At 36.4% G+C, this 144,179-nt stretch overlaps 2 protein-coding genes across 10 annotated transcripts; one reads left to right on the top strand and one right to left on the bottom strand.

The window, feature by feature from the left end:
* The first annotated feature begins 29,574 nt into the window (after positions 1–29,574).
* LOC110623400 (Fanconi anemia group D2 protein homolog) lies at positions 29,575–88,352 on the top strand. 9 transcript variants are annotated; one of them, XM_043959469.1, is made up of 31 exons: positions 29,581–30,106; positions 30,194–30,620; positions 30,711–30,959; positions 31,039–31,251; positions 31,360–31,491; positions 31,561–31,690; positions 31,832–31,878; positions 31,971–32,072; positions 32,177–32,281; positions 55,183–55,325; positions 55,428–55,522; positions 55,620–55,698; positions 55,783–55,834; positions 55,921–56,001; positions 70,607–70,702; positions 70,800–70,903; positions 72,267–72,732; positions 74,346–74,381; positions 74,488–74,689; positions 75,974–76,146; positions 76,245–76,425; positions 76,611–76,774; positions 76,875–76,970; positions 86,590–86,679; positions 86,778–86,810; positions 86,892–87,023; positions 87,133–87,193; positions 87,265–87,320; positions 87,420–87,476; positions 87,565–87,685; positions 88,082–88,352. In XM_043959469.1, the coding sequence occupies exons 1-31, from the start codon at positions 29,745–29,747 to the stop codon at positions 88,240–88,242; spliced, it is 4,446 nt and encodes a 1,481-aa protein (XP_043815404.1). In that variant the 5' UTR covers positions 29,581–29,744; the 3' UTR covers positions 88,243–88,352. The 9 variants fall into 9 exon arrangements, 5 of the variants coding, with proteins under 5 accessions (XP_043815404.1, XP_021624026.1, XP_021624025.1 ...); XM_021768334.2 differs by having other exon boundaries at positions 29,583–30,106; positions 74,530–74,689; positions 76,545–76,774; XM_021768333.2 differs by having other exon boundaries at positions 29,583–30,106; positions 76,013–76,146; positions 76,545–76,774.
* Positions 40,893–41,807, bottom strand: LOC122724486. The gene is made up of 3 exons (XM_043959470.1): positions 41,476–41,807; positions 41,249–41,382; positions 40,893–41,136 (listed from the first exon to the last, which is right to left on the bottom strand). Exons 1-3 carry the CDS (start codon positions 41,801–41,803, stop codon positions 41,041–41,043), a joined length of 558 nt encoding a protein of 185 aa, XP_043815405.1. The 5' UTR covers positions 41,804–41,807; the 3' UTR covers positions 40,893–41,040.
* Positions 88,353–144,179: the final 55,827 nt, after the last annotated feature.

Raw genomic sequence — 144,179 nt, 5'->3', positions numbered from 1 at the left:
GCGCATTTTTCCTATTATTATGGATGCTAAATTATACATTTTCTAGCTAATTTTGTACTTTTGATCATATTTTGCATAAAATAATGAAAGATAAAGATTTGGTGAAAAATAGCCTAAAAAGCATGAAGATTGATTTGGCCAGAGCAATTTGGGAAAATCACCCATAGACTGACCAAGAGGATCACACAAATTAACTGGAAGCATGAAGCTGATCTGCAGGTTTCGATTTACTTAGAATTGATTTGCCTAGAATCGATTTGCCCAAATCAATTTGAACAAATCGACAAACTTCACAGAAGGCAGAATTCATGAAAACCCGAAAGTGATCTGCAGAAACAATTTGCCCAGAGCAATTTGCCTAAATCAACAGATTGACAGAAGATTGTACGAAAGCCTAGAACTAGGGGTGAGCAGTATTCGGTTCAAACCGAAAAAACTGACCGAATCGAACTGATTTAAAATTTTGGTTCGGTTTTTTATATATTTCGGTTCGGTTCGGTTTTTAATTTCAGAAATTTTGGTTATTTCGGTTCAGTTCGGTTTTGATCAGAAAAAAATCGAAAAAATCGAACCGAACCGATTAGTGATAATAATATAATTTTTCAATAATATAGAGAAATTAAATCATATTAAGATTAAAATATTTTAATTAAATTTTAAAATATTAAAAATAAAGTATAAAAAATAAAAAAAAATTATTAAAAATCGAAACCGATCAAACCGAACTGAATCGAACTGAATTAGACCGATTCGGTTCGATTCGTTTTCTGACCAAAATCAGTTCGGATCGGTTTTCATAAACACTAAAATTTTGGTTTTCGGTTTATTCGGTTCGGTTCGGTTTTGAACCGAACCGACCGAATGCTCACCCCTACCTAGAACTGTCCAGTCTTGTAGAAACAGTTTTCAGACAGTGATTTGGCCAAAACGATTTGCCCAAATCAATGGGCAAATCGATGATCATGGACAGAGAACGAGCAGAAAAGGCAGGAAACTCAAATTCAAAATTCAAGAGTCCAAATTCAACTCAAACACGCCAAAGACACTTTTGAAACTCATCAAACTCTCAGCAAAAAGAATTTCTTCACTCAAGAAAGTCCATTCATGAAGAAAAACATTCAACAGATGAGTCCTAAATCAAATCAAAGTAAAATTATCATTCTAAAAGGGGATATACTAGGGTTCTAAACACACAGCAGCACTAAGGCATCCTGCACCAGCACCGAATCTATCTTCTTTCTTTTCTTCTCTTTGTATCTTCTTTGCAAGTCATGAGTGGCTAAATACACAATTTCTGGTTGAAGTTATGAGAAATTTCAGTTTATATATAAATTGAGAGATCTAAAACTCTATTTTTAATCTTTTATTCTTTAATATTTATGCAATTTGATTCTTCATATCATTATTACTTTGTTGTTTGGATCAATAGAGCCATTGTTCTTAATTGCAAGGTAATATAGTGTTAGTCTGAATACTTTAAGTCCGTAATTTCTTAGATTGTTCAAACACAAGTAACAATTAGTGTAACAACTAAGAGGTTGCATAATCTAACTCAAATTCACGACGCAATTGCTTAGTTAGAATTAGGTCTCTCTATTTCTTAAAGTTGTTGATAGTTGAAAAGTAAAAAGCCCTCCAATGACGTTCTTTGGACAACTTATTAGCTAGTGATCAATTAGCGAACGTTTCCTAATTAATCTAAACCTAAGAAGAGATTTGGTTGTGTGGAGCGTCTTTCACAACCAAAACTAATTTGTTGAAACGAATAAAAGAATTCAAGTATCGATGATCAATTCTCAAACTGAAATGGATCATATACTTCAACTAGAGCTTTTTTTCTCATTAATTTATTCTTCTTTTAATTATTACTTTCTTATATTGCTTTAGTTTTAATTGCATCATCAAAATCCCCCCTTACTTTACTTTTATTGTTGATTTGCCCAAGTCATTGTTAGAGAAGTCATAGTGTCAATTCTCTGTGGATTCGATCCTATTACCACTATATATAATTCTTAATTGTTGAAAGTTAAATAGTTTATTTTTGGTGGCTTTGACACCCATCAATGATGCACTTATGCTTCTTCTTTTCTCCTTGTTATTTAAGTCTTATTTTCTTGTGAGAAATGTGTAGTAAATGGAATGTAAAAGCTACGGCCTTTTATCTCTCTCAATCACAAAGATGTTTATCTTCTCTTAAGAAAATGGCATCTATTATTTTTTGGGTTAACTATTATTAGTTTATTTTTCCTTTTTTTAACACCAAATGGATTCAGATTGACCCATATAGGTGATCCAGACCTAAATTATTTTATCTCCCACCCACACATCGTGTGTCAACTCTCATTTCAAATTTTTTGTAATTTTCATACTTTACAAATAGGCTGTATGACCATTGCATACCTTGAAAGCTCAATTGCTATATATCCGTTAGGATAATATAGCATCTTGATAGATAGAGTTTAAAGTAGATGCAACATACAGTACCTTAGATGATTCACACATTTCTCTCTTACAATCTCTTTTTATAATCTTTTGAGTTTATAATTAGGTTTGATCTCAAATAAACATCTTTGTAATGGTAAACACTAATGTAAATCCACTTGTTCTATTGCTAATTTTATTTTCTATGATCAATTATCTCCTTCGTTTGGCTCTTTAATTGTCTCTTTAGATTCTATTTTCATACCTAAAATAGTAAAAAAGGCCCTATCTCATTTTGGTTAGTATATATGATACAATATTTGAGGAGATAAAAGCTCTTGATGATAATCATACATGGCTTTTATTCACTTTACTTCCAAGTAAGAAAGTTGCGGGATGAAAATTGGTTATTGTAATCAAATTCAATCCATATGGTTTTACATCTCAACTCAAGGCTAGACTTCTAGCTAAAGAATATGCATAGGCTTATGGAGTAGACTATTTATAAACTTTCTCCCCTACGGCCAAAATGATTCTATTCTTTTATTCATTTCCATCGCTGCTTCTCAACATTAGCCTCTATATCAGCTGGATATCAAGAATGTTTTTCTTTATAGTAATCTCCAAGCAGAAGTATATATAGAGTAACCACTTGATTTTATTGCTCAAAAGGAGAATGGAAAAGTATGTCATTTAAAGAAATCTCTTTATAGTCTGGAGTAGAACTCCCATTCTTGGTTTGGCAAGTTTAGTGAAGTAATTTAAGTGTTTGGATTGAAGAAGAGCAAATGTTATTACTTAGTCTTTTATAGATAGTCAATAATTAACATGATTCTCCTTGTTGTATATATTGATAATATTGTTATTATAGGAAATGATTATGTAGGGATTTCTTTTATCAAATCTTTCTTGCATGCTAATTTTCATTTCAAAGACTTGTTCAAGCAAAAATATTTCTTGGGAGTTGAAAGTTTCAAGAAGTAAAAAGAGCATTTTTCTATCTTAAGTTGGGATCAAAGCCTTATAATATACTAATGATTCCTAATGTTTATATTACAAAAAATAATGGCAACCCGTTGACCTAGAGAGGTACAAAAGGGTTAGTTGGAAAGTTAAACTATTTTACAGTAATGACTCGATAGATATTGCCTTTGCAGTAAGTGTTGTCAGCCAATTTATGCTTGTATTTGTGATCAAACATTTGTCAACTCTGGAATAAATCTTATGCTACTTTAAGGGAACTATATGACTTAGTATACTGTATAGTGATCATTGCAGTAAGTGTTTTTTAGATGGTAATTGGGCAAGATCTAAAAGTGATACAAGGTCAACTATAGGTTATTATATTTTTGTTGGAGGAAACCTAGTGTTGTGGAAGAGTAACAAGTATAGTGTTGTATTCAGATTAAGTACAGAGTCTAAATACAGAGGTATGACACGATCCATTTGTCAAATTCTAAGGATAAATAATTTATTAGTAAAAGTTGGTTTGGATCTCTCGTCATCAATAAAATTTTAGTGTGATAATTAGGTTACTCTCTATTAGTGTATCATGAGTGGATAAAGCATATTAAATTTAATTGTCACTATCTGTGAAAATATTCAAGAAAATGTAATTTCTACCAGATACGTAAAGACAGGAGAGAAACTAGGTGACTTGCTTACGAAAGCATTATATTGGTCTCGAGTGGAATATTTTTGTAAGAATTTAGGGTATGATTAATGTTTATACTCTATCTTGAGGGGGAGTGTTACAATATAATTAGTAGTTGATCATCTTACCATGTATAGAAGCTTAATCTTACGATTAATGAAAATGATTAATTATAGGAGTAATTATAGGATAATAATTTTAGATTACTTCCATATAAAAAGACTTGTGAGTTGTATATATGTGCCCTTATTCAAAGATTAATATATACAGAAAATCTCTTCAATTTTTCTGTATTTTTACAAAAAGAAATTGAATTTACTACTAAAGTTATGCTAATCTTTTAGTATTTGGTGTACATTGCTTTTCATTGTTCAAAAGCTTCCAAACAATTTATTGATGTCAAATATACTTACAGAAGGTATGGGCAAAAGCGAAAATAAAATGCTACAAATCTTCGACCTTGTTAAAAAATTGGTTGTCAAGCAAAAGTGCACATTAAAAAGAGGAAAGACGGAAAATGGGTTGTGTAATACCCGGCTAGACTCCGGTATCGGAATTCCTACTGTCCGGTGGAATCTCGGATGTCGGAAGCCTCTAGTAGGGTAGAAACATGTTTTCATAAAATGTTTTAAGGTAATTCATGGTTTTAAGTATGAAAATTTAATGAGTTTTTGCATGATAAGTCTTTGGAGGAAAACCCAGGTTCGGCCGCCGAAAGTCAAGTTCGGCCGCCGAACATGCATGCGTTTTGGAGGCACGTTAGGCCCCCGAAAGCATGAGTGAGGGAAGTCCAGGTTCGGCCGCCGAACATGGCATGCATGCGGAGGCACTTTCGGCCCCCGAACGTGGCCTGGCCAACCACTATAAAAGGGTCCCTTAGCCGAAAACGGGCGAGCTTTTCCCCATTTTCGGCCAAGGTGAGCTTTCCGCCGCCCCTCACCGATCTTTGATGTTTTTCCTCTAGATCTTTCAAGTTTTTCACTTGTTTTAACTTTGTTTTGAAGATTTGAGCTTTTGAGCAAAGTTTTGGAGCGTTGAGGTTCAAGAACTCAAATCTCTCCCAACTTCAAGTTTGGTCGCCTCTACTCTCGATCTTCAAGAGGTAAGAGTCGATCTCTAGCTTATGTTATGTTTTAAGTAAGTTTTATGAAGTTCAGGGGGTAGAATGCATGTTTAGGTCATAGTTATGTTTATGGGTTTTTGGTGTGATTTTTGAACAATGTGAGTTGCTTGTGTGTTGTAGTTGGGGTTTTGTTGGTTTGATGCCCCCTAGGAACTTGTATGTTTGCTTGTGTATGGTTGGGAATGTTGTAGAATAGGTTTATGCATGTTTGGATGAGATTGGAGGCATAAATGCATAAGGGAGCCAAGTTTCTGCCCTTTGGCAGAAACCAGGTTCGGCAGCCGAAGGAACTTTCGGCCGCCGAACATGGCTGGGGAGGCAGGCCTTTCGGCTGCCGAAGTTGCCCCCGAAAGGAGACTTTCGTCTCTGTCTGGGACTTTCGGCCGCCGAAGGTGCCGCCGAACATGCATGAGTTTTGCCTCTGTCTGGGAGTTTCGGCCGCCGAAGGTGCCGCCAAACCTGCCTGACTTTCGGCTCTGGAGGGACTTTCGGCCGCCGAACCTGCCGCCGAAAGTGCCCTGTCCAGCCATTTCTTGCATGTTTTTATGTAGTTGTTTTATGATGTTTTAGGAGGTTTTTGGGGAGTATATTAGAGTTATGTTTATGTATGTTTGGTCCCTCATTGGAGTCCACCTGTGTAGGTTCGGACCCGAGGAACCGAGGACCCCCGCAGTGAGCCAGCTGCTACAGAGTTTGTCAGAGCTAGCCAGAAGTGAGTGGAATAAACCTTAAGTTTTAAAATAAATGAAATATGAATTTTGAGCATGATCCATGCATCATGAATGCCATGAGATGTAGTAGGTTGTTTGCATTAGTATTCACGAATATGTTGCATTGCATTTATGATGTTGATGTGGATTGGTTATTGGATGATCCTTTAGTCCTCATATGGTATGATGATGTTACGGCATGATATGGTATGGAAGTCCAGGTTGTACCCATTCTACGTCCCTGGCACGATGTAAGAGAAAGTCCAAGTTGTACCCATTCTACGTCCCTGGCATATTGGTATGTATGATATGTTATGTTAAGAGAAAGACCGGTTGTACCCATTCTACGTCCCGGCACCTTGGAATGTAGAGGACTATTGGTGACAATACCATCCGAGATGTGATTAGTTGTGATATGTTGCATTACATAATGGCATGAGATTTTTAAATATATGATTTCACTATTCTGCTCACTGGGCTTTGTAGCTCACCCCTCCCCCCTAACCCCAGCTGTACAGGTACAGGGTAGACCAGAAGGTTAGCCAGAGTTTTGAAGTATGTTTATGTAATAGTTAGATGGTAGACATGACAATTGTACTATGATGTAATGTAAGAGATTACAGTATGTTATGTAATGAGGTATATTGAGGTTAGAGATGTGCTTGACCCTATGAGTATTGTTATCCCTTTTGATGCATGATCTTAGATATTTGATGATACAGATGTTAGCCAACTCAACGCATGTATATCGCCCATTGGGGCATTGATGAGATCCCACGGAGGGGTCAAGTTTATGATTATGTTTTAGTGCATGCACAGGTTGAGTTTGGTGTATGAGAAATGAATGAAAGAAAAGTTTAAATTTTTATGCATGTTGTTGATCATGTCTGGGATTATACAGGTTTACAGGTTATATGTCAGGCTTGCTACGGGTCTCGGCGGCCTTAAGCCGATCTGGATCCTAGCGCCGGTAGCGGTCCAATTTTCGGGTCGTTACAGAATGGTATCAGAGCCTTAGGTTCATAGGATCGGACCTAGAGAATCAGGCTCATAGATGTTATAGAAGGTCAAGCACAATAGGAAGATCATGTCCACTAGGATAAGATGTGGAGTCCTGTCTTGTTGATGATGTGAAATGCCATGATTATATACATGTGCATTGATGCTATGATATGAATGTGATGTGTACGTGATGAGGGTTCATGTGTGCCCACATGAACCATATGATGCTAATGCTTGCTTGATGTGTACTGTTTTTCAGAAAACATGATGAGAGGAACTCGTCGATCTGCACGATTGACTGGAGTGCCATCTGAGGATGAGGGCACAAGCGCCCGTCCTCCTACATTGCCTAGGGCAATGTCTTGTAGGGCCAACAGAGAAAAAGTGTCAAGGGACCCTAGAAGGTCTTTTGATGCTAGCAGAAGGGGGACAAATAGAGGAGGAAGTTCTTCAGATGTGAGGGAGGTTACAGAAGAGGATCAGAGGAGGGATGGTGTAACGACCCGGAAACCGATACCCTTCTGTAACGGCCCGAACCGCCACCGGCGCTAGGATCCAGATCGGCTTAAGGCCGCCGGGACCCGTAGCAAGCCAAACATAACTCCTATCACCTGGTCAAATCCCATACATGATCAAAACTTTAACATAAAAACTGGAACATCTGATGTACATACCGAGCCTGACCTGTATGCAACATAACTGAACATAAAGAAACCCCCCTACTAGAGCCCTCATCAAAACTCTAGCTGGGTCAACATAACATACATCAAGCTGGGATTTCATCCAAGGAACTAGAACCTAACCTGTGCATGCCTCAAACCACAAACATAAGACCTCCTCTAGGGTCCTCATCATATAACATAGCGTGGTAAACAAAACATGCCACAAGATTAGTTCCAACATAACTCAACATCTAGTATAACACACATCATGTATTAAACAGGGACTAACCAAGTCTTAGGGCCAAGCACAGCACTAAACCATAAATATAACTCCAATTAACTTTACATTACATACTCTTACAAATCATTATAATACATGTCCACACTAAAAGTACTAAGCTAATACTGTTACAAAAGCAAAACCTCTGCTCTTGAGACTTCCCGATCAACCTCAAACCTGCAACACTGGGGTTAGGGGAGAGGGGTGAGCTAAAAAGCCCAGTGAGTAGAAACAAAGAAAACAGTTCATTAATTACATGCTCTCATGAAATGCGCCATATCACAACTATTACACAACAATCCTTTCACTCCCGCTTGAGTTCACGCTAGCAATCTCTTCCTCTCGCGGGTGATTTTAGAGGGTTCTCGAAACGTCCTTCCCCTCAGGGTTAGACATGACCCCAACATTCCCTCTGTCAACACTCGGCCCCGAAGGAGCCCTCATGGGGCTTTCCTACATGTACTCGCCCGATTGACAAAGACTCAATGACAGACTTGTGGGCTATTGAGGTCGCCTTGGTCCACCCATCTCATCATATAAACAGCAATTTATGCAATGCGTCACATTCGTGAAACTAGTGCAATCATCCTATTACATATATAAACATGATGCATGAACATGCTTTAGGCATTTGATTTTATAAAATAAAAGATTGAGTTAGTTCTACTCACCTCCTGGCAGACGCTGACTGACTCTGCAACTGCTAGCACTACTGGCCTCCTCGGTCCCTCGGGTCCGATCCTACACAGGTGGACTCGAATGAGGTGCCAACGCACTCTAAACAACTCATAAACATACCCCCAAAAACCCCTCTAAACATTTCTAAAACATGCATAGAAAACACCCAAGAAACGGCTGGACAGGGCACTTTCGACGGCACCTTCGGCGGCCGAAAGTCCCTTCCAGAGACGAAACTCGGGCAGGTTCGACGGTAGGTTCGGCGGCCGAAACCCCAGGACAGAAACGAAACTCAGCCTTCGGGGGCACGTTCGGCAACCGAAAGACTGCCTCCCATGCAGGTTCGGCGGCCGAACCTGGTCCCCTCTGGACGACAGGTCCGATTCTGCCAAGCCAAACACCAAACTCAATACACCCAAATCCTTACATACTCTCTCCCAAACATGCATACTCACTCCCACATGTATAAAGGGGCATAAACTAACTTAAAACCCCAACAAAACATCATGTAATCATACATTGGCACAAAACTCACATAAACCCTATCATGCATATTTACCCAAACACATATATCAAATCTCCTTAAAACTTACTTAAAACTCATTAAAACATAAAGAAAAGCAGAGATCTACACTAACCTCTTGGAGATCGAGGGTTGGTGTGACCCGAACCTTGGAGATGTGGAGGAAACTAGCTCCGGGGTCTCCAAGCTCCAAATCCTTGATCCAAGCTTAAAACCCTTCAAAACCAAGGATAAAACTCATAACACTTTGGAAAGTCAAAGGAAAACTTGAAATCGACCAAGGGAGGACATGAACTCACCTTAGCTCGAGAATGGGGAGAAAACTCGCCCATTTTCGGTCTGAAGCCTTATATAGGCGACCAGCTGAGCCACCTTCGGCTGCCAAAACAGCACCCTAAAGTCCCCCATGTTCGGCGGCCGAACTTGAGGTTCGGCAGCCGAACTTGGTTTCTGCCCAACTCAACTTTCGGAAGCCAAAAGTCCATCCGAAACCATCTCATGTTCGGCGGCCGAACATCACCTTCGGCGGCCGAACCTGGGTTCTTCCTCCTTGGCCTTTTCTCTTCAAAACTCAATTTTCTTTTCCATTTAGAACCATGAAATCAGTAAAAACATTTTTGAAAACACATTTTACCCCTCTAGAAGCCTCTGGCATCTTCAGAACTCCCGATTCCAACGGAGATTCCGCCGGAAGGTAGGGATTCCGATGCCGGAATCTAGCCGGGTATTACATTCTTCCCCCCTTCAAGAACATTCGTCCCCGAATGTTCCACAAACAAACAGGCATCTCAAATCATACATAAACAAGCAAGCAAACAAGCAAGCAAGACCTAAAAATCTCTCTCTTGAAAGAGAGACACAGGCACTACTGGAGTCGAAACTCCCGGTTCTCCTAAGAACACTCTTCCAATAGGAGACACCTCTAGCAATACCCAACGTACTCCTGAACTTCACACGCTTCCACTGCGCTACTCTGATCCTTACTCTTCTTTTCTCTTCTCATCTTCACTAACTGGCTTCTTCTCACTGCTAACCCAAACTAACTCTAACTCTCACAGGTAGTACCCGGATTTCAGATCTATCTTGGAAAACAAACAGCTCCTACTAGCTGTCCCCATAGATCATCCCTCCTGCATGGGAATACCTGCTCTTGGTAGCGACTTTGGTCAACTACTTACAGTCGTTACAAAGTCTCAAGGATCCATCCTCCGTTTCCCACCACAACACTGGAACACTCCAGGGTGAGGTACTAGATCGGATAAAACCCTTATCTACCAAGCCTCACCTCTATTATGACAACTCTCAACTACAGGTGCCATCCTATAGGGAAGGACAGAAATGGTTCTGCGTCCAGACACCACTCCTATACCAAACTCTAACTCCCTGACAGATGGTAAACCTGACAACACGCCTGGGAAGACATCTAAGAACTCTCTCTAACAACTGGCACTGAGGCTGGTTCCCTGACCCGACTGCTAACCTCTCAATCAAGAGCTCGAACCCTCTGACAACCCCTCCTATGCACCCTACGAACCTGATAGGCTGACATCAAACCTCTAGGCATCCCTACTGTGTTCCCTCAGAAGAAAATCTCTGACCCATCCTGTCCTCTGAACCTGACTACCTTGTCTCTACATACCAAGATAGCACCACGAGCAGAAAAACCCAGTCCAACCCTGAACTGACGTCCAGACAGTCAAGTCTAGGACCTCAAAGTCGAGTGGAAGGCATCTACCCTCAACTGAAACAGAACTGGACCGGCAGACTGACTCTGCCCTAGATGGATCACACTCGAGTCCACTGACCCAAAGAGAACACTCTAGCCCAAAAGCTATCAACTCAACCTCTCGGCGGCTCCTAGAGCAACTAAAGAAAGAGAAAAACACTAGGGTTCACAAAAACATACACATCAGAACATTCAAAAGTGAGTGTACCTGACACCACCATGTTCGATGTGTCTGCCTTTTGCTGAGCTTGGGTGAAGATCCGAGCTGGAGCTGACGGACCTTGTTCACGGAAACCTGAGGAATGAGGGACTGACCCTCTTCCTCTGCCTCGACCACTAACCTGAACCATGGCTGGAGCTACTGGCTGAGCTGCTCTACCAGAAGCTGCTTGCTGGGACGGAGCCAACCTGGGTACAGTGGGACACTCACGTGCTATGTGCCCCTCCTGTCCGCATCTAAAACACGCTGTCGTCCCAACCCGACAGACTCCTTTGTGCAGCCTTCCGCACCTCAAGCACCTTGAACTGCCTGAGCCAGAGCTCGAACCACCAAAACCCAAACTAGCCTTCAAATTCTGCCAAAACTTCTTCTTTGACCTTCTGAGGCCTCTGCCCCACTTCTTGCCCTTCGTGGAGGCTGTACTCAGAGTGGAGGGATCAATCCCTCCTGAACTTGAAATCCTGGAATCCTGAGTCTGAGCATCCTCCTGAGAATCTCCCATACCTTCTTCAGGTACTCTGATTCCCAAACTGAAATCTCTTCTCTGAACATCCATCTCTACTTCCCTCACACTAGCTGACATCCTTCTTGGAGCCATTGCTTCTCTGCTTTCATCAAAAGACCTTCCAGGGTCCCTTGATGTTCCCCATCTGCCGACTCCCCACGACTGCGCTCGTGGCAGAGCAGGGGGAAAGGTGTCCAAACCTTCCCTCTCAGATGAAACTCCAGTCGATTCCACAGATCGACGAGCACCTCGCATTCTGGCTCCTCTGAAGAACAACACACAAGCAATCAATCAATCATTAGCATCATGCGGTTCATATGAAAACACATGAACCTGCAACATACATGCATATCATACATAGCGTTAATGCACATGCATAAATTCATGGCATTCCACATCATTATCATACAAGACAGGATCCTACATCCTATCCTAGTGGACATGATTCCTCCTATTGTGCTTGCCCTTCTATGACCTCTAAGCCAACCTCTTTCCGATGTGCAACACACCGTACTCTTGAGGCCCAAAGCTCTGATACCAAATCTGTAACGACCCGGAAACCGATACCCCTCTGTAACGGCCCGAACCACCACCGGCGCTAGGATCCAGATCGGCTTAAGGCCGCCGGGACCCGTAGCAAGCCAAACATAACTCCTATCACCTGGTCAAATCCCATACATGATCAAAACTTTAACATAAAAATTGGAACATCTGATGTACATACCGAGCCTGACCTGTATGCAACATAACTGAACATAAAGAAACCCCCCTACTAGAGCCCTCATCAAAACTCTAGCTGGGTCAACATAACATACATCAAGCTGGGATTTCATCCAAGGAACTAGAACCTAACCTGTGCATGCCTCAAACCACAAACATAAGACCTCCTCTAGGGTCCTCATCATATAACATAGCGTGGTAAACAAAACATGCCACAAGATTAGTTCCAACATAACTCACATCTAGTATAACACACATCATGTATTAAACAGGGACTAACCAAGTCTTAGGGCCAAGCACAGCACTAAACCATAAATATAACTCCAATTAACTTTACATTACATACTCTTACAAATCATTATAATACATGTCCACACTAAAAGTACTAAGCTAATACTGTTACAAAAGCAAAACCTCTGCTCTTGAGACTTCCCGATCAACCTCAAACCTGCAACACTGGGGTTAGGGGAGAGGGGTGAGCTAAAAAGCCCAGTGAGTAGAAACAAAGAAAACAGTTCATTAATTACATGCTCTCATGAAATGCGCCATATCACAACTATTACACAACAATCCTTTCACTCCCGCTTGAGTTCACGCTAGCAATCTCTTCTTCTCGCGGGTGATTTTAGAGGGTTCTCGAAACGTCCTTCCCCTCAGGGTTAGACATGACCCCAACATTCCCTCTGTCAACACTCGGCCCCGAAGGAGCTCTCATGGGGCTTTCCTACATGTACTCGCCCGACTGACAAAGACTCAATGACAGACTTGTGGGCTATTGAGGTCGCCTTGGTCCACCCATCTCATCATATAAACAGCAATTTATGCAATGCGTCACATTCGTGAAACTAGTGCAATCATCCTATTACATATATAAACATGATGCATGAACATGCTTTAGGCATTTGATTTTATAAAATAAAAGATTGAGTTAGTTCTACTCACCTCCTGGCAGACGCTGACTGACTCTGCAACTGCTAGCACTACTGGCCTCCTCGGTCCCTCGGGTCCGATCCTACACAGGTGGACTCGAATGAGGTGCCAACGCACTCTAAACAACTCATAAACATACCCACAAAAACCCCTCTAAACATTTCTAAAACATGCATAGAAAACACCCAAGAAACGGCTGGATAGGGCACTTTCGGCGGCACCTTCGGCGGCCGAAAGTCCCTTCCAGAGACGAAACTCGGGCAGGTTCGGCGGCAGGTTCGGCGGCCGAAACCCCAGGACAGAAACGAAACTCAGCCTTCGGGGGCACGTTCGGCAACCGAAAGACTGCCTCCCATGCAGGTTCGGCGGCCGAAACTCCTTTCGGCGGCCGAACCTGGTCCCCTCTGGACGACAGGTCCGATTCTGCCAAGCCAAAAACCAAACTCAATACACCCAAATCCTTACATACTCTCTCCCAAACATCCATACTCACTCCCACATGCATAAAGGGGCATAAACTAACTTAAAACCCCAACAAAACATCATGTAATCATACATTGGCACAAAACTCACATAAACCCTATCATGCATATTTACCCAAACACATATATCAAATCTCCTTAAAACTTACTTAAAACTCATTAAAACATAAAGAAAAGCAGAAATCTACACTAACCTCTTGGAGATCGAGGGTTGGTGTGACCCGAACCTTGGAGATGTGAAGGAAACTAGCTCCGGGGTCTCCAAGCTCCAAATCCTTGATCCAAGCTTAAAACCCTTCAAAACCAAGGATAAAACTCATAACACTTTGGAAAGTCAAAGGAAAACTTGAAATCGACCAAGGGAGGACATGAACTCACCTTAGCTCGAGAATGGGGAGAAAACTCGCCCATTTTCGGTCTGAGGCCTTATATAGGCGACCAGCTGAGCCACCTTCGGTGGCCAAACCAGCACCCTAAAGTCCCCCATGTTCGGCAGCCGAACCTGGTTTCTGCCCAACTCAACTTTCGGAAGCCAAAAGTCCATCCGAAACCATCTCATGTTCGGCGGCCGAACATCACCTTCGGCGGCCGAACCTGGGTTCTTCCTCCTTGGCCTTTTCTCTTCAAAACTCAATTTTCTTTTCCATTTAGAACCATGAAATCAGTAAAAACATTTTTGAAAACACATTTTACCCCTCTAGAAGCCTCTGGCATCTTCAGAACTCTCGATTCCAACGGTGATTCCGCCGGAAGGTAGGGATTCCGATGCCGGAATCTAGCCGGGTATTACAGATGGGAACCTGGATGTGAGCATGGAGGAAGAGGGGACAGGGGAATCTCAGGGAGGCGTTCAGGCGTCGGGGTATGGTTTTCCACCCCATTATCCACCCTTCCCACAGGGTTCAGGGTATCCGATGGGAGGTACATCGGATTACTCCAGCTTTAACCCCTACCCTACCTACATGCTCTATCCACCTTTCTATCCACCTTACACACAGTACCCAGCTTATCCACCCTCACCCTTCTATCCAAACCCGGCAAACCCCACCTCGGGGAATGTTGCACCCCCACCTCCACCACCTACAGAACCAGCAGCCCCAGTTACTCAACCTCCTAGACCTAGCTCAGCTGATGGGAGCAAGGTAAAGATGACAGATTACCTCAAGCTAGATGCTCCCAAATACAAGTCAGGGGATGACCCCTTTGAGTATCTGAGAGTGGTGAAGACAATAACTGATGAGCTAGGGGCAAGTGACAGCAGGGCCATTCAGATGGCAGGGTTCACTTTAAAGTGCAAGAAGGCACGGGAATGGTTCAAGTGTTATGTGGACCCGAGACTAGACGGTATGACATGGGAAGAATTTGCGAATGAGTTCGCTGGATGGGCTTTTCCAGACAGTTCCAGAGAACTGAAGATGATTGAGTTTGAGCAACTGAGGCAGTCAGAGCACATGGGTGTAGAGGAGTTCACGGATAAATTCTTGGAGCTATTGCCTTTTTCAGGGCAAGCTCTAGATACAGATACGAAGAAAGCCAAGAGGTATGTTATGAAGCTGCATTCCAGGTACTCCTCGTTGATTCAGTCAGCTGAGAGAGAAAGTTTCCACACTGTGGTGGATATGGCTCGAAGAATGGAAGCAAGTGCTATAGTTGAGGGGTCAGTGAAGCAGTCAGTGACCCAGTCTTCAGGGGTTAAGACCCCAGGCAGAGGAGGGCCAGGGTTCTCTTCTCAGAGCTCAGGTAAGAAGAGGTGGGATAACACCACCAGGAAGCCGAAGAAGAATAAGTTTTGGAACAAGTTGAAATCCGGTCTGGGATTTGGCGGTGGCTCGAGCTCAGGCTCAGATGGTACAGAATGCCAGAGATGTGGAAGACCGCACAGGGGAGTGTGTCGAGCTGGGACTAATACATGTTTCAGATGTGGACAGGAGGGACACATAGCTCGAGAGTGTCCTAGAGCACCTTTTATGGGTCAGCCCCAGCAGACAGCTTCTGGTAGTGTGGCACAGCCAGCAGCTCCAGCCACAACTCAGGGCAGTGGCAGAGGTAGAGGGAGAGGGGCAGCCTCTTCTTCTGGTTCCCGAGGTGAAGGTCCATCAGCTCCAGCCAGGATCTTCACCATGACACAGCAGGAGGCTAACACATCCAACACCGTGGTGTCAGGTAATCTCGTCATTGGGTGTTCTGATGTGTATGCATTAATGGACCCGGGTGCATCTCATTCATTTATTGCTCCGAGAGCCGTTGAGAGGTTGGGTCTGATAGTCTCTGGGTTAGAGTGTTCCCTATGGGTCAGTGGACCCAAGTGTGACCCGTCGGTGGCAGTGTCAGTCTGCCAGTACAGTCCAGTTTTTGTTGAGGGAAGATGCCTCTCCGCCGACCTTGTGGTTCTAGATTTGACAGACTTTGACGTCATTCTAGGGATGGATTGGCTATCTACCCATGGTGCTACCTTGGACTGCAGGGACAAGGTAGTCAGGTTCAGAGACCAGAACGGGTTAGAGGTTGTCTTTAGAGGAGACAAGAGGAGCACACCTAGAGGTCTGATATCAGCTCTTCAGGCTCGTAGGTTGCTTAGGAAGGGATGTCAAGGGTACTTAGCTCATGTGAGAGAGCTAGACAGTCAGGTCAGGGAGCCGGCCTCGGTGCCAGTTGTCAGAGAGTTTCAGGATGTCTTTCCTGATGAGCTTCCAGGTTTACCACCTGCTAGGGAGATAGAGTTCGAGATAGAGTTGGTGCCTAGAACTAGACCGATCTCTATCCCTCCCTACAGGATGGCCCCAGCTGAGTTGAAGGAATTGAAAGAACAGTTGCAAGAGTTGGTAGAAAAGGGCTTCATCCGACCGAGCACTTCACCTTGGGGTGCACCAGTTTTGTTCGTGAGAAAGAAGGATGGATCCCTTAGACTTTGTATCGACTACAGGCAGTTGAACAAAGTCACTACCAAGAATAAGTACCCATTGCCAAGGATCGACGATCTATTCGACCAGCTAGCTGGAGCAGGTTGTTTCTCCAAAATAGATCTGAGATCGGGGTACCATCAGCTAAGGATAAGGGATGAAGACGTGCCGAAGACAGCTTTCAGGACCAGATATGGGCATTTTGAGTTCCTTGTAATGCCGTTCGGGTTAACCAACGCCCTTGCAGCATTCATGGATCTCATGAACAGAGTGTTTAGTCAGTACCTGGATCACTTCGTTATTGTCTTTATAGATGATATCTTGGTGTATTCCAGGAATGCAGAGGAGCATGCCCATCATCTGCGGTTGGTCTTGCAGACTTTGAGGGAACATGGCTTGTATGCCAAGTTCTCTAAATGTGAGTTCTGGCTGAGGAGCATTTCGTTCTTGGGGCATGTAGTGTCAGAGAATGGTATAGAGGTGGACCCCAAGAAGACAGAAACTGTGACTAACTGGCCTAGACCCACTTCAGTGGCGGAGATCAGGAGTTTCTTGGGTTTGGCAGGTTACTACAGGAGGTTCGTTCAGGACTTCTCGAAAATAGCAGCTCCTCTGACCAGACTAACCAGGAAGAATCAAAAGTTTGTGTGGACCGACCAGTGCGAAGAGAGTTTTGAAGAGCTTAAGAGGAGGTTGACTTCAGCACCAGTGTTAGCTCTGCCATCTAGTGATGAGGACTTTATAGTCTTTTGTGATGCGTCCCGTGTGGGACTGGGTTGTGTACTGATGCAGAATGAGAGGGTAATTGCTTATGCTTCTAGGCAGCTAAAGAAGCATGAGCTGAATTACCCCACACATGACCTTGAGATGGCAGCAGTAATCTTTGCACTCAAGATGTGGAGGCACTACCTCTATGGGGTAAAATGTGAGATCTTCACAGATCATAAAAGCCTGCAGTACATCCTGAGTCAAAGAGATTTGAACTTGAGACAGAGGAGATGGGTGGAGCTGCTGAGTGACTATGATTGCAAGATTCAGTATCATCCGGGTAAGGCGAATGTCGTGGCAGACGCCCTAAGCCGGAAGTCACTAGGCAGTTTATCCCACATATCGGCAGAGAGGAGGCCAGTGGTGAAGGAGTTCTACAAGCTTATTGAGGAAGGTCTACAGATGGAGTTGTCTGGTACAGGTGCCTTGGTGGCCCAGATGAGAGTAGCACCCGTGTTTCTAGAGCAGGTGGCTCAGAAACAGCATGAGGACCCGGAGTTAGTGAAGATTGCCAGGACTGTTCAGTCAGGCAATGATAGTGAGTTCAGATTCGACAGTAAGGGGATCCTCCGCTATGGGAGAAGACTATGTGTACCAGATGACATAGGGCTAAAGGGAGACATTATGAGAGAGGCTCATAATGCAAGATACAGCGTTCACCCCGGGGCCACCAAGATGTATCAAGATCTAAAGAAGGTTTATTGGTGGCCAGCTATGAAGAAAGAAGTGGCACAGTTCGTGTCAGCCTGCGAAGTGTGTCAGAGGGTGAAGCTGGAACATCAGAAGCCGGCTGGAATGCTTAACCTGCTACCTATTCCAGAATGGAAATGGGAAAATATAGCTATGGACTTCGTAGTGGGGTTACCGGCGGCGTCCAACAGAGTGGACTCCATATGGGTGATCGTGGACAGACTCACCAAATCTGCTCACTTCATTCCTGTCAGGAGTGGCTATTCTGTGGACAAGTTGGCGCAGGTGTATGTTGACGAGATCGTCAGGCTGCATGGGGTTCCTGTTTCTATAGTGTCAGATAGAGGGCCCCAGTTCACCTCTAGGTTTTGGCGGAGTCTGCAGAATGCCATGGGTACTAGGTTGGATTTCAGTACTGCCTTCCACCCCCAGACTGATGGACAGTCAGAAAGGACCATCCAGACTATCGAAGATATGCTCAGAATGTGTGTGCTGGACTTTGGCGGTTCTTGGAGGCAGCATCTACCTTTGGTGGAGTTTGCCTACAACAACAGCCATCATGCTAGCATCGGGATGGCTCCATATGAAGCTTTGTACGGAAGGAAGTGCAGATCACCTGTTTGCTGGGAGGAAGTTGGAGAAAAGGCCTTGGCAGGGCCTGAGCTAGTAGAGATCACTAGCAGGGTGGTACCCATAATCAGAGAGAGAATCAAGACTGCTACCAGCAGACAGAAGAGCTATGCAGACGTCCGCAGGAGACAGTTAGAGTTTCAGGAGGGGGATCTGGTATTGCTCAAGGTGTCTCCAATGAAGGGAGTGGTTCGCTTCGGGAAGAAAGGTAAACTAGCCCCACGATACATCGGACCCTTTGAAATCTTGCAAAAGATTGGGAATGTGTCGTACAAGCTGGATTTACCTGCTTCAATGGAAAGAATCCATCCGGTTTTCCATGTTTCAATGTTGAGGAAGTTTGTGTCAGATCCGAGCAAGGTTCTTAGTGAGCCTGATGTGGAGGTCCAAGAGGATCTCACTTATGTTGAACAGCCAATGCGGATCCTAGACACCCAGATCAGAAAGTTAAGAAACAAGGAAATCCCGATGGTGAAAGTCCTGTGGAACCACCACAACTTGGAAGAATGCACTTGGGAGACACGGGAGTCTATGCTCCAGCAGTACCCTCATCTCTTTTAAGGTTAGATCTCTTTGTATTTATGTGCTATGTATGTATGTTATGTTTTATGCCATGCTATGTGTGCTAGTTGAGGTACATTCGGGGACGAATGTTCTTAAGGGGGGGAGAATGTAATACCCGGCTAGACTCTGGTATCGGAATTCCTACCGTCCGGTGGAATCTCGGATGTCGAAAGCCTCTAGTAGGGTAGAAACATGTTTTCATAAAATGTTTTAAGGTAATTCATGGTTTTAAGTATGAAAATTTAATGAGTTTTTGCATGATAAATCTTTGGAGGAAAACCCAGGTTCGGCCACCGAAAGTCAAGTTCGGCCGCCGAACATGCATGCGTTTTAGAGGCACGTTAGGCCCCCGAAAGCATGAGTGAGGGAAGTCCAGGTTCGGCCGCCGAAACCCAAGTTCGGCCGCCGAACATGGCATGCATGCGGAGGCACTTTCGGCCCCCGAACGTGGCCTGGCCAGCCACTATAAAAGGGTCCCTTAGCCGAAAACGGGCGAGCTTTTCCCCATTTTCGGCCAAGGTGAGCTTTCCACCGCCCCTCACCGATCTTTGATGTTTTTCCTCTAGATCTTTCAAGTTTTTCACTTATTTTAACTTTGTTTTGAAGATTTGAGCTTTTGAGCAAAGTTTTGGAGCGTTGAGGTTCAAGAACTCAAATCTCTCCCAACTTCAAGTTTGGTCGCCTCTACTCTCGATCTTCAAGAGGTAAGAGTCGATCTCTAGCTTATGTTATGTTTTAAGTAAGTTTTATGAAGTTCATGGGGGTAGAATGCATGTTTAGGTCATAGTTATGTTTATGGGTTTTTGGTGTGATTTTTGAACAATGTGAGTTGCTTGTGTGTTGTAGTTGGGGTTTTGTTGGTTTGATGCCCCCTAGGAACTTGTATGTTTGCTTGTGTATGGTTGGGAATGTTGTAGAATAGGTTTATGCATGTTTGGATGAGATTGGAGGCATAAATGCATAAGGGAGCCAAGTTTCTGCCCTTTGGCAGAAACCAAGTTCGGCAGCCGAAGGAACTTTCGGGCGCCGAACATGGCTGGGGAGGCAGGCCTTTCGGCTGCCGAAGTTGCCCCCGAAAGGAGACTTTCGTCTCTGTCTGGGACTTTCGGCCGCCGAAGGTGCCGCCGAACATGCATGAGTTTCGCCTCTGTCTGGGAGTTTCGACCGCCGAAGGTGCCGCCGAACCTGCCTGACTTTCGGCTCTGGAGGGACTTTCGGCCGCCGAACCTGCCGTCGAAAGTGCCCTGTCCAGCCATTTCTTGCATGTTTTTATGTAGTTGTTTTATGATGTTTTAGGGGGTTTTTGGGGAGTATATTAGAGTTATGTTTATGTATGTTTGGTCCCTCATTGGAGTCCACCTGTGTAGGTTCGGACCCGAGGAACCGAGGACCCCCGCAGTGAGTCAGCTGCTACAGAGTTTGTCAGAGCTAGCCAGAGGTGAGTGGAATAAACCTTAAGTTTTAAAATAAATGAAATATGAATTTTGAGCATGATCCATGCATCATGAATGCCATGAGATGTAGTAGGTTGTTTGCATTAGTATTCACGAATATGTTGCATTGCATTTATGATGTTGATGTGGATTGGTTATTGGATGATCCTTTAGTCCTCATATGGTATGATGATGTTACGGCATGATATGGTATGGAAGTCCAGGTTGTACCCATTATACGTCCCTGGCACGATGTAAGAGAAAGTCCAGGTTGTACCCATTCTACGTCCCTGGCATATTGGTATGTATGATATGTTATGTTAAGAGAAAGACCGGTTGTACCCATTCTACGTCCCGGCACCTTGGAATGTAGAGGACTATTGGTGACAATACCATCCGAGATGTGATTAGTTGTGATGTGTTGCATTACATAATGGCATGAGATTTTTAAATATATGATTTCACTATTCTGCTCACTGGGCTTTGTAGCTCACCCCTCCCCCCTAACCCCAGCTGTGCAGGTACAGGGTAGACCAGGAGGTTAGCTAGAGTTTTGAAGTATGTTTATGTAATAGTTAGATAGTGGACATGACAATTGTACTATGATGTAATGTAAGAGATTACAGTATGTTATGTAATGAGGTATATTGAGGTTATAGATGTGCTTGACCCTATAAGTATTATTATCCCTTTTGATGCATGATCTTAGATATTTGATGATACAGATGTTAGCCAACTCAACGCATGTATATCGCCCATTGGGGCATTGATGAGATCCCACAGAGGGGTCAAGTTTATGATTATGTTTTAGTGCATGCACAGGTTGAGTTTGGTGTATGAGAAATGAATGAAAGAAAAGTTTAAATTTTTATGCATGTTGTTGATCATGTCTGGGATTATACAGGTTTACAGGTTATATGTCAGGCTTGCTACGGGTCCCGGCGGCCTTAAGCCGATCTGGATCCTAGCGCCGGTAGCGGTCCGATTTTCGGGTCGTTACAGGTTGTTCATGGTTTCATCAATGATCATAACCATGATATCTTTCTTGATCATGCATATTAGTTTCCTTACTATAGGACTATCACACCATTACTAGAAAAAATGATATAAGCACTTTAAATACAGTAGGGCTAAAGACAAGTCAAATATTTGTTGTATTGGCTAAGTAATATCATAGTTGTTAGAGTATTTAGTTGCTTTGAAAAAGATATTAAAAATCATATTGACAAAAAAAGACATTCATAATTAGAAATAGGTAATGCAAATGCAATGATCGAGTATTTTATGCACATAAAAGATGAAGATTGTAACTTCTTTCACACAATTGATTTTGATGAGGAACATCATTTAAAAATTTTTTTTTAGTTTCATGAAAAAGGGAGGATTGGTTATCAACTTTTGGAGATGTTTTTTTTTTATACTATATATATATTACAAATAAATGTAAAATGCCCCTTGCTATTTTTATTGAAGTAAATAATCATTGTTAGTCAACCATATTAGGATGTGCGTCACTTGTAGATGAAATTGCCTAAAGTTTTACTTAGTTAATCAAAATATGGCTTAAGGTCGTGAATAGAAAGACTTTTGAAGCAATTATAACAAATCAAGATAAGGCCATGAAAGTAGCTATTAAGAAACTATTTTCAAATACACATAATTATTATTGCTTATGGTATATCATGATAAAAGTGTCAGAAAGCTTGGTCATATAACTATAAATATCAATATTTCATGAGTTTATTTAGGAGATGCATTTACAAAACATAGAGTAAGGAGCAATTTAAATCTAAATGGTTGGAAATGATTGAAAATTTTGAGTTCGCTGAAAATCAATAGTTTCAATCATTTTATGAAGCCCATGAGCATTGGTTGCCTACCTATATGAGAGATATAACTTTTACGGTTTCTTTGTACTAAATAAAATATTTTTTATCAAATATAATTAAAATCGTGAATTATAATGGCTCAAATAATTTCTTTTCTTTTTGCATTTTTTAACATTTTGATACTTTTAGTTTCTTATTTAAATTATTGGTTGCCAATTTATATACTTGGCACTTATATTTTTTTTCCCATATTATATTCTCTTTTTGACAAGTGATATTTTGTAACATTAGGTAGGTTAACTATACAAAGATCATAGGATTTCAATTCATTTTTTCAATAAGTATGTAAAAAATAAAACTTTAAAATAATCCATTTGGAAACATATTATGGCTTTTCAAAAAAAAAAAAAAGTGGAAGAATGAGTGTACTTTAATACTTTGCAAAAAGATTCAGTTTTAAAGTCATCATCTATGTTTGAAAAACAAATCTAATTAATTTACACTCATTAAATTTTTTAAGAAGTTTCAAGTTGAGATTTTAGGAGTATCTAGATATTATATATTTTGTAAAAAAATAAGATGGACTTGTAACAATTTTTCAAGTTTAAGACTTTAAAAAGCATAAAGACTTCATTGTGGAATGAGATACTCGAAATGAAAAGATCATATGCTTATGCAAGTCATTTGAGTATAATATATTTCTTTGTTGGTATCCAGTATATATGCTCCTCAATTCATATATATTTATGGTTCATTCTCATTAAATTTTAAAGTGGTGGACTAGAGATACAAAATATAACTCTATAATAAGATGTGTGTCAAAGTAACTCGGGACTAATCAATAATGTTATAGTGACTCATTTCAATTAGCCATTTCATTAAGAAAAGGAGTCTCTATACATCATGAAGTTACAATTTTATTTCTTATACCAAGAAAAAAGCTTTAGAGAAATGTAAAGAAATCAATGGTGCATGTTAACATAAGAGATTTATTTGTTCTAAGCATATTAACGAAAAAATAATATTGATTATAATATGATATGAGAAAATATGGTGGCACTCGATCTAGATTTATTAAAAAAAAGCTCCTAATAAATCAAACTATAAAGAAATAATATAAAGAAAAATGTAAATATATATATATATATATATATATATATATATATATATATTTACATTTTTCAATCAAACTATAAAGAAATAATATAAAGAAAAATGTAAATATATATATATATATATATATATATATATATATATATATATATATAAAACTGAAAATATATTGTTTTATTTATTTTACAATCTTTTGTTTTATATTATTAGTGCTACATGATTTTAACTTATTAAGTTTTTGTCTTTTTGTTAAAACACATTAATATTAATTGTTCATATATGGAATTCACATTATAATCCAACACTTAAGAGATGGTAAGACAAATTTACAATTTTTGTTTGTTTATATATGTACATTAGGCTCATCAATACTTAACTAATTTTTAAATTAAGAGCTATTATACCGCAATCATTTGTGTAAATAATATTATGTTTTATTTATTTGTACAATTAGAAATTCAAAATCTAATTGACTTTTATTAGATACTATACATACACATATGAGAATAATAGTTTACCTACATTCAATTTTTTCTCATTTTGAAAGCGAAAATACAATGGAAAATTTACTATTTCATTATTTGATTTTGCCATTAAATATTATATAAATGACAAAGTTAACTTTATTTTTTTCTTCCTTGTCCTTTTCATTTCCTTTTTTTTTCTTTTGCTTTCCCTTTAGCACTTCCTAATCCCTTTATGGTTTATGTACGCATATTTATATTCTCTTATATATTTACTTATTATTAAAGGTAGGGTAAATTATACTTCAGTTTCTGAATTATATCATAATAATGGACCAGTCCCTATATTTTTAAAATTGAACATTAAATCCTTCTATTTTTATTTTGTTCAAATGCATAGTCTTTCCATTTATTTCTCTATGAGTTCAAATATAAATGACTGGTCAAACCTCTAAAATTTATTTTTTCTTCCCACAATACTCTTATTGCACCATAAAATATATATAAAAGAAACTTTTACATCTAAAATCTAAATCCTCCTTCTTCCCTTCTTGTGCTCTCCTCTGAAGGTGATTGGTAGGTAATAAATGTCTACTTCAAGCGGTTCTGCGGTATTTTATGATGTGAGATTGCAAAATATTAACTATATATGTGGAAAGAGGGCTGAGATTCGTATTTCAAAATCTGCACATAATCCAAATAAGTCTATTACTATTGTAGAGACAATATTTGTGGTAGCTTTTATGTTTGCTGTGAGCTTCTGAATATGGTAGCATATGTTAATTCAGGTGAGGGAAGAATTAATTTGGTAGTTTTGGTTAAAGAGATAAATGATGAGCTGTCTAAAGTTAAGGAATATTTTTTCAAGATAAAGAATAAGGTGAAGAAAGTGAAGGAAGATAAGAAATTTGTGTTAGAAAAGCCTGGGACGATTGAATGTGTATTAGAAAATTTGAAAACTTTATTGTTAATCTATATATTTTTATTGCTTGTCATCGTAGCAAAAATGGTTTAGTTATATGAAATATTTGAATGAATGAAAATATTTATTTTTTAATGGTTGCTTTGACTATGAAAAATATGAGGAATTGAAAATAGAAGAAAGTCTGAGAAATCTACAGAATTTAATATATGTGTTTTAATAAATGAAAACTTTATTGTTAATCTGTATATTTTTATTACTTGTAATAGTAGCAAAAATAGTTTAGTTGTATGAAGTATTTGAATGAATGAAAATATTTGTTTTTTAATGGTTGCTTTGACTATGAAAAATAGGAGGAATTAAAAATAGAAGAAAGTCTGATAAATCTACAGAGTTTAATATCAGGGACGGATGTATTTTAATAAATGAAAACTTTATTGTTAATCTTTATATTTTTATTGCTTGTAATAGTAGCAAAAATGGTTTAGTTGTATGAAATATTTGAATGAATGAAAATATTTGTTTTTCAATGGTTGTTTTGACTATGAAAAATAGGAGGAATTGAAAATAGAAGAAAGTTTGAGAAATCTACAAAATTTAATATCAAGGACGGATGTGTTTTAATAAATGAAAACTTTATTGTTAATCTGTATATTTTTATTGCTCGTGATAGTAACAAAAATGGTTTAATTGTATGAAATATTTGAATGAATGAAAATATTTATTTTTTAATGGTTGTTTTGACTATGAAAAATAGGAGGAATTGAAAATAAGAGAAAGTCTAAGAAATCTACAGAATTTAATATCAGGGACTGATGTGTTTTAATAAATTAAATATGAAGGCTTAAGTGTTTATAAGTAGTTGAATTCTATACCCAAAAAATTGAGAAAATGGCGGCAAGCCAGAAAATTTCAAACTGTTTTGTATTTGTATATAAAAAGGAAAGAGTTAATGTTATATATTTATATGGATTTTATACCAAGGAAATATGAAATGGTAGAGACTTTGAGAAAAATGCAGATTTTAATTCCAATGACTGATATTTTTTAATACATAAAAATTGAATGATTTAAGTGTTACTAATTACTTGAATCTTATACTAAGAATTTATGCAAGTGCTAATAATTACTTGAATTTTTATACTAAGGGTTAATAAAAATTGAAGGATTTATGTGAAAATTTTCAAATTGTCTTATTTGAGGGCTAATATGTTGTAATTTGTGAAAATATATAGAGTTAAGTGTTTCTAATTAGTTGAATTTAAAATCAATGAACTTGAAAATGAAATAAAGTCCACACACCATTCTATTGCAAAATGATATTTAATTAATCAAACACTAGTTATTGGAACATTAATAATATACTTGATCATTTGAATGATATACACATCATGATTAACCATTTACATGATCAAATTCAAAACTATAACATTCTTATGTTTAATGTTCCAAAATCAATAATCTTAAACCATCCAAACTACAAATAAAATCAACAGGTGGTTATAAGTAGGAGAAGCTATTCAAAATGACTCATATATTATATATAGAAGAAGCTGTTGAACATTCTGTCCAAAATGAATGTCCATAAGTTATCTAAAAGCTATAAAAAAAGCTTTCACAATATTATCCAAGTTCAAAAGTAAAATCCTAGCAAAAAATATTGTCCATAGCAACTATATCCAAAAATTTACAAATCAACACGAAATGCATATTAACAAACTACAAAAAAATCTATTTATAATTCCACAGAAAAGCACCTATCTAAAAAATATTGTCAATACCATATAATTAATCCATAAATTGTTGAGTATTGAGATCAAAAAACACTAGGTGGGACATTCATATTGTACTAGCTACTGCTTGTTCCACTTTGTCTAATAAACATAATAACATAGATTCAATTCTCAACACAAATATTACAAGTAAAACTTATATAAAATATATTCAAAACTTCTCTCAACACAAATTGTAGCATTTCTCCTTCATTTAGGTACTGCCTCACCCTCATCATTATCTTCACCTACTCTAACTTTCTCTTCCTCATGTATATCTTTAGCTACACCATCATGTTCTACATCTCCATCTACTCTTACTTCCTATGCATCATATATAGATTTATTAATATGTTCTACATCTCCACCTCCTCTCACTTCCTTTTCCTTATCATTAAATATTGTAGCTCTGGTACATTCCTTATTGCAACTAATATTGCCCCTTAACAGTTCCCCTTTTAGTGGTACAGTCCTACCCCTTCCCTTCTTACATAGTGCCTCTCACTTTCCAATAATGGACCATCAATGCTGAAAAAAATCCATAATACCTCCCTCAGTATAAATATTTTTACTCTTCATTTTGTCAGCAGACATCTCAATACTAAGTGCTATTGCCTTTGTTGTAAAATTTAAGAGTATTTCAGGTATTTCTTTATACAACTCAAATATAAGCATCAAGTTAAAATCACTCTCAACACTAAATCCATTTTTTGCCCTAATCTCAATAAAGTCACTTTGTAACTGCATTATGTTATACACATCAATGAGAAGAGTGATATATGAATACCTGCTAGTCCTTCTTAAGTCAATATTCCCTCATGATGCTCATTTTTTACCAATAGCATATAGTTGTTTGCAAAGTTCATGGCCATCTGAAAAAAAAGCACCCTAGGTAAAAAAATTTTGTAACCATTTAAATTTTCAATCTTTACCCATTAAAATATTTCAGTCACATACTTAAAGAATAAAATATAAAGATGAACATAAATTATACTAAAAGCAGAAACATGAAAGCTTACTGTCCTCACCTTTAAGAATTGAGGACCACATACTCTCTTTCTCTTCATAAAGCCTTCAAGAGGAGCCCCACTTAATGCCGTATAAAGAATCGAGGACTACAAAAATCTTTTGCTCCTGGGAATGAAACCAGTGGACCAACTTGTGCCATGATACACATTGAGGAACCATAAAGTATCGTGGTCCTATGCTGCGATACAAATTGGGTCAAGGCAACCAGCTATCCTTCATACTGCAGTAAAGAGTCGAGGACCAATTACTTCGCCAATGGAGGATTTACAGTAATATAAAGAAGGAAATCAATAGAGAGGGAGAAACTAGAGAGAAGGGGATTGCAATTTGGGGCAAAATGGATTATTTAATTTGGAAATCTTAGGTCTTAAAATTTATAATTTAAAGAGGGGGTAATATAGATATTTTCTCACTAGTAATGGGAATAAATAGATGAAAGTACTGTGCATTTGTATGAAATGAAAATAGAGAGGTTTAAATATTCGATTTTAAAAATATAAGGATTGATCCATTAATTATAGTACAACTCAGAAACTAAAGTGTAATTTACCCTTAAAGATATTCTAAAGATGCAAGCATCATTTACTAGTAGAAGCGAAAAACCATATTGTATTTGTTAGGTACGTTGGGTCAGTGGTCCTAAAATCACTGAAATTTGATTCCACTATAATTTATAGCATATGATTTGTGGTATTATGAAAGGGAACAAGCCTTGGTGCAAATCAATTTAGCCATTTGAAATGTGTGTTCAAGTATCATGGAAAAATTATGTAAACATGGCAAGGGTTCGTTTTATTTACACAAGCACTGGAGATCAATGGTTTGCAAAATTTTGGAAGGGAAAGGCCAATAGTGAACATTGTTTTCATTCTTTTTGGAGTTATATTCAAGAAGGGCATTGACATGGCTACTTTCTTTGCATTAACATGGATGGAGAAAGGTGTATGTCATGTGTAGATATGCATGAGGGTGTTCTTGTGACTAAGAAGTACATGGACTATTATAGTTATACTAGATAAAAAATTATTTTAAAAAAATGTAATATTTTTCAGGTTGTTGTGTTTCACTTATATGCCATAAGAAGTTTTCATATACATAAAATTTCAAGTGTTATTAATTTTAGTCCTTCATTATATGGTTTAGTTTCATCCAGGAGCAAAACAAATTGTAAATTTTAGTTTTAAATGTATTATGAAATAATAATACCAAGATTTATAAACATAATAAAAATAATTATGGCCTTTTGGGAGAATTCAGAACTGCACTTTTAATGCACTTGTTAATCTTAGGATCTTTGAAAATTTTTAGTTAGCTAATTGTAAAATTTTACTAATTTTAGTTATAAATAGCCCCATACTATAGAATAAAAGATAATGTCATATTTATATACAACGAGATATCGGTGGTGATTTTTATGTCAATAAAAATGTATAATTTATTTTTTATTTAATATATAATATATTTTATTTTCTTTAAATATATTAAATAAGTATATTAAAAATAAATTAAATAAATTAACCGCTGCTAAAAAGTGAAAAATGAGAATGCTTCAAGAAAAAAGAATAAAAGTTTTAAAAAAAGTTATTGGGAAATGAATTAAGTTAACACTACTTCCGGATTGAAATATTATAAATTAAAATAATGAATAAATTAAAGGGAATAGCCGGAGAATTAATTAGAAGCGAGAAAAGTAATTAATGACTAGAGAGAGGCAATAGTGATTAATGATAAGAGAGTGTTTAAAAAAAAAATTAAATGAATTTTGAATAAGCTTGATAGTGGATGATAGATTGCTTGTTGTCAATGATAAAAACTCTAGCACTTCGTTCTCTACTTTTTGGAGGGAATATTTTTTTTTTTAAAATTTTTTTTAAAAGCCCTAGTTAGGAATTTAGCGCCATATCAGTCTACTTTTTCTCCAAGTCACATTCTGTTTGAAGTAGCAGAAAACACCGCGAAAGGACGCCTGTGAACTGGAATTTCACCGGCCAAAAATGGTATTCCTCCGCCATCAATTCCCTTCCCGGAAAAGACCTTCCTCTGCGTCCTTTATATCCCCTCTCCCGGAACCCAAAATCCCCAAAACCACCGCCACCGGATCACCACCATCTTCAGAAAACAATTGTGTTGAGGAGGATGTTCCAGCTGTAGCAATTGATAAGATGGTATCTATTCTGGCAGATGCAGGCTGTACGCTGATAAATCCCTCCGGTCCACCCTGCCTTCCTTCCGATCCCTTGAAGCTCCGCTCTCATCTCGACCGCTTATTCTCGGCTTCCCATGAAGGCCGTGCCCTGCGCTCCCATTTCCTTGCTGGTTTCTCCTCTTTCATTGACTCCCCCAAAAATCTCCGTAGGTCTGTTTCGTAAGTTGTTTATTTCATTTGATAGTGTTTTTCTACTTATTTTAAGGCTCAATGGTTTTTGTTTCGGCTACTCTTTAGGGTTTTGGTTGCTTCAAATCAATGTGGCGGCAGAAGTGAGAGCTTAATGCGACAACTTTTGCTGGTCCCGGCCATCCAATTGGACCTCCAGATATTGATTCTCGAGAAAATTCCTGAATATTTCGATGTCGATCCAGATTGTTCGCTCGAGGATGATGTTGCACGGCTTATAATTAATCATTTTCGGTGGCTTGATTTTATGGTGGATTGTAGTGCCTTCTTAGAAAAATTGATGCAAGTTCTCTTGATTTGCCCTTTACACTTTAAGAAAGAGATTATTGGATCCTTGCCGGAGATTATTGGTGATCAAAGCAATAAGGCTGTGTTTGATTCCCTTGGACAAATGGTCCGAGAAGACTCTTCTATCATCATGTCTGTGCTTGACTGTTTTTCAAACCTTAATTTGGATGACATCTTGCAAGAACAGGTTTTCTATAATCGTTTCAAGGGTCCTTTATAATTGCCAATTGTTGCAAAACATATGTTCCTTTCTCAAAAGTCGCTTTTCATTTTGTAGGTTATTACCATAGCAATATCGTACATTAAAACAATTGACGGGGAGCACATGCCTCATTTGCTAAGATTCTTGCTGCTTAACGCAACACCTCTAAATGTTCGAAGAATAGTATTGCATATTCGTGAGCAGCTTAAGTTTATAGGAACATCTCATGCAATGCAGCACAAAAAACTCAAAGGAAAATCACTTATGGCCAGTACAGAGGCATCTATTCTTGATGCGTTAAGAACTGGTCTTCTATCTAAGAGTGTAAGTCTGTTGTGGTATATTGGCTTAAATTTGTGTGATTCTTTTGATGTAACTCTTTTATGTTTTCTGCTATTCTTAGATGCTATGTCAGGAGATTTTGAAAGTATTGATTAGTCTTGAGAAGCCTCAGGATCACAAGATCACAGACTTGTGGCTTCTTGTGTTGATATACATGAATGGCAAGTCCATGAAAAAGAGCATCGAGAAGATATTTAGGAAGAAAGTTGTTGAAAATTGTATTCAGAAAGTTATGATTGACCAGTGTATTTGTGGAAACAGGGAATTGGTACAGGTATATGCAAAAATCATATGGAATTAAGAATAGTTTCACTAAGAAAGACTATCAAGCAATAATTTGGGAAGAACTTTTGAGTTTCACCTTACTCTTTTTCTCTTTTAGGATTATTTTCCACCATTTCTTTCTTTGTCGGAGTACTTCTTGACATGTAGAGAGCAGAAGGCAAGGGATTTTGGAACTCACATTTACATGTGCTTATTTGGAGAGTTTGGTGATACTTACTGTAGACAAGAAGTAAGCAGTTCAAAGAAATTTCTTATTTTTCTGATACATATTTGGAGTCTCATTACAGTGTTTTTGCAGGTTCTTAGTTCACTGGTAACTCATGTCGGTTCTGGAGTTAGCTTTGAAGTGACTTCTGCTTTGGAGACCATGGCTTTCATGGCCTCCAAGTATGCCCAAGAATTAATTCCACTTTCTACTCATATAAATGGTATTCTAATCATTTTGTGATTGGCATCTGTGCAAGTTGTGATGAGTTGAACACTTCTTGGTTTCCTTAACTATTTTTGTTCGTGTATAAAATACAATGCATTGGAATCTACTGCCAATTTTTCCTTCATTTTATGTTTAGGTATATTGGATTACTTGGAGGCTTTTAACATTGAAAATCTACACAAGGTGGCTACTATGCCGTTGCCAATCATTATTTCTGGCATTATAGGTGAGCTATTGTAGTTTATACTAGTTTTCACTAGCATTTCCATTTTCAGGTGTATGAAATTTTCAGCCACCTAGCATTGTTGGCTCGATCTAGTGAGGAATGTTTTGGGTCTTCTTTTGGAAATGAACTTTTAATGATACTACGGAAACAGGTAATTGGAGTAAATTGAAACATTTCTCCTCCCTTCTTTCTCTCTATCTGCATCCTTCATTCATGTATTTTGTTCACATGGTAGTCTTGGCTCCTATTTGGCAGGTCAACCATCCCGATTTGAAGTACAAAAAGATGGGTTTAATTGGAACTCTGAAAGTAGTATCTTGTCTTGCAGATGTGACTAAAGTTAGTGGTACATCATTTGAGGTGACTTGTCTAACATCATCCTAACTATGAAATCATAAAAGATGGTGTTGATGTTTTTTATTTGTTTACAAGCTTGTCCATATTTCACACTCTTTCAAGATATTTTCTTGTCAATGTAATAATTGGATCAATGAGAAACTTTCAAAAATGAAACCATAAGTTTTTGACAAGTGATTGAGTTTGATAATGTATTTGATTAGGTCTCGCAAGAGTTGTTGAAACTCTAATGGAGGCATTTTGGAATGAATTTTTGATTCTATTCCAATTGAACTGATATTTACAAGGTTTGAGTATTTATAAACAAAAAATCAACCTAATTTAGAAATATTTACTAACACTTAATTAGAAATAGTTATAATAAAGGTAGAAAATAAAATCCCTATAATCAAGCATAATTAGGATCCCAAAGATTTGAATTCTCCTAATAAGGAACCTTCTATATTAGTCAACAACGCTGCTACTCTAGTTGGTGCATAGATATCGCACATGCTCAACTTGTAAACCGAGGTTTAATTTGTTGCTGAGTCCTTTGTTAAACACATCAACTAGCTTTTCATCAGAAATCACATAATCTAATATCAAGACATCATTTATTAACTTTTCTTTAATGAAGTATCGATCAATCTCTATGTGCTTCGTTCGATCATGTTGAACTAGATTGTAAGCTATACTGATGGCAGCTTTATTGTCATAGTACAAGAGTAATTTGTCTCTCTCCAATAATTTCAATTCCTCTAACAATCTTTGTGTTGATTTATTTGCTAATCCTAGCTGATTCTAGGGATTTAATTTGATCTGATTAGAATCCTTAATTATCTCTGTAATTATTATTTTATTATTTGCTTCCTATTTAGATATGATTCTTTGTGTATAAATAGTCATGTAGACCAATTGTAAAGATTAAGAGTGAAATACAAGAATACTCAAAATTTTCCCAAAATTCTTCATGGTATCAGAGCCTTTTCCTGATTTTTTGGGTCCAAATTCAAATTTTCATTTTTAGGATTTCAAAACCCTAGATCTATCATTTTTGGTACTAACTCACCTAGGAGCCTCTTATTCTCTCACCGTGGCACCAGGAGAATCGCCGGACTGCCACCGACCGATCGACCAGCTTCGACGCCAGAAAAGCCTGCGCGTGAGGCTCACGCACCACCCCTTCCCGACGCGTGACCCGTAGCTTCCCGGCCCGTGATCCATCGTCTGTCACTGTTTCGCCGCTCCGATCACTTCGGCGACGATTCCGACCATCTTTCCGGCCCTCGTGCTGTTACCCGGTCTTTTGGTGAATCAAATGGGCTTTCTTGTGTGTACAACCTTGGGTACCTCTTATTCTTTCACGGTTCATAAATCTTTACTATGGCAGAAGGTAAAAGGGTCTCGATTCCTAACTTTGATAATCCTTCCTTGCAAATTAGTCCCATAAAACTTGATGGAACCAATTATCTTGCTTGGTCAAGGTCTTGTTTGTTGTTTATCAAGGCTAGAGGACTGCAGGGTTATGTCACTGGTAATAAAAAGCAACCTGATGAGAGTGATCCAGATTTTCCTCAATGGGACTCGGATAATTGTCTTGTTATGACATGGTTACTGAACTCTATGCAACCTCATATCTCTAAGTCCTATTTGTTAATTGATACTGCTGCAAAAATATGGAAAGCTTTGTCTTTAACTTATTCCAAGATTGGGAATGATGCCCAAATTTATGATATTCAGAATAAGATTTATGGTACTAAGCAAGGAGAAATGACTATCTCTCAATTTTATTCTGAGTTATGTGGCTTATGGCAGGAGCTTGATTACTATCAAGACTTCCAGGCAGACTGCACTGGATATGCAGTCAAATTTCGGAGAATGATTGAAAAGGAGCGGGTCTATGATTTTCTTGCAGGGTTGAATAACGAATATGATCTAATTCGGGTCCAAATGTTGGGAAGAAATCCTTTTCCTTCTCTAGAAGAGGCCCATGCCCATGTTCAACAAGAGGAAAGTTGTCCACATGCTATGCTCCATACTGCACCAGTTGTAGATCCTGAATGGAAGAAAGCAATGATTGAAGAGATGAAAGCATTGGCTAAAAATAAGACTTGGGAGCTTGTCACTCTCCCACCTGAGAAGAAACTCGTTGGCTGTAAATGGGTGTTCACAGTGAAACACAAAGCTGATGGCACAATTGAACGGTTTAAGGCCAGATTAGTTGCTAAAGGATTCACCCAAACCTATGGAGTGGATTACCAAGAGACATTTGCCCCAGTTGCAAAAATGAACTCAATCAGTGTTTTGTTATCTTGCGCAGCCAATTTGGACTGGGACTTGCAACAGTTTGATGTGAAGAATGCTTTCCTCCATGGAGATTTAGAGGAAGAAGTGTTCATGGAAATTCCTCCTGGGTTCGCTGATGAGAAGACACAAGGAAAGGTGTGCAGGTTAAAAAAGGCTTTGTATAGGCTAAAACAATCTCCTAGAGCTTGGTTTGACAGGTTTAGCAGAGCCATGATGTCCTTTGGTTACCAACAAAGCAATGCTGATCACACTCTGTTTATCAAATATCACAAGGGTAAGATCACCCTTCTTATTGTTTATGTTGATGATATAGTGGTGACAGGCAATGATAAAGAGGAAATGACTCAACTAAAGAGGTTGTTAGCTCAGGAATTTGAAATCAAAGATCTAGGAAAACTGCAATATTTCCTAGGTATCGAGGTGGCTAGATCAGAAAAAGGAATTTTCATCTCCCAAAGAAAGTACATTCTAGATCTTTTGGAAGAAACTGGTATGATGAGGTGTAAACCAGCAGAATCTCCCATTGAAAGTAATCACAAGCTGAAGACAGGAGCTGGTGAGTCCGTGGATATTGGAAGATATCAGAGATTGGTAGGAAGGTTGATCTATCTCTCGCACACTCGACCGGATATAGCATATGCTGTTAGCTTAGTCAGCCAATTCATGCATGACCCTCGCGAGACTCATATGCAAGCTGTACTTCGCATCTTGAGATACTTGAAGTCTGCGCTAGAGAAAGGAATTCTTTACTCCAAACATAGTCACCTCCGAATTGAAACTTTTACAGATGCAGATTGGGCAGGATCTCTCGATGACAGGAGATCCACCTCTGGCTACTGCACAGTTGTGGGGGGGAACCTTGTCACTTGGAGGAGCAAAAAACAAAGTGTTGTTGCTCGGTCAAGTGCGGAAACAGAATACAGAGCAATGGCCCAAGGAGTGTGCGAACTCTTATGGTTGCAGAAGTTATTGGAAGAATTGAGATTGTCCGAGAGAGACAAGATAACCTTGTATTGTGACAATAAAGCTGCTATAAGTATAGCACAAAATCCAGTCCAACATGACCGAACGAAACACATTGAAATTGACCGGCACTTCATTAAAGAAAAATTAACAGACGGTGTCTTGAGCCTAGTTCATGTGACTTCTACTGGGCAACTTGCGGATGTGTTTACTAAAGGGCTTAACAACAAGATCTACCATAATTTGATTTGCAAGTTGGGCATGTGTGACATCTTTGCACCAACTTGAGGGGGAGTGTTGATTTATTTGCTAATCCTAGCTGATTCTAGGGATTTAATTTGATTTGATTAGAATCCTTAATTATCTCTGTAATTATTATTTTATTATTTGTTTCCTATTTAGATATGATTCTTTGTGTATAAATAGTCATGTAGACCAATTGTAAAGATTAAGAGTGAAATACAAGAATACTCAAAATTTTCCCAAAATTCTTCACTTTGTAATCATAAGAGTTCACAAACACCTTGTGTCATCTCTATAATTCGCTTTAACACTTGATCAAGCAATAATACTTTGCTTCTTGCTTCTCCAAGTGAGAAGATTTCTTCCCACAAGTGTGCAGTAGCTGGCAATTGACCTACTATCATCAAGGATCTAACCTAGTCTGCATCTATGAATGCATGTATGTGGAAATAACTGTGTTCAAAAAATAGTAGACCTTTTCTAGGAGTAGATTTCAAGTATTGCAAAATACAAAGAACAACTTACATGTGAGGCTCATGAGATCATGTATAAATTGACTGACTAAGCTGACTGCATATGTTATATTTGGTCGAGTATGCAAAAGATGAATCAGTCTGTCTACCAACTTCTGATATTTGCCAATATCCACTGATTCACTAATCCCTGTATTTAGTTTGTGATTGCTCTCAATGGGAGTTTCTATTGGTTTGCATTCTAGCATACCAATTACTTCCAAAAGATTGAGAATATATTTTCTCTGAGAAATAAAGATTTCCTTCTTTGATATGGCAATCTTGATTTCATGAGATATTGAAGTTTTCTTATCTTTAGTTTTGAACTCCTGAGCCAAAAGCTTTTTCAGTCGAGTCATCTATTTAATGTCATCCCTATTATTACTATGTTATCAACATAGATTATGAGAAAAGTAATTTTACTCTTGTGATGTCTGATAAACAGAGTATGGTCAGTATTGCTCTGTTGATAGTCAAAAGAAATCATAGCACTGTTGAATCGATCAAACCAAGTTTTGGGTGACTGCTTTAACCTATACAAAACCTTCTTTAGTCTGTATACCTTTCCTTATGTTTTTTATGAATAAATTAATGAGGGATTTTCATATACATTTCTTCTTCTAAGTCTTTGTTGAGGAATGCATTTTTTACATTAAATTGCTGTAGGTTCCGGTCAAGATTAGCAGCACAAGATAAAAATACTCTAATTGAGTTCATTTTGGCAACTGGGGCAAATGTCTTCTGGTAGTCCACTCCCTAGGTTTGAGTGTATCCCTTGACAACTAGTCTGTCCTTGATCTTGCAATTGATTCATCTACTATGTGTTTTATAGTGAACACTTATTTGCAACCAACTGCTTTAACCTATACAAAGCCTTTTTTAGTTTGTATACCTTTCCTTATGTTATGAATAAATTCATGAGGGATTTTCATATACACTTCTTCCTCTAAGACTTTGTGGATGAATGCATTTTTCACATTAAATCATTGTAGGTTCCGGTCAAGATTAGCAGCACAAGATAACAATACTCTAATTGAGTTCATTTTGGCAACAGGGGAAAATGTCTTATGGTAGTCCACTCCCTAGGTTTGAGTGTATCTCTTGACAACTAGTCTGTCCTTGATCTTGCAATTGATTCATCTACTATGTGTTTTATAGTGAACACTCATTTGCAGCCAACTGGTTTTTTTCCATGTGGAAGAGACATTAACTCTCAAGTCTTATTTTTAGCCAAAACTTTCATTTCTTCAATTATTACTCCCTTCCAATTAGAAACTTTGAGAGCTTTCTTCCAATCCTGTAAAGTAGGCATAGAAGAAATAGACAAGCAGAAAGAGCGGATTCATGGTAAGCAAATCCTTGGTAACTTCTGCGAACAGATTGGATTTCAACCAATTAAATTTCCTTATGCCAGGAAATTTAAGGGGGGAAAGAGAGAAGCCAAAAAATCATCCAAAGCATTACTACCATAAACCTAAAAGGTTTGATCAAAAGAAAATTGAAGGAAGTCTTAAGAGGGAGTTTCCTAAAAGAAAAAAACAATTTAACCCCAAAAGGAGCAAAGCAGAGAAAACTATTATCTGCTACAAATGCGGAAAGGCAGGTCACTACGCTAATAAGTGTAGAATGAAGCAACAAATTCAGGCGTTAACTATTAAAGATGACTTAAAGAAAGCACTAGAGAAGCTACTTCTAAATGACACTGATCCTGAGCAAGAAGATATGGAACTAAACGCCATTGACTATACTTCAGAAGAAAGCGAAGAGAGTGCGTCCTATGAAGAAGAATCAAAAGGAGACGCAAAATGTGAAGGAGGATGTGACTACTAAAAGTCTCTGTGTGCCATGAACGGCTTGCTAGTACTCACTAAAGAAGAAGATCTTATTCTGGACTTAATCGATAATATCGAAAATCCAGAAAAGAAAAGAGAGAAGCTAGAAGCTTATATCAAAATATATAGGAACACACCAGAAGCATCACAAAGTCGTTTGGAAAAGAAGATGGACCTCAAATAGACTCCTTATGATCTAAAAGAAATCCTGGAAAGAGTTAAAAACTCTAAAAAATCAAAGGAGCCTACGATAAAAGAATTGAAGGAAGAATTAAACTCAGTAAAATCTGAGATGCAAGGTTTAAAAGAAAGAGTATTTGTTCTTGAATTACTAAGGGGAACAGAACCTCAACTTGATGAAAAGGAGTCAGATGATGATGAAGAAGGAAAGGATCAAGAAATCAATGATCTTCATTATGTCAATCTGGTTGATAGGGTAATAACCCACAAGTGGCATACTAAGATAACTATAGTGGTACACAAAGAATACATGATTCAGATTGTCGCTTTGATCGATTCAGGAGCGGATTTAAATTGCATTAATGAAGGATTGGTTCCTTCAAAGTATTTCTATAAAACCTTAGAGGAATTAAATACAATAGATGGAAGCAAAATGTCCGTGAAGTACAAACTCAACAACATAGTCATCTGCAATGAAGGTATTTGTTTTGAAATCCCTTTCTTAATGGTTAAAGGATTATCTCATAAGGTCATATTGGGAAATCCATTTCTCCATATGCTTTATTCGATCCAACGGATAGCAAAAGAAGGGATCAGCACTGAGATTAATGGGAAGGTAATCACCTTTCATTTCATATCTCAGCCTCGTCTAAAAGAAATTGATGTGCTCAAATGTAACATCCAGGATAAAACCAAGTTCATCACTTCTTTAAAACAAGAAGTTTCTCAGAGGAACTTAGAGGAAAGGATAAATGATCCTAAAATACAACAAAGGATTAAAACAATCCATGAGGCAATGCTAAACAGCATTTGTGCAGAAAGTCCAAATGCATTCTGGGAACGAAAGAAGCATGTGGTAAATCTACCATACGAACCAGGCTTTGATGAAACATTGATCCCTACAAAGGCTAGACCTATAGCCATGGGACCCAGGCACTTAGAAATCTGCAAACAAGAAATAGCAGAGCTAGAAAGAAAAGGACTAATAAGAAAGAGTAAGAGTCCTTGGAGCTGCATTCTACGTAGAAAATGCAGCCGAGTTGGAACGCGGAGTGCCTCGATTGGTTATCAATTACAAACCTTTAAACAAGGCTCTAAGATGGATGAGATATCCTCTGCCTAATAAGAGAGATCTGTTAAACAGACTCTTTGAGGCAAATGTTTTCTCAAAGTTTGACTTAAAGTCAGGCTACAGGCAAATTCAAATATCAGATGAGGATAAATACAAAACGGCATTTACAGTCCCGTTTGGTCACTATGAGTGGAACGTCATGCCGTTTAGGCTTAAAAATGCCCTGTCTGAGTTTCAAAAGATTATGAATGACATTTTCAATGGATACTCAACCCATGGTTTTAAATCGCGATAGCGGCCGCGGGTAACGGAAACAGGTCTGTAACAGCCATAACGTAACGGTAACGGCCTGGCGCTACGCAAATTTTTCAAATCAATTTGCAAAGTTCATAAAATGATATGATATCAATAGATTTAATTCAGAACAATGTATACAAATATATAATAAACATAAATATATCAAATATATACTATTTAGCTTAAATTAAATATCATATAGGAAATTACCAACCTCACAACCACCAAAAAGAACGCCGTGCAGGTTCTTGTTGGTCTTGACTTTGGCTTGCTGAGCTTTGATCATTAAGGTGATGCTGCTGATGTTGATAGTATTGTTGTGGATCAAAACTGAATAAGGAACCACCACCCATAATATCATTAGGATCACCATAAGTTGGCTGAGGGTATGATAAAGCTGACTCTGCTCCTGATAAGGGGTAATATGAATATGCAGGAGGATAATTTGTTGGATATGGCAATGGCACCCCTCTAAATTGGCCATGGAACCCATAATTTGATGAAGTATCTTCAGATGATGAGCAACCACCAGGTCCACCACTATACATAAAATTTGGATTATACGTGCCAGTGTCGTATCCATAATTTAATGAATCAATTGACTCCTCCTCATATGCAACATCCTTACCCCTTGTTTGGGATGTTTCAGCACCACCAGTACCAGAATTATGAGAGCCTCTTGATCTTTGATATGTACGCATTGGAGATGGTTCAGAAGCAATTCTAATTCCACTTTGTCTTTGACTAGGTGGATCTTGTGAACTACGACTACCACCTCCTTCAACTGTGGTTCCAACTCCTCCTTGATCACCACCACCATCATCATCATCACTACTAAAGCTGGATAAAATAAAAGAATCATCATCACCAGCAACACCTTGTTGTCCTTGAGTTTGAGTGGTAGATTCAGACTGTGATGGAGCATTACCCGCCTCTTCATCATCCAACCATGGATTTGGTTGCCCATCAAGCAATGGAGATTCCCTTTTCTCCAACCAAGAGTTTAACGGATCATCTTCTTCAAAAATAGTATTCTCCTTTATTAATTGATCGTAACTCTTGTCTAACTCCTGTTGGCTTTTTCTTGTCAAATTTCTAATTTTCAGCCTCATGTTGTAGTGCACAAAGACAAGTGCATGTAATTTTTGATACTTCAATCTGTTTCTTGTCTTTGTGTGAATGAGAGAAAATGTGCTCCAATTTTTCTCGCAGTTTGAAGTCAAAGTTGTTTGACTCAGTACTTTAATAGCGATTTTTCTCAACTCAGGAGCACTTTCTCCATAATTAATCCACCACTCAGCTGCAAAATATTTTTAAATTTTTATTATTTTAATGAACGTAGTTGTATAAAAATGAATGAACAAAAATAATTTATACTTATTTTATAAACTTAGTACCTGGATTAGTGAACTTAATTGCTTTTTGCGCCAAAGCTGTTCCAAAACTCTCTATTTTGTCCCGAAAAAGTAAGGCCTACATGTTCCAAATTTCAGTAAGTTAACTTCAGGTTCAAAAGCAATAGTTCAAGCTTCAAGCCTTCAACTACACTAACATAGTAACACTTGAGAATTAGCTTGTTACTTACTTGATTTAATGCTTTTCCTTGATTTACTAAATCCCCCTCTAGACGTTGAATCACATTTTTGAGATCCAACATGATCTCATTATCATTTCCAATATCATGTAGGCCATATTGATATTGAGGATTTAGAAAATATCCTGCAAAATAAAATACGAAGATAGATAATAAGTTATCTCTTAATTTAACAATTTAATTTTCTAAACTATCAAATTATAATACAATGTTTTTACCAGCGGCATGTAAGTCATGATGCAATTGAAAATTCCATCTATCATCGATTATTCTCCAATATTCCAAATAGCTTCTGGAATTTTTTTGAATAGCCAACTTTGCTCGCTCCATTGCCTCATATATAAATCCCATTGTTGGCTTGTCATCCCCATCAACTAATCTTAAAACCTTCAGGAGAGGTTCTTGAACTTTCATTATTTGTTGTGCTCTCTCCCAAAAGTTTCTTCCTTCGCTGCCTAAGCCAAGCACAAATTTTTTTGCTTCACACGCTGGACTACTTGTTGCTTGTCCATATTTGCTCATCATCCATTGCTCCGATTCGAACATATTCCTTAGCCCCACCTTATAACGAACAATATACTCTAAAGCACTGAAATTTGTGGCAAATCTAGTGATGCCAGGTCGAATAATATCTCTATTGTCCGTGAATTTCTTCATATAATTGACTACCCAATTATGATTATAAATAAATTGGGTAATTACCTTGGCTTGGTCAATTATTTTTTTCACACTCTTCTTCTTTCCAATATCTTCCAAAATCAAATCAATACAATGAGCACTACAAGCAGTCTAATATAGATTAGGAAATTTCTCCATCAGTTTCTTCCCTCCTAATTTAATGGCAGCTTCGTTGTCCGTTACCACTTGGACAACTTTTTGAGGGCCTATTTCTTCCACTACTTCTTTCATAATTTTAAAATAGTATTCTCCATCTTTATGTTCCACATTGGATGCATCAATAGACTTGTGGAACACTGTGCCTCTGTTTGAGTAGACAAGGAAATTTACAATACTCATACGTGTTGGCCCACTCCAACCATCACACATTATAGTAACACCTCTCTCCTTCCATATTCCATCAAATGAGGCTATATATTTTTTCATCTCATTTTTCAGATAAACTTCTACAATTTCATAAGCACTAGGTGGAGATACATTAGGCCCGATTTCTGCTGTTGTTCTTGAAAGTGGCTTTGTCCACGGTGACTCAACAATACTGAAGGGAAGCCTATTATGTATAACAAAATTTCCAAATGCTTTCAACATTTTCTCCTTCTATGCCTTCAACCATTTAGTTTTTAACTTTGGCTGCTTTTGTTGGGCTCTGCTTCTCTCTATCTCAACTTATGTGGCAGCCAACCGAAATGCCGGTATAGATACTTCTGCATATCTTTGTGCTTCTCTACCTCTCTCACGTGTAGTAGCAGAACGACCCAACACTTGTCTGCTACTACCACCAACATCAAATCTAGATCCAGTTCTCCTTCTAAATTCATCTTCTTCTCCCGTCTCGCCATTTCCATTTCGATGTCCTCCTCCTCCTCCTCTTCATCATCTTCGATTCTATTTATATTCATAATTTCTTCTTCTAATTCTCTTTCTCTTTTTTCTTTATCCTATGTAGCTAATTCGTATTCTTTCAGGACAGCGGCCATATCCTTCTTAACTTGGGAAGAAACTTTCTGACAATCTGCAATTTGACCAGGTATGTTAGCCAAATGTAACTTCAATCTTGTTATTCCACCTGTGACTTTTCTCCCACAAAAATTACAAATCAGTTCTCCTTTTTTTCCTGTACGTGTTGCAAACTTCCACCCAATATCTTCACTTGGTTTACCACCCCCTTGAGTAGAACCAGAACCACTTCCACGAGGCATTTTCAATACAAAGAGAAGAAGGTATCTTTGTACCTTTTGAAATGCGACAAATCAGGACATTTCAAATTTATTAACTGCTCCTATGATCTGTCTGCATACATGCTGGCTGATCCGATAAAGTGTAACCCTATTGTGTATAATAGGGTATTAACACAATTGGGTACCATATTTTCTCCTTCTTGTTTTGTCATTCCAAATATCTCGGTTTTACCCTCAGTGGAGACTGAAAAATCCCACCAGCCTTTTAGCTGGCTTGTGAAGCCTGATATTAAGGCTTTGGCTATTGTAGGGTCATCATTACCCTTTATTCTGCATGCTGTAGCTTGTATCTTCATACTGTAGATTGATTGGAGATGGCCTGGGGTAATAAGGCTTTATATTCATTGTTGCTTGAGGTTTAGGATAAGTTATCCTATTGACCTCATTGGGTTCCGATGCTTTTAGCATTGTTTCTATTTGATTTATGTATTCTTCTTCTCCTTTTTTAGGAGAATCTATTTCTTCTTCAGAAGTTTCAGAGTCTTCTTCCACGGTTAGTGGGATGGACTTTTTCTTGGCGTCTCCGCCCAATCCTAACTTTGCTAACCTTTTAGTCAGCTCGTCCAACATTTCTTCTCGATCATCAACTATAAACGAATACTCTTGGTTTCCATGGGTTTAAACAACACCTTTTCCTTGATTTTTGTGCCAGAGGTCTCGCCTTTCTCCCTTTTAGGAAGAATGTCTGTCGAGGATTTTAACCTGGAGACTTGATTTTCTACCCTGTTCAACTGTTGTCCAATAGTATGTAGACTAAGGTTTGTGAAATTTTGTTGTCTGGCTATTGGGTTCTCACTGCCTTTATGGGCGAATGGAATACATTCTGCTTGAGAGTTGTCGTTTATTTTGTAGGTGAGATCAGTCAAGGGTGGATGGATATCTTTAACTGGTTTTCCTTGTGGAGTCAAAAAGATTTTGTAGGCTGACTCAATCGTATTTAAAAAGGCTTCGTCCTGAAAATCAGGATAAGGTTTTTTCAATAGAGTCAGGCAATGTTTTAGAAACTCTGGAAAGGTTTTACTTCCCTCTTTTTGAGACTTGTAAATGTCATACCATTTTGTCCATAGTTTTTGTTCCCTTTTAGGGAATTCCATCTGGAACCATTTATTGAATGGTGTCTCTTCCTTTTCTAATACCATTATTTTAAATGGCTTAGAAATGATACTTTCCTTGTCGTACCCCATATCAGATGGAGTAGGGCTTTGAGGCCTTTCATAAATTGGTTGAGCCACTCTTTCTTCAGTTCTTCTAATCCCGCTTATAGAGTTACTTCTAGTTAATGGCTCTCTGTTTGAGACAGAAGTTCTGGGTGGTAACGGTTCAGAGAATACAAAGACTTCTGAGAGGCTTCTGCTGCTTCTACTTCTGGCAAAAGAAATTGCCACTGCTCCTTCTCTTGTCTCAACTATAGATTGTACTGAAGTTGACTCTTCCTTTTTAGGAGGTACCGCATCTTCTAGTATCCAACTATCGGGTAGATTTACCTGATCCCATTGTATTGCTTTTGGAACCATCAGATTTCCTTTTGCCATGTTGGTTATTACGAACAAAGTTGTTGTTCCTTTCGGAGAAATCAACTTAGTAGCTTCTTCCCTCAAATTAGGGACCACAGTATTCATGGCTTTATAATGGATCCTGTAGATTAGGATCAAATTCTCAGAGCCTGGAACCATATCATACCCCATCGTCTTAATATCAAGGATAAGAGTCTTCATTATATGAGGATCCATCAATGACAATGTAAGATTAGGGTAACATTGAAAGAAGATTGGCCCATCGCACAATGATGATTCTACCACTCCGAGTAAAGAATCATTAAAATTATTGTGCCTTTTATCTCTGACACACAACATAGCTGCAGTATTTAGTCCTAATCTGATTGCAAGTTTTACCGCAACTTGTACCATTCCTATATGAAGGAATAGATACTTCTCCTGATGTTTTTGGATGAGTTCTTCAGACAATAAACTCATGGATTGAAGTCCTTCATGCACCGGAGTTGCTTGTTCTACGGTCTTTACAACATAATCAGATTTAAATTTACTAAAATTTGAAGACTTATATATAAGACTTGATGACAGTGGTGGTAATTTCCAATTATTTAAATTAGTATCTAGATCGGCTGCTAATTAAACTTCTTTATTTTTTATTTTTCTTTTAGAGCTAGAGCTAGTGGTGCTAGACCTCCTACCAAGACCAGAAAGGTTTTCAAATAGTCTTTCCATTTTAGTCTAGATCACGTCAACGGTTTACTCCTGACGCCTTAACACACTCAGGTAACACGCCTTAACACACTCAGGTAACACGGCTTACCGGATACGCGACTTGGGGTTTCACTAGACCAATAGATTAACTACTTTCCAACCTGGCTCTGATACCAATAGGGGAAGCTAGCGCGCAAACAAAATTAAAATTAAAAAACACAGCCCAAGTAGTTTGCTTCTGGTACGTGACGTTGTAACCCAGGTTTCTTCTACGGCACAACAGTTGCCGGATTAAAGAGGTCTAGTTTTCCAGTCGATATACCAAGAAAGAACACCTACTAAAAGAACAAAAATACTCTCTTTTTATTTTATTTTAAAAATTATTATTCCTTAACAGTTGATCTAAATAATTTATTATGACATTAAATAAAGCTAAAGTTCTATGAGTTTCTCGGCAATCACAGTGTTCTTGATGATTAGCTTGATGCCATTCAAACAATCCTATTCCTTCAAATACTAGTTGTTGCCTAAAATACGTTACTTCACTTCATTGGTAAGATCTATTAATAATAATTTTTCTATTGCAGACTGAATGAAATTAGACATAAAATACTTACAAGATCTTCCTGTAAAAATTCTTCTCCCCAACCAGTTGGCTTGATCTCTGAGATAGGAGTGTCGGCAGACTCGGGTTTAGTATACCAAACGTAGTAATCGTACTTGCCGGATGGTTCTCCTAACAAATCTCTTTGCCCAATTAGCTCATTGACAGGTAGGTTTCTTTTCCGGTAGATTTTTGCAGTTTCATTTTTGAGAGTAAGATTAGAGAGTTTTTTGCCAAGAGATCATTTCTCAAATTTGGAAAAACAACTTTTCATTCATAAAAGAAAGCAAGGTTACAAGATTTGGATACAAACTTCGAGAGAGAATTTGCAAGAAGAAAATATAAAATGAGCGATGCTCTTTTGTACAAACATTAGCTAATTTATAGTCTTCAAGAGAATCTTTTCTACGTCATTGCATACGTCAACTTATTTGTCCTCTTGTACAGCTTTCACTTTGTTGATAAGGAATTTTATCCATCTATCTCATCGTTATCTCTTTTAGAGATGCCCCGGATAAGATTTCTTATCACTTCAATAATTTTATCTCTTTTAGTGATTTTATGGCCACATGTCCGGATTGTCCCAATCAGCGGGGTCCTGGCTGTCCATGAATAGTGACAGTTCATCTTCGTTGTCGGAGTCACTTTCCTTCATCCTATGAAATTTACTCTTTCAGCACTCACCCTTCTTCTTTGAGGTGGCTGAATCCTCAAGTTCTCCTAATGCTTGGAATAGTTGTTTTCTTAGTTCTTCTTTGGGAACTGCCTGAAACAGATCTTTAAACAGCTCAAAAACATTAGGAGTCTTAGAGTGAGATTGAAGATTTTCTGGTTTTTTAACCAGACTAATTAATCCTTTTTTGTGATAAACTGATGGGGATTCAAAAAACTCAAATTTATCCCACCATTTTGCCATAACTCTCCTTGTCAACCAGGGGATTTTTTCTTAAGAAAACTCGTTGAATTTCTTAGGAGTTTTTATTGCAATATGGTAGTCCCATCTGATGATCCAGGGAAGTTTATAAAGGATGGCGAACATCATCCGTGGATCTTTTACCTCTCTGTTTTCGGCTGTGAATAGTTCATAGACATTCCTAACCTTGTTAGGTAAAATAATAGGGAATAATCCCCAGTTAAAAAACCACTCGTGAAACCAGGCAGGAAATTCCCAGTCATCTTTTTCTAGTTGGAATTGCATGAACCAACTAAATTTCTTTTGTCTGTTTTCATAAAACAAGGCTCCCGACCAAGCATATATATAATCAAAGTAGCTGTAAAACCTGGGCTTGGCACAACTTAATTCTCTTTGCTTGAAAAGAGAGTCTTCCCACTCTTCACTAGTCACCACTCGTTTAATGATGAACTTACTGAATGCCCATTCATGCCCTGCTCTTTCTATTGGAGTAAATTCAACTGATCCTGTTTCGGCAAGGATTGCCTGATAGTAATCATAAGCCTTTGGCAAGTATGGAACATAAGAATGATACTCGGTGTAAAATTTTGCCACTTCATCAGGCTTTAAGCCTAAATGTTTCTTCTCAATAACATTTAGAAAGAAGAAACTGATAGGAATGTAGGAGTAGTTTACCTCCTTATCATTGACTATTTTGATGCCTATTTTATAAGCATCATCTCTCACCCTGTCCGTCCTTTTAGGCGGGGGTGACGTTTCTTTAAACGGCCTTTTGGCTGGAGTCTTTGAACTCATTTCCTGTAAGAAATTCACGGGTTAGAAAATCAGGTAATGAGTTACATTCTCCACGAATAAATTCTATGTCAAAATCAAATACAGATAAAATAGCTTGCCATCTTGCAAATATTTGTTTTGACGTGATGTTTTTAACATCTTTTAAGAGTATCTCTTTAGCACTCTTGCAGTCAATCCTTATTAAGAATTTTTTATTCGGTATGTCAGACTCGAATTTTTGAATACATAGCACTATTGACAGTATTTCTTTTTTAACCGTAGAGTAATTTACCCTAGGTCCGACCCAAACTCCATTGGTAAATCTAACCAGTACTTCCTTTTTACCCATTCTTTGTTTAAGGATTCCTCCATAACCTTTCTCTGAGGCATCTGTTTCAACTATTTTGAATGATTCTGGGTGAGGGATTGCAAGACAAGGAAGGGATTTTACCTGTCCTTTTATTCTCTTTACAGCTAGGGTGTGTTCTGCAGACCATTCTGGCGGGTTTTTTTTTAATCTTTGGAACAATGGTTTTGCATCTTGAGCTAGTTCTTTGTAAAAATCAGCTACATAATTTAAACTCCCTAAGATTCTCTGTAACTGGGTTTTGTCTTTAATTTCATCTGGGAATTTATCAGCAAACTCTATGGCTCTATCTATAGGAATGATAGTTCCTAATTCTATGTTGTGTCCTAGGAATCTAACTATTGTCTGGAAGAGTTTTGTCTTCCTTGCTGAGACCACTAGACCATTTTTCTTAACAATCTTCATGAACTGGTTCAGGTGTTTAAAGTGCTGATCTAGGCCTTTTGAAAAGATCAAGACATCATCAATGTATACTATAGAGAAGGTTGAGTTAGGGTATTAAATAATGGCCGTTACGTAACGTAACGGCCGTTATGTAACGGTATCAAGGGGGGCCGTTACCCGTGAGGCCGTTACCCAACGGCCCCCCTTGAATTGCATCCGTAATGGCCGTTATGGCCGTTATGTAACGGTAACGGCCATTACTGATAGTGATGTAACGGTAACGGCCGTTACTTTATCCCAACACAAAAATTAGACTTCAGAGAATATATTCAGATACCAGCTATGCATTGAATTTGACCACTTTTGTCCCTCTTCTCCAGCAAGCAGCACATGCACACACAGCAGAAGAAAGCCTCACTTTGCAACAAAAATTTCTAACTTTCTCTTCCTTTTCTCTCAAATATCTCAATCTCAAGCTTCCCTAAACATTTCTCATTTACAATTACAAGCTTAAATCTACCATTAACTACTTCATTTCAAGGCAATTTCTTCTAAAAGGTGAGTTAATATTTCTGTTTATTTTTACTTTCAGAGTTGCTGTATTTTTTTTTAATTTTTGTAGATTAAATTTGTAGTTTTGAGTTAAAAATATACATTGAGCTATTAATTTGTCTGATCTATAAAGATTGTATGGTTTTTGTTAGTTTAGACTATTTTTTAGAAAATATTATAAAATTAAATTAAATTTAGTTGCTGTATTTTTTTTTTGGTTTCATTTTTGTGGATTAAAGTGTTAGATTTGAGTTAAATTAATAGTGTATTTTTACTTTCAGAGTTCAGAGGAATCAGAGCTGTTGTATTTTTTTTTAAATTTTTGTAGATTAAATTTGTAGTTTTGAGTTAAAAATGTACTTTGAGGCTATTAATTTGTCCAATCTATAAATTGTATGGTTTTTATTAGTTTAGTTTAGACTATTTTTCAGAAATTATTATGAAATTAAATTATTTTTAGTTGCTAAATTTTTTTTTGGTTTAATTTTTGTGGATTAAAGTGTTAGTTTTGAGTTAAATTAATAGTGGTAGACTAAGACTTGTAGTTTGACAATTAAAAATTTTATATTTATATAATTTGTGTTAAATAGAAATTAATGTATGGAGTTGGTTAAAATTAAAATATTAGTTATGAAAAAAAATATTTGCCTTCCATGTATTTGACATTTGATACCTTTTAATTTTTATGAACAGTTATTAAATATTTGTATTGAAAATGCCTCGTGGAAGTGGTTATTAAATATTTGTATTGAAAATGCCTCGTGGAAGTGGTTCTGGTTCTACTTAAGGGGGTGGTAAACCAAGTGAAGATATTGGGTGGAAGTTTGCAACACGTACAGGAAAAAAGGAGAACTGATTTGTAATTTTTGTGGGAGAAAAGTCACAGGTGGAATAACAAGATTGAAGTTGCATTTGGCTAACATACTTGGTCAAATTGCAGGTTGTCAGAAAGTTTCTTCCCAAGTTAAGAAGAATATGGCCGCTGTCCTGAAAGAATACGAATTAGCTACATAGGATAAAGAAAAAAGAGAAAGAGAATTAGAAGAAGAAATTATGAATATAAATAGAATCGAAGATGATGAAGAGGAGGAGGAGGAGGACATCGAAATGGAAATGGCGAGACGGGCGAGCATGAGACAGCTGGAAGAAGATGAATTTAGAAGGAGAACTGGATCTAGATTTGATGTTGGTGGTAGTAGCAGACAAGTGTTGGGTCGTTCTGCTACTACACGTGAGAGAGGTAGAGAAGCCCAAAGATATGCAGAAGTATCTATACCGGCATTTCGGTTGGCTGCCACATAAGTTGAGATAGAGAGAAGCAGAGCCCAACAAAAGCAGCCAAAGTTAAAAACTAAATGGTTGAAGGCACAGAAGGAGAAAATGTTGAAAGCATTTGGAAATTTTGTTATACATAATAGGCTTTCCTTCAGTATTGTTGAGTCACCGTGGACAAAGCCACTTTTAAGAACAGCAGCAGAAATCGGGCCTAATGTATCTCCACCTAGTGCTTATGAAATTGCAGAAGTTTATCTGAAAAATGAGTATAATGAAATGAAAAAATATATAGCCTCATTTGATGGAATATTTAATTTAAGCTAAATAGTATATATTTGATATATTTATGTTTATTATATATTTGTATACATTGTTCTGAATTAAATCTATTGATATCATATCATTTTATGAACTTTGCAAATTGATTTGAAAAATTTGCGTAGCGCCAGGCCGTTACCGTTACGTTACGGCTGTTACAGACCTGTTTCCGTTACCCGCGGCCGCGAACGCGGCTGCTATCGCGATTTAAAACCATGGGTTGAGTATCCATTGAAAATGTCATTCATAATCTTTTGAAACTCAGACGGGGCATTTTTAAGCCTAAACGGCATGACGTTCCACTCATAGTGACCAAACGGGACTGTAAATGCCGTTTTGTATTTATCCTCATCTGATATTTGAATTTGCCTGTAGCCTGACTTTAAGTCAAACTTTGAGAAAACATTTGCCTCAAAGAGTCTGTTTAACAGATCTCTCTTATTAGGCAGAGGATATCTCATCCATCTTAGAGCCTTGTTTAAAGGTTTGTAATTGATAACCAGTCGACGCACTCCGCGTTCCAACTCGGCTGCATTTTCTACGTAGAATGCTGGGCAGCTCCAAGGACTCTTACTCTTTCTTATTAGTCCTTTTCTTTCTAGCTCTGCTATTTCTTGTTTGCAGATTTCTAAGTGCCTGGGTCCCATGGCTATAGGTCTAGCCTTTGTAGGGATCAATGTTTCATCAAAGCCTGGTTCGTATGGTAGATTTACCACATGCTTCTTTCGTTCCCAGAATGCATTTGGACTTTCTGCACAAATGCTGTTTAGCATTGCCTCATGGATTGTTTTAATCCTTTGTTGTATTTTAGGATCATTTATCCTTTCCTCTAAGTTCCTCTGAGAAACTTCTTGTTTTAAAGAAGTGAGGAACTTAGTTTTATCCTGGATGTTACATTTGAGCACATCAATTTCTTTTTAGACGAGGCTGAGATATGAAATGAAAGGTGATTCCCTTCCCATTAATCTCAGTGCTGATCCCTTCTTTTGCTATCCGTTGGATCGGATAAATCTGTTTTGTCTATTTTTGAATATCTCCTTAAATCTGGATTATTCAAACGCCCAATTATTTTTTCTTGATCAACAATAGTCTTCCCCTGTATAGTAGTCTCCTCTTAAGTAAAAAACTCTAGAGTTATAAGATTAGGAATCATCTCTTCTTTTTCATTGTCCTGTCTATGAAGAGGTGATGGGGTAATATTGAAGTAAGATTCAATCTCTCTAAATACTGACAAAGTATTTTCTAGATGGAGGGTGGTAATAGTTGTAACCTTTCTGTGTCTGAGAGTACCCAACACACATTTAAGTGCCCTCGAATCAAGCTTTCCACCTGTCCTAGTATGAACAAACACGTACACCCAAACACCTTTGATGAAACAGTATAAGCATTTTTCTCTTGTAGCACCTCTAAATGACTTCAGGAAGAAATTCAATTTTATAATTAAGCGCTTTGATGAGAGCACTAATAGATAAAAATTAACAAAGAAACAAAAAATATGAAGAATAGAGGATAGTTTGATATTTGAAGTGCAAACAATAGAATCAATTCCAGAGATGGGAGCGAAAGAACTATTTGCTATTCTGACAGTGTCCTTTTATAGACATGGAAGATAATTAAGAAAGCATTTAGAAGAGCATGTCATGTGTTTATTTGCACCAGAACCAATAATTCATGGAGACGACATTTTAGAAGGTAGCAATAAAGCGAACACAATAATGAAAAGAGGTTGCCCAACTAAAATGAACACCCAATCAACACCCAACTTTAGCAAGAAACCCTTTTTGCTTTTGCCATGATAAGGAGCAGCAACAAAGCCAAAAAATACCCAAAAAGAGGGTAAAAGGAGGCTGTCCACACCAAATAAATACCTAACTAACTCCCAACAGAGCAAAAACCAGTAGCAGAAGGTCGGAAATAGAAGCCCAAGGTCAACGACGATGTATAGATGTGAAGATCCTTGCTAAAAACAGGGTCATGCATCGGCAATGAGTGGCGCGTGAGGCTCACGTGCCGGCAGATGACTCACCGGAGACAAGCAGACTGCCGCGAGGAGGTTGTGATCCTTTTGGAAGTGGTGGTGATGAAGGAAAATAGGCCCAAGTAGGAGAGTACCAAATTTGGTTGCCTAAGGTTTTGAAAATTCAAAATTGAATTAGAACCTATATCAGGCTGGGGCTTTGATATCATGAAGAATTTTGGGAGGAATTTTTGATTCTATTCCAATTGAATTGATTTTTACAAGGTTTGTGTATTTATACACAAAGAATCAATTTAATTTAGGAATATTTATGATACACCTAAGTAGGAATATCTGCAATAAAGGTGAAAAATAAAATGTCTATAATCAAGCATAATAAGGATTCCAAATATCTGAATTCTCTTAATTAGGAACTTTCTATGTTGGTCAACAAAAATACTAACACATTAATGAAGTTTTAAAATATCCACTAGTTTGGTCTCTCAGCTTTGTAAAAAGTCTCTTAATTAGTCCACCCTGTTATTTAACTATTAAAATTAATATAAGGACCAATTCGTAGACTTTAAAATGTTAGGGATATTTAATGTATTTTTGAAAACAGAGGGACCAACTAATAAATTTTCTCATACTATAGAGACTAAATAGTAAATTTTTCATTCTTTTTGTTAGAGTGTGAACATAACATGTGCATAATCATAGGAGATTACATAATTATAGACTAATTGATTGATAGAGGATTCTTAGGAGTTGCCTTAACAAGGCCTTGTAATCTATATATATATACATTTACTTCAATGGAGAAATATATTGAAATTGCCCAATTATTCATTACCTTATTACATGGTATTAGAGCCATTCTCGTAGAGATTTATTTTTTTTTTTGGAGACTTAGGTTTCCTGTTCTTTTGGGTTACCCATCTAGCGTAATATTTGTTTCTCACTGTCCACCTAGGGAGGACGCCGGAGTCGCCTTACAGCCCTCTTGTCAGATCTGTGGTTTGTTTGCTGTTTGGGTACTGGGTGGAGGTGTTTTTGATATTGTTCATGCTGGGTACTGTTCACGATGGGTACTTTTTACTGGGTTAGGTTTTGTTATCTTCCTTTAATTCGTTTGAAGGTATAGGAGTATAAAGTTTTGGTTGAAATGATTTCTGACAGTAAGACCCATATTATTAGAATTATCTCAACATCTTCAGTAGCTGCTGAGACAGGTAAAACGTGTCTTATTTTCTTTTCATATAAATGGGTCATTGATTCTGGTGCCATGAATCACATGACAGGTAATCCTCATATTTTTACTAGTTTTCGATCTCATAAAGCACCTTCTCCTGTTATTATAGCTGATGGGTCAACCAATAATACTGAGGGTTCAGGAACTGTTAAATCTACTCCTTCTATTACCCTATCATCTGTGCTAAGTTTACCCAATCTTACCTTTAATTTAATCTCTGTGAGTAAACTTACCAAAGACCTAAATTGTTGTGTTTTTTTTTTCCTAATCATTGTCTCATTTAGGATCTTGTGATGAAATAGATTATTGGTAAAGGACATGTATCTGGGGGTCTCTACATTTTGGATGCATGGGTGTCGCGGTTCTTGCTCCAGTGTCGTGTCTCCGTTTGAAGCACATTGTCGGTTGGGACCCCCTTCTTTACTTGTTTCGAAGAAGCTATGCCCTCAATTTCAACTTGAACAAAAGTTTAAAAGCTGCATTAGTCCAATTAAACTCATCTTTCACTAGACAATTTTCACCACAAGCTGTCAATCAATTTGGAAATCTTCTTCTTCAATTTCTTTCTACCACTTGCACAACCTTTTCAAGATTAACTTCTTTAACCAGCTCTTTCATAATATTGAAGTAGTCGTCTCATCTTCATGCTTAACATTTGATGCATTGATTGACCTGTGGAACATTGTTGCACAATTTGAATGCATAAAATAAATTTTGTAATGCTTAATTCAACTTGTTCCACTCCATCCATGTCGCATGAAATTAGCTCGCCTCTCTTTCCAAAAAAGGCCCAAATGAAGGAATGTGTTCTTTTTTTTTTTTTGTGTATTCATTTTTGAGATATAACTTTGAAATCTTTTAAGCACTAGGTGGTAGTGTAGTGGACTCAACTTCAACAATTGTTTCTTAACGAGCTGCCTATTTCATGGTTATTCAACAATTGACAGTCTATTATGAATCACAGATTACCAAAATGCTTTCAGAAATTCTCCATTTTTGTCTTCAACCTTTTTGGCGTTTACTTTTGGTTGCTTGTTTTGAGCTCTATTATTCTCTAACTCAATTTCAATGTGAATTAATTTTGAAGTGGATATTGATGCCAGAGTTCCTTCTGTGTCTTCAGCCATATGGTGTTCATTTTTCCTTGGATATATTTCTCTATTATTGTATATTGTATCTACATCACAAACTGTTAACTTGTGCAACTTTGACTTAATTGTTTATGAAATATTAGTAGTATAGTGACTCAATAGGTTAAAGTAAGTGTTGACAGGCTGAATAGGTTTTCCTCTTAAATTTTAGTGGGCTTAAATATATGTTTTTCCTCTTCCAACTATTTACTTACTTTTCAATATGGATCCTTACATTTTGGTATGTCCATTCACCATTCTTGGATATCATTGGCACAGAAAACCAACTGTCAGGAGGCTTTGGAACTCTTAAGAACATCTCTGGATTCTTCCAAGCATTTTTGCTTACCACTGATCCTTTTTTATGACGAACTAACTGTAATGCTAGAACATAAAAGACTTCAGCCAGAAATTATTGAATGGTATGCAAGCAAAACAATTATTCTTGGTAGTTAAGCTTCTCAGCTATGTAGGAAAATGATCAATTAGCAGATGATATATCTCCACTTGTCTGTATATTGTAGGATTGCCAAACATATTGGAGAATTTGAATCTATGTTTCTTTCTGATCTTGATGGTGGGCAATTGCATAGTGCAGATGCATATGGGGGTTTAGAAGGTCAGATTAGTGATATGTTATGCATATATATTCTTTTTATCTTAAAGCCTTTATTGGGAAGTAGGGAGTCTAATGCAGTTTCTGTTTTTCTTTCTAGGGGAACTGTGGATGAATCTGGATGGAGACATATCTCCTGTTTGTTTGAGTATCTTTCCATTGGCCTCCTCTTCCTTACAGTAGAGTTTTGCTAATCCTTTCCTTTAACTAAAATTATTTTCTTTATCTTAGTGAATGCTGAAGTTAAAATCTACTTTGTGCAGGTCTACAACTTCTTTACAAGTTCTCCCTGCATACTTTCTCTTACTTTCAGTTGTAAGCAGAAGGTCTTGAAGGAATGAGGAAGATGTGGACAATAAAGCAAGTGTTTGCATTAACATTTTTCAATGTCTGCTTTACAGGTGGAGAGGTTGACAAATCAGGGATCTCTTGGTGGAATTGATGCATTGCTAGGCTGCCCTTTACACCTTCCCGCATCTAAGGCAAGGCCGAAGGAAATCTTTCTTGTCATTGTTTGCTGATGCAATATTGTTAAATTATTTTCTTGAGCCAAAGTTGATTATGCTACCTTGAATCTTGATCAGTGTTTCAATTTGCTGCTAAGTTGAAAACTAGGATAGTAGGGGTTGTAAAAAGTAAAATCGAGACATAACAGGACCTGAAAAGCTAAGGCTGAGATAAGAATTGTAATTTGTACTGACATTTTATGGGGTCAATTTCTGAAAGCTGGTCACTAATATTTGTTTATTTATATATTCTTATAAAAATTATATTTTAATACATTGCAAGGATAATTACACCTAAGCTATGAGCTTTTAGGAGTTAACACAAAATGTTTTAAATGTTGACCAATGTAGAGGATCCTATAATTATGCTTGATTATAGGGATTTTATTTCCTATCTTTATTGTAAACATTCCTAATTAAGTGTATTATAAATATTCCTAATTAGGTTGATTCTTTATGTATAAGTGGTTAAATCTTGTAAAGATCAATTCAGTTGGAATAGAATAAAAAATTCCTTCCAAAATTCTTCATTAAATCAGAGCCTTTGCCTGATTTAGAATTTTGAAGAATTTTAGAGAATTTAGAGTATTCTTGTAATTTATATGACTATTTCTATATAAAGAATTACGACTAAAAAAGGAAGCAAATAATCAAATAATTACAGAGATAACTAAGGATATTAATTTATACCTAGAATCCGTAATCAAATCAAATCATATCACTAGAAATTAGCAAATAAGTCAACATTCCCCCTCAAGTTGGTGCATAGATGTTGCATATGCCCAACTTGCTAGTCAGATTATGGTAGGTTCTGTGGTTGAGTCCTTTAGTAAACACATCTGCAAGTTGCCCGGTAGAAGTCACATGAACTAAGTTTAAGACACTGTTTATTAATTTTTTTTTAATGAAGTGCCGATCAACCTCAATGTGCTTTGTTTAGTCATGTTGAACTGGATTTTATGCTATACTGATAGTAGCTTTATTGTTGTAGAAAGGTAATATTTGTTGTGTATATTATAATAGAGATTACAATATATTTATGCATGAAAAACCTTATCTAGAAAGGAAAGGGAATCAAACCTATGATCATGCAATCTCTAAGATTAAGCAATTAACACATTTATCAATATTTACTTCTTATATCAACATACTTACTTCCCATCAACACTCCCCCTCAAGTGGGAGCATAGATGTTAATCATGCCCAACTTGTTACATATGTAATCAACTCGAGTCCCATTTAGAGCTTTAGTGAAGATATTTCCTAATTGTTCTCCGGTTTTGATATGTCCTATTGAGATTATCTTTTATTAGATTTTTTCACGAATAAAATGACAATCAATCTTGATATATTTAGTCCTCACATGAAATACAGGATTAGAGGCAATGTGGATACTGTTTGATTATTACACAACTTAGTAGGCACCAAATTTGTGAACTCAAACTTTTCTAACAGTTGATGCACCTATAAGACTTTACATATGATTTGTGCCATGGCTCAATATTCAAATTCAGCACTAGAACGAGAGACCACATTTTGCTTCTTGCTTCTCTATGAGACCAGGTTATCTCCTATAAAAACATAATATCTAGTAGTTGATCTCCTATCAACCTTTGAATCTACTCCATAAAAATATTCAATATTTGAGTGCCCATGGTTACCATAGAAGAGGCCATGTCCTGCAGCCCCTTTCAAGTAGCAAAGAATCTGTCCCAGAGCATCCCACTGAGCAACAGTAGAAGCCATAAACTGACTCATCACACTCACTGAATTTGCAATATCAGGATGAGTCACTGTCAAATAATTCAGCTTGCCAATTAATCTTTTATACATTTCAGGATTTGTAAATGGCTTACTGCTTTTTGTAGTAAGTTGAAGATTAGGGATCATTGGTGCACTACAAGGCTTAACACCAAATTTTTCTGTTTCCATCAACAAATTAAAAATATATTTCCTTTGAGAAAAAAATGCCTTTCTTACACCGTATAACTTCAATGTCCAAAAAATATTTTAAGGAGCCCAAATTCTTTGTATGAAACTATATTTTGAGAAATTCTTTTAGAGATGTAATGCCATCAACATCGCTTCCTCTAATAACAATATCATTCACATATACTACAAGCAAAATTACTCCACCATTAGAATTTCTATAAAACACTGAGTAATCACACTTACTCATATTCATTTCAAATTATTGGACCATCTCATTAAACTTACCAAACCATGTCCGAGGACTCTATTAACTCTTTCTGAGCAACAAAATTAGGTGGTTGCTCAATATAAACTTTCTCTTGAAGGTCACCATGGAGAAAAGGATATTTAATATCCGATTGATGCAAAGGCCAATTTTGTGTAACTACCAAGGAAATAAACAATTGAATAGATCCATCAGAATAGTCAACTCCATAAGTTTGAGCATAACCTTCGGCCACTAAATGAGCCTTGAGGCGAGCAATAGATCCATCAGGGTTTACTTTCACTGCAAACACCCAATAGCTTGCTTTCCTAGGGGCAAGGACACCAACTCCCAAGTACCATTAGTGTCTAGGCCATTATTTCTTCTTCCATCGCAACACGCCAATCAGGATGGGATAAAGCCTCAATAACAGTTTTGGGAACTGAAATAGAATCTAAAGCAGTGGCAAAACAACGAGAAAAAGAGGATAATTGACTATAAGAAACAAAATACAAAATAAGATGAGTACAAGTATGTCTACCTTTGCGAAGAGCAATGGGTAAATCCAAGTCAGATGATGAAGGATCGATTGAAGCAGGATCTGCTGACGAAGAAGCTAGTAGCGGAGCAGAATCAGAGTCCTCTAGGCGTCTGGAATAAACATGAAAAATGGGAGGGCGATCTGACACATGAGCGGAAGGTGTAGGAAAATTCTGAGGATGAGACAAAGGGTGAACAATGTATACTAGGAGGTCATCTTCCTCTCCCTGTGTATCATAAATAGATAATGGTGGAAAGAATGGAGTGGACTAAAAAAAAGTTACATCAGCAAATACAAGGTAACAATTAAGATCAAGAGAAAAGTAACAATATCCTTTTTTAAGTTGAGAGTAGCTAAGAAAGACACATTTGCATGATTTAGATCTAATTTAATAACTTGTGGATGAACATCACGAACAAAATAAGTATATGTAGTTCAATAGGAAATAAAGATTTAGTAGAAAATAAAATGTTATAAGGGATATTACCATGAAGAACGAAAGAAGGCATGCAGTGGACATAGTGCCAGTCCAAAAGCATTTAGGGACTTTCATTTGGAATAATAGAGCTTTGACTACTTGAAGAAGATGTTGATTTTCTTATTCGATAATTCCATTTTCTAAAGGAGTGTCAACACAGGAAGACTGATGTAGAATTCCTTTTTTGTGACAAAAAAGATTGGAATTCCTTAGAAAGATATTCTTTAGCATTATCATTTTGCAATATTCGAATAGAAATATTGAATTGAGTTTGGATTTCTGCATAGAAAGCACAAAAGATAGAAAATAGTTCTGAATGACTCTTCATTAAAAATAACCAAGTAGTGCGAGAGAAATCATCAACAAAAGTAACAAAGTACTTAAAGGCAGACATGGACATAATAGGACAAAGACCCCAAACATTTGAATGTACTAACTCAAAGGGGGACAAAGCCCATTTATTGACTCGAGACACAGTAGGTAAACGATGATGTTTAGCAAATTGGCATGACTCATACCCTAAAATAGATAAAGAGTGAAACTGTGGGCATAACTTCTTCAAAGTAGAGAGAGAAGGATGCCCCAACCGATAATGATGACCCTTTGACTCACACCCTCTACCAATAATCTGTTTCGTCGAAAGATTCTGAAAAACACAATGATCAGGAAAGAATAAAACACAACAATTTAGTGCACGAGTGAGTTTACTAATGGAAAGCAAATTAAAGGAGAACTTAGGAAGACATAATATAGAGGATATAGAAAGAGAAGGTTGTTGAATCCCACATCGGTTGTGGAAAGGGGTAATGTGCCCCTTATATCGGCTATAGGCACTCCTCCCTCTTGAGGTAGCTTTTGGAGTGAGTTAGGCCTGACCCAAATTTAACAAAGGTATTAAGTTGACCTGCCTAGAATCCATGACAGAAGATTTAAAGCAATGAACAAGAGTAACATAAGAAGATGATGTATGAGACTTAAGATTGGACAAAATGGTAGAATTACTTGATATATGATCAGTAGCACTAGAGTCAATAATCCATTTTGAGGATGAAGATACAAGACATGCAGTAGAGTTACCTGACTTAGCAATTGCATTGATAGGAGAATTAGAGGATTTCAAAGATGCTTGGTATTGAGTGAATTGTGCATACTCATCTGCAGATATCAAAATTCCCTGATCAGAATGATCAAAAGAGGCCTCAACTGCCATGTGCTCCATTTGTGAATGTTGATTCTTATTTTGAAGTTTTAGGCATGTTTTCTTAGTGTCCAGGTTCACGGTAATAATAACAAATGATTCCACTAGAGTCAGAAGTAGGAACTGCTTTCCCAGAACGCTAAGATCCTCTACCACCATTAAAATCTCCCATCCCCACCTCTGTTATTCTGTCTGCCACTATCATTGCGGCTAACAAGGGTACTAGTGGTGTGTGAAGGAACTAGAGAGGAAGATTTTATATGCAACACCCTAGTGAAAACATCATGTAACGATGATATTTCAGAATCAGAAAAAATCTGAGATTTCGTTGTCTCAAACACTAGAGGGAGACCTGTAAGAAAGCTCATAACAACCATTACTCTCATTGAGCTTATTGAGTTTTCACATCTGTGCTAAAAGGCGTCAAGACATTAAGTTTGTCATACACTCTTAAAATCCGTAAAATATGAGGTTAGAGTTGTATCATGTTTCTCAGCTCGATAAAACACCTTACACATCATAAATGTGAGAAATATTCCCTTTGTCAGAATATAAAACTCTAAATAAACCATTAATTCTTTAATAAATTCACAGTGATTAATAAGACTGATTACCTCACTATGAATGGAATTTCGAATCTGCAAAAATAAGCGAGCATCATCCCTCATCCAATCTTTTCTAGTGTCATCACTTGCAGGATCCTTGGTTAAGATGATCATCCATTCCGATATTTCGTAAATAAATACGGATAGTCTTATTCCAATCTAGAAAATTAGATCTATTTAATTTGTGTTCCATGATTTTAGTTATCAGAGAAATTATATCAGCTACAGTGTTTTTAATTTCAGCCATGAGAACAATCAACTCAAAGTAATGGCAACAGAAGGCACAGGAAAAAAAAGGGACGTGAACAATACCATAATGTGTGAACAATATTAAAAAATGCAATCCAAATAGAAAACATCTCCACCAAACACCCAAATGGCAAACTGATATCAGAAAATGGAGAGTATTTCGAGGCAACTCCGGCGAGGGTGATCGGAGCAAAAACGGACACGCGACGCATCTCCATGTGCCGGTGAGTGGGACGGTGTCAAAAAACTTGTCGCGGCACGTGAATCTCACTCGCCGGTCGAACGGCCGTCAGCTATTCAGGGCAGCGTTGATGTCTCTCCAGCGTCCTTTTTGGAAGGGCGGTGAGAGACAAATGTCACCCTATATGGGTGACCTAAAAGAACAACACAAATGGAGCTCTGAGTCTCCAAACAGAACAGAAGAAAAAAGATCTCAAATCTCTTTATAGAGAGGTAAAGGTAATATTTGTTGTGTATATTATAATAGAGATTACAACATATTTATACATGAAAAACCTTATCTAGAAATGAAAGGTGATCAAGCCTATGATCATGCAATCCCTAAAATTAAGCAACTAACACATTTATCAATATTTACATTCTATATGAACATATTTACTTTCTATAACAATTGTCACAATACAAAGTTATCTTGTCTCTTTCAGGCAATCTCAACTCCTGTAATAACTTTTGCAACCACAAAGGTTCCCATACACCTTGGGCCATTGCTTTGTATTCTGTTTTGGCACTTGACCGAGCAACAACACTTAATTTTTTGTTTCTACAGGTGATAAAGTTCCTGCCCACAACTATGCAGTAGTTAGAGGTTGATCTTCTGTCATCGAGAGATCTTGTCCAATTTACATCTGTAAAAGTTTCAACTCGGAAATGACTATGTTCTTGGCGCAGATTTTAGGTATTTCAAGATGCAAAAGACATCATGTATATGAGTCTTGCAAGGGTCATGTATGAATTGATTGACTAAGCTAACAACATAGGCTATATCCGGTCGAGTATGAGAGATAAATCAATATTCCTACCAATTTCTGGTATCTTTCAATATCCACAGACTCACTAGTTCTTGCTTGCATCTTGTAATTATTTTCAATAGGAGATTTTGCTGATTTCTACTCCAACATACCAGTTTCTTCTAAAAGATCCAGAATGTACTTTATTTGAGAGGTAAAAATCTCTTTTTCTGATCTGGCTAAGAAATATTATAGCTCTCCTAGATCTTTGATTTCAAATTCTTGAGCCAATAACCTTTTTAGTTGACCATTTCCTCTTTGTCATCATCTATCACCACTATATCATCAATATATACAATAAGAAGGATTTTATCCTTGTAATGTTTAATAAATAGAGTATGATCAATATTGCTCTGTTGGTGACCAAAGGACATCATGACTGCTAAACTTGTTAAACCAAGTTCTAGGAGATTGTTTTATTCCATACAAAGCTTTTTTTAATTTGCACACCTTTCCTTGTGTCTTCTCATCAATAAACTCAGAAGGGATCTCTATGAACACCTCTTCCTCTAAATTTCTATGGAATGCATTCTTCACATCAAACTGCTGTAAATCCCAGTCCAAGTCGGTTGCACAAAATAACAGGACCCTGATTGAGTTCATTTTTGCAACTAGGCAAATGTCTCTAGATAATCTACTCCATAGGTTCATGTGAAACTTTTAGCAGCCAATCTGCCCTTAAACCGTTCAATTGTGCCATTAGCTTTGTGTTTCACTGTGAATACCCACCTACAACCAACTAGTTTCTTCTCAGGTGGGAGAGAGACAAAGCTCCTATGTCTTATTTTTGGCTAGTGCTCTCATTTCTTAATCATTACTCCCTTCCATTTAGGATCTCCCAGAGCTTTCTTCCAATTCTATAGAATAGTCATAGAGGAAATAGATAAGACAAATGCTCTATAAGAAAGAGACAAGGATTCATAAGAAATAAAGTTAGAAATAGGGTGTTTGGTATAAGATCTGACACATTTTCTTTGTGCAATGGATTTATTTAAATTATTAGAGCATTCAAGAGTTGAGGGTGACTCACCAGAAGAAAAGAAGAAAGATTATTGACTCTAAGTAGGCTGCATGATGACTTCTTCTGCCTTGTCTCTCCTCGAATACCTCCTCAAATCCTGCTTATCCAAATGTTCAATTCTCTCTCTGATTAAACGTCTCCCTCTGTCTACTAGAACTCTCCCTCTAAATTAGATCATTCAGAATCACGAAATTAGGAATTACCTCTTTTTGCTCATTATTCTCCATCTGAAGAGGTGAGTGGGTGGTACTGAAGTAGGGTTGAGTTTTTCTGAAGGTAAGATTTTGATAAAGTATTTCCTAGATAGAGAGTGATAACACCTGTATTCCTTTTTTATCGGAAAATACCCAACAAATATATATTTAAGGGTCTTAGGATTCAACTTTCTGGCCGTCCTATTATGGACAAAGCAAACACACCCAAATACTTTTGGTGGAATAACGAATGAATTCCTTCCTTGTAGAACCTCCAAAGGACTCATAAAGTGAGGGTCTTGAAGGGTATTCGATTGATAAGATAAGCAGATACAAGGACTAAATCTCTCCAATATGTGTCCTGTCACCTGCCCAGCCCGTCTTCACATGCCCCTTGTGAACAGTAACGTCGGATTTACTGTTTACAAGCACAAATCCTCTTGCTCTCCGAAAAGGTATTCGCTCTTCTCGAAATCCTTATCCCATTTATAATTTTGTGAGTTACCATCGTTTGTCTCCTTCCTATTATACTTTTGTTTCCACCATGTCTACTGTTTCTAGCGAAGCATTGGATCATCCTAGTTGGTGTGCTGCAATGGTTGAGAAGATGACTACTCTTTATAATAATGAAACTTGGAAACTAGTTTCTTTACCACCTGGCAAGTCTATTGTTGGTTGTCGATGAGTTTACATAGTTAAGGTGGGACCTGATGGCAAAATTGATTGCCTTAAAGCTTGCCTTGTAGCTAAAGGCTACACAGATTTTTGGGCTTAATTACAGTGGTACTTTCTCTCCAGTAGCCAAAATAGCTTCTGTTTGCCTCCTTATCTCACTGGCTGCAATTAATCACTGGACTCTTCATCAACTGGACATTAAAAATGCCTTTCTTCATGGTGAGCTCGCCGAAGAAGTCTATATGGAGCAACCTCCAGGATTTATTACTCTGGGAGAGTCATGCTTAGTATGTCGTCTTCGACGCTCCTTATATGGTCTAAAACAGTCTCCAAGAGCATGGTTTGGACGATTCAACACTGTAGTTTAATAGTTTGGAATGTTTCGAAGTAATTTTGATCATTTCGTATTTTTTCGTCATAATAGCGATAGATGCATCTACTTAGTGGTCTATGTTGATGATATTGTCATTAAGGAAATGATCATGATGGAATCTCTCAGCTTAAGCAACATTTGTTCAGTCATTTCCAAATAAAGACCTAGAAAAATTGAAATATTTCTTGGGGATTGAGGTGGCACAATCTAAAACAGGTATTGCAATTTTTCAACGAAAATATACTCTGGACATATTGGAAGGAACAAGCATGTTAGACTGTAGACATGTGGACACTCTTATGGATCCAAATGTCAAACTAGTTCTTGAACAGGGGGAGCCACTTAAAAATCCTACTAGATACAGAAGATTAGTTGGCAAGCTCAATTATCTCACTATCACTCGATCAGATATCTTTTTTGCTGTAAGTGTAGTTAGTCAATTTCTTCAAACCCCATACAATAGTAACTAGGATGTAGTCATTCGCATTCTTAGATATATCAAAGGAGCTCTAGGACAAGGACTACTCTATGAGAACTGGTGTCACTCATAAATTGTTGGTTATTTTGATACAGATTGAGCAGGTTCCCCTTCAGATATACGATCTACTTAAGGATATTGTATTATGATGGGAGGGAATCTTATATCTTGGAAAAGCAAAAAATAGGGTGTGGTTGCAAGATCAAGTGTAGAAACAGAATATCGAGTTATGGCTTTAGCAACATGTGAACTCATTTGGTTGAAGCAACTCCTTCAAGAATTGAAATATAGGGATACTGGCCAAATGAAGTTAATACGTGATAATCAAGCTGCCCTCCATATTGCATCAAATCCAGTTTTTCGTGAGAGGACGAAGCATATAGAGGTGGATTGCCATCTTATTAGGCAAAAGATTGAGTCGGGATGTATTTCTACTAGTTTTGTCAACTCGAATGATCAACTTGCTGATATTTTCGCAAAATCTTTTCGAGGTTCACGAATCGAGTATATTTGTAATAAGCTTGGAGCATATGACAGTACGCTCTAACTTGAGGGGAGTATTGAGATTTTTTCTGAAAATAACCTATATTTGTAGTTGAAGATTTTTGGAAGAATATTGAGTATTCTTGTATTTCACTCTTGATTTGTACAATATGTCTACATGGCTATTTATACACAAAGAATCATATCTAAACAGGAAGCAAATAATCAAATAATAATTACAGAGATAATTAAGGATCCTAATCAAATCAAATCAAATCCCTAGAATCAATTAGGTTTAGCAAATAAGTCAACACTCCCCCTCAAGTTGGTGCAAAGATGTCACACATGCCCAACTTGCAAATCAGATTATGATAGATCTTGTTGTTAAGCCCTTTAGTAAACACATCCGCAAGTTGCTCAGTAGAAGTCACATGAACTAGGCTCAAGACACCGTCTGTTAATTTTTCTTTAATGAAGTGCCGATCAATTTCAATGTGCTTCGTTCGGTCATGTTGGACTGGGTTTTGTGCTATACTTATAGCAGCTTTATTGTCACAATACAAGGTTGTCTTGTCTCTCTCGGACAATCTCAACTCTTCCAATAACTTCTGCAACCATAAGAGTTCACACACTCCTTGGGCCATTGCTCTGTATTCTGCTTCCGCACTTGACTGAGCAACAACACTTTGTTTTTTGCTCCTCCAAGTGACAAGGTTTCCCCCCACAACTGTGCAGTAGCCAGATGTGGATCTCCTGTCATCGAGAGATCCTGCCCAATCTGCATCTGTAAAACTTTCAATTCGGAGATGACCATGTTTGGAATAAAGAAGCCCTTTCCCTGGCGCAGACTTTAGGTATCTCAAGATGCGAAGTACAGCTTGCATATGAGTCTCGCGAGGGTCATGCATGAATTGGCTGACTAAGCTAACAGCATAGGCTATATCCGGTCGAGTGTGTGAGAGATAAATCAACCTTCCTACCAATCTCTGATATCTTCCAATATCCACGGACTCACTAGTTCCTGCTTTCAGCTTGTGGTTACTTTCAATGGGAGATTCTGCTGGCTTACACCCCATCATACCAGTTTCTTTCAAAAGATCCAGAATGTACTTTCTTTGAGAGATGAAAATTCCTTTTTCTGATCTGGCCACCTCGATACCTAGAAAATATTGCAGTTTTCCCAGATCTTTGATTTCAAATTCCTGAGCTAACAACCTCTTTAGTTGAGCCATTTCCTCTTTGTCATCACCTGTCACCACTATATCATCAACATACACAATAAGAAGGGTGATCTTACCCTTATGATGTTTGATAAACAGAGTGTGATCAGCATTGCTTTGTTGGTAACCGAAGGACATCATGGCTCTGCTAAACCTGTCAAACCAAGCTCTGGGAGATTGTTTTAGCCCATACAAAGCCTTTTTTAACTTGCACACCTTTCCTTGTGTCTTCTCATCAGCGAACCCAGGAGGAATTTCCATGAATACTTCTTCCTCTAAATCTCCATGGAGGAAAGCATTCTTCACATCAAACTGTTGCAAGTCCCAGTCCAAGTTGGCCGCGCAAGATAACAGAACTCTGATTGAATTCATTTTTGCAACTGGGGCAAATGTCTCTTGATAATCCACTCCATAGGTTTGGGTGAAACCTTTAGCAACCAATCTGGCCTTAAATCGTTCAATTGTGCCATCAGCTTTATGTTTCACTGTGAATACCCATTTACAGCCAACGAGTTTCTTCTCAGGTGGAAGAGTGACAAGCTCCCAAGTTTCATTTTTAGCCAATGCTTTCATCTCTTCAATCATTGCTTTCTTCCATTTAGGATCTGCAAGAGCTTTCTTCCAATCCTGTGGAATAGACACAGAGGAAATAGACAAGGCAAAGGCTCTATAGGAAGGTGATAAAGATTCATAAGAAACAAAGTTAGAAATAGGGTGTTTAGTGCAAGATCTGACCCCTTTTCTTTGTGCAATAGGTTTATCTAAGTCATTGAAACATTCAAGAGTTGTGGGTAACTCACCAGAAGAAAGAGTTGTGGGTAACTCACCAGAAGAAGATTCATGACTAGGTAACTCACCAGGAGAAGAGTCTTGACTCTGAGTAGACTGCATAATGGCTTCTTCTGCCTTGTCTCTCCTTGAATACCTTCTCAAATCTGGCTTGTCCAAACGATCAGTTCTTTCTCCCTGATTGGACATCTCCCCCTGTCTACTAGAACTCAAACTTTCTGGTTGAACCATATCACTCAAAATCACAGAATTCGGGATCACCTCTTCTTGCTCATTATTCTCCCCCGAAGAGGTGAGGGGTTGGTACTGAAGTAGGGTTCAGTTTCTCGGAAGGTAACATCCATACTAACGAAGTATTTCCTAGAGGGAGGATGATAACACTTGTATCCTTTCTGTGTTGGAGAATATCCAACAAACACACATTTAAGGGCCTTGGGATCCAGTTTTCCTGCCGTCCTAGTATGGACAAAGCAAACACACCCAAATACTTTTGGTGGAACAACGTATGAATTCTTCCCTTGTAAAACCGCCAAAGGACTCATAAAGTCAAGGTTCTTGAGAGGCATTCTATTGATAAGATAAGCAGATGCAAGAATTGCATCTCCCCAATATGCTTTGGGTAGATTCATGGTGAACATAAGAGATCGAGCTACCTCCAATAGATGCCTATTTTTCCTCTCAGCAACGCCATTTTGAGCACTAGTATAAGGACAACTAGTCTGGTGTATTATCCCATTATTCTCCAAATAAGCAGAAAAGCTACTATCCATGTATTCTCTTCCATTGTCAGTTCTCAAAATTTTCACCTTAGTATTAAATTGAGTACAAACCATCTTATGAAAGGATTGAAAACAAGAAAAGACATCACTTTTAGCTTTAATTAAATAGACCCAAGTCATTCGAGTACAACAATCAATAAAGGTGACAAACCATCGATTACCAGACAATGAGACAGTTTGAGTAGGCCCCCAAACATCAGAATGAATAGTCGCAAAAGGAATTTGACTTTTATTATGACTCAAAGGATAGGATGTTCTAGTGTGTTTAGCATACTCACAAGCATCACAAAATAGAGAATCAAACTGAGTTCTAGCAAACAAATTAGGATAAAGTTTTTCTAAGGCAAAGAATGATGGATGTCCTAACCGTCTGTGCCACTGTATTATTTCCTGATTGACATCTTTATTTTCTCCAAAACAGGCTTGAGATATCGAAGAACCTGGATCACCCTCCAACATATATAAGCCATCATGCAGTCTACCATTGCCAATCCTCTTTCCTGTGTGAAGATCCTGAATAACACAATGATCAGGAAAGAATTCAATTTTACAATTAAGGGCATTGGTGATAGCACTAACAGATAAAAGGTTGACAGGAAAGTGGGGAACATGGAGGACAGATGATAATTTAATATTGGATGTGCAAATAACAGAACCTGTTCCGGATATGGGAGTAAAAGAGCCATCAGCAATTTTGACACTATCTTTGGTTAGGGAAGGAAAATAATTGAGAAGGCCTTTAGACGAACCTGTCATGTGTCTATTCGCACCAGAATCGATAATCCATGGAATATTATGGAGAGATGAAGTATTACCTGACTTTACAACGTCAGATGTGGCACTAAAGAATGAGGAATCAGAGTTAGGAATCAAGATTCTTGTACAGTCTGCTATCGACACCCTTTTACCTTCTGCCATTGACACCCTTTTACCTTCTGTCATGGTAAAGGTTTATAAACGGTGACAGAATAGGAGGTATTCAAGGGTGTACACACAAGAGAGCCCAATCGATTCACCAAAAGGACCGGGTAGCAGCACGGGAAGGCCGGAAAGATGATCGGAATCGTCGCCGGAGTGATCGGAGCAGCAAAGCAGTGGCAGATGATGGGTCACGCGCCGGGAAGCGCCGGGTCACGCGCCGGGAAGAGGTGGCGCGTGAGCCTCACGCGCAAGCTTTTCCGGCGTCGGGGCTGGTCGATCGGCCGGCGGCAGTCCGGCGGTTCTTCTGGTGCCGGCGGTGAGAGAGTGAAGGGCTCCTAAATGGGTTAGTACCAAAAAAGTAAATTTAGGGTTTTGAAACCCTGAAGAGGAAAAATTGAATTTGAACCCAAAAAATCAGGAAAAAGGCTCTGATACCATGAAGATTTTTGGAAGAATATTGAGTATTCTTGTATTTCACTCTTGATTTGTACAATATGTCTACATGGCTATTTATACACAAAGAATCATATCTAAACAGGAAGCAAATAATCAAATAATAATTACAGAGATAATTAAGGATCCTAATCAAATCAAATCAAATCCCTAGAATCAATTAGGTTTAGCAAATAAGTCAACAGTAGTGATAATTAGGAATACGATTATGTGATATGATTGAGATATGATTAGGCTACAATTAGAGAATTAATTTATTTTTTTACCTAGGATGTACTCTTATAAGTAGTATATATACTCCAATTGACTTGAGGGGAATAATCAAATATTTTCTCTCAAAATTTCTGCTTTCTTCTTCTTTCTTTTCATCATCGGTTTCAAAACCGATAGACATTCTACCTGTATATGGCATTCTTGAATACAATCATAATAAGAAATTCAGAATCTTTCTCTAACTCTTTCTAATTCCTTCTTTTTCTCTCTGTCTTCTATCTTCTTCCTATTCTCCTACTTTTTTGTTCTAGGTTTTTTTTATAACAATCAGCTACACCATCATAAGCATGGTAACAGTAGCAGCATTTCATATATCTAAGAATTTAGAGTGGAGAAAATGTCAAAGAAATATTCTATAACAATAATTTTATGGATTTCTTTTGTATGAATGTATTAAGCTGCTAAATTATTACAAAAATATAGGTATGAAACTTACCCTAGTACACCTTTGAAAGTTGGTACTGAAGCACCTATGACTGATCTTTGGTGGAGCCAATGATGCTTCAAATTTCTATTATCTAGGTCTTTGTCTCATCAACTTTTAGAACTTTTTTTTTTCCCATTGACTTGGCTTTTCTACATTTAACTAGTGTGTTATTGCCTATATTAACAAGTTTACTGACATCTTTTGTCTTGTTTGATGCTAGTACTTCTCTGTAGCAGGCTGGCAGTCACTGACAGCAAAGCAGAAACAGATTGTTTGCCTTTCTCTTTATTATGCAATCAACTGGATAAGAGAACTGGTATATTTTTGTAGTGTGACAGAATTACCTTCTGGATTGTGCTTTATTTATATTTTGGATTTCATATAAGTTGTGCTTTTGATGCATTTACATGTAGCTTAATGCTTTCTGTACACAAGTTGCTCGAGGATTTGAATGCATCAGCCAAGTGACGAAGGAGGATATAATTGCCAAACTATTGAAGCGATTGAGGAATCTAGTGTAAACTCTTAGCTCTCTCAATTCCTTGATAATTTGTGCATTACATCTACTCTTTTATGTAATGAAGCAAGGGAGCAATCTGCAATTTTGTGAAATTGCATGCAACTCTAGGTGCATCAACAGAAACACTGAAGGAGATAGCCTTGCAATACATTTTTAATTCTAATAAGGTGCTGGATGCCCTGAAAATTTTAGTAATCTAATTATTCATGCTTCCAGGTATTTGTTGCACCAAAGGGTAATATGTACAATTATGACCTTTATTGTGATTAGATTCATATTGTATTGGCTTGGACGAAAGTAATTATAAATGGATTTGATGCGTGCCCAAGACCTTTCTGGATGTAGATTATATTTGCCTGTTGGAATAAATATATTACCTTCTGTCACGTTTAAGAGTTATTAAAGTATGGATATTCAACTTTTATTCTCCTTTGGGAAATTATATATAGTTAGAAGTTGAAACGATGTCCAGCAACTGTATTTTTTGAAATGTGATTTCCTGCTTGGCCTTGTTGTTGTTGGTCATTGTCAAGTATCATTTGATAGGTTGAATTGATTTACTAAACCCAATTCTTTCCAAAGTACAGTTTATTTGAAGATAGCTAAAGCCCGGTACATATTTGTCAACTCCCAATGTTGCTATGTAATCTTCATATATCTTACCCAAAAGGATTTCTCATAATCCATCCCAACAGACATTTGAGCAGAGGCTAATATGAAACAATTTGTAGGATGAATAACCTGTAGAAGTGCCTCTTTAGTTGCTGCATTTGAACTATTAATAGTTGTAGCCACCAGAGTAATATTATCATCTTGAATTTAATCATTGACATTCTTGGCAGCCATTTCATCTATACTGACCTTTTTCCACTTGTCCCATTCATATCCTATAATGTGACCTCTCATCTCTATTGAATTAGAACTTGAAACCACACAGCCCATTACCAGGATTCTGAAGGCTTGAGAAAAGAGGATGGTTAGTTTGTCTAGTTGTGTATGGCCTTTTTGGGATGCAATTGTGGTTGATAGCAGCCTGATTTTTTTTTTTTCTGAATCTGAATGGAAATTATGTCTTTCTCTTTATAAATATTCATGTGACTTTGTATGGGTTGTGTATGTTTGCATGAGAAATTTGATGTGGTTCTCTGCATCCTTATTGTGAAAGGAGGAGAGCAAAGGTTAAAAGCTTTTGTTGTAGGGGGATAAAAGTGGCAAATGACATGTACTTAAAGCAATTACTTTCTAGTCTTACACGTACTTAAAGCAATTGCTTTCCAGTCTTTCTCCTTTTGATATAGATAAAATTGAAGTTTATCCACCAAAGCATTGTGTCTCATGATACTGATACTGACAAATGCAGATTTCTGGAAAGCTTGTTAAATAATTCCATTCGAAGCCACCCTATGTCTCTACCAGAGCTACATCTTCATGTGCAGCATTCTGGAACTTCACTCTTTGATAATGCCTATGATATGATGCATGCAGAAATTAACAATAAGCATAAGAAAACACACGATACCATATCTCCAAACAAGAACAGACATAACAAAGTCTCAACTCAATCAAGTTCAGGTACAAATAGGAAACTCCAGCAGCCAACAATTTTTGAAATGTTAAGGAAAGGGGGAGCTGTAAGCAGCAAACAGCTTGTACATGAGGATTCTTCTGGCCAACCTTTGAAGTCACTCAATTCTGCAGATCAAGAATCAGATTCTACTGAACAGCTAATTTTAGAAGTTCCAGCAGCTTCCAAGGCTTTGAATGCACAGAGATGTAAATTCAGGCCTCTACTGATGCAATGCTTCTCCCTTTTGGAATTTTCAAAGGTTAGTATAGGAATATTAACATCTGCAATAGATTGTAATAATATGTTCCTTCTTGTTTTTGCATGGCATTCACGCGGTTTCTGTTTTGTCTGCAAACTATCAACTTTAGGATTTTATGGTTTGATGTGGGATATGCAATCAATCAGCTTGGTTTTGAACCGAACTGAAAATCAGAACTGAATTAATGAAATTTTCTTAACTAAATTGAATTGGTTTCATTAGAAGAGCCAAAGAAAGTATTTGGTTCAGTTGGTTATACAATTCAGAACTCAGTTTTGAACTAAGCAAATTTTATTACAATTGTAAAGAATCACATTAGTAAAATTTATATAAAAAAAATCAACTAAAATTACAATGCAAATACAACTCAAAGCGCAACAAAAAAAGAGACATGAAACTGATTTGCATGGCGAAATTCCCAATTCGAATCAAGACACTTGCATCTCCAACTTTGTCTTCCTTGATGAAGAATAGCTCTAAAGGAGTGCATGGCTGATGTGGAGGTGATGAGAGGCGAACATTAAGGAGGAATTTGTGCAGCTCTTGCAAATAGCATGGTGTGTTTCAACAGCGCAGCTCTGAAACTGTTGAACAAGAACCGACGACATGCAGGAGGAACTTATACATGCAGGAGGAACTTATGACAAAGTTCTGGCAGAATATTCTCAAAGAACCCACAAAGTATACAATGACGAAAGAGGAGTCAAAATAACTATAAGGGGGAATTGTTCTGCTACACTCTCAATCACATTGAAAGCAAACAATAAACATGCGGAAGAGACCTATAGTAGTTTTTGTGGGGAAAGAGAAAGAAGTCTAGGGTTTGGTGGTGTGAGTTATGAATATATATATATATGGAAAAATTACTATTTAGTTCTTGCACCTAAGATAAGTGTCGGGTTAATGTCGCATGCCACTTTCCTTTTGAGGCATTAGAGTTGGAGCCTAGTGAGTCTTGAGGCTAAAATGTGCTTTTAATAACTATGCTGGTGAGCCTTGAGCCTAAGGCATGCCTTTAACAACTTTGTAACAACTTTGTCAAAATCTGCATGGGACTTGCCTCTCTTCCTCTCTCTCTCCCCTGACCCATATTAGTTTCATCTCTTTCTGGTCCACTTACAGATTACATTGCTTGTGTGAGTATCATTTGCATCAATTCAATTTTTACCTCTCCTTGTAATTTGTTTCGCTTACTCCAACTGTACTTCAAATACTGCACTTTAGATGTTAGCTATGTGGCCAACTTGGATTTCCTTTGAGTAGCCACATTTGGTAGGAGTGCACATAAATGAATTCTTCATTATTGAGAGTTTGGCTAAAGTTTTGGATTAAACAGCACATCACGTATGTTGTACCCAATTTGTAGTTGTTGATGTCAATTGCAATTATTGTTAGAGAAAAGACAACCTTATAGATGAACAGCTAAGCCTCTAGCTGAAGGTGATTGTTGCAATGCACTTTGCACTTTCTTTTGTAACTTTGCATATTTTTTTAAACCTGGATTGTCTAAAAGTTGTGGTTGAAAACTGTGGCACTTCTATTGCTTATGATGTATGCAGCTTATATAAATAGAAGTATACTTCAAGTCATTCAATTTGCTTTTTTGACTGCAGAAGCAAGACTCCTGTTGTTCTGATCCTACAGCCGAGGTACCCAGCTTGTTATACATAAATGCATTCATATATATATATATATATATATATACATAAATGGAACAATATATTGAATATGGCTAATGGGTTATTTCTGTAGTAGTTACCCGTATATTTATACCTTTTGAGTGATCTTCACAACAAGGTGGATTACTTCACTCCTACAAAGCAATTCTCATCCAGATGCACAAATCCCGGTCCTGGTTTCTGTAGAATGGCTGTGAAAGAATTCTTGACCAAAATTAGACCACTTTTCCCAAATCTCAGAAGGCATTTTGATAGAGCAGTTTCTATTCTTAAAGAAGGTAAGATTCGGACATCCAATTTGGTAGGGTTGCTAAATTAGAAATGTTACAGATGTGAAGAGTTGCTGGCCATATGAAACACAATATAAGTGGATATATTCATCTCTTCTTTCATTGTATGTCCTATTCTATTTTTGGAATAGGATTTTTGATGCTTATGAGAAAAGTGGAGTATGTATGGAGACTTGAGTTTTTTGAAGATTTTATAGGTTAATGGAGGTAATGTTGTTCTTTCTTTATCACAATATTGAGTTGCATTGTGAAAGGTGCGCTTGAGGCGCAAGGCGCACTAGGCACCAGCCCTAGCGCCTGGGGTGGCACTGGGTGGGCGACATGCTTGAGGCGCCCTTGGCGCAGGGCATGCGCGAGGCACGCCCGCGCCCTTCAATTCGCCATGTATATAAATAGCCTTAAATTTTCCCTAGACTTAAAACTTTAAGACATCACAGAAGCACAGTAGCAAGCAATGGCTGTGGGAGTGAAAGAAAAAGAGAGAAAAAAAAAGAGAGGAAGAAAAAAGAAGAAAAAATTAATTTCCAGCAATCAAGACTCATTCTCAAGAATCTCAACATATCAGGTAAATTATTCTTGTTCTCTTTTTTTAGTTTATTATTAAAAAGAGAAAAAAAAAAAGAGAGGAAGAAAAAAGAAGAAAAAATTAATCTCCAACAATCGAGACTCATTTTCAAGAATCTCAACATACCAAGTAAATTGTTCTTGTTCTCTTTTTTTAGTTTATCATTCTCCTTTTTTAATTTTTTTCTCTTTTTCTTCCTTCTTTCACTTTTTCTCCTTCACTCCCATGGCTGTTATGCTATTGAATTGCTGCTGGAATGCTGCTAGCATGCTGCTGCTGCCCTTTTTTTAATGTTCATTTTGCTGATGGCTGCTCTTCCATAGTTCCATCATTTGCCACCAACCTGCTTCTTCTGTCCATTAATGTTTCCTTTTTTTTTTATTTTATATAGGCTCCGAACCCCCTTTGTGCCTCAATTTGCCTTGAGCCTTTCACAACTATGATATTGATCATGTTTGACGAAAGGAAATACTTGGATTTCTCAACATCGTAGTTTGTTTATGCAATATTCTAAGATTCGTTTTCTTTTTTCCTTTTTTATTTGTTTTTGTTAGTGGTTTCTCTATTGATGTCCATATGAAGAGGATTAAATTAGTGTTTTCATTGTATTTGTTTTGTTTTAAAATAAGATTTGGGATAATGATATTTGGTCCTTTTGTTTGTAATTTTCCTTATTTTCTATTAATAAAATTTGATTATGCATATAGAGGGGACACAATCACACAAATATGAGCAAATCATATCAGGTGATGAACATTGTGAAGAACATTGGAAGGTGCATTCTTCACTTGCTGGCAATCCAGAGATAGCCAAGCTTGGAATTTCAAACTATTCTATGTCTGTTTCGGTATCTAAGGAAATACTTCATTGTTTTAGTAAGGTAAAGATTCTTTTGAACCCTTAGCCTCTATATTGGTCGTCAACAGTCTTAGTTGATTAATTTACATTATATCCTTACCATTTGTTCCTTAATTACAGATGTTAAACCTTCCTGAAGTTCAAGGGGAAAAAACAATTCTCTCAGATCTACTGGAAGCTTTCCAGCCCAGCAAAATATCTGAGATTGTTTTCTCTGACATACAACCTAGGCCTTTACCTGGGACAATGGAGTATTTATATTTAGGTGCTGCTTCATTTTTAGAAGATGTGTTGAGTAAAGGTATTCTATTATATTCTATATCAAAAAATTGTTTTATGGCTGTAATGTGTATATATATATATATATATATATATATATATGTATATATATATAATTATAATTGCATCTACATCTTGCAGCATGTTCATCGTCCTTTACGTTGGCTTCAGAGTGTCTTTTTACCCTAGAATCAATTGTTGCCTCAGTCCAGATATTCCTTAATAAGTTGGAGAGGAATGTTGAAAGTACGCACCCAATATCCATTGATAGGATCCTTCCAACTTTGCAGAGCATACTTGGAACTTCAGCCCAAAAGCTTCTGCAGCACAAGTGGGATGATATGAGCCTAGAGAATGGTTGGAAAAACAAAGTAAGACCACTTCTATTATGTTGATTTAGCTCTTGTTTCCTTAATCTTTGACAACTGATGAGATAACCCTACATGTTAACAAGGTGTTAAATTTGTTCAGGGAGAAATCATGCAAAAGATATTATTTATTTACATGGAGAATAGTGAGTCCAAGTCTGATTTGCTGGATGAACTGGCTTGCTCCATTTTGCCTGAGGTGTGCAAATACTCTTAGTATTAGATCTTGTTTCCAAGAAATCAATTATATAAGGCTTCATTTGAATAGATTAGAATTTGAATTGTAGCCTTTGAGTTTGATGGGTGATTATAGCAATGGTAGTAATTCACTAATTTCTATTTGAAAAATCAAAATCATTACAAAGAGGACACTAGATTTTAATTTTATTTTTGTTAGATTTAATAAAAAAAATGGCTTGTCTTTAAAGAAAAAAGTAAGAAGTATGGTTTTCATTGTTTTCTAAAGATAATCTAGAACCATATGAAACTAACAAGAATTTCACATGTTTTTTATTGTTATCTTTGTGTAAAATTTGTGTGTATTTATTCTGAATAGAGGTAATCCCCTATGATCATGCTACTTAGTATAGGAAAAGATATATACGTAATCACGCATTAACTACATAGTTGACTTGCTATAGCAATTATACTCCTGAGTATTGATGTTAGTTACGCCCAACTTATTACCAATGCAGTCAACTTAAGCTCTGTTTACAGCCTTTGTGAAGATATCGCCCAATTGTCTTCCAGTTTTGACATGTACCGTCAAGATGATTTATTGTTGGACCTTTTGACAAATAAAGTGACAACCAATTTCAATATGTCTAGTTCACTTATAAAACAATGAATTTGAAGTGATATGCAATACAACTTGATTATCACACTATAACCTAATTGGAGATGAGACCTTGAGGTTAACTTCATCTAATAATTGACATATTCAAATTTCTTCATATACATATTGTGCCATAGCTCGATATTTTGATTCTACACTTGAGTGAGAAATCACACATTGTTTCTTACTTTTTTATGATACTAAATTTCCTCTAACAAAAATACAATACTCTGTAATCTACCTCCTTCCTACCAATCTTAGATCCTGCTCAATTTGTATCTAAAAAGCACTCCATATTAAATGTCTTGAATTGATTTAGGCAGATTATTTGGCTTCTAATTAGGCTTGATTCTAGAGATTTTTATTCAATACCTTTATTGTAGATATTCCTAATTAGCTTTGATTTTGTGTATAAATACCCAAATCTTATAAAAATTATTCATTTAGAAAATCAAAGCCTTGTGGCTATTTTTTGGGTTTAATTTCAGATTCCAAAATCTGAAATTTCTTCATAAACCTTAGTGTTGACTTATTTGTTGATCCTAGCTGATTCTAGGGATATGATTTGATTTGATTTGATTATGATCCTTAATTATCTCTTTGACTTATTTGTTGATCCTAGCTGATTCTAGGGATATGATTTGATTTGATTTGATTATGATCCTTAATTATCTCTGTAATTATTATTTGATTATTTGCTTCTTATTTCGATATAATTTTGTGTATAAATAGTCATGTAGACCAATTGTAAAGATGAAGAGTGAAATACAAGAATACTTTAAATTTTTCTAAAATTCTTCATTGTATCAGAGCATTTTTCTGATTTTAGGGTTCAAATTCAATTTTTTCTCTTTAGGGTTTCAAAACCCTAAATCTATCTTTTTTGGTACTAACCTATCTAGGAGCCTTTCCTCCTCTTCAACCATTGCATTACACCAACATGATTCAATGCTTCTCTAACTGTCTTGGGTATAGAAACAGCAGACATGGTGGAAACAAAAGTATAATAGGAAGGAGACAAATGATGGTAACTCACAAAATTATAAATGGGATGAGGATTGCGAGAAGAGCGAATACCTTTTTGCTCTAGCAAGAGGAGGAGTAGCTGTTGCTACTGAAGGCATGACCAAAGTAGGTGATGATGGAACTGGAGGTGAGTCACTAGGAGTACCTGCATCAGGGAGAGAAGTATCATTGTTAGTAGCAGATGGGTGGGGCCGACGAGTGTAGACCTGAAGGGGTGGACTGACATAAGGCCAAGGAGAGACAAGAGGTGCAGGTATAGGCAAAGCTCTAGGAACAAAGGTTTTATGCGTTGGACTAGAAGAAAAGTAAGGGGAGGTTTCAAAAAAGGTGACATCTGCAGAGAAAAAATATATGTTAGCAGTGGGATCATAGCATTTGTAACCTTTTTGTAGTCGAGAATAGCCAAGAAAGACACATTTAACTGATTTGGGCTGGAGTTTGTCTTTACCAAGGGTATGATCAGGAACAAAACATATACATTCAAAAACTCGCAGTGACAACTGGTTGGAGATCTGGTTAGGAAAGAGAACCAAATGAGGACTCTGATGCTGCAAAAAAGAGGAAGGCATACGATTGATCAAGTAGCAGGCAGTAAAGACTGCTTCGCCTCAAAAACTCAGCGGAACATTATGATGTATGAGTAAGGTGCGGGCAGTTTCAATCAAATGCCAATTTTTGCGCTCGGCAACACCATTTTGTTGAGTAGTATGGGCACAAGAAGTCTGGTGAGTAATACCTTGAGTAGACAAGAAATGAAAAAAAGAGGAGAAAAGATATTCTCGTGCATTATCACTACGCAAAACCTTAATGCGAACACCAAATTGATTCTGTATTTCAGCACAAAATTTTTGAAAAATGGAGAATAACTCAGAGCGATTCTTCATAAAAAACAACCAAGTGCAACGAGAATATCATCAATAAAAGTAACAAAATACTGAAATCCCAAAATTGTACGACTTGAACCCCAAATATTTGAATGAACAATGTCAAACATCGAAGTAGCCCTGTTATTGACTCGCTTGGGAAATGAAGCTCGAGTTTGTTTCCCATGTTGACATGACTCACATGATAAAGAAAACAAAGAAGAAAGACTGGGGACCATTTTCTGCAATTTGAGAAGACTAGGATGTCTCAAACGGTTATGAACAAGCTCAGTGGACGTGGTAGAAACAAAGGCAACTGGAGAGGTGGAAAGGTGGTACAATCCTTGTGACTTAGATCCTGTTCCAATCATTCTCCCAGTACTCCGGTCCTGTAAAACAACAGAATTAGTAGTAAAGGTTACTGAACAATTAAGATTTTTGGTCAATTTGCTAATGGAGATTAAATTATATGGACATTCAGGAGTGAACAAGACAGTAGTTAAGGAAATAGATGGAAGAAGTTGTACGTCTGTAGAAAGATAATATTTTGTTTGTTGTGTTTCACAATAGAGATTATAACCAATTTGAGACGGTATCTAAACAGGAAGGAAAATCAAGCCTATAATTATACAATCCCTAAAATTAAGCAACTGACCCATTTATCAATATTTACTTCCTATATTAACATATTTATTTCCTATAACCTATAATCTATAATACTCCCTCTCAAGTTGGAGTATAAATGTTAATCATGCCCAACTTGTTACATATATAATCAACTCGTCCCATACAACTTAGCAAACACCGAATTTGTGAACCCAACTTCTTCCAATAGTTGACATACCCACAAAACTTCACAAACGGCTTTTGCCATGACTCGACATTCAGGTTCAGCACTAGAACGGGAGACCACATTTTTTCAGCTTGGTAAAACGCCTTACACATCATAAATACGGGAAATATTCTCTTTGCCAGAATATAAAAATTCCAAATACTCCATTAATTCTTTAACAAATTTAGAATGATTAATAAGACTAATCACCTCATTATGAATAGAATTTCGAATCCGTGAACAATATTTGTGAACAGTACCCGATGAACAATACCTATGAAACAGTACCCGATGAACAGTACTCGTGAACAGTACCGATGACCAATTCCCATGAACAATGCCCAATAAATAGAGCAGAGCCCTAAGTCTCCAAATGTTACCCTTTATGGGTAATCCAAATGAACAGAGCCTTAAGTCTCCAAATGTTACCCTTTATGAGTAACCCAAATGAACAATATCAAAAAACGCCTCCACCCAATACGCAAACGGCAAACAAATCACAAATTTGACAAGGGGGCTGCAAGGCGACTTTGGCATCCTCTTTAGATGGACGGTGAGAGATAAATATTACCCTAGATGGATAATACAAAAGAACAGGAGTCCTAAGTCTCCAAAAATTTAAAACTTGACGAGAGAGAGAACAAAAATAAATCTCTACGAGAATGGCTCTGATACCATGTAGAAAGATAATATTTTGTTTGTTGTGTTTCACAATAGAGATTACAACCTATTTATACATGAGATGGTATCTAAACAGGAAGGAAAATCAAGCCTATAATTATACAATCCTAAAATTAAGCAACTGACCCATCTATCAATTTTTACTTCCTATATTAACATATTTATTTCCTATAACCTATAACAGTCTCCTATTCCTTTAACTTGAGTTTGTGAACAATTAGTTAAGGTGACTTTAGATGGTGTAGAATGTGAAACAAGAATAGAGAAAAGATTATGATTACCAGAGATGTGATCAGAAGCACCAGAATCTAGGATCCATGGACCAACAGGTGAAAACTTAGTTAGACAAGCAAAAGAATTACCGGAGTGAGCAATGCTGGTAGATGGAGGATGTTGCTTAGCTGCTTGGAACTGTAAGTATTCTTTATAGTCCTCTCCAATTAAAGTAATTGAATCTAAGTCCTGAGATTTATTGGTAGGTTGTGGAAGCAGACCTTCATTAGATTGAGCAAGATGAGCTGTTGACTTGCCAGTATTATCAGGTTGATTGGACCGTGGTGGTCGGCCATGTAGTGCTCAACATGCATCCCATCTGTGACCTTTCTTATCACAATAGGAGCAATGAAATTTCTTTCCTTTACCTTTGCGATTGCCTCCTTGTCCTTGATTTTCTTGTACAGCCAAAACTGAGGATTCCATATCTGTAACATCACTCTTACTAAGGGAAATACGTAAGAGCCTAGTTGACACATTTTCTAAGGTTGGAGTAACTGATCCAGTCAAAATTTGATCTTTCACAGAGCAAAGGTCAAATCGCAATCCAATTAATGCCAAAACCATAAAGAATTTATCACGTTGTTCTTGCGCATCAACATCATCAGTAAAGGGCATAAGAGAATTAAATTCATCTTTTAGAGTTTCTACTTGACCCAAGTAACTAGCCATATCCTAATGATTTTGTTGTAAGTGAACCATATCCGACACAACCTTGTAGATGCATTGTATATCATTAGTATACAATGTTCTAGCCTTAGTCCAAACCTTACAACAAGTTTTGCAAGATTGAAACAAAGCAAGCAATTTGGGATCTAACGAATGCCATAAAAGACTACATAATTGAGCATCAATCTTAACCCAGTTGGGTCTATCAGTGGCAATGAAATCAGTGGCATTTTTTGTTAAATGATCATCGTACCCCTATCCTACAAACCATAATTCTACGGATGCAGCCCAAGACACATAATTATTACTCCCTTGCAACTTAACCATAGCAATTGAAAAGACAGGTTTAAGAGACTCAGAACCTGTATTGAGGGTGTTTTGATTCTTAGACATGTCGAGAGAGATTCTGAAACAACAAAGGACCGAGTAGGGACCCGAATCTGCAAAAAGAAGCCGAATCTGCCAAAAAGAACGCATGTGAACAGTAAATCTGACGATCGCACCTACTAAGCTTTGGTCGCCGGCGCCTGGCGAAGCTGGGAGAAGAATCACCGGCGTGAAATGGTCGCCGGAAAATGGTTCACGCGTTCGCATGTGGATGAAGGACGTGTGAAGGCGAGCTGATATGATGACAGGACCTACTGGGCTTTGGTCGCCGGTGCCGGACAAAGCTGGGAGAAGAATTGCCGGCGTGAAAAGGTTGCCGTAAAGTGGTGCACGCGCCGGCGCATAGCCGGAATCAAGTCTGTGCGGGGTGGCGTGTGGAGGCACGTCTGGAGGCGGTGCTTCGCCAGAAAGTAGATCGGAGGCCGGCGTGGAGAATGGGCTGGGTGGTGAGACCAACTGATTTCCAGAAAGTCACCAAAGCAAGATGACAGATCTGCAACTCAAAGGTGAACCAAATTTCTTAGCTCTGATACCATGAAACTTTGATGAAAAGAAGAAAAAGAGAGCAGAAGATTTGAGAGAAAATATTTGATTATTCCCATCAAGCCAATTTGAGTATATATATTACTTACAAGAGTATATACTAGGTAAGAAAATAAATTAATTCTTTAATTATAGCCTAATCATATCCCAATCATATCACGCAATCATATCCCTAATTATCACTACAAATCTAGGCTATTTACAGAAATAATCTCAGCATACAAAAATAATCTCAACACACTCGAATGACTTGGGCCTATTTGATGTCTTTTCTTGTTTTCAATCCTTTCATAAGATGGTTTGACTTAATTTGATACTAAGGTGAAAATTTTGAGAACTGACAATGAAAGATAATACATGGATAGTAGCTTTTCTGCTTATTTGGAGTGTAATGGGATAGTACACCAGGCTAGTTGTCCTTATACTAGTGCTTAAAATGGCATTGTTAAGAGAAAAAATAAGCATCTATTGGAGGTAACTCGATCTCTTATGTTCACCATGAATCTATATTGGGGAGATGCAATCCTTATATCTCCTTATCTTATCAATAGAATGCCTCTCAAGACTCTTGACTTTATGAGTCCTTTGGCGGTTCTACAAGGGAAGAATTCATACGTTGTTCCACTTAAAGTATTTGGGTCTGTTTGCTTTGTCCATACTAGGACGGTAGGGAAATTGGATCTCAAGGCCCTTAAATGTGTGTTTGTTGGGTATTCTCCGACACATAAGGGATATAGGTGTTATCACCCTCTGTTTAGAAAATACTTAGTCAGTATGGATGTTACCTTTCGAGAAACTGAACCCTACTTCAGTACCATCCACTCACCTCTTCAAGGGAAGAATAATGAGCAAGAATGGGTGATCCCGAATTCAATGATTCTGGATGATATGGTTCAACTAGAGAGTTTGAGTTCTAGTAGACAGGGGGAGATGTCCAATCAGGGAGAGAGAATTGGTTGTTTAGACAAGCCAGATTTGAGAAGGTATTCGAGGAGAGATAAGGCAGAAGAAGCCATTATGCAGTCTACTCAGAGTCAATAATCTTTTTCTGGTGAGTTATCCACAACTCTTGAATGCTCCAATGACTTAGTTAAACCTATTACACAAAGAAAAGGGGTCAGATCTTGTACTAAACACCCTATTTCTTTGTTTCTTATGAATCCTTATCTCCTTTCTATAGAGCCTTTGCCTTGTCTATTCCACAGGATTGGAAGAAAACTCTTGCAGATCCTAAATGGAAGGAATCAATAATTGAAGAGATGAAAACATTGGCTAAAAATGAGATTTGAGAGCTTGTCACTCTCCCACCTGGAAAGAAACTCGTTGGCTGTAAGTGGGTGTTCATAGTGAAACACAAAACTGATGACACAATTGAATGGTTTAAGGCTAGATTGGTTGCTAAAGAATTCACCTAAACCTATGGAGTGGATTATCAAGAGACATTTGCTCCAGTTGCAAAAATGAATTCAATCAGAGTTCTGTTATTTTGCGCAGCCAACTTGGATTGGGACTTGCAACAGTTTGATGTGAGGAATGCTTTCCTCCATAGAGATTTAGAGGAAGAAGTGTTTATGGATATTTCTCCTGGGTTCGCTGATGAGAAGACACAAGGAAAGGTGTGCAGGTTAAAAAAGGCTTTGTATGGGCTAAAACAATTTTCCAGAGCTTGGTTTGACAGATTTAATAGAGCCATGATGTCTTTTAGTTACCAACAAAGCAATGCTGATCACACTCTATTTATCAAAAATCATAATAGTAAGATCACCCTTCTTATGACAGATGATGACAAAGAGGAAATAGCTTAACTAAAGAGGTTGTTGACTCAGGAATTTGAAATCAAAGGTCTAGGAAAACTGCAATATTTCCTAGGTATCAAGGTGGCCAAATCAGAAAAAGGAATTTTCATTTTCCAAAAAAGTATATTCTGGATTTTTTAGAAGAAACTGGTATGATGTGGTGTAAACCAGCAGAATCTCCCATTAAAAGTAATCACAAGCTGGAAGCAGGAACTGGTGAGTCCGTGAATATTGGAAGATATCAGAGATTGGTAGGAAGGTTGATTTATCTCTCACACACTCGACCGAATATAGCCTATGTTGTTAGCTTAGTCAGCCAATTCATGCATGACACTCGCGAGACTCATATGTAGGTTGTATTTCACATCTTGAGATACCTAAAGTCTGCGCCAGGGAAAAAGCTTTTTTACTCCAAACATGGTCATCTCCGAGTTGAAGCTTTTACAGATGCAGATTGGGCAGGATCTCTCGATGACAGGAGATCCACTTCTGGCTATTGTACAGTTGTGGGAGGGAACTTTGTCACTTGGAGGAGCAAAAAATAAAGTGTTGTTGCTCGGTCAAGTGCTGAAGCAGAATATAGAGCAATGGTTCAAGGTGTATGTGAACTCTTATAGTTGCAGAAGTTATTGGAGGAGTTGAGATTGTTCGAGAGAGACAAGATTACTTTATATTGTGACAATAAAGCTGCTATAAGTGTAGCACAAAATCTAGTTCAACATGACCGGACGAAGCACATTGAAATTGATCGGCATTTCATTAAAGAAAAATTAACAGACGTTGTCTTGAGTCTAGTTCATGTAACTTCTACTAGGCAACTTGTGGATGTGTTTACTAAAGGGCTCAACAACAAGATCTATCATAATCTGCGACATTTTTGCACCAACTTGAGGGAGAGTGTTGACTTATTTGTTGATTATAACTGATTCTAGGGATATGATTTGATTTGATTAGAATTCTTAATTATCTGATTCTAGGGATATGATTTGATTTGATTAGAATTCTTAATTATCTCTATAATTATTATTTAATTATTTATTTTCTATTTAGATATAATTATTTGTGTATAAGTAGTCATGTAGACCAATTGTAAAGATGAAGAGTGAAATATAAGAATACTCTAAATTTTTCCAAAATTCTTCACTTAGCCACCTATTGCTCTTTGGGGTTTTCCCATTTAGGCCACTTTTTTCTCTCACCGCCGGTGTTAGAGGAGTCGCAGTGACGTCGCCGGCTGTTCTACAAGTGTTCCGGTGTCTAGAATCCAGCGCGTAGTCACATGCGCCTTATCACTCTCGGTGTTTCAGTCCCACGTGCCTGCTTCTGCAGGCGCATGACGCGTTATCCGACAGAGGTCACTGGTCTGGTCACTGTCGTTGGTTTTTTCAGCCTTCTATTGTTTTTTCGGACCTGTTTGGTGCTGGTAAAAATTGGGCTCGTTTTTTACGTTGCTTTTCTGTTTTTCTTGGGTCTGGTCTGTTTTGTTGAATCTCCTATTTGTGAGTTCAGATCTGTTTGATCAAGGCAAACGAGAGAAAAATTAATGTTTCTAGTTCTGATAACCCTTCTCTTCAAATTAGTCTTACTAAGCTTGATGGGCAAAATTATCTTGCTTGGTCAAGCTGCAGGGTTATATCAATGGCAGTAAGAAGAAACCAGAATCACGTATAGAGAAAAAATAAAGAAACAAGAGAAATCTCTTTGCACAAGATTCATTACGTTGCATCGACTCAAGAGTTCAGAAAAGGGTCATCCTAATATGGCTTCTGTGTGGATAACAAATTAATGAATGAAATGGAATTGGGTTTTGGAGATTTGCTTGAACCGTGGTGCAGTGATCTCATTTTGACCCAGACAACATGATTTTGTTAGTTTGTAAACCAACGCTGAATGCAGTTCCCTTTCTGTATTAGGTTCCGTCTTGCAAAACAATGACCGAGCATGATAATCACGGTTTTTCGACTTTGTGCAATGAAACTTTTGCTATGTGGTATCGTGTGATGGTAAAATCAATAGTCTCTTTTAAAATTTTCTTAATTTTACCATTGGTGTTTCTCTTTCCTGGTGGAGATGTTTTAACATAAATTGACGTTATGTGCAGCATGAAGAGAACCTTGCTATTCTTAACAGCTTGGTGAGTTCGACATTACCTGACACTGCAAATGAGCTATTGAAATTGACGAGAGAATTTAATTATTTCCTGTGCTATGATTAGGTTAAGGATGTCATTCTCAGGAAAACTGGAGCTGGTGTTCAGCTTGAAATGGTTGAAAACCATTTGATCAAAATACAAAGATCTGTGAATGTGGTGGTTTCCTTGGTTAGTACGTGCAGGACTCATGACAAGGTAACCAGGATTGTAGAGGTTCCATCGCTGACATTCATTCATTCAATTTTCTTTTATTTATTAGTTTCAAATTTCATGAGAAATATTCACTTGTTAAATTAACGGGCAGGTAATTGTGCGTGCCATGGCTGTCAAATATGGTGGGAAGTTTGTCGATTCGTTCCTTAAAGGTACATCTAGCTTTCTTTGTAATGGGATCTAGAAGATGTAGTTGCTGGTGCACTAATTAATGATTCTACAGTGTTTGAGTTCTTACAGGCCCACTTTCGAACACACAGTGAGATTATAATCCAATTGGTAAATATTACTTGCACTGAACTTCTACTTGATTTTTCTTGAATGATCTGAATATTGAATTGGATTCCTAATTTGAACTTATTTTTCATCGTGAGTTAGGTGAAGGAGCTTCAAAAGGCCACAAGAACAATACAGACACTATGCTCTGAAGCAAAGGTCTGTTTCACCTGTAAGATTGTTCATAAAACTTCTTAGTATTGGAATTATAGCTAGCAATCTGAAATTTTTTTTTTCTTTTGGCAAGGGCTCGAAACAAATTGCTATCACTAGCAAAATTCCTCCAACAAAGCGATCTATAGAACGTTTCTTGTTCCATGTTAAGGCTCTTCTTCATACAACACCGACTGCCTGTACTTTTTGGATGGGTATGGAAGTATATTAATTGTGTTAATGTGTCATAAGGTTTCTTCCATCTTTTCACAAAAATTACTATGGTTGTTGGACTATGATATTATGCATCAAAAAAATTCAACTTTTTCTCGGGGCTTTTCTTTTTGCCTATGACCTGAATCTGAAATTTTTAAGTTAATGACAAATTTGGATGGGCTTCATGTGAAGCTTATTAGGCGTCTTGCAGTTCTTTAAGTAAAATTTTAAATGGAAAAGGCTGATTTGAAGTTTTTGCAATTAGCTGTTGAATTGTACCAACAAACTTTCGCAATAGCTGTTCATCTTCCAACTCAAATCCTTGTCGTGCGCATTTAATGATTGTGCACTAGCAGCTCCAAAAATGCCTTAATCCTTTCTTGTTTTCTTGACAGGGAATCTTAAACATAAAAACTTGAGGGGTGAAGTAGTAAGCTCCCAAGTTTATGCGGACGATCAAAATTCAAATTCTAATGCTGATGAAGATTTGGCAGAAGCTGAAGATAGTGATCAGCCTGTTAATATTGGTAGTGAAGAGGACAAGGACATTGAATGATATGTGCCTCTTTTATCCACCACTCAAATATGTATGATATGGTAACAGTATTTAGTTGTATGTAATTCTTATATATATATATAAAGACGGATTTAAAATAGGTTATAAAATGATTTACAAGTGTGGTATATATTTATATATATATATATATATATATATATTTCTTTTTGAAATGGGGATTGGGAATGGAAGAATAGAATATGAGACTGTTAGATTTACTCAGATGTATTGACCATCCGGCTAAACCTGCATATGTTCAAATTTATATTTTTAGTAGTATATTTAAATTTATGCATTTATATTGAGTGGCACACTTGATATATTTTATTTTTAAATTACAATTTCATATTTAATAATATTACTAATTAATATATTCATAATAAATATATTATCTTTATTACAATTTCATATTTAATAATGCTACCCTTAGTCCGTACGAAAGATTTTGAAAGAAATTTCAAATTAATCTTATAAAATCATGTGTTTATCTTCATGTTTGATGAAAATTTTGTAAATTAAAAAAAAATAATTTTTTTTTAAAATAAGATAATTATAAAAAAATTAATTAAATTAAATTTTTATAAAATTTTTAATAAAACTATAAATTGGAACGTTAAAGAGAATTAGTTTTAAGTGAAACCTGAGCTTTAGGATAGGAGTTGATAAATAGAAATAAGACTAAAAAAATAATAAATTATGGTTTTAGAAAGGATTCAGCGGCTTCTAGGATGTCAGTCCCAACTAAAGCGTTAGCCTTTTCCAAGGCTCCCTTGCTCCTAAGGAAGTTCCTCAAGAGCCTATCATGGTCAGCGGATCAGCTGAGAGCAGTTCGGAAGAGGGCATCAGGTCCACTTCATTGGATGTCCTACCCATTCAAGTTGTGGGTGTTATCACCATCAAGGGTAGGGTTGCTAAACGCACCCGAAATTCAAAACCCGTAGGAGTAGCCCCTTCCTCTTCTATTGATAAGGGAAAAAAGGTAGTAGAGCACTTGTTGTCTCTGCCCTGGACAACGAGTTGTTAAACGTGGCTGAGGTGACCACAAAGTCGTTGCTAGCTTTTGTGGCTAAGATGTTGTGCATTAAGATGTTTGGGGAGGTCCCATATGCTTCTAACTCCCGTTTTCTGGATCTTATTAGCTACTTGACTTGCACCACCAAATAGCAGGCAGCTTTCAGCACACGCTCTATGGAGTCCCTTGGGGACAGTTTGAGGGAGATGTTCCTCATGGCAAGCTGTTTGTCTTTCTTAATAGCGTTTTTGAGTTTTTGGATTTTCTGACTTTACCTTTTCTTTTTGTGGCAAGCCTTCAGCATGTTCATGGAGATCTATGCACGAAATCGCTCTCTCTATAGCTCCATGGTCTAGCGTATTAAGGAAGCACGCCGGGATGAAAACATTATTGCTACTGGTGAGGCGCATAGGCACATCATTGAATTTCAAAGGCAGATTGAAGACCTCACCAAGCAATTGGGGGAGATGAGAGAGGAGGTTGCTAGATTTTCCCAACGGGCTTCTGTGGCGAAGTCTCAGCGAGATGAAGCCTTCGCACAGCTATTTGCTTTGGAGGAGACTTTTTGTCAACATGATGAGGCTTAAGTTCAACGCAACGAGGCCTTGGCTCGTGCTACCATCCTCCAAAAGGTGCTTAAAAAGCACATTGAGGATCTAAGGGGCATGACTTCGATGGCGAAGGGGTCTTGACTCCAGTAGCAGCAACTTCGCCAAAAGGTTGCACTTATTTCTATTAAGGTAATATGGAAAATTATAAGAAAATCCAAAAAACATCAAAATGCAAAAATGACCCCTAAACGGTAGAATTTGCACTTATTAGACTCTGTCAGGAGTTTTAACCAATAACGTTTGGGTAAAACGAAACAATAGAAATAAGAAGCTAGAAGCTGAAAACTCTTATTGAAATTCTTGAAAGATTGAAAAGTGTTTATAAACAGTAAAAGAAATGCTATTTAGAATGGAAAAACGATAATATGAAAAACTACAAAAAAATTTAAAAAAATAATCAAAATGAAAATTGACCCAATAAACAATGGAGTTTGGACTGATTAGACCTCGTCAGGAGTTTTAACCAATAACGTTTGGCTAATATGAAATAATATAAACAAGAGGACAGAAGCTTAAAACTCTTATTGAAATTCTTGAAATATTAAAAAGTGTTTATTAATTTATTTCTATTATAAATAGCCTTTTCTTATTTGTTAATAAATACTTTTTAATCTTTCAAGAATTTCAATAAGAGTTATCAGCTTCTGTCCACTTGTTTCTATTATTTTATATTAGCCAAACGTTATTAGTTAAAACTCCTGACGGAGTCTAATCAGTCCAAATTCCACCGTTTAGCTAGTCAATTTTGTATTTTTGATTAGTTTTTTGGATTTTTTGTAATTTTTCATATTAGCATTTTCCCATTCTAAATAGCATTTTCTTGACTATTTATAAACACTTTTCAATCTTTCAAGAATTTCAATAAGAGTTTTCGCCTTCTAGTCTCTTATCTCTATTATTTCGTCTTACCCAAACGTTATTGGTTAAAACTCCTGACGATGTCTATTCCACCGTTTAAGGGTCAATTTTGTATTTTGATAATTTTTTTAGATTTTTATGTAATTTTTCATATTAGCGTTTTTCTATTATAGATAGCATTTTATTGGCTGTTTATTTACACTTTTCAATCTTTTAAGAATTTCAATAAGAGTTTTCAGCTTCTAAACTCTTGTTTCTATTATTTCGTCTTAGCCAAACGTTATTAGTCAAAACTCCTGACTGTGTCTAATCATTCTAAATTCCATAGTTTAGGGATTATTTTTGCATTTTGTTTGTCTTTTAGCCTCTTATTTCTATTGTTTCGTCTTAGCCAAACGTTATTGGTTAAAACTCCTAATGATGTCTAATCAGTCTAAATTAAATCGTTTAGGGATTATTTTTGCATTTTGTTTGTCTTTTTAGATTTCTTTATAATTTTCCATATTAAACTTTTTCTATTATAAATCGTCTTTGCTTGACTATTTATAAACACTTTGCAATCTTTTAAGAATTTCAACAAGAATTTTCGACTTTTAGCCTCATGTTTCTATTGTTTCGTCTTAGCCAAACATTATTAGTTAAAACTCCTGACAGTGTCTAATCAGTCTAAATTCCACCGTTTAGGGGTTATTTTTGCATTTTGTTTGTCTTTTTAGATTTTATTTATAATTTTCCATATTAAAGTTTTTTCTATTATAAATCGTCTTTGCTTGACTATTTATAAACACTTTTCAATTTTTCAAGAATTTTAATAAGAATTTTCGACTTTTAGCCTCTTGTTTATATTGTTTCATCTTAGCCAAACGTTATTGATTAAAACTCCTGACGGTGTCTAATCAGTCTAAATTCCACCATTTAGGGATTATTTTTGCATTTTGTTTGTCTTTTTATATTTTTTTATAATTTTCCATATTAAAGTTTTTTCTATTATAAATCGTCTTTGCTTGACTATTTATAAATACTTTTTAATTTTTCAAGAATTTCAATAAGAGTTTTCGACTTTTAGCCTCTTGTTTCTATTGTTTCATCTTAACCAAACGTTAATGGTTAAAACTCCTGACGGTGTCTAATCAGTCTAAATTCCATCGTTTAGGGTGTCAATTTTGCATTTTGATTATTTTTTGAATTTTTTTGTATATTTTTATATTGGAATTTTTCTATTATAAATAGCATTTCCTTGTCTGTTAATAAACACTTTTTAATCTTTCAATAATTTCATTAAGAGTTTTAAGTTTCTGTTCTCTTGTTTATATTATTTCATATTAGCCAAACGTTATTGGTTAAAACTCCCGATGAGATCTAATCAGTCCAAACTATACCGTTTAGCGGGTCAATTTTTTATTTTGATTGTTTTTTTGGGCTTTTTGTAATTTTTCATATTAGCATTTTTCTATTCTAAATAGCATTTCCTTGACTATTTATAAACACTTTTCAATCTTTCAAGAATTTCAAAAAGAGTTTTCGCCTTCTAGTCTCTTGTCTCTATTATTTCGTCTTACCCAAACGTTATTGGTTAAAACTCGGTGTCTATTCCACTGTTTAGGGGTCAATTTTATATTTTGATTATTTTTTTTAGATTTTTATGTAATTTTTCATATTAGCGTTTTTCTATTATAGATAGCATTTTATTGGCTGTTTATAAACACTTTTCAATCATTTAAGAATTTCAATAAGAGTTTTCAGCTTCTAAACTCTTGTTTCTATTATTTCGTCTTAGCCAAACGTTATTGGTTAAAACTCCTGACAGTGTCTAATCATTCTAAATTCCATAGTTTAGGGATTATTTTTGCATTTTGTTTGTCTTTTAGCCTCTTATTTCTATTGTTTCGTCTTAGCCAAACGTTATTGGTTAAAACTGCTAATGATGTCTAATCAGTCTAAATTCCACCGTTTAGGGATTATTTTTGCATTTTGTTTGTCTTTTTAGATTTCTTTATAATTTTCCATATTAAAGTTTTTCTATTATAAATCGTCTTCGCTTGACTATTTATAAACACTTTGCAATCTTTTAAGAATTTCAATAAGAATTTTCGACTTTTAGCCTCTTGTTTCTATTGTTTCGTCTTAGCCAAACATTATTGGTTAAAACTCCTGACAGTGTCTAATCAGTCTAAATTCCACCGTTTAGGGGTTATTTTTGCATTTTGTTTGTCTTTTTATATTTTTTTTATAATTTTCCATATTAAAGTTTTTTCTATTATAAATCGTCTTTGCTTGACTATTTATAAATACTTTTTAATTTTTCAAGAATCTCAATAAGAGTTTTCGACTTTTAGCCTCTTGTTTCTATTGTTTCATCTTAACCAAACGTTATTGGTTAAAACTCCTGACGGTGTCTAATCAGTCTAAATTCCATCGTTTAGGGTGTCAATTTTGCATTTTGATTATTTTTTGAATTTTTTTGTATATTTTTATATTGTAATTTTTCTATTATAAATAGCATTTCCTTGTCTATTAAAAAACACTTTTTAATCTTTCAATAATTTCATTAAGAGTTTTAAGTTTCTGTTCTCTTGTTTATATTATTTCATATTAGCCAAACGTTATTGGTTAAAACTCCCGATGAGATCTAATCAGTCCAAACTATACCGTTTAGCGGGTCAATTTTTTATTTTGATTGTTTTTTTGGGTTTTTTGTAATTTTTCATATTAGCATTTTTCTATTCTAAATAGCATTTCCTTGACTATTTATAAACACTTTTCAATCTTTCAAGAATTTCAATAAGAGTTTTCGCCTTCTAGTCTCTTGTCTCTATTATTTCGTCTTACCCAAACGTTATTGGTTAAAACTCCTGACGGTGTCTATTCCACTGTTTAGGGGTCAATTTTATATTTTGATTATTTTTTTTAGATTTTTATGTAATTTTTCATATTAGCGTTTTTCTATTATAGATAGCATTTTCTTGGCTGTTTATAAACACTTTTCAACCTTTTAAGAATTTCAATAAGAGTTTTCAGCTTCTAAACTCTTGTTTCTATTATTTCGTCTTAACCAAACGTTATTGGTTAAAACTCCTGACTGTGTCTAATCATTCTAAATTCTATAGCTTAGGGATTATTTTTGCATCTTGTTTGTCTTTTAGCCTCTTATTTCTATTGTTTCGTCTTAGCCAAACGTTATTGGTTAAAACTTCTAATGATGTCTAATCAGTCTAAATTCCACCGTTTAGGGATTATTTTTGCATTTTGTTTGTCTTTTTAGATTTCTTTATAATTTTCCATATTAAAGTTTTTCTATTATAAATCGTCTTTGCTTGACTATTTATAAACACTTTGCAATCTTTTAAGAATTTCAATAAGAATTTTCGACTTTTATCCTCTTGTTTCTATTGTTTCGTCTTAGCCAAACATTATTGGTTAAAACTTCTGACAGTGTCTAATCAGTCTAAATTCCACCGTTTAGGGGTTATTTTTGCATTTTGTTTGTCTTTTTAGATTTTTTTTATAATTTTCCATATTAAAGTTTTTTCTATTATAAATCGTCTTTGCTTGACTATTTATAAACACTTTTCAATTTTTCAAGAATTTTAATAAGAATTTTCGACTTTTAGCCTCTTGTTTATATTGTTTCATCTTAGCCAAACATTATTAGTTAAAACTCCTGACGGTGTCTAATCAGTCTAAACTCCACCGTTTAGGGGTTATTATTGCATTTTGTTTGTCTTTTTAGATTTTTTTTATAATTTTCCATATGAAAGTTTTTTCTATTATAAATCGTCTTTGCATGACTATTTATAAACACTTTTCAATTTTTCAAGAATTTTAATAAGAATTTTCTACTTTTAGCCTCTTGTTTCTATTGTTTCGTCTTAACCAAACGTTATTGGTTAAAACTCCTGACGGTGTCTAATCAGTCTAAATTCCACCGTTTAGGGATTATTTTTGCATTTTGTTTGTCTTTTTATATTTTTTTTATAATTTTCCATATTAAAGTTTTTTCTATTATAAATCGTCTTTGCTTCACTATTTATAAATACTTTTTAATTTTTCAAGAATTTCAATAAGAGTTTTCGACTTTTAGCCTCTTGTTTCTATTGTTTCATCTTAACCAAACGTTATTGGTTAAAACTCCTGACGGTGTCTAATCAGTCTAAATTCCATCGTTTAGGGTGTTAATTTTGCATTTTGATTATTTTTTGAATTTTTTTGTATATTTTTATATTGGAATTTTTCTATTATAAATAGCATTTCCTTGTCTGTTAATAAACACTTTTTAATCTTTCAATAATTTCATTAAGAGTTTTAAGTTTCTGTTCTCTTGTTTATATTATTTCATATTAGCCAAACGTTATTGGTTAAAACTCCCGATGAGATCTAATCAGTCCAAACTATACCGTTTAGCGGGTAAATTTTTTATTTTGATTGTTTTTTTGGGTTTTTTGTAATTTTTCATATTAGCATTTTTCTATTTTAAATAGCATTTCCTTGACTATTTATAAACACTTTTCAATCTTTCAAGAAATTCAATAAGAGTTTTCGCCTTCTAGTCTCTTGTCTCTATTATTTCGTCTTACCCAAACGTTATTGGTTAAAACTCCTGACGGTGTCTATTCCACTGTTTAGGGGTCAATTTTATATTTTGATTATTTTTTTTAGATTTTTATGTAATTTTTCATATTAGCGTTTTTCTATTATAGATAGCATTTTCTTGGCTGTTTATAAACACTTTTCAATCTTTTAAGAATTTCAATAAGAGTTTTCAGCTTCTAAACTCTTGTTTCTATTATTTCGTCTTAGCCAAACGTTATTGGTTAAAACTCCTGACAGTGTCTAATCATTCTAAATTCCATAGTTTAGGGATTATTTTTGCATTTTGTTTGTCTTTTAGCCTCTTATTTCTATTGTTTCGTCTTAGCCAAACGTTATTGGTTAAAACTGCTAATGATGTCTAATCAGTCTAAATTCCACCGTTTAGGGATTATTTTTGCATTTTGTTTGTCTTTTTAGATTTCTTTATAATTTTCCATATTAAAGTTTTTCTATTATAAATCGTCTTTGCTTGACTATTTATAAACACTTTGCAATCTTTTAAGAATTTCAATAAGAATTTTCGACTTTTAGCCTCTTGTTTCTATTGTTTCGTCTTAGCCAAACATTATTGGTTAAAACTCCTGACAGTGTCTAATCAGTCTAAATTCCACCGTTTAGGGGTTATTATTGCATTTTGTTTGTCTTTTTAGATTTTTTTTATAATTTTCCATATTAAAGTTTTTTCTATTATAAATCGTCTTTGCATGACTATTTATAAACACTTTTCAATTTTTCAAGAATTTTAATAAGAATTTTCGACTTTTAGCCTCTTGTTTATATTGTTTCATCTTAGCCAAACGTTATTAGTTAAAACACCTGACGGTGTCTAATCAGTCTAAATTCCACATTTTAGGGATTATTTTTGCATTTTGTTTGTCTTTTTATATTTTTTTTATAATTTTCCATATTAAAGTTTTTTCTATTATAAATCGTCTTTGCTTGACTATTTATAAATACTTTTTAATTTTTCAAGAATTTCAATAAGAGTTTTCGACTTTTAGCCTCTTGTTTCTATTGTTTCATCTTAACCAAACGTTATTGGTTAAAACTCCTGACGGTGTCTAATCAGTCTAAATTCCATCGTTTAGGGTGTTAATTTTGCATTTTGATTATTTTTTGAATTTTTTTGTATATTTTTATATTGGAATTTTTCTATTAGAAATAGCATTTCCTTGCCTGTTAATAAACACTTTTTAATCTTTCAATAATTTCATTAAGAGTTTTAAGTTTCTGTTCTCTTGTTTATATTATTTCATATTAGCCAAACGTTATTGGTTAAAACTCCCGATGAGATCTAATCAGTCCAAACTATACCGTTTAGCGGGTCAATTTTTTATTTTGATTGTTTTTTTGGGTTTTTTGTAATTTTTCATATTAGCATTTTTCTATTCTAAATAGCATTTCCTTGACTATTTATAAACACTTTTCAATCTTTCAAGAATTTCAATAAGAGTTTTCGCCTTCTAGTCTCTTGTCTCTATTATTTCGTCTTACCCAAACGTTATTGGTTAAAACTCCTGACGGTGTCTATTCCACTGTTTAGGGGTCAATTTTATATTTTGATTATTTTTTTTAGATTTTTATGTAATTTTTCATATTAGCGTTTTTCTATTATAGATAGCATTTTCTTGGCTGTTTATAAACACTTTTCAATCTTTTAAGAATTTCAATAAGAGTTTTCAGCTTCTAAACTCTTGTTTCTATTATTTCGTCTTAGCCAAACGTTATTGGTTAAAACTCCTGACTGTGTCTAATCATTCTAAATTCCATAGTTTAGGGATTATTTTTGCATTTTGTTTGTCTTTTAGCCTCTTATTTCTATTGTATCGTCTTAGTCAAACGTTATTGGTTAAAACTCCTAATGATGTCTAATCAGTTTAAATTCCACCGTTTAGGGATTATTTTTGCATTTTGTTTGTCTTTTTAGATTTCTTTATAATTTTCCATATTAAAGTTTTTCTATTATAAATCGTCTTTGCTTGACTATTTATAAACACTTTGCAATCTTTTAAGAATTTTAATAAGAATTTTCGACTTTTAGCCTCTTGTTTCTATTGTTTCGTCTTAGCCAAACGTTATTGGTTAAAACTCCTGACGGTGTCTAATCAGTCTAAATTCCACCGTTTAGGGATTATTTTTGCATTTTGTTAGTCTTTTTATATTTTTTTTATAATTTTCCATATTAAAGTTTTTTCTATTATAAATCGTCTTTGCTTGACTATTTATAAATACTTTTTAATTTATCAAGAATTTCAATAAGAGTTTTCGACTTTTAGCCTCTTGTTTCTATTGTTTCATCTTAACCAAACGTTATTGGTTAAAACTCCTGACGGTGTCTAATCAGTCTAAATTCCATCGTTTAGGGTGTCAATTTTGCATTTTGATTATTTTTTGAATTTTTTTGTATATTTTTATATTGGAATTTTTCTATTATAAATAGCATTTCCTTGTCTGTTAATAAACACTTTTTAATCTTTCAATAATTTCATTAAGAGTTTTAAGTTTCTGTTCTCTTGTTTATATTATTTCATATTAGCCAAACGTTATTGGTTAAAACTCCCGATGAGATCTAATCAGTCCAAACTATACCGTTTAGCGGGTCAATTTTTTATTTTGATTGTTTTTTTGGGTTTTTTGTAATTTTTCATATTAGCATTTTTCTATTCTAAATAGCATTTCCTTGACTATTTATAAACACTTTTCAATCTTTCAAGAAATTCAATAAGAGTTTTCGCCTTCTAGTCTCTTGTCTCTATTATTTCGTCTTACCCAAACGTTATTGGTTAAAACTCCTGACGGTGTCTATTCCACTGTTTAGGGGTCAATTTTATATTTTGATTATTTTTTTTAGATTTTTATGTAATTTTTCATATTAGCGTTTTTCTATTATAGATAGCATTTTCTTGGCTGTTTATAAACACTTTTCAACCTTTTAAGAATTTCAATAAGAGTTTTCAGCTTCTAAACTCTTGTTTCTATTATTTCGTCTTAGCCAAACGTTATTGGTTAAAACTCCTGACTGTGTCTAATCATTCTAAATTCCATAGCTTAGGGATTATTTTTGCATTTTGTTTGTCTTTTAGCCTCTTATTTCTATTGTTTCGTCTTAGCCAAACGTTATTGGTTAAAACTCCTAATGATGTCTAATCAGTCTAAATTCCACCGTTTAGGGATTATTTTTGCATTTTGTTTGTCTTTTTAGATTTCTTTATAATTTTCCATATTAAAGTTTTTCTATTATAAATCGTCTTTGCTTGACTATTTATAAACACTTTGCAATCTTTTAAGAATTTCAATAAGAATTTTCGACTTTTAGCCTCTTGTTTCTATTGTTTCGTCTTAGCCAAACATTATTGGTTAAAACTCCTGACAGTGTCTAATCAGTCTAAATTCCACCGTTTAGGGGTTATTATTGCATTTTGTTTGTCTTTTTAGATTTTTTTTATAATTTTCCATATTAAAGTTTTTTCTATTATAAATCGTCTTTGCATGACTATTTATAAACACTTTTCAATTTTTCAAGAATTTTAATAAGAATTTTCGACTTTTAGCCTCTTGTTTATATTGTTTCATCTTAGCCAAACGTTATTGGTTAAAACACCTGACGGTGTCTAATCAGTCTAAATTCCACATTTTAGGGATTATTTTTGCATTTTGTTTGTCTTTTTATATTTTTTTTATAATTTTCCATATTAAAGTTTTTTCTATTATAAATCGTCTTTGCTTGACTATTTATAAATACTTTTTAATTTTTCAAGAATTTCAATCAGAGTTTTCGACTTTTAGCCTCTTGTTTCTATTGTTTCATCTTAACCAAACGTTATTGGTTAAAACTCCTGACGGTGTCTAATCAGTCTAAATTCCATCGTTTAGGGTGTTAATTTTGCATTTTGATTATTTTTTGAATTTTTTTGTATATTTTTATATTGGAATTTTTCTATTATAAATAGCATTTCCTTGTCTGTTAATAAACACTTTTTAATCTTTCAATAATTTCATTAAGAGTTTTAAGTTTCTGTTCTCTTGTTTATATTATTTCATATTAGCCAAACGTTATTGGTTAAAACTCCCGATGAGATCTAATCAGTCCAAACTATACCGTTTAGCGGGTCAATTTTTTATTTTGATTGTTTTTTTGGGTTTTTTGTAATTTTTCATATTAGCATTTTTCTATTCTAAATAGCATTTCCTTGACTATTTATAAACACTTTTCAATCTTTCAAGAATTCAATAAGAGTTTTCGCCTTCTAGTCTCTTGTCTCTATTATTTCGTCTTACCCAAACGTTATTGGTTAAAACTCCTGACGGTGTCTATTCCACTGTTTAGGGGTCAATTTTATATTTTGATTATTTTTTTTAGATTTTTATGTAATTTTTCATATTAGCGTTTTTCTATTATAGATAGCATTTTCTTGGCTGTTTATAAACACTTTTCAATCTTTTAAGAATTTCAATAAGAGTTTTCAGCTTCTAAACTCTTGTTTCTATTATTTCGTCTTAGCCAAACGTTATTGGTTAAAACTCCTGACTGTGTCTAATCATTCTAAATTCCATAGTTTAGGGATTATTTTTGCATTTTGTTTGTCTTTTAGCCTCTTATTTCTATTGTTTCGTCTTAGTCAAACGTTATTGGTTAAAACTCCTAATGATGTCTAATCAGTTTAAATTCCACCGTTTAGGGATTATTTTTGCATTTTGTTTGTCTTTTTAGATTTCTTTATAATTTTCCATATTAAAGTTTTTCTATTATAAATCGTCTTTGCTTGACTATTTATAAACACTTTGCAATCTTTTAAGAATTTCAATAAGAATTTTCGACTTTTAGCCTCTTGTTTCTATTGTTTCGTCTTAGCCAAACATTATTGGTTAAAACTCCTGACAGTGTCTAATCAGTCTAAATTCCACCGTTTAGGGGTTATTTTTGCATTTTGTTTGTCTTTTTAGATTTTTTTTATAATTTTCCATATTAAAGTTTTTTCTATTATAAATCGTCTTTGCATGACTATTTATAAACACTTTTCAATTTTTCAAGAATTTTAATAAGAATTTTCGACTTTTAGCCTCTTGTTTATATTGTTTCATCTTAGCCAAACGTTATTGGTTAAAACTCCTGACGGTGTCTAATCAGTCTAAATTCCACCGTTTAGGGATTATTTTTGCATTTTGTTTGTCTTTTTATATTTTTTTTATAATTTTCCATATTAAAGTTTTTCTATTATAAATCGTCTTTGCTTGACTATTTATAAATACTTTTTAATTTTTCAAGAATTTCAATAAGAGTTTTCGACTTTTAGCCTCTTGTTTCTATTGTTTCATCTTAACCAAACGTTATTGGTTAAAACTCCTGACGGTGTCTAATCAGTCTAAATTCCATCGTTTAGGGTGTTAATTTTGCATTTTGATTATTTTTTGAATTTTTTTGTATATTTTTATATTGGAATTTTTCTATTATAAATAGCATTTCCTTGTCTGTTAATAAACACTTTTTAATCTTTCAATAATTTCATTAAGAGTTTTAAGTTTCTGTTCTCTTGTTTATATTATTTCATATTAGCCAAACGTTATTGGTTAAAACTCCCGATGAGATCTAATCAGTCCAAACTATACCGTTTAGCGGGTCAATTTTTTATTTTGATTGTTTTTTTGGGTTTTTTGTAATTTTTCATATTAGCATTTTTCTATTCTAAATAGCATTTCCTTGACTATTTATAAACACTTTTCAATCTTTCAAGAAATTCAATAAGAGTTTTCGCCTTCTAGTCTCTTGTCTCTATTATTTCGTCTTACCCAAACGTTATTGGTTAAAACTCCTGACGGTGTCTATTCCACTGTTTAGGGGTCAATTTTATATTTTGATTATTTTTTTTAGATTTTTATGTAATTTTTCATATTAGCGTTTTTCTATTATAGATAGCATTTTCTTGGCTGTTTATAAACACTTTTCAATCTTTTAAGAATTTCAATAAGAGTTTTCAGCTTCTAAACTCTTGTTTCTATTATTTCGTCTTAGCCAAACGTTATTGGTTAAAACTCCTGACTGTGTCTAATCATTCTAAATTCCATAGTTTAGGGATTATTTTTGCATTTTGTTTGTCTTTTAGCCTCTTATTTCTATTGTTTCGTCTTAGTCAAACGTTATTGGTTAAAACTCCTAATGATGTCTAATCAGTTTAAATTCCACCGTTTAGGGATTATTTTTGCATTTTGTTTGTCTTTTTAGATTTCTTTATAATTTTCCATATTAAAGTTTTTCTATTATAAATCGTCTTTGCTTGACTATTTATAAACACTTTGCAATCTTTTAAGAATTTCAATAAGAATTTTCGACTTTTAGCCTCTTGTTTCTATTGTTTCGTCTTAGCCAAACATTATTGGTTAAAACTCCTGACAGTGTCTAATCAGTCTAAATTCCACCGTTTAGGGGTTATTTTTGCATTTTGTTTGTCTTTTTAGATTTTTTTTATAATTTTCCATATTAAAGTTTTTTCTATTATAAATCGTCTTTGCATGACTATTTATAAACACTTTTCAATTTTTCAAGAATTTTAATAAGAATTTTCGACTTTTAGCCTCTTGTTTATATTGTTTCATCTTAGCCAAACGTTATTGGTTAAAACACCTGACGGTGTCTAATCAGTCTAAATTCCACCGTTTAGGGATTATTTTTGCATTTTGTTTGTCTTTTTATATTTTTTTTATAATTTTCCATATTAAAGTTTTTTCTATTATAAATCGTCTTTGCTTGACTATTTATAAATACTTTTTAATTTTTCAAGAATTTCAATCAGAGTTTTCGACTTTTAGCCTCTTGTTTCTATTGTTTCATCTTAACCAAACGTTATTGGTTAAAACTCCTGACGGTGTCTAATCAGTCTAAATTCCATCGTTTAGGGTGTTAATTTTGCATTTTGATTATTTTTTGAATTTTTTTGTATATTTTTATATTGGAATTTTTCTATTATAAATAGCATTTCCTTGTCTGTTAATAAACACTTTTTAATCTTTCAATAATTTCATTAAGAGTTTTAAGTTTCTGTTCTCTTGTTTATATTATTTCATATTAGCCAAACGTTATTGGTTAAAACTCCCGATGAGATCTAATCAGTCCAAACTATACCGTTTAGCGGGTCAATTTTTTATTTTGATTGTTTTTTTGGGTTTTTTGTAATTTTTCATATTAGCATTTTTCTATTCTAAATAGCATTTCCTTGACTATTTATAAACACTTTTCAATCTTTCAAGAATTTCAATAAGAGTTTTCGCCTTCTAGTCTCTTGTCTCTATTATTTCGTCTTACCCAAACGTTATTGGTTAAAACTCCTGACGGTGTCTATTCCACTGTTTAGGGGTCAATTTTATATTTTGATTATTTTTTTTAGATTTTTATGTAATTTTTCATATTAGCGTTTTTCTATTATAGATAGCATTTTCTTGGCTGTTTATAAACACTTTTCAATCTTTTAAGAATTTCAATAAGAGTTTTCAGCTTCTAAACTCTTGTTTCTATTATTTCGTCTTAGCCAAACGTTATTGGTTAAAACTCCTGACTGTGTCTAATCATTCTAAATTCCATAGTTTAGGGATTATTTTTGCATTTTGTTTGTCTTTTAGCCTCTTATTTCTATTGTATCGTCTTAGTCAAACGTTATTGGTTAAAACTCCTAATGATGTCTAATCAGTTTAAATTCCACCGTTTAGGGATTATTTTTGCATTTTGTTTGTCTTTTTAGATTTCTTTATAATTTTCCATATTAAAGTTTTTCTATTATAAATCGTCTTTGCTTGACTATTTATAAACACTTTGCAATCTTTTAAGAATTTCAATAAGAATTTTCGACTTTTAGCCTCTTGTTTCTATTGTTTCGTCTTAGCCAAACATTATTGGTTAAAACTCCTGACAGTGTCTAATCAGTCTAAATTCCACCGTTTAGGGGTTATTTTTGCATTTTGTTTGTCTTTTTAGATTTTTTTTATAATTTTCCATATTAAAGTTTTTTCTATTATAAATCGTCTTTGCATGACTATTTATAAACACTTTTCAATTTTTCAAGAATTTTAATAAGAATTTTCGACTTTTAGCCTCTTGTTTATATTGTTTCATCTTAGCCAAACGTTATTGGTTAAAACACCTGACGGTGTCTAATCAGTCTAAATTCCACATTTTAGGGATTATTTTTGCATTTTGTTTGTCTTTTTATATTTTTTTTATAATTTTCCATATTAAAGTTTTTTCTATTATAAATCGTCTTTGCTTGACTATTTATAAATACTTTTTAATTTTTCAAGAATTTCAATCAGAGTTTTCGACTTTTAGCCTCTTGTTTCTATTGTTTCATCTTAACCAAACGTTATTGGTTAAAACTCCTGACGGTGTCTAATCAGTCTAAATTCCATCGTTTAGGGTGTTAATTTTGCATTTTGATTATTTTTTGAATTTTTTTGTATATTTTTATATTGGAATTTTTCTATTATAAATAGCATTTCCTTGTCTGTTAATAAACACTTTTTAATCTTTCAATAATTTCATTAAGAGTTTTAAGTTTCTGTTCTCTTGTTTATATTATTTCATATTAGCCAAACGTTATTGGTTAAAACTCCCGATGAGATCTAATCAGTCCAAACTATACCGTTTAGCGGGTAAATTTTTTATTTTGATTGTTTTTTTGGGTTTTTTGTAATTTTTCATATTAGCATTTTTCTATTCTAAATAGCATTTCCTTGACTATTTATAAACACTTTTCAATCTTTCAAGAAATTCAATAAGAGTTTTCGCCTTCTAGTCTCTTGTCTCTATTATTTCGTCTTACCCAAACGTTATTGGTTAAAACTCCTGACGGTGTCTATTCCACTGTTTAGGGGTCAATTTTATATTTTGATTATTTTTTTTAGATTTTTATGTAATTTTTCATATTAGCGTTTTTCTATTATAGATAGCATTTTCTTGGCTGTTTATAAACACTTTTCAATCTTTTAAGAATTTCAATAAGAGTTTTCAGCTTCTAAACTCTTGTTTCTATTATTTCGTCTTAGCCAAACGTTATTGGTTAAAACTCCTGACTGTGTCTAATCATTCTAAATTCCATAGTTTAGGGATTATTTTTGCATTTTGTTTGTCTTTTAGCCTCTTATTTCTATTGTATCGTCTTAGTCAAACGTTATTGGTTAAAACTCCTAATGATGTCTAATCAGTTTAAATTCCACCGTTTAGGGATTATTTTTGCATTTTGTTTGTCTTTTTAGATTTCTTTATAATTTTCCATATTAAAGTTTTTCTATTATAAATCGTCTTTGCTTGACTATTTATAAACACTTTGCAATCTTTTAAGAATTTCAATAAGAATTTTCGACTTTTAGCCTCTTGTTTCTATTGTTTCGTCTTAGCCAAACATTATTGGTTAAAACTCCTGACAGTGTCTAATCAGTCTAAATTCCACCGTTTAGGGGTTATTTTTGCATTTTGTTTGTCTTTTTAGATTTTTTTTATAATTTTCCATATTAAAGTTTTTTCTATTATAAATCGTCTTTGCATGACTATTTATAAACACTTTTCAATTTTTCAAGAATTTTAATAAGAATTTTCGACTTTTAGCCTCTTGTTTATATTGTTTCATCTTAGCCAAACGTTATTGGTTAAAACACCTGACGGTGTCTAATCAGTCTAAATTCCACATTTTAGGGATTATTTTTGCATTTTGTTTGTCTTTTTATATTTTTTTTATAATTTTCCATATTAAAGTTTTTTCTATTATAAATCGTCTTTGCTTGACTATTTATAAATACTTTTTAATTTTTCAAGAATTTCAATCAGAGTTTTCGACTTTTAGCCTCTTGTTTCTATTGTTTCATCTTAACCAAACGTTATTGGTTAAAACTCCTGACGGTGTCTAATCAGTCTAAATTCCATCGTTTAGGGTGTTAATTTTGCATTTTGATTATTTTTTGAATTTTTTTGTATATTTTTATATTGGAATTTTTCTATTATAAATAGCATTTCCTTGTCTGTTAATAAACACTTTTTAATCTTTCAATAATTTCATTAAGAGTTTTAAGTTTCTGTTCTCTTGTTTATATTATTTCATATTAGCCAAACGTTATTGGTTAAAACTCCCGATGAGATCTAATCAGTCCAAACTATACCGTTTAGCGGGTAAATTTTTTATTTTGATTGTTTTTTTGGGTTTTTTGTAATTTTTCATATTAGCATTTTTCTATTCTAAATAGCATTTCCTTGACTATTTATAAACACTTTTCAATCTTTCAAGAAATTCAATAAGAGTTTTCGCCTTCTAGTCTCTTGTCTCTATTATTTCGTCTTACCCAAACGTTATTGGTTAAAACTCCTGACGGTGTCTATTCCACTGTTTAGGGGTCAATTTTATATTTTGATTATTTTTTTTAGATTTTTATGTAATTTTTCATATTAGCGTTTTTCTATTATAGATAGCATTTTCTTGGCTGTTTATAAACACTTTTCAACCTTTTAAGAATTTCAATAAGAGTTTTCAGCTTCTAAACTCTTGTTTCTATTATTTCGTCTTAGCCAAACGTTATTGGTTAAAACTCCTGACTGTGTCTAATCATTCTAAATTCCATAGTTTAGGGATTATTTTTGCATTTTGTTTGTCTTTTAGCCTCTTATTTCTATTGTTTCGTCTTAGTCAAACGTTATTGGTTAAAACTCCTAATGATGTCTAATCAGTTTAAATTCCACCGTTTAGGGATTATTTTTGCATTTTGTTTGTCTTTTTAGATTTCTTTATAATTTTCCATATTAAAGTTTTTCTATTATAAATCGTCTTTGCTTGACTATTTATAAACACTTTGCAATCTTTTAAGAATTTCAATAAGAATTTTCGACTTTTAGCCTCTTGTTTCTATTGTTTCGTCTTAGCCAAACATTATTGGTTAAAACTCCTGACAGTGTCTAATCAGTCTAAATTCCACCGTTTAGGGGTTATTTTTGCATTTTGTTTGTCTTTTTAGATTTTTTTTATAATTTTCCATATTAAAGTTTTTTCTATTATAAATCGTCTTTGCTTGACTATTTATAAACACTTTTCAATTTTTCAAGAATTTTAATAAGAATTTTCGACTTTTAGCCTCTTGTTTATATTGTTTCATCTTAGCCAAACGTTATTGGTTAAAACTCCTGACGGTGTCTAATCAGTCTAAATTCCACCGTTTAGGGATTATTTTTGCATTTTGTTGGTCTTTTTATATTTTTTTTATAATTTTCCATATTAAAGTTTTGTCTATTATAAATCGTCTTTGCTTGACTATTTATAAATACTTTTTAATTTATCAAGAATTTCAATTAGAGTTTTCGACTTTTAGCCTCTTGTTTCTATTGTTTCATCTTAACCAAACGTTATTGGTTAAAACTCCTGACGGTGTCTAATCAGTCTAAATTCCATCGTTTAGGGTGTTAATTTTGCATTTTGATTATTTTTTGAATTTTTTTGTATATTTTTATATTGGAATTTTTCTATTATAAATAGCATTTCATTGTCTGTTAATAAACACTTTTTAATCTTTCAATAATTTCATTAAGAGTTTTAAGTTTCTGTTCTCTTGTTTATATTATTTCATATTAGCCAAACGTTATTGGTTAAAACTCCCGATGAGATCTAATCAGTCCAAACTATACCGTTTAGCGGGTAAATTTTTTATTTTGATTGTTTTTTTGGGTTTTTTGTAATTTTTCATATTAGCATTTTTCTATTCTAAATAGCATTTCCTTGACTATTTATAAACACTTTTCAATCTTTCAAGAAATTCAATAAGAGTTTTCGCCTTCTAGCCTCTTGTCTCTATTATTTCGTCTTACCCAAACGTTATTGGTTAAAACTCCTGACGGTGTCTATTCCACTGTTTAGGGGTCAATTTTATATTTTGATTATTTTTTTTAGATTTTTATGTAATTTTTCATATTAGCGTTTTTCTATTATAGATAGCATTTTCTTGGCTGTTTATAAACACTTTTCAACCTTTTAAGAATTTCAATAAGAGTTTTCAGCTTCTAAACTCTTGTTTCTATTATTTCATATTAGCCAAACGTTATTGGTTAAAACTCCTGACGAGATCTAATCAGTCCAGCTATACCGTTTAGCGGATCAATTTTGTATTTTGATTATTTTTTTGGGTTTTTTGTAATTTTTCATATTAGCATTTTTCTATTCTAAATAGCATTTCCTTGACTATTTATAAACACTGTTCAATCTTTCAAGAATTTCAATAAGAGTTTTTGCCTTCTAGTCTCATTATTTCGTCTTACCCAAACGTTATTGGTTAAAACTACTGACGAAGTCTAATAAGTGCAAATTCTACCGTTTATGGTTTGGTACTACACTTATAGCCTCTCCGGTGTGAATCTTCTTTTCTTTGGTTGGGCCAGTTTAATTGTTTTGTTGATAGACGGCTTATGAGTGATGAGAGCCGGATCCACCCCTGTTACATCTTTTGGAGACCAAGTGAAAATGGTCACTCGACATTTTAGCAACTCTATTGAACGATTCTTTGTTTCACCAGTTAATATAGTACCGAACCATACCATTTGATCCTTATCTAACTGGACCTCTTCGACTGGGTTTGCTGGCTCTGACTTCATATGAGAATCTGATTTTTCTAGCAAGTCGATGAGCATTGTTGCTTTTCCGAGGCTACTTGAGGGGTTTCTGTAGTATTCATTGGCCAACTTCGGATTACCTAGGACTACGACTAACACTCTTGGAGCTGGTAACTTAAGACACATAGCACTCATATTATTAACTATACTATGATGGTTTAGAATTGCGCGGCCGAGTATCACATTATATGCAAATGGTATATCTACCACCCAATCTCTGCATACAACTCCCGCTTATGTTTCTTATCACCTAGCACAAGGGAGAGGTTGATGTGCCCAGTACTGCCACTGACGCGGAACCCCAGCCTATTAGAGACTGAAACGACATATACCCTAGTAAAAAGAACTTAGTTCAAAAAGCAACTCCCCAATCTAAAGCACCCTTAATTAACATGCAATTAAGAACACTTATAACCGATTGATTTTAAAAGCAGCAAGAATAAGAAACATACAAGTTAGTATCAAACCTTATTCGTGATGCAATGTCAAGAACCAAGATCTCTCTTAAGCTCTCAAAGAAGAATCTCATAAAGCAATTGTATTGAATAATTGATAATCTGTGTACAATATGGAAAAAGAGATGCTTTATATAACCTAAATAAAGACCCATGATCTTTGCCACTTCCCACTACCATGCATGGACCCATGATCTATGCCACTATCTACTACTGGATAACTACCCACTACTGGTTAACTACCAACTGCTAAATAACTACCCACTATAAATACAAAGTTTGAACTGTCAATAAGAACACATTCAGCCTAATTGACTTGGAATGGCCAGATTGTTCTTCAACTTCAAAATGAACTTGCAAAGCTTCAACATATTCCTTTATGAATCCTTGAAGTGCTTCCTTCAACCTCTTGGATCTCAACCTTGTAATTGTTCCTTGAGACAATGCTAGCTCATCAGTGTTGTTGGTTGTCCTTACATCAGCCACGGTCTTATCTCCTAATCCTACTAACGGATAAGAGACCTTGATACAAACCAGCAAATTGTTTCTTATCTTTATATAGTAAGGAGAAAAACAAATAAAACCCTAAGACACTCTTCTTGGGCCTGACTTAAACACATAAGACCCAAGCCTAATCACACACTAAAATAACACATAGGTATTAAAATATAAGCCCACAACATGGCCCAACACTCTAAAACTTAAAAGATAAAATATGGCCAAAATACAAGCCCAAACAAAACTAAAATAAAACAAGTGTTTAAATAATAAAACTAGCAAGCCCATCATAACAAAGTTGAATCTTCACAAAAGCCTTACTTGAGCCTCACTTTAGGCTTTCCTTTATGTAGTTTTACCCCATAGGTTTGATTAGGCTCCCTCAGCCTATGATTGCAAGTGTTGCACCAAATCTGTCCCATATGAGTTAAAGCACGCCCCAAATATATATCGATTATATGAATATGATTTTGAACTACTCTTGGATCCATTGGAATGATATAAGTTTGCTCCACACCATAGTTAGAAATTTGTCCTATTGGATCCGTATCATTCCCTCTTTCTTTAGAAAAGATTCGTCCTCGAATCTTGCTGATATTTATGTCAAGAAGGAAAGCTTTAGGCACCCATGTATCTTCAAAGACCTCCTTTTGAATAGGTGGAAATAGTATAAAACTTTCATCATGGATGTTTTCATCAACAACCTGCACATCAAGAACAAATGAACTAGATATAAAAATATTAGTCATAGAAAGATCATGTGGATGTGACCCATTCTCCTCTACAACTTCCAGAACAGTCTTATTCACCTCCTCCACCTCATCAATCATGTGCTCCCCATGTCCACCATCATTCACAACCTCTTCTATAAGCTCATTAATGGAATTTTCAAGAACAACTAGATTAGATGCATGCATTACAACTTCCTCTTCAATTTGAATCTCAATGGAAGTTGACATTGGAACTTTAGCCTCTTCTTTCTCCTTTTCTTTCTCCACTTTCCCTCCTTGAACTAGTCTTGATTCTTTTCCAGCCTCTTTACCCTCAAACTCACTTTTTTCTCTCATCTTTTCTGCAGAATTTAAGCTCTCACTCCCCTTTGTGGCCAAGGCCGAAGCCTCCCTCTCCCTCTCCAGCATCTTTATTTGATCAACATATACCTCATGAGGTGATAAAGGAGCGAGTATAACCTTTTGTCCTTCATGAGTGAAGGAGTACTTGTTATTGAACCCATCATGTTGCACCTTTCTATCATGTTGCCATGGCCTACCCAAAAACATATGACTTGCCTGCATAGGTACCACATCACACAATATCTCATCCTGATGTGAACCAGCATGGGAAGCAAGGCAAGGATCCCTTGGAGCTACAACAAGGACCATTGACAAGGAATAAAGCAAGGAAGTACGGCGTTACTCTTGGATTGCATATTCAAGAATTTATTACAAGAGAGATGACTGAAATTGCTAGGGATAAGTGCGAGAAGGAACTTGAAGGTCATTCGAAGCTGATTACGTTGCTGGGTGTATGCATGGATGAAGCAGAAGCAAATTGAAGATTTGTAGCGCTCGCTACCATTATCAAAGTCGCGCTCGCGACATTCAGTTAGCCGAAGATACTTTTGTGTTTTGTGGAAGTTAATTTTGGAGCACATCATGGAGGAAGATAGTGGAGAATCAGCCCGAACCATAAGCAGGTTGTGGTTTCGTCCCTGAGGTTGTGGTTTCTGCTGGAACTATTGAGGCATACGAGAATGTGGTTGGTTTTTAAAGACTTGGCAGTTATTTTTGTTATTTTAGCTTGTTTCCCTGTTGGGATAGGAATTCTGACTTAGTATTTGTTTTCCTTTTCCAACTAGGTTTAGGTTTTTGCCTTGCACTATAAATAAGGCCTTAAATTCTTATATCAGACACTTTTTTTTGTTTTTTTGACAAATTTAATTCAGATTTGCTTTATGCAAATTTCGGCCTTCTTTGAGAGAGTGAGAGTTTGCTTCTTTCATTGATTGCATCACGAATCAGACCAACTTATCAATTTCGATTGTGGCGTTCTTCTGATCCGTTCTACAAAATCCTTCCGTTATTAGTGTTCTAGCTTCGCTAAGCTTAGGGTGCTATAGAGGGTGGTTTATCCACGTTCTTGGAATCTATACCAGAGGTGCGACGGGGTTTGAGGATTAAGTGCCATAGGGTTCCGCGTCATTTGGTATCAGAGCCAACAACAGGTAAATCTTTATCTATCTGTCTTTCTAGGGCTGTGTTATATTTTCGTTTTTTTTGGTATCTTAGTTTCGAATTTCGTTAGGGTTCATTGTCTTCAATTCGTTTCTGTTCAATTCGATTCCAATTGTTAGGTCCTGGATTGTCCATCCAAAATCATTGTGTTGCTTGCTATTTTGTTATTTGGCAATTCGGTTTCTTTTAGCAGCCATTATTTCCCTTCGAACTGAATCTGTTAGTGAATTTTTTTTGATACACACTCAAGAATTTCGTGTGGTGTTGTTTGAGACCCAAGCAAGGGGATAGTGAGAGCAAAAAAAAAAAAAAAAAAAAAAAAAAAAAAAAAAAAAAATTGCTCCAACAAAAAAATTTTCTTTTTAGTCTTGCTATTTAAGTATTAAGGATCAGTTCTAGGTGGGTTACAATTAAGTGAAAATTTTGCTTCAGATTTTTTTTTCCACCATTGAGGGGCTGCTGTTCTTTTATTTCAAATTGCATAGTATAGTAGCATTCTTGGGGTGTCTTCAAACCAGCGTTTGGGGTAGAAGATTTAGGTCCATAAATCAGCTTACCAAGAGCGAGTTGGTTTTGATACATTCTGACCAGAATTGTCTATTTTATTGCCCTCTTGTTTCTATTTTGTTTTTGAGCTAGCGTTGAAATTCCATTACATTGCTGAGTATCATTTGTTTGTTTCGATACTTAGTTTTCAATCGTGTAGTGCAAACGTTCTTGTGCTGCCTCCGGATACTTGTCAAGTTGTCTTCTAGGTGTCTAGGGATTAGGATCCTACCTTTTGAACGTACTTGGCAGATTGGTGAGTGAACCTTGGTTCTGAAGTGCAATCGAAGAATCAGCAATAGTGAGGTAAGAGCGAAACACTTGTGAATTCTTTCTTTCAGTTACTAATTGTTTCTTGTGAGTTTCTCTGTTGTGGTCATGACTAGTGGGAATGGTAAAGATGTTGCTTCAATTTCTAGCAATTTTGAGACATATATGCAGCAAAGTAATGAGAAGATGGAAGAGATGGCAAGAATGATGGCCACCCTACAAGAGAACATGAATCTAATGATGAGGGAGAGGGTACAACAGCCCGCACCTCCAGTGAGATTACCACAACGAATCTTACCAAGGGGAGGCGAAGAGGAGGTCATTAGGAGAGCAGCAAGAGGAGGTCGAGGTGATCAGGAAGAGGTGGCTGAAAACTACCAAATTGTGACTGACAATGACCTTAGTTCCATCAAGATGAAGGTACCCGAATTTAAAGGGAATAACAATGCGGAAGAATACATTGAATGGGAGCGAAAGGTGGAACAAATTTTTGAGTGTCATAATTACTCAGAAGAAAAGAAGTCCCATATCGCAGCCGTGGAATTTAGGGGATATGCTACATTCTGGTGGGATCAACTCAAGTCTAGTAGAAGAGGAAAAGGATTGCGACCCGTGCCGGAGTGGGAGGCCTTGAAAGACTTAATGAGAATAAGGTTTGTTCCTTCTCATTACTATAGGGATTTGTATAATAGGTTGGCAAGACTGGTCCAAGGTGGTAAGAGTGTTGAAGAATACCACAAGGAGATGGAGATGACCATGGCCAGGGCTGACATTGAGGAGGATGAACACAGGCTAATGTCCAGATTTCTGGGAGGTCTAAATTCCAACATTGCAAGTGAGCTGGAAATGTATGATTACAATTCCATGGAAGAGTTAGTTGAGAAGGCCATGAAGATTGAAAGGAAAATCAAGAACAAGAGCTCCACCAAATATGGGAAGTTCCAGAATGTGGGAGGAAGTAGTTCAACCTTTAAGGGGTCTTCAAATGATTTGCCCTCAAAAGGTGGAGATTTCAAGAATTCCTTCCAAAGGAGCAATCCTCCACCTACAAGTGGAAAAGGGATGAATGGAGGTTCAAATAAGCAGCAGTCAGGTATTCCTAATACTACTCCTAGTAGAAATATTAAGTGTTTCAAATGTTTAGGAAATGGGCATATTGCATCTCAATGTCCAAATAGGAGAGTTATGATTGCTACTGATGATGGGGGTTTAGTTTCTGATTCTGACCATAGTGATGGTGATAATAATGATATGAATGATATGCTTGATGATGTTGATGAGTGTGAAGAAGAAGTTGAGAATGCGTTGGTTGCTGAACGTGGTGATATGTTAGTTGCTAGGCGTGCTTTGAATATGCAAGTGAAAGAAGAAGGTCTAGAGCAACGAGATAACATATTTTATACTAGATGTTTAGTTGAGGGTAAAGTTTGTATGCTCATCATTGACAGTGGTAGTTGCACCAATGCTGCAAGTGAGACAATGGTGGAGAAGCTGAAATTGACTTGTTTAAAACATCCACATCCATATAGACTACAATGGTTTAATGATAGTGGAGAGGTGAAGGTTACTAAACAAGTGAAGATACCATTCTCTATAGGCTGGTATAAAGATGGAGTGTTGTGTGATGTAGTTCCTATGCAAGCTGGCCATATGTTGTTAGGAAGACCATGGCAATTTGATAGGAAGGCGCAGCATGATGGGTATTCAAATAGGTACACATTTACCTATGAAGGAAAGCTGGTTACTCTTGTACCATTATCACCGTTGGAGGTGTATGAAGATCATCGGAAGATGCATGAAAAAGCAAAGCAAGATTCGACCAAAAGGGGTGCTACTTTAAAAATTAAGGGAAGTGCGAGAGAACATGATAAGGAGAGTGAATGTGAGAAGAAATTGGGAAAGGAGGCCAGAAAAGAAAATAATCAAATAAATGGCCCATTGGTGAGAGAAAACCAAGGAAAGGTGAAACAAACTTTTTATGCGAAACCAAGAGAGCTTAAATTTGCAATATCTAACGAGCAGCCGTTATTGCTCATTAGATATAAAGAAACTTTGTTTACTAATGTTGATGTTTCACTTGACCATTTGCCTTCTAGTTTTGTGTCTATGTTGCAGGATTTTCAAGATGTGTTTCCAGAGGAGCTGCCTAGTGGTTTACCGCCATTAAGGGGAGTTGAACACCAAATCGACTTCATACCTGGTTCGACGATTCCAAATAGACCAGCATATCGAAGTAACCCAATGGAGACCAAGGAGATGCAGCGACAAGTGGAGGAGCTGTTGGAGAAAGGCTTGATTAGAGAGAGCTTAAGCCCTTGTGCCGTTCCTGTTTTGCTGGTACCAAAGAAAGATGGCACGTGGAGGATGTGTGTCGATTGTAGGGCTGTAAATAAGATCACGGTGAAGTATCGACATCCCATTCCACGACTTGACGACATGTTGGACGAATTACATGGTGCAAGGTATTTTACTAAAATTGATCTTATGAGTGGATATCATCAAATTCGTATGAAACCTGGGGATGAGTGGAAAACAGCTTTTAAAACAAAATATGGCCTATATGAGTGGTTAGTAATGCCTTTTGGGTTGTCTAATGCACCGAGTACATTTATGAGATTAATGAACCATGTTTTGAGAGCTTATTTGGGCAGATTTGTTGTTGTTTATTTTGATGACATTCTGATCTATAGTAAGACATTAGATGAGCATTTAGAGCATGTTAGGATAGTGTTGGAAGCTTTGAGAACAGAAAACTTATATGCCAAGCTTAAGAAATGCACATTTTGCATGGATAGGCTTGTTTTTCTTGGCTTTGTTGTGAGTGCACAGGGGTTAGAAGTTGATGAAGAGAAAGTGAAAGCTATAAAGGAATGGCCTGTTCCTAAGAATGTGACTGAAGTGAGGAGCTTCCATGGGCTAGCAAGTTTCTATAGAAGATTCGTGAAGGATTTTTCTACCATTGCAGCACCACTCACTAGCATTATCAAAAAGGAGGTTGGATTTCAGTGGGGAGAAGAGCAGCAAAAGGCGTTTGAGAATTTGAAAGGGAAGTTGACATCTGCACCTGTCTTAGCTTTGCCTAATTTTGATTCAATTTTTGAGATTGAATGTGATGCTTCTGGTGTAGGTATTGGGGCTGTGCTGATGCAAGAGAAGAAGCCAATAGCATATTTTAGTGAAAAACTCAATGGTGCACAACTGAGTTATTCTACATATGACAAGGAGTTACATGCTTTGGTGAGGGCGTTGGACGTGTGGGAGCATTACTTGCTGCCAAAGGAGTTCGTGATTTATACTGACCATGAATCCCTCAAGCATTTGAAGGGCCAAGGTAAGTTGAACAAACGGCATGGTAAGTGGATCGAACGAATTGAGAGATTTCCATATGTGATTAAGTACAAGCAAGGTAAAGATAACGTTGTTGCTGATGCGTTGTCTAGGAGATATACATTACTTTCTGTTTTGAGTTCTAAGTTGCTTGGATTTGAGTATATTAAGAACTTGTATGTTGGTGATGTTGATTTTGGCAATGTTTATGTTGCATGTGAACAAGGAGCTTTTAATTCATTTTATAGGCATGAGGGATATTTATTTAAGGGAAATAAATTATGTGTGCCCAGATGTTCCATGCGTGAATTGCTTGTTTTGGAATCTCATTGTGGTGGTTTAATGGGGCATTTTGGTGTGTCTAAGACTTATGATATTCTGTTTGAGCATTTTTATTGGCCATCTATGCGTAAGGATGTTGGGAAGTTATGTTCTGCTTGTATTGCATGTAGACAGGCGAAATCTAAGTCTATGCCTCATGGTCTTTATATGCCATTGCCTGTACCTAGTTCTCCTTGGATTGATATTAGCATGGATTTTGTGCTTGGTTTGCCTAGAACTAAGAGAGGTAGAGATAGTATTTTTGTGGTGGTTGATAGGTTTAGTAAGATGGCACATTTCATTGCATGTCATAAAGCTGATGATGCGAAAGTTGTTGCTGATTTGTTCTTTCGCAATGTTGTGCGCTTACATGGAGTGCCTCGGACTATTGTTTCTGATAGGGATACAAAGTTCTTGTCCCATTTTTGGCGTGTTTTGTGGAGTAGACTAGGAACTAAGCTTTTATTCTCTACTACTTGTCATCCACAAACAGATGGGCAAACTGAAGTTGTGAATCGTACTCTTGGTACGTTATTGCGATCTATAGTGGGTAAGAATTTGGCTACTTGGGAAGATTGTTTACCTTTTATTGAATTTGCTTATAATCGTTCTATTCATTCTTCTACAGGTTATTCGCCATTTGAGCTAGTTTATGGCTTTAATCCACTAACTGTTCTTGATCTTTTGCCATTACCTTCTAATGAACTTGTAAGTTTAGATGGAGAGAAGAAAGCTGACTTGGTGAAAGCTTTGCATGAGAAAGCACGAGCTAACATGGAGAAAAAGAACAAGACGTATGCTGATATTGCGAATAGGGGTCGCAAGAAGATGGTGTTTGCTCCTGGAGAGTGGGTTTGGGTGCATTTTCGCAAGGAGAGGTTCCCAAATCAAAGGAAGAATAAGCTGGATGCGCGTGGTGATGGTCCATTTCAAGTCTTGGAGAAGATCAATGACAATGCTTATAAGATTGACTTGCCTGGTGAGTATGGTGTTAGTGCCACTTTTAATGTTTCTGATTTGTCTCCTTATGACGATGCAGATTTGAGGACAAATCTTTTTAAAGAAGGGGAGAATGATGTGAACCAGCATGGGAAGCAAGGCAAGGATCCCTTGGAGCTACAACAAGGACCATTGACAAGGAATAAAGCAAGGAAGTACGGCGTTACTCTTGGATTGCATATTCAAGAATTTATTACAAGAGAGATGACTGAAATTGCTAGGGATAAGTGCGAGAAGGAACTTGAAGGTCATTCGAAGCTGATTACGTTGCTGGGTGTATGCATGGATGAAGCAGAAGCAAATTGAAGATTTGTAGCGCTCGCTACCATTATCAAAGTCGCGCTCGCGACATTCAGTTAGCCGAAGATACTTTTGTGTTTTGTGGAAGTTAATTTTGGAGCACATCATGGAGGAAGATAGTGGAGAATCAGCCCGAACCATAAGCAGGTTGTGGTTTCGTCCCTGAGGTTGTGGTTTCTGCTGGAACTATTGAGGCATACGAGAATGTGGTTGGTTTTTAAAGACTTGGCAGTTATTTTTGTTATTTTAGCTTGTTTCCCTGTTGGGATAGGAATTCTGACTTAGTATTTGTTTTCCTTTTCCAACTAGGTTTAGGTTTTTGCCTTGCACTATAAATAAGGCCTTAAATTCTTATATCAGACACTTTTTTTTGTTTTTTTGACAAATTTAATTCAGATTTGCTTTATGCAAATTTCGGCCTTCTTTGAGAGAGTGAGAGTTTGCTTCTTTCATTGATTGCATCACGAATCAGACCAACTTATCAATTTCGATTGTGGCGTTCTTCTGATCCGTTCTACAAAATCCTTCCGTTATTAGTGTTCTAGCTTCGCTAAGCTTAGGGTGCTATAGAGGGTGGTTTATCCACGTTCTTGGAATCTATACCAGAGGTGCGACGGGGTTTGAGGATTAAGTGCCATAGGGTTCCGCGTCACATCCTTGTACCTACCAATAGAAAATGGTATAACCACCTGGTGTGTAACCCTAACCTCACCACAATCATTCAACCATTGCAATCTGTATGGCTTAGGGTGTTTAATAGAAGCCAAGCCCAATTTCTCCACCATATACACACTAGCCACATTTGTGCAACTACCCCCATCAATAATGAGAGTACACACTTTTCCATTAACCAAACACCTAGTGTGAAATATGTTTTCCCGTTGTTCTAGGCTTTCTTCCTTAACCTGCATATTCAAAGCACGCCTAGCAACAAGCATCTCACAATGTGCAGCAAGCAACACATTATTAACCAACACATCCGAATCATCACAGTCATTATCGCAATTAAGATTTCTTTGAGGTATTCTTGTAGAAGTGGAAGCTTGTGAGACATTCAAACTCTCCATAGTTTCAGTCAACCTCTCAAGAGTCTTATTGAGCCTTTGTAACTCACCACTGACTGACTTCTTAAAGAGCTTGTAATCGTTACCCATGTTCGATTCACTTTCATCAGTAGTATCCACCACATTCTTGTCTTTACTCATCCTACCTTAAATCAACAAAGAACAAGGAGAACTAGCAAATATAGTGTTAAAAAAGAAAGTACTCAAGTGTTTGCACTCTTACCACTCTTTTGCTGATTCTTCAATTGCACTTCAGAAACTAAGGTCAACCAACCAACTACAAGATGCGTTTAGTGAAACAAAGAAGAAAAACCTAAAGAAAGAAGGAAACGCGCAAAAACTAGAACTAAGACACTGACAATTTGGAAAGTAACACAAGAACTAGGTGTTGTGCTACTTGAAAATATCACCTAGAGTATAGACAAGCAAATAATACTCTAGCAATGTCAAGGAAATAAAAACAAGCTCAAACCAAAAAAGGAAACTTAGAATTCAAATAAAAAACGATTCTGGACAGATGTTTGAATTTAATTCACTTCAACACAATTTAAATATTGATATATTTAAATCTACCCAAAAAGGAAAGTATCAAGACCCCACAAATAGAATCAGAAAAAAATTTAAATTTCACTCAGTTCAGAAACATGGACGAAAATTCTAGTGTTAAAAGAAGGATTTGACATCAAATCAATTTAGATGCAATTGCCTTAAATGTGCACGTTAGGAAATAGGTAGAATTTCTTTAGTCCTCTAATCTGGATTCAACGCAATTCAAAATTCAAAATTTAAAATTGATTTCCACAAATAACAGTAATCAATTGAGATAAGTAAGGCAATATGGACGAAAAAGGAAGCAAATCGCAATTTCGGCCAGATCAAGATAAATAAAGCAAAGGCGATTTTTTTTTTTTTAAGGAGTTCGAAATCTTTTTTTTTTTTTGTGATGATTAATAATCAAGAAGGTGTAGCCATGGACAGAAAAGCTTTCACCGAAAACAACAAGGAAGAAAAGGAAAACTCAAATTAAAAAAAACTCTAGATCCTGAGATAAATAAGAATTTACCTCACTTTGTCTCTGATACCAACTGACGCGGAACCCTATGGCACAAGCCTCAAACCCACACGCACAAGTAGATACGGAATCCAAAGATATGATAAACCCACCTCCTATGGCACCCCAAACTTAGAGAAGCTGAAACACCAATGATCGAAGGATTTAGATGAGAATCCGACAAACGCCACAACGAATAGTTGATAAGTTAGCCAAGATTCCTGGTGCAATTGATGAAAGCAAATCCTCACTCTCACTCAAAGCAATACACGCCAAAGGCACGAAAGAAATTCTGAAAAGTTTGATTAAAAACTGCTTCTTACAATTGTTTCTTATCCTTATATAGTAAGGAGAAAAACAAATAAAACCCTAAGACACTCTTCTTGGGCCTGACTTAAACACATAAGACCCAAGCCTAATCACACACTAAAATAACACATAGGTATTAAAATATAAGCCCACAACATGGCCCAACACTCTAAAACTTAAAAGATAAAATATGGCCAAAATACAAGCCCAAACAAAACTAAAATAAAACAAGTGTTTAAATAATAAAACTAGTAAGCCCATCATAACAAAGTTGAATCTTCACAAAAGCCTTACTTGATCTTCACTTTAGGCTTTCCTTTATGTAGTTTTACCCCATAGGTTTGATTAGGCTCCCTCAGCCTATGATTGCAAGTGTTGCACCAAATCTGTCCCATATGAGTTAAAGCACGCCCCAAATATATATCGATTATATGAATATGATTTTGAACTACTCTTGGATCCATTGGAATGATATAAGTTTGCTCCACACCATAGTTAGAAATTTGTCCTATTGGATCCGTATCACTTGAGCTCCATAAAGATGAAAGTTCCTGAATTTAAAGGGAATAACAATGCTGAAGAATACATTGAATGGGAGAGAAAAACTGAGCAAATATTTGAGTGTCATAACTATACCGAGGAGAAGAAGTCTCATATCGCCGCCGTTGAGTTCACGGGTTATGCCTCTTTCTGGTGGGATCAATTGAAATCCACTAGGAGGAATAAGGGCTTAAGGGCAGTTCCACCATGGGACTACTTGAAAGAGTTGATGCGCCAAAGATTTATTCCTTCGCACTATTATAGGGATTTGTACAACAGGTTGGCAAGACTGGTGCAAGGAGGAAAGAGTGTGGAAAAATACCACAAGGAGATGGAGATGATGATGGCTAGGGCTCATATTGAGGAGGATGAGCAAAATGTTGATGTCCAGATTTCTAGGTGGTCTTAACCACTACATTGTTGAAGAACTTGACATGTTCCAATACAATACCATGGAGGATATGGTAGATAAAGCAATGAAAATAGAAAGGCGACACAAGGGCAGAAATAATCTTAAACTCACATACAAGTCCTCAAATAGTGGTGGTGGATTTCCAGGCTATAGAAGTGGAGAAAAGAAAGATTACAAAAGCCCGATCCAAGGGGGCAAAGATTCGGTCCCCACTAACAAAGGACCTTCTCAAGAGAATAACAAGGAACAGTCAGGTACTTCTAACTCTTCTAACCCTAATAGAGAGATAAAATGTTTTAAATGTTTAGGAAAAGGACATATTGCATCTCAATGCCCTAATAAAAGAGTTATGATAGCAACTGCTGATGGGGGTGTAGTGTCTGATTCTGATCATAGTGATGATGAGATATATGCTAATATGACTGAATTGATTGATGCTCATAATGACTGTGATGATTCGGATGTGTTTGTTGATAATGTTTTGCTTGCTGAACGTGGTGAGATGCTTGTTGCTAAGCGTGCTTTGGATATCCAGGTTAAGGAAGAAAGCCTAGAACAACGGGAAAACATATTTCACACTAGTTGTTCGGTTAATGGAAAAGTGTGTTCTCTCATTATTGATGGGGGTAGTTGCACAAATGTGGCTAGTGTGTATATGGTGGAGAAATTTGGTTTGGCTTCTGATGCGGAACCCAGGACCAACTTGTGATCAAAAACCCCGTCACACAACTTGATAAAGAACAAGACAAAGATATCTTCCAGAATGTTGCTCTACCACACCTCTAACCAACGAATGTGATTAGAAACATGGATAATCAAGCGAAGGTTGCTCTACCACACCCCTAACCAACCATGTGATTAGAAACATAGATAATCAAGCGATTCCAGCTTCCAGAACGCCACAAGAAATTCTTGATAAGTTAACTAAGTATGGAGGAAATCCATATCAGAACGCCACAAGGTTAAACCTTGATAAGTTACCAAATAATGGAGAAGAACCAAATATTGTTCAAAAATTCATTTTTATTCACTGCCTCCTCGTGGCTGGCACCTTAAGGGTGTTTTTATAGCCTTCAAACCCTAATTCTATTGTAGGAAGGTGTAATTACAATATAGGAAGGGTATCTAGCCAAATAGTCAAATCTGGATTACATTAAAGATCATTTTCCTAAATTATCTTGGAGAAATCTCCTTCCTAAATGGGCTGCACGAATTTGGCTTCTAATATAGGCCAAATTAATTTAAAACAAATCCCAAAAATACTAAAATACCAAAATAATAAAACTGGCCTAAATGCAATTTGGCCATACATGCATTACGCGATCTGAAATTGTGTTGTGCGTCCACATGTGTTGAAGAGAGTTTGATTTGTTTCCTTATTCTCCCATGCTTCCCAAATATAGTTCTCATCTCGTAAGCTTTGAATTAAGCGATGGTAACTTGATTTGTCATGATTTGGAATCTCCCTTTTGAAATCTTTGAAGTATCGTATTATTTCCTTATCCGTATCATTCTCTGCTTCTTCAAAAAGATTCGCCCTTGAATCTTCAACCATAATGATAAGAAAAGAATCGATCGACATGGGATTCTCCTTGAATTCAGTATGATATCTCACACTGAAATAAAAAATAAATTCTCTATTTTTTTTTCCTTTTTGTTGAGAGAAATTATAAGATAAACTGAAATAAAAAAAATAGAGAAAAAATAAAAAAAAAACTTACGAAATAAATAAATATAGATAAATAGGAATTTATCTATCACCGTGCTCTGATACCAACTGATGCGGAACCCAGGACCAACTTGTGATCAAAAACCCCGTCACACAACTTGATAAAGAACAAGATAAAGATATCTTCCAGAAGGTTGCTCTACCACACCTCTAACCAACGAATGTGATTAGAAACATGGATAATCAAGCGAAGGTTGCTCTACCACACCCCTAACCAACCATGTGATTAGAAACATAGATAATCAAGCGATTCCAGCTTCGAGAACGCCACAAGAAATTCTTGATAAGTTAACTAAGCATGGAGGAAATTCATATCAGAACACCACAAGGTTAAACCTTGATAAGTTACCAAATAATGGAGAAGAACCAAATATTGTTCTCATCTCGTAAGCTTTGAATTAAGCGATGGTAACTTGATTTGTCATGATTTGGAGTCTCCCTTTTGAAATCTTTGAAGTATCGTATTATTTCCTTATCCGTATCAGCTTCTATTAAACACCCTAAGCCATACAGATTGCAATGGTTGAACGATTATGGTGAGGTTAGGGTTACACGCCAAGTGCTTATACCATTTTCTATTGGTAGGTACAAGGATGAGATCTTGTGTGATGTGGTACCTATGCAGGCTAGCCATATGTTGTTGGGTAGGCCATGGCAATATGATAGAAAGGTGCAACATGATGGGTTCAATAACAAGTACTCCTTTACTTATGAAGGATAGAAGGTTATACTCGCTCCTTTATCACCTCAAGGGGTATATACTGATCAAATAACGATGCTAGAGAGGGAGAGGGAGGCTTCGGCCTTGGCTACAAAGGGGAGTGAGAGCTTGAGTTCTGCGGTAAAAATGAGAGAAAACTGTGAGTCTGAGGGTAAAGAGGCTGGAAAAGAATCAAGACCAATCAATGGCCCATTGGTGAGAGAAAAGATGCAAGAGGGGAAGGCAAAACAGACATTTTATGTGAGAGCGAGAGACGCTAAGAGTGCTATATCTTTAGGGCAGCCCATGTTGCTTATAAGATATAAGGAGATTTTATTTGCTGACACTAATATTAACCTTTCTTCTTTGCCTTCTAGTTTTAAGTCTATGATGCAGGAATTCACTGATGTCTTTCCAGGTGAGCTACCTAGTGGATTGCCACCGTTGAGGGGGATTGAGCATCAGATAGATTTCACACCTGGTTCTAGCATTCCAAATAGACTAGCTTACCGAAGCAATCCAATGGAAACAAAGGAAATGCAAAGGCAAATTGACGAGCTTATGGAGAAGGGATTGGTGAGAGAAAGTTTAAGTCCATGTGCTGTTCCTGTGCTGCTTGTTCCAAAGAAGAATGGCACTTGGCGAATGTGTGTTGATTGCAGAGCAGTTAACAAGATCACAGTGAAGTATAGGCATCCTATACCTCGGCTAGATGACATGTTGGATGAGCTTCACGGTGCCAGGTACTTTACAAAAATTGATCTTATGAGTGGATATCATCTTATTAGGATGAAACCTGGTGATGAATGGAAAACTGCATTTAAGACAAAGTATGGTTTGTATGAATGGTTAGTTATGCCTTTTGGTTTGTCAAATGCACCTAGTACGTTTATGAGGCCAATGAATCATGTGTTGCGTGTATACTTAGGAAAATTTGTAGTTGTTTACTTTGATGATATCTTGATCTATAGCAGGTCTCTCGACGAACATATTGAGCATGTTAGGTTGGTTCTGCAGGTTTTGAGGCGAGATAGCTTGTATGCTAAACTTAAGAAGTGCACATTTTGTATAGATAGACTTGTTTTCCTTAGTTTTGTTGTGAGTGCACAGGGAATTGAGGTAGATGAAGAGAAGGTGAAAACTATAAAGGAGTGGCCTATTCCTAAATCTATTTCAGATGTGAGGAGCTTTCATGGCCTTGCAAGCTTTTACAGGAGGTTTGTGCGCGATTTCTCTACGATTGCAGCACCACTCACAGGAATTATTAAGAAGGAAGTTGGGTTCAAATGGGGAGAGGAGCAACAGAAAGCTTTTGACTGCTTAAAAGGGAAGTTAATATCTGCTCCTATATTATCTTTACCTAACTTTGATAAAACTTTTGAAATTGAGTGTGATGCTTCTGGTGTAGGTATTGGGGCTGTGTTGATGCAAGAGAAGAAACCAATAGCCTATTTCAGTGAGAAGTTGAACGGAGCACATCTCAATTATCCAACCTATGAAAAGGATTTGTATGCCTTGGTGAGAGCACTGGACGTGTGGCAACACTATCTCCTGCCCAAGGAGTTTGTGATACATACGGATCATGAGTCCTTAAAACACTTGAAGGGACAAGGCAAGTTGAATAAGAGGCATGGTAAGTGGGTTGAGTTTATTGAACAATTTCCATATGTGATTAAGTATAAGCATGGGGAAGACAATGTGGTTGCAGATGCTTTGTCTAGGAGGTATGCTTTAATTAATGTTGTGAGTTCTAAATTGCTTGGTTTTGCGCATGTTAAAGACTTGTACAATAATGATGTTGATTTCGGCAATGTGTTTGTGGCTTGTGAGCATGGAGCTTTTAACTCTTTTTATAGGCATGATGGTTACTTGTTTAAGGGTAAGAAATTGTGTGTACCTAGATGCTCTATGCGTGATTTGCTTGTGCTTGAATCTCATTGCGGTGGTTTGATGGGGCATTTTGGAGTACATAAGACTTATGACACCTTATTTGAGCATTTTTATTGGCCTTCAATGCGCAAAGACGTTGAGAAAGTGTGTGCTTCTTGTATTACATGTAGACAGGCAAAGTCTAAGTCTATGCCTCATGGTCTTTATATGCCTTTACCTGTTCCTAGTTCACCTTGGATGGATATTTCTATGGACTTTGTGCTTGGCTTACCTAGGACTAGGCGTGGTAGAGATAGCATATTTGTTGTTGTCGACAGGACTAGCAAGATGGCTCACTTCATTCCTTGCCATAAAACTGATGACGCCATCAATGTCGCTGACTTGTTCTTCCGGGAAGTGGTTCGACTTCATGGAGTGCCAAGGACAATTGTGTCAGATAGAGATACAAAGTGCCTTTCGCATTTTTTGGAAAGTATTGTGGGGTAAGTTGGGTACTAAACTCTTATATTCTACTACTTGTCATCCACAGACAGATGGCCAAACAGAGGTGGTGAATAGAACTCTTGGTACCTTACTCAGAGCTATAGTGGGTAAGAATTTGAACACTTGGGAAGATTGCTTGCCTTTCATTGAGTTTGCATATAACCGTAGCATATATTCTTCTACAGGGTTTTCTCCATTTGAGCTTGTTTTTGGTTTTAACCCACTAACTGTACTTGATCTTGTTCCTTTACCTTTACATGAGCTTGCTAGTTTAGATGGTGCTAAAAAGGCAGAATTGGTGAAGTCCTTACATGAGAAGGCTAGGTCTAACATAGAAAAGAGGAACAAGGTGTATGCTGACAGGGCAAATAGGAGACGGAAGAAAGTGGTGTTTGTTCCTGGTGATTGGGTTTGGGTGCACTTCCGAAAGGAACGATTTCCAAATCAGAGGAAGAATAAGCTGGATGCTCGTGGTGATGGTCCATTTCAAGTCTTAGAGCGAATCAATGACAATGGTTATAACCTATGAACTTACACATTCAAGAACAAGTAACACAAGAATTGACTGAGCTTGCCTTTGGCAAATGTCTCGTGAAGCTTGACGCGGAACCCTATGGCACAAGCCTCAAACTCACACGCACAAGTAGATACGGAATCCAAAGATCTGATAAACCCACCTCCTATGGCACCCCAAACTTAGAGAAGCTGAAACACCAATGATCGAAGGATTTAGATGAGAATCCGACAAACGCCACAACAAATAGTTGATAAGTTAGCCAAGATTCCTGGTGCAATTGATGAAAGCAAATCCTCACTCTCACTCAAAGCAATACACGCCAAAGGCATGAAAGAAATTCTGAAAAGTTTGATTAAAAGCTGCCTCTTACAATTGTTTCTTATCCTTATATAGTAAGGAGAAAAAGAAATAAAACCCTAAGACACTCTTCTTGGGCCTGACTTAAACACATAAGACCAAGTCCAATCACACACTAAAATAACATATAAGTATTAAAATATAACCCACAACATGGCCCAACACTCTTAAACTTAAAAGATAAAATATGGCCAGAATACAAGCCCAAACAAAACTAAAATAAAACAAGTGTTTAAATAATAAAACTTGCAAGCCCATCATAACAAAGTTGAATCTTCACAAAAGCCTTACTTGATCTTCACTTTAGGCTTTCCTTTATGTAGTTTTAGCCCATAGGTTTGATTAGGCTCCCTCAGCCTATGATTGCAAATGTTGCACCAAATCTGTCCCATATGAGTTAAAGACAAAGTATGGTTTGTATGAATGGTTAGTTATGCCTTTTGGTTTGTCAAATGCACCTAGTACGTTTATGAGGCCAATGAATCATGTGTTGCGTGTATACTTAGGAAAATTTGTAGTTGTTTACTTTGATGATATCTTGATCTATAGCAGGTCTCTCGACGAACATATTGAGCATGTTAGGTTGGTTCTGCAGGTTTTGAGGCGAGATAGCTTGTATGCTAAACTTAAGAAGTGCACATTTTGTATAGATAGACTTGTTTTCCTTAGTTTTGTTGTGAGTGCACAGGGAATTGAGGTAGATGAAGAGAAGGTGAAAACTATAAAGGAGTGGCCTATTCCTAAATCTATTTCAGATGTGAGGAGCTTTCATGGCCTTGCAAGCTTTTACAGGAGGTTTGTGCGCGATTTCTCTACGATTGCAGCACCACTCACAGGAATTATTAAGAAGGAAGTTGGGTTCAAATGGGGAGAGGAGCAACAGAAAGCTTTTGACTGCTTAAAAGGGAAGTTAATATCTGCTCCTATATTATCTTTACCTAACTTTGATAAAACTTTTGAAATTGAGTGTGATGCTTCTGGTGTAGGTATTGGGGCTGTGTTGATGCAAGAGAAGAAACCAATAGCCTATTTCAGTGAGAAGTTGAACGGAGCACATCTCAATTATCCAACCTATGAAAAGGATTTGTATGCCTTGGTGAGAGCACTGGACGTGTGGCAACACTATCTCCTGCCCAAGGAGTTTGTGATACATACGGATCATGAGTCCTTAAAACACTTGAAGGGACAAGGCAAGTTGAATAAGAGGCATGGTAAGTGGGTTGAGTTTATTGAACAATTTCCATATGTGATTAAGTATAAGCATGGGGAAGACAATGTGGTTGCAGATGCTTTGTCTAGGAGGTATGCTTTAATTAATGTTGTGAGTTCTAAATTGCTTGGTTTTGCGCATGTTAAAGACTTGTACAATAATGATGTTGATTTCGGCAATGTGTTTGTGGCTTGTGAGCATGGAGCTTTTAACTCTTTTTATAGGCATGATGGTTACTTGTTTAAGGGTAAGAAATTGTGTGTACCTAGATGCTCTATGCGTGATTTGCTTGTGCTTGAATCTCATTGCGGTGGTTTGATGGGGCATTTTGGAGTACATAAGACTTATGACACCTTATTTGAGCATTTTTATTGGCCTTCAATGCGCAAAGACGTTGAGAAAGTGTGTGCTTCTTGTATTACATGTAGACAGGCAAAGTCTAAGTCTATGCCTCATGGTCTTTATATGCCTTTACCTGTTCCTAGTTCACCTTGGATGGATATTTCTATGGACTTTGTGCTTGGCTTACCTAGGACTAGGCGTGGTAGAGATAGCATATTTGTTGTTGTCGACAGGACTAGCAAGATGGCTCACTTCATTCCTTGCCATAAAACTGATGACGCCATCAATGTCGCTGACTTGTTCTTCCGGGAAGTGGTTCGACTTCATGGAGTGCCAAGGACAATTGTGTCAGATAGAGATACAAAGTGCCTTTCGCATTTTTTGGAAAGTATTGTGGGGTAAGTTGGGTACTAAACTCTTATATTCTACTACTTGTCATCCACAGACAGATGGCCAAACAGAGGTGGTGAATAGAACTCTTGGTACCTTACTCAGAGCTATAGTGGGTAAGAATTTGAACACTTGGGAAGATTGCTTGCCTTTCATTGAGTTTGCATATAACCGTAGCATATATTCTTCTACAGGGTTTTCTCCATTTGAGCTTGTTTTGGTTTTAACCCACTAACTGTACTTGATCTTGTTCCTTTACCTTTACATGAGCTTGCTAGTTTAGATGGTGCTAAAAAGGCAGAATTGGTGAAGTCCTTACATGAGAAGGCTAGGTCTAACATAGAAAAGAGGAACAAGGTGTATGCTGACAGGGCAAATAGGAGACGGAAGAAAGTGGTGTTTGTTCCTGGTGATTGGGTTTGGGTGCACTTCCGAAAGGAACGATTTCCAAATCAGAGGAAGAATAAGCTGGATGCTCGTGGTGATGGTCCATTTCAAGTCTTAGAGCGAATCAATGACAATGGTTATAACCTATGAACTTACACATTCAAGAACAAGTAACACAAGAATTGACTGAGCTTGCCTTTGGCAAATGTCTCGTGAAGCTTGACGCGGAACCCTATGGCACAAGCCTCAAACTCACACGCACAAGTAGATACGGAATCCAAAGATCTGATAAACCCACCTCCTATGGCACCCCAAACTTAGAGAAGCTGAAACACCAATGATCGAAGGATTTAGATGAGAATCCGACAAACGCCACAACAAATAGTTGATAAGTTAGCCAAGATTCCTGGTGCAATTGATGAAAGCAAATCCTCACTCTCACTCAAAGCAATACACGCCAAAGGCATGAAAGAAATTCTGAAAAGTTTGATTAAAAGCTGCCTCTTACAATTGTTTCTTATCCTTATATAGTAAGGAGAAAAAGAAATAAAACCCTAAGACACTCTTCTTGGGCCTGACTTAAACACATAAGACCCAAGTCCAATCACACACTAAAATAACATATAAGTATTAAAATATAAGCCCACAACATGGCCCAACACTCTTAAACTTAAAAGATAAAATATGGCCAGAATACAAGCCCAAACAAAACTAAAATAAAACAAGTGTTTAAATAATAAAACTTGCAAGCCCATCATAACAAAGTTGAATCTTCACAAAAGCCTTACTTGATCTTCACTTTAGGCTTTCCTTTATGTAGTTTTAGCCCATAGGTTTGATTAGGCTCCCTCAGCCTATGATTGCAAATGTTGCACCAAATCTGTCCCATATGAGTTAAAGCACGCCCTAAATATATATGGATTATATGAATATGATTTTGAACTACTCTTGGATCCATTGGAATGATATAAGTTTGCTCCACACCATTGTTAGAAATTTGTCCTATTGGATCCGTATCATTCCCTCTTTCTTTAGAAAAGATTCGTCCTCGAATCTTGCTGATATTTATGTCAAGAAGGAAAGTTTTAGGCACCCATGTATCTTCAAAGACCTCCTTTTGAATAGGTGGAAATAGTATAAAACTTTCATCATGGATGTTTTCATCAACAACCTGCACATCAAGAACAAATGAACTAGACATAAAAATATTAGTCATAGAAAGATCATGTGGATGTGACCCATTCTCCTCTACAACTTCCAAAACAGTCTTATTCACCTCCTCCACCTCATCAATCATGTGCTCCCCATGTCCACCATCATTCACAACCTCTTCTATAAGTTCATTAATGGAATTTTCAATTTCAATCTCTATGGAAGTTGACATTGGAACTTTAGCCTCTTCTTTCTCCTTTTCTTTCTCCATCTTCTCTCCTTGAAGTAGTCTTGATTCTTTTCCAGCCTCGTTACCCTCAAACTCACTCTTTTCTCTCATTTTTTCCACAGAACTCAAGCTCTCACTCTCCTTTGTAGCCAAGGCCGAAGCCTCCCTCTCCCTCTCCAGCATTTTTATGTGATCGGCATATACCTCTTGAGGTGATAAAGGAGCGAGTATAAGCTTCTGTCCTTCATGAGTGAAGGAGTACTTGTTATTGAGCCCATCATGTTGCACCTTTCTATCATATTGCCACGGCCTACCCAACAATATATGGCTTGCCCGCATAGGTACCACATCGCACAAGATCTCATCCTTATACCTACCAATAGAAAATGGTATAACCACCTGGCGTGTAACTCTGACCTCACCACAATCGTTTAACCATTGCAATCTGTATGGCTTAGGGTGTTTAATAGAAGCCAAGCCCAATTTGTCCACCATATACACACTAGCCACATTTGCACAACTACCTCCATCAATAATGACAGTACACACTTTTCCATTAACCAAACACCTAGTGTGAAATATGTTTTCCCGTTGTTCCAGGCTTTCTTCCTTAACCTGCATATTCAGAGCACGCCTAGCAACAAGCATCTCACAATGTGCAGCAAGCAACACATTATTAACAAACACATCCGAATCATCACAGTCATTATTGCAATTATGAGTTCTTTGAGGTATTCTTGTAGAAGTGGACGCTGGTGAGACATTCTGATCTTTACTCATCCTACCTTAAATCAACAAAGAACAAAGAGAACTAGCAAATATTGTGTTAGAAAAGAAAGAACTCAAGTGTTTGCACACTTACCACTCTTTTGCTGATTCTTCAATTGCACCTTCTTGATTATTAATCTAAAAAAAAAAAAAAAAAAAAATCGCCTTTGCCTTATTTACCTTGATCTGGCCGAAATTGTGATATACTTCCTTTTTCGTCAATATTGCCTTACCTATTTCAATTGATTGCAGTAAATTATAGGAATTAATTTTGAATTTTGAATTTTGAATTGGGATGGGGGTTTAGTTTCTGATTCTGACCATAGTGATGGTGATAATAATGATATGAATGATATGCTTGATGATGTTGATGAGTGTGAAGAAGAAGTTGAGAATGCGTTGGTTGCTGAACGTGGTGATATGTTAGTTGCTAGGCGTGCTTTGAATATGCAAGTGAAAGAAGAAGGTCTAGAGCAACGAGATAACATATTTTATACTAGATGTTTAGTTGAGGGTAAAGTTTGTATGCTCATCATTGACAGTGGTAGTTGCACCAATGCTGCAAGTGAGACAATGGTGGAGAAGCTGAAATTGACTTGTTTAAAACATCCACATCCATATAGACTACAATGGTTTAATGATAGTGGAGAGGTGAAGGTTACTAAACAAGTGAAGATACCATTCTCTATAGGCTGGTATAAAGATGGAGTGTTGTGTGATGTAGTTCCTATGCAAGCTGGCCATATGTTGTTAGGAAGACCATGGCAATTTGATAGGAAGGCGCAGCATGATGGGTATTCAAATAGGTACACATTTACCTATGAAGGAAAGCTGGTTACTCTTGTACCATTATCACCGTTGGAGGTGTATGAAGATCATCGGAAGATGCATGAAAAAGCAAAGCAAGATTCGACCAAAAGGGGTGCTACTTTAAAAATTAAGGGAAGTGCGAGAGAACATGATAAGGAGAGTGAATGTGAGAAGAAATTGGGAAAGGAGGCCAGAAAAGAAAATAATCAAATAAATGGCCCATTGGTGAGAGAAAACCAAGGAAAGGTGAAACAAACTTTTTATGCGAAACCAAGAGAGCTTAAATTTGCAATATCTAACGAGCAGCCGTTATTGCTCATTAGATATAAAGAAACTTTGTTTACTAATGTTGATGTTTCACTTGACCATTTGCCTTCTAGTTTTGTGTCTATGTTGCAGGATTTTCAAGATGTGTTTCCAGAGGAGCTGCCTAGTGGTTTACCGCCATTAAGGGGAGTTGAACACCAAATCGACTTCATACCTGGTTCGACGATTCCAAATAGACCAGCATATCGAAGTAACCCAATGGAGACCAAGGAGATGCAGCGACAAGTGGAGGAGCTGTTGGAGAAAGGCTTGATTAGAGAGAGCTTAAGCCCTTGTGCCGTTCCTGTTTTGCTGGTACCAAAGAAAGATGGCACGTGGAGGATGTGTGTCGATTGTAGGGCTGTAAATAAGATCACGGTGAAGTATCGACATCCCATTCCACGACTTGACGACATGTTGGACGAGTTACATGGTGCAAGGTATTTTACTAAAATTGATCTTATGAGTGGATATCATCAAATTCGTATGAAACCTGGGGATGAGTGGAAAACAGCTTTTAAAACAAAATATGGCCTATATGAGTGGTTAGTAATGCCTTTTGGGTTGTCTAATGCACCGAGTACATTTATGAGATTAATGAACCATGTTTTGAGAGCTTATTTGGGCAGATTTGTTGTTGTTTATTTTGATGACATTCTGATCTATAGTAAGACATTAGATGAGCATTTAGAGCATGGTAGGATAGTGTTGGAAGCTTTGAGAACAGAAAACTTATATGCCAAGCTTAAGAAATGCACATTTTGCATGGATAGGCTTGTTTTTCTTGGCTTTGTTGTGAGTGCACAGGGATTAGAAGTTGATGAAGAGAAAGTGAAAGCTATAAAGGAATGGCCTGTTCCTAAGAACGTGACTGAAGTGAGGAGCTTCCATGGGCTAGCAAGTTTCTATAGAAGATTCGTGAAGGATTTTTCTACCATTGCAGCACCACTCACTAGCATTATCAAAAAGGAGGTTGGATTTCAGTGGGGAGAAGAGCAGCAAAAGGCGTTTGAGAATTTGAAAGGGAAGTTGACATCTGCACCTGTCTTAGCTTTGCCTAATTTTGATTCAATTTTTGAGATTGAATGTGATGCTTCTGGTGTAGGTATTGGGGCTGTGCTGATGCAAGAGAAGAAGCCAATAGCATATTTTAGTGAAAAACTCAATGGTGCACAACTGAGTTATTCTACATATGACAAGGAGTTACATGCTTTGGTGAGGGCGTTGGACGTGTGGGAGCATTACTTGCTGCCAAAGGAGTTCGTGATTTATACTGACCATGAATCCCTCAAGCATTTGAAGGGCCAAGGTAAGTTGAACAAACGGCATGGTAAGTGGATCGAACGAATTGAGAGATTTCCATATGTGATTAAGTACAAGCAAGGTTGTGAATCGTACTCTTGGTACGTTATTGCGATCTATAGTGGGTAAGAATTTGGCTACTTGGGAAGATTGTTTACCTTTTATTGAATTTGCTTATAATCGTTCTATTCATTCTTCTACAGGTTATTCGCCATTTGAGCTAGTTTATGGCTTTAATCCACTAACTGTTCTTGATCTTTTGCCATTACCTTCTAATGAACTTGTAAGTTTAGATGGAGAGAAGAAAGCTGACTTGGTGAAAGCTTTGCATGAGAAAGCACGAGCTAACATGGAGAAAAAGAACAAGACGTATGCTGATATTGCGAATAGGGGTCGCAAGAAGATGGTGTTTGCTCCTGGAGAGTGGGTTTGGGTGCATTTTCGCAAGGAGAGGTTCCCAAATCAAAGGAAGAATAAGCTGGATGCGCGTGGTGATGGTCCATTTCAAGTCTTGGAGAAGATCAATGACAATGCTTATAAGATTGACTTGCCTGGTGAGTATGGTGTTAGTGCCACTTTTAATGTTTCTGATTTGTCTCCTTATGACGATGCAGATTTGAGGACAAATCTTTTTAAAGAAGGGGAGAATGATGTGAACCAGCATGGGAAGCAAGGCAAGGATCCCTTGGAGCTACAACAAGGACCATTGACAAGGAATAAAGCAAGGAAGTACGGCGTTACTCTTGGATTGCATATTCAAGAATTTATTACAAGAGAGATGACTGAAATTGCTAGGGATAAGTGCGAGAAGGAACTTGAAGGTCATTCGAAGCTGATTACGTTGCTGGGTGTATGCATGGATGAAGCAGAAGCAAATTGAAGATTTGTAGCGCTCGCTACCATTATCAAAGTCGCGCTCGCGACATTCAGTTAGCCGAAGATACTTTTGTGTTTTGTGGAAGTTAATTTTGGAGCACATCATGGAGGAAGATAGTGGAGAATCAGCCCGAACCATAAGCAGGTTGTGGTTTCGTCCCTGAGGTTGTGGTTTCTGCTGGAACTATTGAGGCATACGAGAATGTGGTTGGTTTTTAAAGACTTGGCAGTTATTTTTGTTATTTTAGCTTGTTTCCCTGTTGGGATAGGAATTCTGACTTAGTATTTGTTTTCCTTTTCCAACTAGGTTTAGGTTTTTGCCTTACACTATAAATAAGGCCTTAAATTCTTATATCAGACACTTTTTTTGTTTTTTTGACAAATTTAATTCAGATTTGCTTTATGCAAATTTCGGCCTTCTTTGAGAGAGTGAGAGTTTGCTTCTTTCATTGATTGCATCACGAATCAGACCAACTTATCAATTTCGATAGTGGCGTTCTTCTGATCCGTTCTACAAAATCCTTCCGTTATTAGTGTTCTAGCTTCGCTAAGCTTAGGGTGCTATAGAGGGTGGTTTATCCACGTTCTTGGAATCTATATCAGAGGTGCGACGGGGTTTGAGGACTAAGTGCCATAGGGTTCCGCGTCAAAGCTTGAAGACACACCTAAGCTACTCACCTTGCTTAAGGTGTGTAATGGAGATAGCGCTGTCTAATTTATTCAGCATTGATATGATGGGCTTGCTATATTTTTATGATTTAACACTTGTTTTATTTTAGCTTTGTTTGGGCTTGTATTCTGGCCATATTTTATCTTTTAAGTTTTAGAGTGTTGGGCCATGTTTTGGGCTTATGTTCTAATACTTATGCGTTATTTTAGTGTGTGATTGGGCTTGGGCCTTAGGTGTTTAAGTCAGACCCAAGAAGAGTGTTTAGGATTTTATTTGTTTTTCTCCTATACATAAGGATAAGAAACAATCGTAAGAGGCGGCTTTTAATCAAACTTTTCAGAATTCCTTTCATGCCTTTGGCGTGTATTGCTTTGAGTGAGAGTGAGGATTTGCTTTCATCAATTGCATCAGGAATCTTGGCTAACTTATCAACTATTCGTTGTGGCGTTTGTCGGATTCTCATCTAAATCCTTCGATCATTGGTGTTTCAGCTTCTCTAAGTTTGGGGTGCCATAGGAGGTGGGTTTATCAGATCTTTGGATTCCGTATCTACTTGTGCGTGTGGGTTTGAGGCTTGTGCCATAGGGTTCCGCGTCAGACCTTTTAGTTTAAATGCAGTTGGCCCAATCACTATCACAATATGCTGTCAACTTAGATTCTGAATGAATAGACATGAATAAACCTTACCCCGGAGCATTCTTCAGGTATTTAAGAATTTTAAATGCAGCATCTAGATGAATTTGAGCAGGCTTATCTAAAAACTGCAACGATATATGCACACCATAGGAAATATTTGGCCTTGTTAGTGTAATGTACATTAATTTTCCAACAGTTTTTCTATAGACAATGGGATCTGTCAGTAATTCTGGGTCAACATGAGTCAATTTCGCATTTATTTCAACAAGAAAGGTGATTGGTTTGGATCCAAGTATGTCATATTCCTCCAGTAGCTCCAAAACAAACTTTCTGTGAGAAATCATGATACTTTTTGCATTTTTGGCTATTTCAAGTCCAAGAAAATATTATAAGGTACCCAAATATTTCAACTTGAAATGGGAACTCAAGCAATTTTTGAATTGGTTAACTAACCACTTATCATTACTACTAACAATGATATCATTCATATAAACAAGGACAACAATGAAGCTTTTATTCACGTGTTTTGTAAAAAATGAATAGTTTGATTTAGACTGTGAGAAACCTTCTACAATCAAGCACTGCGTGAACTTTACATTCCATTGTCTTGAAGCCCATTTTAGGCCATATAAAGAATTTTGTAACTTGCTTACTAACTTTGAATTAACTCCATACTCCCCTTGCACTGTATAACCCAAAGGAATGTCCATGTAGACATGCTCATTCAAATCTCCATTTAAAAAAGCATTATGCACCTTTAATAGAGAAAGAAACCAACCTTGTTTAGTCCTAACAGTAGTATGTTTAGCTACAGGACTAAAAGTTTTTGTAAAATCAAAACCCTCCCTTTGTGTGTAGCCCTTGGCTATAAATCTAACTTTATATCTTTCAATACTCCCATCAGACTTGATTTTGACTTTATATACCCACTTACACCCTATGGTCTTGACTCCAATAGGAAGACTAGTAATTGACCATGTATTATTAGACTGTAAGGCATTTAATTCATCCTAATAGCTTGTCTCCAATGTGAAAATTTAATAGCTTGATGATAAGTGGCTGGCTCAAGAGTATAGCTGACATTTAACACAAATGATCTATATGAGGGAGGTAATCTGTCATAGGAAAGGTAATGTTGAATAGGAAAAGAAGTAACACAGGATAAAGAAGATTGATGAGAGCCCTTGTTGAGATGAACATAATAATCATGTAGATAGCTTGCCAGTTTAGAAGATCAAGTAAGACTTTTGTGAAGATTCAGCTTTGTTTCTGATCTTCACTTTAGGCTTCCCTTTATGTAGTTTTAGCCCATAGGTTTGATTAGGCTCCCTAAGCCTATGATTGCAAGTGTTGCACCAAATCTGTCCCATATGAGTTGAAGCACGCCCCAAATATATATGGATCATATGAATATGATTTTGAACTCCTTTTAGATCCATTTGAATAACATAAGTTTGCTCCACACCATTGTTAGAAATTTGCCCTATTGGATCCGTATCATTCTCTCTTTCTTTAGAAAAGATTCGTACTCGAATCTTGCTGATATTTATATCAAAAAGAGAAGCTTTAGGAACCCGTGTATCTTCAAAGACCTCCTTTGGAATAGGTGGAAATAGGATAAAACTTTCGTCATGAATGTTTTCATCAACAACCTGCACATCAAGAACAAATGAACTAGGCACAAAAAATATTAGTCATAGAAAGATCTTGAGGATGTGACCCATTCTCCTCTACAACTTCCAAAACAGTCTCATTCGCCTCCTCCACCTCATCAATCACGTGCTCCCCATGTCCCTCATCATTCACAACCTCTTCTATAAGTTCATTGATGGAATTCTCAACAACAACTACATTAGATTCATGCATTACAACTTCCTCTTCAATTTCAATCTCTATGGAAGTTGAGATTGGAACTTTAGCCTCTTATTTCTCCTTTCTTTCTCCACCTTCCCTCCTTGAACTAGTCTTGATTCTTCTCCAGCCTCTTTACCCTCTTATTTCTCCTTTCATATCATGTTGCCACGGTCTACCCAACAACATATGGCTTGCCTGCATAGGTACCACATCACATAAGATCTCATCCTTATACCTACCAATAGAAAATGGTATAACCACCTGGTGTGTAACCCTAACCTCTCCACAATCTGATACGGATCCAATAGGGCAAATTTCTAACAATGGTGTGGAGCAAACTTATGTCATTCAAATGGATCTAAAAGGAGTTCAAAATCATATTCATATGATCCATATATATTTGGGGCGTGCTTCAACTCATATGGGACAGATTTGGTGCAACACTTGCAATCATAGGCTTAGAGAGTCTAATCAAACCTATGGGCTAAAACTACACAAAGGGAAGCCTAAAGTGAAGATCAAGTAAGGTTTTTGTGAAGATTCAGCTTTGTTATGATGGGCTTGCTATGTTTTATTATTTGAACACTTATTTTATTTTAGCTTTGTTTGGGCTTGTATTCTGGCCATATTTTATCTTTTAAGTTTTAGAGTGTTGGGCCATGTTTTGGGTTTATGTTTTAATACTTATGTGTTATTTTAGTGTGTGATTGGGCTTGGGCCTTATGTGTTTAAGTCAGGCCCAAGAAGAGTGTCTTAGGGTTTTATTTCTTTTTCTCCTTACTATATAAGGATAAGAAACAATTGTAAGAGGGAGCTTTGAAATCAAATTATCAGAATTATTTTCATGCCTTTGGCGTGTATTGCTTTGAGTGAGAGTGAGGATTTGCTTTCATCAATTGCACCAGGAATCTCGATTAACTTATCAACTATTTGTTGTGGCGTTTGTCAGATTCTCATCTAAATCCTTCAATCATTGGTGTTTCAGCTTCTCTAAGTGTGGGGTGCCATAGGAGGTGGGTTTATCAGATCTTTGGATTCCATATCTACTTGTGCTTGTGGGTTTGAGGCTTGTGCCATAGGGTTCCGCGTCACAATCATTCAACCATTGCAATCTATATGGCTTAGGGTGTTTAATAGAAGCAAAGCCCAATTTTTCCACCATATACACACTAGCCACATTTGTGCAACTACCTCCATCAATAATGAGAGTACACACTTTTCCATTAACCAAACACCTATTGTGAAATATGTTTTCCCGTTGTTTTAGGCTTTCTTCCTTAACCTGTATATTCAGAGCACGCCTAGCAACAAGCATCTCACAATGTGCAGCAAGCAACACATTATTAACCAACACATCCGAATCATCACAGTCATTATTGCAATTAGGAGTTTTTTGAGGTATTCTTGTAGAAGTGGAAGCTTGTGAGACATTCAAACTCTCCATAGTTTCAGTCAACCTCTCAAGAGTCTTATTGAGCTTTTGTAACTCACCACTGACTGACTTCTTAAAGAGCTTATAATCGTTACCCATATTCGATTCACTTCCATCAGTACGATCCACCACATTCTTGTCTTTACTCATCCTACCTTAAATCAACAAAGAACAAAAAGAACTAGCAAATATTGTGTTAAAAAAAAGTACTCAAGTGTTTGCACTCTTACCATTATTTTGCTGATTCTTCAATTGCACTTCAGAAACTAAGGTCAACCAACCAACCATAAGGTGCGTTTAATGAAACAAAGAAGAAAACCTAAAGAAAGAAGGAAGCGTGCAAAAAACTAGAGAGAAGACACTGACAATTTGGAAAGTATGACACGAACTAGGCTTTGTTCTACTTGAAAAATATCACCTAGAGTATAGACCCAAGCAAACAATACTCCAGCAATGTCAAGGAAGCAAAAGCAAGCTTAAACCAAAAAAGAAACTTAGAATTCAAATAAAAAAATGAACCTGAATAAAAGTTTGAATTTAATTCACTTCCAAGCAAATTAAATATGGATCTATATAAATCTATCCGAAAAGGAAAGTATCAAAACCCCACAAATAGAATCAGAAAGAAAAATGTAAATTTCACTCAGATCAGAAACATGGACGAAAATTCTGGTTTTAAAAGGAGGATTTGACATCAAATCGATTTAGATGCAGTTGCCTTAAATGTGCACTTTAAGGAATAGGCAGATTTCTTTTGTCTCCTACTCTGAATTCAACCCAATTCACAATTCAAACTTGATTCCCATAAACTACAGCAATCAATTGAGATAGGTAAGGAAATATAGATGAAAAAGGAAGGCATATCACAATTTCGGCCAGATTAAGATAAATATGGCAAAGGCGAGTGTCTTAGGGTTTTATTTGTTTTTCTCCTTACTATATAAGGATAAGAAACAATTGTAAGAGGGAGCTTTTAATCAAATTTTCAGAATTATTTTCATGCCTTTGGCGTGTATTGCTTTGAGTGAGAGTGAGGATTTGCTTTCATCAATTGCACCAGGAATCTTGGCTAACTTATCAACTATTCGTTGTGGCGTTTGTCAGATTCTCATCTAAATCCTTCGATCATTTTTGTTTCAGCTTCTCTAAGTTTGGGGTGCCATAGGAGGTGGGTTTATCAGATCTTTGGATTCCGTATCTACTTGTGCGTGTGGGTTTGAGGCTTGTGCCATAGGGTTCCGCGTCAGTTGGTATCAGAGCCAAAGTGAGGTAAATTCTGATTTATCTTAGGATCTAGGGTTTTTGAGTTTTCCTTTTCTTTCCTATTCTTTTCGGTGAAAGCTTGTGTGTCCATGGCTACACCTTCTTGATTATTTGTTATAAAAAAAAAAAAACCGAAATCCTTAAAAAAAAAAAAATCAAAAATCAAAAATCGCCTTTACCTTATTTATCTTGATCTGGCCGATATTGTGGTATGTTTCCTTTTTCGTCCATATTGCCTTACCTATCTCAATTGATTGCTGTAATTTGTGGGAATCAATTTTGAATTTTGAATTTGGTTGAATACAGATTAGGAGATAAAAGAATTTCTGCCTATTTCCTAAAGTGCACATTTAAGGCAATTGGATCTAAATCGATTTGGTGTCAAATCCTTTTTTTTTAATGCCCATTTTCGTCCATATTTATGATCTAAGAGAAATTTATATATATATATTTTTTTTCTATTTGTGGTGTTTTGATACTTGCCTTTTTTGGGTAGATTTAAATAGATCCATATTTAATTTGCATTGAAGTGAATTAAATTCAAACTTTTGTCCAGATTCGTCTTTATTTCAATTCAAAGTTTCTTTTTGGTTTAAGCTTGCTTTTACTTCCTTGACATTGCTGGAGTATTGTTTGCTTGTGGCTATACTCTAGGTAATATTTTTCAAGTAGCACAAAACCTAGTTCATGTGTTACTTTTCAAATTGTCAGTGTCTTCTTTCTAGTTTTTGCGCGTTTCGTTCTTTCTTTAGGTTTTCTTTTTTTGTTTCATTAAACGCACCTTGTGGTTGGTTGGTTGACCTTAGTTTCTGAAGTGCAATTGAAGAATCAGCAAAAGAGTGGTAAGTGTGCAGACACTTGAGTGCTTTCCTTTCTAACACAATATTTGCTAGTTCTCTTTGTTCTTTGTTGATTCAAGGGAGGATGAGTAAAGATCAGAATATCTCACCAGCGTCCACTTCTACAAGAATACCTCAAAGAACTCATAATTGCAATAATGACTGTGATGATTCGGATGTGTCTGTTAATAATGTGTTGCTTGCTGCACATTGTGAGATGCTTGTTGCTAGGCGTGCTCTGAATATGCAGGTTAAGGAAGAAAGCCTGGAACAACGGGAAAACATATTTCACACTAGGTGTTTGGTTAATGGAAAAGTGTGTACTGTCATTATTGATGGAGGTAGTTGTGCAAATGTGGCTAGTGTGTATATGGTGGAGAAATTGGGCTTGGCTTCTATTAAACACCCTAAGCCATACAGATTGCAATGGTTGAACGATTGTGGTGAGGTCAGAGTTACACGACAGGTGGTTATACCATTTTCTATTGGTAGGTATAAGGATGAGATCTTGTGCGATGTGGTACCTATGCAGGCAAGCCATATATTGTTGGGTAGGCCGTGGCAATATGATAGAAAGGTGCAACATGATGGGCTCAATAACAAGTACTCCTTCACTCATGAAGGACAGAAGCTTATACTCGCTCCTTTATCACCTCAAGAGGTATATGCCGATCACATAAAAATGCTGGAGAGGGAGAGGGAGGCTTCGGCCTTGGCTACAAAGGTGAGTGAGAGCTTGAGTTCTGTGGAAAAAATGAGAGAAAAGAGTGAGTTTGAGGGTAACGAGGCTGGAAAAGAATCAAGACTAGTTCAAGGAGGGAAGATGGAGAAAGAAAAGGAGAAAGAAGAGGCTAAAGTTCCAATGTCAACTTCCATAGAGATTCAAATTGAAGAGGAAGTTGTAATGCAATCATCTAATGTAGTTGTTCTTGAAAATTCCATTAATGAGCTTATAGAAGAGGTTGTGAATGATGGTGGACATGGGAAGCACATGATTGATGAGGTGGAGGAGGTGAATAAGACTGTTTTGGAAGTTGTAGAGGAGAATGGGTCACATCCACATGATATTTCTATGACTAATATATTTATGTCTAGTTCATTTGTTTTTGATGTGCAGGTTGTTGATGAAAAGATTCATGACAAAAGTTTTATCCTATTTCCACCTTTTCAAAAGGAGGTCTTTGAAGATACATGGGTTCCTAAAGATTCTCTTTTTGACATAAATATCAGCAAGATTCGAGGACGAATCTTTTCTAAAGAAGGAGAGAATGATACGGATCCAATAGGGCAAATTTCTAACAATGGTGTGGAGCAAACTTTTGTCATGCAAATGGATCTAAAAGGAGTTCAAAATCATATTCATATGATCCATATATATTTGGGGCGTGCTTCAACTCATATGGGACAGATTTGGTGGAACAGTTGCAATCATAGGCTTAGGGAGCCTAATCAAATCTATGGGCTAAAACTACACAAAGGGAAGCCTAAAGTGAAGATCAAGTAAGACTTTTGTGAAGATTCAGCTTTGTTATGATGGGCTTGCTATATTTTTATTATTTAACACTTGTTTTAGTTTAGCTTTGTTTGGGCTTGTATTCTGGCCATACTTTATCTTTTAAGTTTAAGAGTGTTGGGCCATGTTTTGGGCTTATGTTTTAATACTTATGTGTTATTTTAGTGTGTGATTGGGCTTGGGCCTTATGTGTTTAAGTCAGGTCCAAGAAGAGTGTCTTAGGGTTTTATTTGTTTTTCTCCTTACTATATAAGGATAAGAAACAATTGTAAGAGGGAGCTTTTAATCAAATTTTCAGAATTATTTTCATGCCTTTGGCGTGTATTGCTTTGAGTGAGAGTGAGGATTTGCTTTCATCAATTGCACCAGGAATCTTGGCTAACTTATCAACTATTCGTTGTGGCGTTTGTCGGATTCTCATCTAAATCCTTCGATCATTGGTGTTTCAGCTTCTCTAAATTTGGGGTGCCATAGGAGGTGGGTTTATCAGATCTTTGGATTTCGTATCTACTTGTGCGTGTGGGTTTGAGGCTTGTGCCATAGGGTTCCGCGTCACAATCAGCCCCTTTCCGAGCCAGAAGGTTCAATGATCGTGTACCATATGTAGGTAACAGTATGAACTCCATAAAGATGAAGATTCCAAGCTTCAATGGTAAAGCTGATGTTGATGCCTATTTAGAGTGGGAGCGTAAAGTGGAGATGGTTTTTAACTGTCAAAACTATTCCGACGATAAAAAGGTAAAACTTGCTGCCCTTGAGTTTTCAGATTATGCACTAATATGGTGGGATGAGCTTGTGAATCTAGGAGAAGGAATGGAGTGTTACCCATTGCTAGTTGGGAGGAGATGAAGCGAATAATGAAGAAAAAAAATGTGACGCGGAACCCTATGGCACACGCCTCAAACCCACACGCACAAGTAGATATGGAATCCAAAGATTTGATAAACCCTCCTCCTATGACACCCCACACTTAGAGAAGCTGAAACACCAATTATCGAAGGATTTAGATGAGAATCTGACAAATCCCACAACGAATAGTTGATAAGTTAGCCAAGATTCCTGGTGCAATTGATGCATATCCAATTGTTAAGTGCGTGAGTTGCTTGTTAGAGAATCGCATTCAGGAGGGTTAATGGGATATTTTGGTATGTAAAAGACTTTAGACATGTTGAATGAACACTTTTATTGGCCTAATATGCGAAAATATATAGAGAAAATTTGTACTCAATGCTTTGCATGTAAACAGGCTAAATCTAAGTCCTTGCCACATGGGTTGTATACGCCTTTGCCTGTACCTACTGAACATTGGACTGATATATCTATGGATTTTGTGATTGGTTTACCTAGGAAAAAAAGAGGTAGAGATTCAGTGTTTGTTGTTGTAGTAAGATGGCACATTTTATTCCATGTCATAAAACTGATGATGCAACGAACATAGCTGATTTGTTTTTCAAGAAAGTAGTTTGTTTGCATAGTATACCTAGGACTATTGTTTCTGATAGAGATTCTAAGTTAGTCATTTCTGGCGTGTTTTGTGGGGGAAATTGGGTACTAAACTTTTCTTTTCTACTACTTGTCATCCACAAATAGATGGCCAAACTGAAGTTTTTAATAGGACTTTAGGACGCGCCTCAAACCCACACGCACAAGTAGATATGGAATCCAAAGATTTGATAAACCCTCCTCCTATGACACCCCACACTTAGAGAAGCTGAAACACCAATTATCGAAGGATTTAGATGAGAATCTGACAAATCCCACAACGAATAGTTGATAAGTTAGCCAAGATTCCTGGTGCAATTGATGCATATCCAATTGTTAAGTGCGTGAGTTGCTTGTTAGAGAATCGCATTCAGGAGGGTTAATGGGATATTTTGGTATGTAAAAGACTTTAGACATGTTGAATGAACACTTTTATTGGCCTAATATGCGAAAATATATAGAGAAAATTTGTACTCAATGCTTTGCATGTAAACAGGCTAAATCTAAGTCCTTGCCACATGGGTTGTATACGCCTTTGCCTGTACCTACTGAACATTGGACTGATATATCTATGGATTTTGTGATTGGTTTACCTAGGAAAAAAAGAGGTAGAGATTCAGTGTTTGTTGTTGTAGTAAGATGGCACATTTTATTCCATGTCATAAAACTGATGATGCAACGAACATAGCTGATTTGTTTTTCAAGAAAGTAGTTTGTTTGCATAGTATACCTAGGACTATTGTTTCTGATAGAGATTCTAAGTTCCTTAGTCATTTCT

The sequence above is a fragment of the Manihot esculenta genome, chromosome 9, assembly GCF_001659605.2.
Source record: "Manihot esculenta cultivar AM560-2 chromosome 9, M.esculenta_v8, whole genome shotgun sequence".
In the NCBI taxonomy this organism is placed as follows: domain Eukaryota; kingdom Viridiplantae; phylum Streptophyta; class Magnoliopsida; order Malpighiales; family Euphorbiaceae; genus Manihot; species Manihot esculenta.
Note: the sequence above shows the minus strand (reverse complement) of the source record. Positions and strands in the feature narration are given on the sequence as shown.

What these genes read in the sequence shown, in the direction of transcription:
- LOC110623400 (XM_021768331.2), top strand. Translation starts at nt 29,745, where the DNA reads ATGGTATTCCTCCGCCATCAATTCCCTTCCCGGAAAAGACCTTCCTCT. An exon ending in ATACTTACTGTAGACAAGAA is followed by an intron (nt 31,492 to 31,560) that starts GTAAGCAGTTCA and finishes GTGTTTTTGCAG; the next exon opens with GTTCTTAGTTCACTGGTAAC. An exon ending in CCCTTTTGGAATTTTCAAAG is followed by an intron (nt 72,733 to 74,345) that starts GTTAGTATAGGA and finishes TTTTGACTGCAG; the next exon opens with AAGCAAGACTCCTGTTGTTC.
- LOC122724486 (XM_043959470.1), bottom strand. Translation starts at nt 41,803, where the DNA reads ATGTTCGAATCGGAGCAATGGATGATGAGCAAATATGGACAAGCAACA. An exon ending in TCATGACTTACATGCCGCTG is followed by an intron (nt 41,383 to 41,475) that starts GTAAAAACATTG and finishes TTTATTTTGCAG; the next exon opens with GATATTTTCTAAATCCTCAA. An exon ending in AAGGAAAAGCATTAAATCAA is followed by an intron (nt 41,137 to 41,248) that starts GTAAGTAACAAG and finishes TGGAACATGTAG; the next exon opens with GCCTTACTTTTTCGGGACAA.